This window comes from Rhinolophus hipposideros, assembly GCF_964194185.1.
Source record: "Rhinolophus hipposideros genome assembly, chromosome: 18".
Lineage (NCBI taxonomy): Eukaryota > Metazoa > Chordata > Mammalia > Chiroptera > Rhinolophidae > Rhinolophus > Rhinolophus hipposideros.
In genome coordinates this window covers 16882544-17026722 of record NC_138064.1, presented here as the reverse complement: position 1 = coordinate 17026722, position 144179 = coordinate 16882544, and the positions used below count along the sequence as shown (strand labels likewise).

The window sequence follows — 144179 nt, the reverse complement described above, 5'->3', positions numbered from 1 at the left end:
CAAACCTGGTGGCTCATTAGAATTGTTGCAGGATCATTTTAAAAACATTGATTCCTGGGCCTCACTCAAAACCCACAGAATCATAGTTTTCATGGATGGAGCTCTGGAATTATAGTTTTAAAATCCACGTTCAGCCAGCCAGGCATTGAATTATAGATGGGTCCTTGAGAACCTCTGCTTTAAGCAAATCAAACTTTCCACAAAATATTGTGTAGGGTTGACTTCTTCAACAAATGCTTGTTGAGAACGCTTAATATGAACCAGGCATTGGTGTAGGTATTAAGAGACTGTAGGAAAGAAAACTAAAGTCCTTGACATTCTTGTGGTTGATCTCCTACACAGGAAAAGGGAGGGGAATGCCTTCTTTTTTTATCCATCCCATTTCACAAATATCCAGAAAACAGACTGGTACTATTATTCAAAGACTTGAGTCCTAGATGAATGTCACAAGGTCTAGTTTCTAATCTTGCCTCTACAACCTACATGCTGTGTCTTCTTGGGCAAGTCATTTTCCTAACTCTGAGCCTTATTTTTCTCAACCAAAAAAACTGAGATAATATCTTCCCTGTGTACCTCTCAAAATGTGATAACAATTAGATGAAATAATGCAAAAATACTTTCAAAATTATACAAATGTCATCCTCTATGGTTTTCCTACAGATTTTGTAGTATTTATACATTGTATAGAACATTTTTTATGAGTTCCCAGTAGTCATGGTAACAGAAGAATAGGGTTCCGAAGTTAACAGTGTCCTTTTTTTAAATTTTATATTGGGGAATACTGGGGAACAGTGTGTTTCTCCAGGGCCCATCAGCTCCAAGTTGTTGTCCTTCAACCTAGTTGTGGAGGGTGCAGCTCAGCTCCACGTCCAGTCACCATTTTCAATCTTTAGTTGCGGGGGATGCAGCCCACCATCTCATGTGGGAATTGAACTGTAACCTCAGTTCATGTGGGAATTGAATTGAACTCTAACCAACTGAGCCATCCGGCCGCCCCAATAACAACCTTTGTGATTGAACTTTACTTTTTCACCATCTGGTCTGAGTTAAGTACATAATATACATCATATCACCTTGAATTTCTATAATATCTATCACTGGTATGTCATTTAGTAATATCTATATTGCTCTTTAATTATTTTCCTTATTGGACTTGTTTTCCCAACCTCCTCCTAAAATCATCAAGCATGGGCCTGTTTTGTGCTTGCCATGTGTTCTGCAAGGCACTAGATCTAAAGCTGGGTAATTGCTGTTCCATAATTACTTGTTGATGGAGCAACTGAATGATAAAGTTATCTGTGTGATAACAGAGTGTGTGTACCTTGTTTGTGGTCATCAGCCATAGAAGCAGGGAGGCAGGAAATGAGGAGAGAGTATAGTTCATGCCTGCCTGGCTTTCTCTTCATTCCCTCCTTTTCACTTTTTGTGGAATCTGAGAGAGATGGCTGACAGCTTGTACGTGGGAATAAGTGGATCTGACGGGGACTAGAGTTTCCAGGCTGCATCGATCTGTTCTGCTGAAGAATTGATCTGAGTAGTGTACCATGGAGAATGCATTGTGATCTGGATAATTTGAATGTTCCATCTTTGCTTTTTTGCAAGTTATGTCTGGGAGTTTACATGAATAAAATGTGTTTTCTATAAGGAAGGTCTAAATTTGAATTGGGCAAGATAGGTTGAGGTCCCAGGATAAGGGACAGAGAATTAAAATGCCTTTCTTGGCTCAAATTCTTTATTACACTTTTGATTAGGAGCTTTTCCTGGGGTTAGTTCCTCTTACATTCCCAAACCCCAAAGGTCATGGCCTTCCTTCCCCTATCCTATCAGATTCCCCCAGACCAAGCCCTTCAGACCAATATATGGAAAAATAGAACCGTCTTTGAAGGGTCAGGCAAATCACAGAAACATATTGTAATGTAGGAGGAACAGATTCCGTATACTTGAATGTACCCCCTTAAAGCCCATTGGAAGGCACTTCCAGTTTTAGGCCTTCTCAACAATGCCTCCTTCAGGGAGGCTCCCAATTTCTGACTTGTCTTTCCCTCTCCCTCCTCCTGTTCTCCCCATTTCATACTTTCAAGAAACAGCCACCTGTCCCCACAGGAAAGAGTCACCATTTCCCCACAAGTTTAGTCTAGAGATTTTTTCGTGGTCTCAGCAAATCTGAGCAGTACTTCAGGCCTGAGCAGTGTCATGCTCTGTAGAATTAGGTTACTCCATCACAATTCTTTCTCCCAAATCAGTTTCTAACTCTTTTCCTCAGAAACAAAACGATTAACCTCTGGAAAGGCTCTTTTCCTTATGATCATATTAGCAGCCTTGTCTTTTAGGAATAGACTAGCTTCTCTCCAGTCATGTTCTGACAAGGCACTTTCTTATCTGGGGCCTGGTACTAGTTGGCTATGGTTTTTATCTTTGGTTCCAGAAAGGAATGGTTTCGACTCTTATTAACTTTATTTGAGCAGCTTATTTCACTCTTTTAATTCTAGGTCTTTCTTTGACAGATGAGTGGGAGGAGTAGGGCAATACATCCTACTACATCTAAGAAAATGCTTTCTGAGTTGTAAAGTGCAGTGGGATATAGTGCCAAACGCTATCAGAGTTACACAGCATTTATTAAATATATGTGGTGTCCAGCAAGTTGTGTATAAGGTCAGTAGGAAGAGTCATTCAGTCACTACTCATTTACTGAGTGCCTTCTACCAGTCTCTGGAAACAGTGGCCAGTAAAGTATTTATAATCTAACATAGGAGACACATATTATTAATAGATAATAAAGCAATCTCATAGCCAAATACATAATCATCTCCCCATCTTAAAAATTCGCATGGCTCCTCAAATTAAGAAAAAATTCCTTAGTTTGGCATATAAGGCCCTTTAAGTTCTTGCTCTGTCCTCCCTCCTTCCCTCTCCCCATATACCTCTATAGGAGCATTGTCCAATAGAAATATAATGCAAGACACATATGCAATGTATTTTTTTCTTGTAGTCATATTTGAAAAGTAAGAAGAAACAAATTTATTTTAAGAATGTATTTTATTTAACTGAATGTATCAAAATATTATCATGTTGACATATCAACATTTTAAAACTACTAGAAATATTTTACATTTGTTTTTGTACTAAATCTTCAAAACTGGGTGTGTATGTTACACTTACAGTACGTGTCAATTCAGATTAGCCACATTGCTAGTTCTCAAAAGCCACATGTGGCTAGTCGCTGTATTGTATATTGCAGGTAATCTATACCCAGATTTTCTCATGTTTTGTACACTTGACCTGTATTGTCACTTTTCCTTTGTGCCTGGCTACCATACAGACTTTTCCCATTCAGGTAGAAGTGTGTTTTTCTTTCTTTTTGTTCTTTCTCCATATGGCAGATATCACATTCTGCTGTGGCTGTTCGTATATTTATTTCCTTCCTCCTCCCAGCTACCGTGAGGGATCTTCTCAGGATTTTACTTGTTTCAGTGTCTTTAATGCTTTAATGTGGTCATAGTGATAACAACCAACATTGCCTGAGGGCTTGCCATTTGTCAAGCACTACGCAATCTGCTTAATACACATGAACTCACACTCTCATTTAAATTCTCGTGACATCCTTATGACATCGTTACTTTTATTTCTGCCATTTTACAGATGGGGAAACTGAAGCTTAGAGAGGCTATGGAGCTTGCCCAAGGTCATATAGCTGTAGGGCCTAGAGTTGAAAGAATGTAATCTAACTCCAGACTTATGCTTTTTTATTTTTAAATTGGGAAACATAACACATACATGGAAAAATGTATAAGCAATAAATATACAGTCTAACAAATTATTATAGAGCCCACAGCAGTGTAACCACTACCCATATCAAGAAATAGAAGATTTGTAGAATTCCAACTTACTGCTCTTTCCTAATCTCAACCCCCTTCCCCATAGAGTTCCTTCTGTCTTTGAGGGAGCCATTAACCTCCTTCTTATGGTAACTATTTCCTTGGCTCTTTACAGTTTTAACACCTAAGTATGCATTCTTTACTCATGTTTTTGAACTTTGTAAAATGGAATAAACATTATATTTTTAAGATTCATCTCTGTCGTTGCGTTGCTCGTTGCATTGCATGTAGTTTGTTCATTTTTTGGTTATATTATATAACTATACCACAGTTTACTTATCCATTTTGTTGTTGATAAAGAACATTTTGTTGTTGACGATTTTTTTATTATTATTGGGGAAGGGGAACAGGACTTTATTGGGGAACAGTGTGTACTTCCAGGACTTTTTTCCAAGTCAAGTTGTTGTCCTTTTAGTCTTAGTTGTGGAGGGTGCAGCTCAGCTCCAGGTCCAGTTGCTGTTGCTAGTTGTAGGGGGCTCAGCCCACCATCCCTTGCAGGAGTCGAGGAGTCGAACTGGCAACCTTGTGGTTGAGAGCCCACTGGCCCATGTGGGAATCGAACTGGCAGCCTTCGGAGTTAGGAGCAAAGAGCTCCAACCACCTGAGCCACTGGGCCAGCCTCTGTTGTTGACAATTTTTAGCTATAACAACAGTACTGCTGTTAACATTCCTGCACATGCATCCTGGTGCAAATGCACACACGCTCCTTCGGGCGTACCTGGAAGTCACATGTGGGGTCATGTACTGGCCTGTATTCAACTTTAGTAGATAAGCCCAAACAATTTTTCCAAACTGCTCTATTAACTTACTCTTCATATAGTAAAGTGAAAATTGCAACATTCTTAGGCAACACTTGTAATTGTCAGTCTTTTTAATTTTAGACATTCTGTTGGGTGACGTAGTATTCTCTTGCTATCGTTTTAATTTCCCTGTTTTCATATGAGGTTGATATTTTTTCACATGTTTACTGGTTATTTGGATTTCTTCCTTAGTGATGTGCCTGTTTAAATCTTTTTCTTATGATTGTGCTTCTTTATATACTCTGGATATATTCCAGACATTTTTTGGTAATATATGCTGTAAATATTTTTGGTTTGTTTTATTGAGATATAATTGGCACAGAGCTCTGTAAGTTTAAGGTGCATTTTTTCATGCTGTACATTTCTTATTTGATTCTGAGGCTTACTTTTAAACTCTTTTAATAGTATCATTTGATGAAACCAAGTCTTAAATATTAATGTAGTCAAATTTATCAGTTTTTCTATTATAATTAGTGCTTCGGGATTAGTTTCTTCTACCCTTGAGGTCATGGACATATGCTCCTGTTTTATCATCTAAAAGCTTTATTGTTTTGCCTTTCAAACTTATGTCTATTATCTACCAGGAATTGATGTTTCTGTGTAATGTGAACAGTCCAATTTTATTTTATTTTCTTCTAAATGGAAATCTATTTGTCCTAGCACCAATTATTGACAACCACTCTTTAGGCATTGCTCTTCATTACCCCCATGACAACATAAATAATATTCCCATGTATGGGTGAGACTTGCTGGGTTCTTTGTTCTGTTCCATTGCTATATTTGTCTATCCTTTATCCAATACCACACTGCCTTAATTATTTGCCCTTTATAATAAAGCTTGATATCTGGTAGCACAAGTCTTCCTCTGTCTCGTTCTTTCACTTTGTTTTACTTCTCTTCCTCAGGAATGGTTGTGTTTGCTCTTCCATAAAATTTTACATTGTCTTAAGTTTCTCTCACACACATACAGCAAACCTATTGAGATATTATCTGGAATTGCACTGGATCTACAGATAAATTTCGGACACTTGGCATCTTTCAGTATTGCACCTTCCAATCCAGGCACGTGTCATTATCTTTTATTTGTTCAGATCTTCTCCAATGTTTAAGAAATGTTTTCTTCATACAGGTCTTGCATTTCTTTTATTTATTCCTAGGTACTTGATATTTGTTTGAAGCTATTGTAAGTGGTATCTTCTAAAAATTGAATTTTTTTTGGTGGAATATAGAAATACCGATTTTTTGAAAATATGAATTTTGCATCTGTTTACATTGTTAAACTCCTTTTAATTGTAATAATTTATCTGTAAATTCTTTCAGGTTTACCACATATATAACTTATATCATCTGTGAAAAGTAACAATTTGTTTCTTCCTATTCAGTCTTTTACTTTTCTTACTCCACTGGCGAAGAACATTCAGGGGCAATAACAAACCTTCTTAGCACAAATAAACATTCTTAGTCTGTAGCACACCTTTTATCACTACTTAGCCCTTCTGCCTCAAGCCAACAGCTTCGGAATTATTGATTCCCTGCTGGAGGGTCACGAGTAAGACTCCCACACTCTTTTTTAAGCGCCTGCAGCAAGTTAAGAAGAGAGTTTGAGTAGGGTAAGTTCCTCTCCCAATACTGAGGGACCCTCTGGTTGCCACGCAACGGCGTGGTCCTGATCCAGAGAAGGTGTGGGCGGGTGAGAAGCACGTGCCTCTCCTTCCACATTCCGGAACTACAACCCCCACAATGCTGCGCGCGGCGGCCGCCTGCTTTCCAAAGTGGGGGAAGGGCCCGCCCGGGCCAGGAGGCGGAGCGGAAGCGGAGTGCGAGGGACTAGAAGAGTAGAATCTCCACAAGCTGGTAAACCAATCTGGTCCCTGATTCCCAGCCCCGGCCTTTCTCCATCCTGACCTGAAGGCTGCTTCGCAAGCGCAGGACGCAGCTGACTCCGGCTAATCAGCTTTCGCTGCGCCGCCCTGGCTCGGGAGCCCGTCGGCGGCGGCGACAGTGACTAGAAGCCCACAGGCAAGGTAATGGGGAGGGGGCGAGAAGGAAGCGGGAGGTGGAGGCGTCCCAGCCTGCCCGACCTGCGCCACTCGCGGAACCCCTCCCAGTGGCCGCCCCTCCTCCGCGGCACCCGGTCCCCCGCGGTACCGGGGCCGCTGCCGCTGGGAGTCCCCGGAGACCCGGCTTGGGGACGGGCCGGCAGCCCCTGCCGCCGCCAGGAGGCTCTTTGTCCCTGCTCCTCCGAGTCTGACAGCCACGGCCCTGCGGTCCCCCGGCGAGGAACCGAGCCTGGCGCTGGCTGCGTGATCCAAGCGGGTTGGGCTTGGTCCCGTGGCCGCTGGCGCCGGGGATTGACGGACCTGAGCCGCAGGGATGGAATGCCCGCGCTGCAGCCGCGCTCACTTCTTTTCCTGTTTTTGACAGCTCAGCTTTGTTCTACTTTGAGAGAAAGTCAAATGCCCCCTTTTTACTCCTTCAAAACTCAGTTCCTGGGTGACTGGTAAGAATGAACCGAAACTGCTTCTACTCTCGCAAGCCGTTTTAAGAGTGGCACAGACAGCCTGAGTTCCAATCCTGAGCGAGTCACTCCCTCCTCGCCTGGCTTTGTGACCTTGGTTAATTAAAGGCTGTAAAGCTGAGTTTTCTCATCGATCAAATGGAGATAAAATACACACCTTTACGTTGTTAGAATAAGAAATAATATACTTACAACGCCACTAATGTTTCATGTGCGGAAAAATCCTTAGTATAGGATACTTTCATGAGCTATACACTGAAATAGCTTCTGGGTTTGAGTTTTGTGTTTTTCTTTTTTTAATCATTAGCACCCTAGGCTTCGATTTATACTTTCTTTACCTTAAACCTAAGCAAAGAGTTCTTTAAAATATGCGGTCTTAATTTTTGCTGTTTTAAGATGGCTGAGAATGTTCTTAGGAAATTGATGAGTCTGCTTTTCTGTGGATCAGCTTTAGAGACACGTGCAAGGGCTTAACACCACCCCCACCCTGCCCAGCTGTGTCCTTTGCAGGATCCTTGGAGGAGCTTAAGTGTTTATTTTGGCAGAGTAAGCATCTAAGGTGTTCTGCAGTCCTGACGTGGGTGTCACCATCTTTTCCACCCTGTATCAACTTTTACCTACTTCTCTATACTCTTTCCCACTGATTAGTAATTTACCCCCTTTGGGATTTGTGTTTCCAAGTTGTAGCTTTTGTGCTCAGGACAAGTTGAATGAATGTAATAAATTTTATAAGGAAATGACTTGGAACAGTTCACCTTAGCCCCTCTTTAGTTTCGATTCTTGCACTGTTTTCTTCTGAATTTTAATGACATTAGAGATGAGTTTTTCTTCAAGGAAATCTCTATGGTCCTTAGTTGAAATTTTTTTCATTTAAAATGTCTGTTTTGTACTATGAGTTTAAACACTGTTGTGCAATATGTGAAATAACACGTCCTGGGTAATGCTGTTTTTGAATGTGCAGGTATAGGGGCAGAAAGCTGGTGGGGCCTGATGCATTTTCTGTCACGTCTTTAGTGACAGATGCATTTAAAATAAATATTTAAGAAGAAAAGGAGAAATTTGACGAATGTATTTCATAAGGATGACAGAGAGCCAGGGAGTAGGTAAGTGGAAAATGTATTTAAACCGTAGGAGAGGGCATATGCACGTAAAGATTTCTGATTCATTTTAAAATGTGTGGCAAAAAGACTTGTTTTGGGAAAAAAAAATGTTTCTATGTTGGTGTTGTTTAGTGCAATATTGGACAGAGAATAACGACTACGGAAATAGGAGACCTTGGTTCTTGTCCCAGCTCCGTCACCATTGTGTAACCTTAGATTTCTTTCTGGTCCTCAATTTCCTCATCTCTAAAATAGTGAATTGGTCTGATTCCAAGGACTCTTCTAGCTCAGACTTCAATGATAAGAGTTTTCAGATGTTCTTTTTAATGTGGAAAAAAATGGATGTAAACCCTTTTAGTCATTTATTTGTCTCTTAGGGGTATATTTCTATCTTGAGGAAGGGGATACCCATGAAAGAACTAGAAAGCTCCCACAAACAAGAATCTCTACCAAGCAGTTCATCCCTCTTTCATGAGCTGCACATACTTTCTCTGCATTTTTGACATGTTTACTTCTCTTCTTCTCTACTCTCTTTTATTCTACTCAAAGCCTCTGTTTACCTGTTATGCTTGCTTCTTTATAACTCTAGTTTGTCAATCCAAACCCTAATCCAACATCATTGTTTCTTTTAGTGAATTCTTTCCCTTTTTGCTTCTACTCCCAGCATCTTGGTTTTCTTAGAGGCCTCTTTTTTTCTGAGGCCTCAGGCAAAGGTGCTCAATGCTAGTTAGCTGTGGAAGGAGACGCGAGGTTATGTGGCTCAAAACGTGATTGGCTTGGGGGTGGGCAGGTCAAACTCAGTGACTGAGTTATCTACTACTGCATAATAAATGTGAGATTAAACTTTTACTCTGGCATAGTGATTGAGTAGTTTGTTCCCCTTTTGCTTTAACCTTTTCTGTTCTGAACCCTGACCTACTTTACCCATTTCATTTTATCGATCTTTGTTCAGTGCCATTGTCTTCTCTTTCCTCTCCCAAATAAGCCATCTAAAAAATGATCTAATAACTTGAGATATATTTCTGTATCTCAGCTGGAATTTTAGAGTAGGTCACATTTTAAATCTTAGTCCTAATTAGGAGTGGATGGCAGTGTCCTAAGTTAAATCCCCCCCCCCCCCAGATATTAGCCTCAGGCAATATTATGTAAAGAAAATATTTTAGGAATGCGCCTTTTCGCCTGAAATTACATTCTGAGGTTAAGTCTGTGGAGGACTTATTTCTCAGCTTTTTTTTGAAAGACGATCTGAACCTCTGTGCTCTGGTGAACATACTGGGTCTTTTTATAATAATTACCCGCCTCTCTAGCTATAAATTCCTTCGGTGGCTAATAGGCAGTGATTCTTGTAACACCTTTGCCTGAGTGAGAGTGTCTCTGCTTGCTAGTTACTACTATTGCTGTTGATAGTTGCTTTAGCTGCAGTCATAACGGTACAAGAAGCAGAACGCTGAATAATGCAAAAATGGGATTTGAAGGGGAGATTAAGGTAGGATTAGCCATCTATTAATGTTTTTAATGTTGCTTTTGCAATGTTTACATAAAAATGCAAGGAAGTATTTCAAGACAGTCACTGTGAAATGCAGTGTTTTTAAAAGTTTTAACTGCAACCGTAGCAACTGTCTTTTTATATCAAGACTCCATAGATGTATAACTGTGTGGTGGGTGTAACTGTATGAAAAAAATATGTATGCATATACATATATATATATCAGCTGGAAGAAAAGTTTCACAAAACAAAATCTGTAGTGTGTACAGTGTACTCTGATGGTTTCTGTTTTACCTTTTTTTTTTTTAAAGCACCAAGTGCAAACTATTATGTTAACATTTATTTCTTGTTTTTGAAAAACATTGGAGTCCTGGGTTGACAGTTTGGATGCCTAATTTTCATTCATTTGTTTGATGTTGGGTAGTCATTAATCCTCTCTGCTTCACTTTATGTTTAAAATGAGAGTATTCTTGTTTTAATATTCACTGATTCTCTGTCTTTACTTGTCCCTAGTAATAAAATTGGACTAATATATTTGCCCTGGCTAGGGAGAAACCACTGAAAAATGGCTTAAATATCTAATTGTTTGCATGTTTGCTCTTTGGCAAATGCGTAGTAGAGCTTGGAACAGATCTTTGGGGATTTTGAACAGAGATTTACAGATCTGTAAATCTCCAAAGCTCTTGCCAATTGGAGTGGAGATGTTAACACCTGTAATAAATATAAAAATTAAGAAAAAAATTTCCCTTCGTTCTTTGTTTTTTCTACATTTGTGTTCTTTAATAAGGAATATTTTAGAGTTTGAAAAAATTGTATTTAAAATACTTAATAACAATTGTACATTAACATGCTGGTGGATTACTACCACCTGGACTTTATTCCATACCCCTTCTTGCCACCTTCATATTAGAGAACACCAGTAAGAAGATGTTTTTCTGTGTAAAGATCACTATATCAGATCATTACTGTTCCTGTGTATTACACAACAGTGAACTGCCATTCTCACAAGGAAGGGAACACAAAGCTTTCTTTGCTTGTGGGTTTCCTTGTGTTCCTTTGATGAGTTCTCCACACCAGGCCAGCCCATGCTGGTGGTTGGGATCCCTCTCATTCTCACTGGTTTGTGCTGAGGAGGCGAAGAATAAAGAATTTACTGCTTGTTCCCAACATTCTGGTCAGAAAAAACATTCTAAAGGTTTTAGTTGGAAGGAAATTGGAACCAGACTTGGTACTTTCTGTTCTTTCTTACATCAGACCTCCTTAGAAGGCCTTCCTTGACCTTCCACCTTATGTAGACCCCTCAGATGTTCTCACATGACCCCGTTTTCTCCAAAGCATTTTATCACTGGCTGAAATTAAGTTGTTTCCGTGTTTGCTTGTTTGTTGTCCTACCCCTGTTAAAGCATAATCTCCAGAAGATCAAGAATCCAATCTTGTTTCCCCTCTCACATCGCCAGTTTCTGGCACATAGTAGGTGCTTTAATATATATTGTGAATGAGTAAATGATGAAGTGAATGAATAAACCAATTTCTTTCATGCTTTAAATGAAACTACATGTAGTAAAGATTGTGTTTGAGCCTGGGCCTTTAAGTACCCTCCCCCAAATCCCCCCCCCCCCCCAAGTTCTTTTTTCTGGAAATGTTTTCTTTCTTACCAGGGTGTTTGCTAATCATGGCTATGGTGCCTACATCCAGAAGACCTTGTGTTCATCTTTGTTTCAGTTTATATTTTTTCTATTGTAGTTTTTTTTTAATTTATGTAAAAACTAAGATCTAAGATTTCTTAAATCCTTCTTGTAGCAACTTTGTAATATTTTGATTTATGTGAATAAAACATATTTGAAATTTGAATGTGACAACTTGATGATTTAGTGAATAGTCCAAATTACATATCTTCAAAATATTAGGATCATTGCCCTAAACTGCCATTACTGTTTTCTGGTTACATCCTTTTAAAGCAAAAAAGAACAAGCATCATTTAATGTTATAGTTCATTCAGTGTTTACAGTCGTTCTAGTGGAGGTAAGGGAGGTAGTGTGGTCCAGAGAAAAACGTGAGTAATGAGTTAGGACCTGTATTCTGGACCAGTACACTTTCTGTCACTAACTGATTTTCTCATTTTCAGCAAGACATTTAACATTTCTGGGCTGTAGTTTCTTCATCTGAAATATGAGGGGTTGGATTAGATTTCTTCTTAGGTTCTTCAGGCCAGAAATGGAAATTTGAAGATACTTTAATTTTATCTCAGCATTTTCATCTCCTCTGGTACTCCACACAAAAAACATTGCAAGGAGGTCACATGCTTGGGAGAAGGGGGGGGGTTAGGCTCAGGAATGTGTTTAAAGGGAACTAGAAGAAACCTCTGCTGATGGTGCACCAGGCTTTGTGGGATTTGTGGCAGGAGTGTCGGCCATGTTACTCTTGCCCTTAAGGGACCTGGGACTTAAGGAGACAAGGCTCACCCACATGATTGGATCATACGATGTGTAAAGTCGGTTGATGTAATGTGCTGTGAAAGCTACAAGATCTACGTGGACTAGAGTAAGGTAATGAGGTTTTGAAATCCTGGCGAAGGCAGCATTTAAACAGACACTCTAGTCTCATGTTGGGCTCTTTGGAAGATGAACTGCTACTCGTCACTCATGCTGGTATGTCATCTTTTAGGGTTGGGTAATTAATTATTCAGTGATCACAGGTGTACCTCGCTTTATTGTGCCTCGTAAATAATTGCGTTTTCATCAACATTGAGACAAAAACACTCTACCAGCAAAAAGATTACAACTTGATAAAGGCTAGTTTGATGGTTAGTGTTTTTCAGCAATACAGTGTTTTTCAATTGAGGTATGTACATTGTTTTTTTAAGACGTAGTGCTATTGTACACTTAATAGACTATAGAATAAACATAACTTTTATATGCATTGGAAAACCAAAAAATTTGTGTGATTTGCTTTATTGTTATACTCACTTTTTTTGTGGTCGAGAACTGAACCCATAGTATCTCCAAGGTATGCCTGTAGTACCAATGAAATATTTCACGTTGTCCACAAATTCTGCGGAGAAACTTTTTCAAGCCTGCGGCCTCTCTGACAGCTGACTGTTACTAACTGAATGGCAGGCTATAAGGAAACATGCTTGGAAAATAAAACCATCATATGAATGTTAAGGTATTATTACTATTGGATGAGACACTGAGAAGACTGGCTTGAATAGGGGAGATACTATTTACGTGACTAATGAGAAATAAATTTGGTCTTTGGGAACTGGATTATGCAGGGCCATGAGTGCTAATCAGAGGAGTTTTATTTGGGTCTAATAAAACATCAAGAATTATTAGCATTGCTGCATAAGTGCCTGGCACTAACGATAAAAGTTAATCTTTATTGAGTAGTGTAAGGTGTCATTCATCCTTACTAGTATTAGGAAGGTACTGTTATTCCCATTATATAAGTGTCCACGACATCAGGGTTTAGGGAGATGAAATAACTTGCTCAAGGTTTTAAAGAAAGAATATGTAATTTCACATGGAGACCGATAGAGAGTACGATGAGGCTTGAGGTGGGTAGGAGTGAGAGTGATACTTTTTGAAGAGGTGACATTTGAACTGAATACTAAAGGATGAAAAGGAACAAGCCCTGGGAAGAGCATTTACAGCAGGGGAATAGCAGTACTATAGATTCTGAAGTTGGAAAGAATTTGGTGCCTATGTCTAGTGTGGCTATAGCTCGGTGAGCAAGGGGAAGTGGTGTGTGATTAGGGCTGCGAGATAAGGTAGAAGTCAGATTATGCAGGGCCTTGTGGATTGTGGTAAAGAGTTTTCATTTTACTCTCTGTGCAGTGGGAAACTGCCGAAGGGTTTTTAAATGGGAGTGGTGTGATACGACCTTTTGTGTGTGAGTATGGTAAAACGTACATAACCATAAAATGTCCCATGGTAACCACGTTAAGTGTACATTTCAGTGGCATTAAGTACAGTCACATTGTCATGCAACCATCATCACTGTACCTCTCCAGAACTTGTTCATCATTCTAAAATGAAAACTGTACCCTAAATTTTGAACCATAACTGCATTCTCCCATCTCCCCAGCCCCTGGTAACCACCATTCTACCTTCTGTCTCTATGGATCAGACTATTGTCGCTACCTATATAAGTGGAATCATACAATATTTGTCCTTTGTGTCTGGCTTATTTAATTTAACTTACTATAATGTCTTTAGGTTCATCCATGTTGTAGCTTGTATCAAAATTTTACTCGCTTTTAAGGCTGAATAATAATCCATTGTATATATGCAGTACATTTTGTTTATTCTGTTGATGGACACATGTTTATTCACGTTGATGGTTGTTTCCACCTTTTGGCTGTTGTTGAATGATGCTGTAGTGCCCATGGGTGTACAAATCCTCGAGTCCTTGCTTTCAGTTCTTTTGTGGTTATACTCAGAAGTAGAATGGCTGGATCATGGGGGTAATTCTTCTTCAGGAACTGCCATACTGTTTTCCACGGTGGCTGCACCATTTTACATTCCCGCTGGCAATGCACAAGAGTTTCAGTTTCTCCACATCTGCACCAACACTTGTTTTTTTGATAATGGCTTGTGGGGGAGGAACAAACTTTCCTCTACCCTCAGGGTTCTTCTGGCTGGTCTAATAATCAAATAGACATGAGACAGATTAGCAAGAGAAAATAACCAAATTTAATACATACATATTTATGGGAACCCCACATACCTGAGAGAGTCAGAGACTCCACATGCAAGAGAGGTTCAGAGATAGAAAGTGAACATGAGTATGTACTTCAGACATCCTGAGCTGGGGATGAGGTAGCGTGCATTGGGGGCTTCAAAGGATCATTGCAGGATGATAAAAGAGCAGATGGTGAATAAATAGAAGTTTGTCCTGCCCTATAGATAGGTCAAAAGAGGTTATCGCTGCTAATCTCTTATTCTGTGTAAGGCCCCTAATTTACCTACTCATGTTTTTCTGGGTAGGTAAAAAAGGGAGGGGCAGAAATTTCTCTTGAGTCCGAAGTGAAAGTTGACCTTCGCTCAAAACAGTCCACACAGCACAGAAGCACATCTAGGGGGAACTCATGCTGACTCTGCACAAGCTGTAAGGAAAAGCCTTTGTCCTTTACCTTCTTAGGTTCAGTGTCTGGGCTCTGCATATTAAACTGACAAAAGGCAGATTAACAGGAGAAAAAGGGTTATTTCCTATGCAAATGCAGGGCATCAGACAAATGAAAACTCTTAAAAAGAGTTAGGCCTGAGAGCTTATATACCATTAAAAAAAGAGCCATAAATTGTGGAGATGTTACAAGACAAAGGAAAAGGAGTTTGATCTCCTAGAGGTAGTAAATTGTGCAAAGAAAGGTAAACACCGGGGGTGTCATTTTTGGGGGTGCCAAAAAATGTATACAAGTGGACACTTTGGTCATCGTTGCTCAAGCAGTAGTTCACCATAATCAGAAGTGTCTGGACTCTGATGGTAACCACTTTGAGCACCTCTTGTCATTGCAGAAGTCACGCGTGACTTGTATTTATCTTTTGTTATCGGTGTATATTGAGTATTACAATTTTAATACAATTTTCTTTTCTTAAACTGTGTATATAATTTTTTGGGCACCCTTTGTATGTATGGGAAATCAATGGGAGATGAGGGTTGTTTTTGGAAGGTGTGTCTGTACAGGTTCCTCTCAGCATCAACTCCCTGTCTCCCATGATAAGAATCTTCTCATCTTTCTCACGGGAAATTCATGTCTTGCTTTTAGATAGAAAGGAGGAGGGCAGGAAACCCTTTTGCATCTGTGGTTTCTCAGTTATCCTCAGGTCAAAATAATCCCTATTCCAAAGTGGCATATTGTGGGATGCCATCCTCTGATGTCCTTCATAGCCATCCTCACAGCTGTGAAGTCGTATTTCATTGTGGTTTTCATTTGTATTTCCATGATGGTTAGTGATTTGAGCATGTTTTAGCTACCTGCTGGCCATGTGCATATCTCTTTTGGAGAAATGCTTAAATTGTGACTCTTCAAATCATGACTTTTGTTTTCAAAAGAACATTGTGGCTGTAGTGAGGACTTGGAGTGAGGTCGGAGAGGAGTCTGGGAAACCACTTGAGAAGCACCTGTAGGAATCTGGCAGGAGATCAAGGTTTTGGGACCACACTCTGTTTCCCTTCTTCAGATCTAGTCCTCTACAAACACTTCATTTTAAGAGTGTCTCCTTGCATTAATTCTTCTACCTTTGGGCCATATGGTCTGTAATTCCTTTTGTAATTTCTGCAGTTGAGTGAGAATTTTTCTCTGGGATTCCTAAAAATATTCAGGAGTCTATATTAGGTCAAAATAATAATAATGATGAAGGTGATGATTTTATTTTCGCCTTTAAAAAACTCTCCAGTTTTTAACTTGCGACAAATTTGATGGGTTTTTTGGTATTCCTTTAGAAATTTTTTTTCAATTGCAGTTGATATTCAGTATTATTTTATGTTAGTTTCAGGTGTACAGCCTGGTGGTTAGAAATTTATGTAATTTATGAAGTGATCCCTCTGATAAGTTTAGTACCCACCTGGCACAATATATAATTATTACAACATCATTGACTATATTCCCTATGCTGTACTTTATATCCTATGACTGGTTGTAACTACCAATTTGCACTTATTAATCCCTTCACTTTTTTCACCCAGTTCCCCAACCCTCTCCCATCTGGCAACCATCAGTTTGTTCTGTGTACCTATGAGTCTGTTTCTTCATTTATTCTGTTCTTTAGATTCCACATATAAGTGAGATCATGTTATTTGTCTTTCTTTGTTTGAATACTTCGCTTAGCATAATACCTATTTCACTTAGCATGATACCTGCCAGGTCCATCCATGCTGTTGCAAATGGTTAAATTTCATTCTTTTTCACGGTTGAGTAATATTCCACTGTGTACATGTACCGTGTCTTCTTTATCCAGTCATTTATTGATGGACTCTTAGATTGCTTCCATATCCTAGCTATTGTAAATAGTGCTACAGTGAACCTAGGGGTGCATATATCTTCTCAAATAGTGTTTTGGATTTCTCTGAATAAATACCCAGAAGTGGAATTGTTGGGTCATAAGGTAATTCTATTTTTAATTTTTTGAGGAACTTCCATATTGTTTTCCATAGTGGCCACACCAATTGCAATTCCACCAACAGTGCACAAGGGTTCCCTTTTCTCCACATCCTCGCCGCCATTGTTGTTTGATTTATTGATGATCGCCATTCTGACAGGTGTGAGGTGATAGCTCATTGTGGTTTTTATTTGCATTTCTCTGATGATTAGTGATGTTGAGTATCTTTCCATATGTCTGTTGGCTGTCTGTATGTCCTCTTTGGAAAAATGTCTAGTCAGGTCCTCTGCCCTTTTTTAAATTAGATTGTTTGGCTTTTTTGGTGTTAAGTTGCATGAGTTCTTTATAAATTTTGGATATTAACCCCTTATCAGATGTATCATTGGCAAATATCTTCTCCCATTCAGTAGGTTGTCTTTTAATTTTGCTGATGGTTTCCTTTGCTGCGCAAAAACTTTTTAGTTTGATATAGTCCCATTTGTTTATTTTTTTCTTTTGTTTCCCTTGCCCAAGGAGATATAGCAAAAAAAAAAATGTTGCTAAGAGCAATATCAGAGAGTTTATTGCTTATGTTTTATGGTTTTGGGTCTTACATTTATGTCTTTAATCCATTTTGAGTTTATTTGAATATATGGTGTAAGAACGTGGTCCAGTTTTGTTTTTTTGGATATATCTATCCAGTTTTCCCAACACCATTTATTGAGGAGACTGTCTTTACCACATTGTATAGTCTTGCCTCCTTTGTCATAGATTAATTGACCATATAAGGCATACGCGTGGGTTTATATGTGGGCTCTCTATTCTGTATCTGTTTTTATGGCAGCACCATGCTGTTTTGATTATTATAGCCTTGTAGGATTGTTTGATATCAGGTATTGTGATACCTCCAACTTTGTTCTTTTTAAGATTTCTGTGGCTATTCAGGGTCTTTTGTCGTTCCATATAAATTTTAGGATTATTTGTTCTAGTTCTGTGAAAAATGCCATTGGGATTTTGATAGGGATTGTATGAAATCTATAAATTGCTTTAGGTAGCATGGACATTTTAACGATGTTAATTCTTCCTATCCATGAGTACGGTATATGCTTCCATTTATTTGTATCTTCTTCAGTGTCTTCTAATTTTCTGAGTACAGATCTTTTATTTATTCCTAAGTATTTTTTTTGATGCAGTTGTAAATGGGTTGTTTTCTTAATTTCTCTTTCTGATAGTTTATTAGTGTATAAATGTTCAAGTGATTTCTGAAGATTAATTTTTGTGTCTTGCAACTTTACTGAATTCATTTATCATTTCTAATAGGTTTTTGGTATAATCTTTAGAATTCTCGCTATATAGTATCATGTCATCTGCAGATAAAGACAGTTGTACTTCCTCCTTTCCAATTTAGATGCCTTTTATTAATATTTCTTTCTCTTGTCTGATTGTTGGGGCTAGAACTTCCAATACTATGTTGAATAAAAGTGGTGAAAGTGGGCATCCTGTCTTGTTCCTGATCTTAAGGAAAATGTTTTTAGCTTTTCATCATTGAATATGTTAGCTGTGGGTTTATCATAATGGACTTTATTATGTTGAAGTATGTTTCCTCTCTTCCCACTTTGCTGAGAGTTTTTATCATAAATGGATGTTGGATTTTTTCATGCCTTTTCTGCATCTATTGATATCATATGTAGACAGGCATTTTGATTTTCCATCTGTTTTCGCCTTTCATTTTGGCATTTAAACTTTCATTTTGACATCTACTTTTGTTTTTAAAGGAGGATGAGAAGGAAAAATAGCTTTTTGACACTTGGTGACTTGTATTTGAATAGACTGAGATCTCCTGTAAATCTCATATACATAGTTTTAGTTACAAACAACAAGAAGTCATTCAAAGAACTTTGTGACTATGGTGGCATTTTTCTCAGATGTTTTCAATGAATTGACATTTATTTTTAATTTAAATATTTGAAGACCTATGTAAATGAGACTGATAAAAGGCCTGGAAGCTTGTTTAGTGGGGGAGAAAGTTGGCAGAGGATGATACAGTTCCAAATCCAAACTATTTATAGAATCTTTCTTAAATATATCATTGTCTATTCTGTTATTGATATAGGTTATGACTGATCACCTTTTTTCTTCTCAGTTTTACAGAGTTAACTAAGAGTTGGAGGCAACCTTGCTGAGGATGAAGAATACACAGTATTAAAGGAGGAGGAGGAAATTTTTTCTTTTTTCTTTCAAAAGTCTTGATTGTTTGGTGGCTTGCATCTAGTTACCACTTGCAGCTGAGTCTGTTGGCTTCATCAGAAATGATTTTTACATTCTCAAGAAAAAATATGTCCCAGAAATTGAGTTTACTGTTGCTTGTATTTGGACTCATTTGGGGACTGATGTTACTACACTATACTTTTCAACAACCAAGACATCAAAGCAGTGTCAAGTTACGTGAACAAATTCTAGATTTAAGCAAAAAATACGTTAAAGCTCTAGCAGAAGAAAATAAGAACACAGTGGATGTCGAGAATGGAGCTTCGATGGCAGGATATGGTAAGATACCCATAGAATATTTCTAGCTTTTTCCTCTTCAACCTATCCCCATTTAAAGATAGTCATGGAACTCTATCCCGTTACTTCATGATTAGGTCTTTACAAAGTAATTTTTTTCTTGACTTTTTATGAAAAATTCAAATGTACTAAAAAATAGACATAATTTAGTAAATTTCCATATATCTATCATCAAGATTTAAGAATTATTAACATTTTGCAATATTTATCTAGTTTTTGAAGAATATTTAAATTGCAGAAATTGTGACATTTCATTGCTAGATATTTCCATATGTATACCTAAAAAATGATTTTTTTCCTACATAATTACAATACTATTACCATACCTAGTTCATATTTACATTTTTCCAATTATCCCAATATAGACCATCAGTTTTGTAACATCTATTAATTTCTAAGAAACAGCATTTACCTATTATCTCCAGTATTGTGTATTGCCATTCTCCTTTTTAATCCCAAGGTTCCTGCTGTATTTTAAGTTTTTTGTGCATGCCATTTTCTCTCTTGTCTTTGAGACTTAAAAAACAGAGAGCAAGAGAAGAAATAGAACACTTTGTGTGTTCTCTAGTTAAACACAATTTTAAAAAAGTTATACATATATATTTAAAGAATCAAGATGTGTTATATGATTCTTATAATAAAAAGTTCTTCCAATCCCCAACAGTCCTCATATTTCCCATTTTAAATCATTTAATTTGATTTATTTGGTGATCACTTCTGTACCTCTAAATACCATGCTCTATGAGCTACTTCTTGATTTTCCAATTCTAAGCATTATCTGTTAACTTCCCACTATGCAAGATGAAGGTTCAGCTTTCTTTCCTACCCCAAATTGTGTTCCATCCACCCCAGGCTGCTTTCACACACATGTGTCCTTGTCCTGCCATTTTCCCATCGTAATTTTGGTAAAACAACATTCAGTGTTTGCATTATTATGACTGTGTTAATGGTATTCATTACAGAGCCATGTAGTCCATTATGATTACTTTTTTCCCCTCTACAACTTTACTTTCCCCTCTAGAATTAATAAGCTTTGATTTTTGTTTCTTTACCTAGTTTTCTACCTCAATTCCCTCACTGTGTTTAAATCTCCTTCCCGTATTTTCAGACACATTAGGTATTTCATCATTTTCTTTATCTTGAAATCTTTCCAATGCCTTCTGACCTGCTTTGGTCTGGACTGTTTCCACTTATCACTCAGGAAATTCTCTCGGCTTGTGGGGTGAATTGTTCTAGGATCTCACTCCACCGTCATCCTGGAGATTCCTTTACCTCTTTCTTGTGTTGTATCTCATTCAGTTTCTGCTTTATTCATTGCTCCCTCATTTTAGGGGAACAGATTCTCTGGTAGGTTCCTCAGAAAGATAACAGGGAAGGTCAAAGTTTTGAGTCCTTGCATATCTGAAAAGTTCTCCCCCTCCCCAAAACCATCAAGCTTAACTGAAAGTCTGAGTATAGAAACCTAATTTGGAAATAGTTCTCCCATGGATTTTGAAGACTTTTTTTTTTTTTTTTGTCTCCTTTAGCTTCCAGTGTTCTTTTTGAAAATCTAATGCTGTTCTGATTCTTCATCCTTTGTATGTGGCATATTTTTTTTGGTGAGATCTTTGTCCCATACTATTCTGAAATTCTCAATGCTGTGTCTGAATATGAATTTCTTTCATACTTGTGCTGGGACCTCAGCGGGTTCTTTAAGTCCTGAAACTTATGTCCTTCAATTCTGGAATATTTTCTCTAAATTTATTTGATTTCTCCCTCTCCATTGTTTTCATTCTTTCTGAAATTCTGTTATTCAACATTTGGGCCTGGGCCCTCTGAACTGGTCCTCTAATTTTCCTTTTTTTACTCTCCTGTTTCCATGTCTTTGTCTTTTTGCTTTATTTTTTGAGATATTTCCTCAGTTTTATTTTCAACTCTTCATGGAGTTTTTTATTTTATCTCCTATATTCTTAACTTCTAAGTGCTCTTTTGTTGTTATTTCTCTAAGGTTATCAATGATAGCTTTTCTGAAGTGTTCTCATGTTTTTTCCAAAAATGTCTAGTGTTCTATAGCCTTTTGAGGCTTTTTAGAGTGAGACACTAAAAGGTTGGTAGGAAGTGTTGAGTTGTTGGGTGGCATGTACTATAGGGTGATCTGGCTGGGACATTTTCTTGGGAGTATTCTTAATATTTGCAGTGACTTCTGATACCAGGTCCCTGGAGTGAGGCCACATTTCACAGGTTAAGGGTATAATCTTCCACTATAGTGCCCTTACTTCAGACACCAGCTACAAGTTCGGGTGTCCCCAGGTCACCCTCACTTCTGACCAACTGGCTAAAAAATTAAGGGTTCCCACTACCCCCTCATGTTTGGTAATTCATTAGATTGGCTCGCAGAACTTACTGGAAGCAATATACTTACTATAACAATTTTATTATAGCAAAAAGAAAATCAGAACCAGCCAAAGGGAGAGATGCATAGGGCAAGGTCTGAGAATGTTCCACATGTAAAATTTCTGCCCTGTTCTTCCCATGGAATCAGGACACGTTACCCTCCTGGCTTATCAATGTGTGACAATATTAAGAGTATTGGTAACCAGGGAAGCTCATCTGAACGTTGGTGTCCAGAGTTTTTATTGAGGCTTCATTGTATAGGTGCGATTGATTGAATCATTGGCCACGTGGAACTCAGTTTCCAGCCCTTCTGTCCTCTCCAATGTTGGCTGAAAAGCCCTAACCCTTTAATCACATGGTTGGTCTACCTCGAATGACTAGTCCCCGTCCTGCATCATCTCATTAGCACAATCTATCTAGGGGCCCACTCTGAGACACCTTATTAATGTAAATGATCAGGTGTGGTCCCAGGGGCCACCATGAATAGCAAAGATATTCTTATCACTCAGGAAATTCCAAGCATGTAGAGGCTGCTGCCCAGGAACCCGGGGCAAAGGCCAGTCAAATTCTCTGTTGTGTAATGTCAGTGTCTGTTTCTTTGGGTTATCCCCAAATCGGTGTACTTAGATTTTTCTTCTTGAGCTATGTAAACTTTTACTGACCTCCCCCAGTTATTAGTGGGGTACCCAGGACCTAAACTGCTATACTGGCTTCAGAAAATATACCTGACAATTTCTGCAATGGTGGGCGAGGGGGGACTGTGCCCAGTTTTGGAGTGGTATAAAGAATTTAGGAATCAAATTGCTTTTTAGATAAACTTTTATCCAATCTTTCTGATTTTAGTCCTTTCTTTACCTCTTGGTCTTCCCATGGTGGTATCAGAGAAAACCACCTAAAACAGGAGGTTTAAATAAGATCCAGAATCTCATAATATGTAAATGTACGGTTTCAAATATAAATCACTTGTCATGCAAAGAACCGGGAGAATCTCTTAACTGAATGAAAAAAGACAGTCAATTACAGATGTTAGAATTATTAAAAAAAATTTATTTAAAAAAAATTTTTTAAAGCAGTCATGATTCAGTAAGGAATTAATGAACACAAAGCAAATGAAAAAACAAAGCAACAAAGAAACAGAAAGTCTCAGCAGATAAATAGAACATAGAAAGAAAAAGCAAATGGGAATTTTTGAACTGAAAAATGTATAATTTAAATAAAAAGCTCAGCAGATTGACTCAACAGCAGAAAGGAGTGGACAGAGGAAAGAATCACTGAACTGGAACATAGAACAATGTAATTACCCAATCTGAACAACAGAGGGAAAATAGACTGGAAAAAAATGAACAGAGATTCAGGGACCTGTTGGTCTATAACAAAAGATGTAACATTTGTATCGTTGGAATTTTGGAAAAACAGAGAATAAGGGCAGAGTTGGAAAAGTACTCAAAAAAACCAAAAAAAACAAAACAGCTGCAAATTCCTAAATTTGGCAAGAGACATAGACCTCAGGTTCAAGAAGCTGAGTGAAGCCTAAGCAGGATAAATCCCCCCAAATTCATGCCAAGACACATTATGATTGAACTTCTGAAAACTTACAGAGAAACTAGAAAATAAAAATCTTAAAAGCAACCGGAAAAAAATAACACCTCACTTATAGCAGAAAAACAATTCAAATGACAGTGGATTTCTCATCAGAAACCATCATGGCCAGAAGAAAGTGACAAATATTTTTCAAGTGCTGAAAGGAAAGAACTGTCAACCCAAGAATCTATACCCAGTGAAAATATCCTTCAGGAACGAAGGGGAAATCAAAGACATTCTCAGAACTAGGAAAAGAATTTATGACCAGCAGGCCTACTCGAAAGAAAATTCTTTAATTTAAAACAGAGAGAAGTGATAAAAGGAGGAAACTGGAACTACCAGGAAGGAAGGAGTAACACGGTAAATAAGAATAAGGGTAATTCAAGGGCGACTGGATGGCTCAGTTGGTTAGAGTGCGAGCTCTCAACAACAAGGTCGCCGGTTCAATTCCCACATGGGATGATGGGCTGTGCCCCTTGCAACTAAAGATTGAAAACAACAACTGGACTTGGAGCTGAGCTGTGCCCTCCACAACTAGATTGAAGGACAGTGATTTGCAGCTGATGGGCCCTGGAGAAACACACTGTCCTCCAATATTCCCCAATAAAATTTATTAAAAGAGGGTAATTCAGTAGGTTTCGTTTTTTTCTTAAGTTTTCTAAACTATGATGGTTGAAGAAAAATTATAACATTGTCTGATGTAATTGAAAATGTATGTAGAGAGAATACTTAAGGCAATATAACAGAGTAGGGTAAAGGGTAGTGTATTAGAGTTTTCCAGAGAAATAGCAGGGAGAGTGATTGGTGGACTTTGAAATAATTAATTGACTTTTGAAATTATGGGGTTGGAAAGTCCAAAATCTTTAGGGTGGGCTGGCAGGCTGAAAATTCTGTCAAGAGTTGGTGTGGTAGTCCTGAGTTCCAAGGCAGCCAGTCTAGAGGCAGAATTCCCTTCTATTCCAGGAATTTCAGTCTTTTTGCTTAAGGTCTTTAGCTGATTAGATGTAAGTAATTAATCCCCTCTACTAAAACTCTACTGGTTTAAATGCTAATCACAGCATTTAAATACTAATCACAGCAACTTCTAGACTGCTGGATTTGTCTGGGCACCTTAGCCTAATCAAGTTGACACGTAAAATGAACCATCACAGATGGTAAATAGAGATCAAGCTTATATTTTCACTCAAATTCTTAAAATAATTATGATGTTAGTTATGTGATGTAATACAACATCACTAAATACAACAACCACTAAAACTAAACTAAGATACATTCAAAAACACTACAGATAAATCAAAAAAGAATTCTAAAAAATATTCACATAATCCACAGGAAGGCAGGAAAACAACAACAGAGAAGTGAAATACAACAAACAAAACAAGAAATGGTAGATCTAAGTCTTAATATATGATAATTACATTAAATATAAATGTTCTAAAGATCTTAGGCAGACTGGGTTAAAAAAACATGATCCGTGTAGTGTGCTGTCTACAAGAAACTCATTTTAAATTTAATGATATTGACTGGCTGAAAGGAAAAAGATGGAAAAAGATATCATGCAAACAGGATAAGGAATGGCTCCATTAATATCAGATAAAATAGACTTTAGAGCAAAGGAAACTATCAAACAGAAGGATATTATATGAGCATAAAAGGGTCAACCCACCCAGAAGAAATAACAATCCTAAATGTGTATCTATAAACTGATGAAAGTAAAAGGAGAAATAGATAAACCCACAATTACAGTGAGAACTTAAACATCCCTTCTCAGGAGCTATTAGAACTACTAGATAGAAAATCTGCAAGGATACAGAAGATCTGAAGAACACAATCTAATCAGTGGAACATTATTTGCATATATAGGAGCTTTATCAACAACAGCAGAATTCATGGTTTTTTAAGAGTCCATGGAATATTCACCAAAATGAATCATGTCCTGGGCCCTAAACGCTCAACAAATTTAAAAGAATTGAAATTATACAGGGTATGTTCTCTGATCACAGTGAACTCAAACTAGAAATCCATAACAGAGTTAATAAGAAAATCTCGGAATAATGGAAACTAAACAAACACACTTCTAAATAATCTATGAGTCAAAGAGGAAGTCTCAAGGGAAATTTTAAAAAAGTACATTGAATTGAATGAAAATGAAAATACAACCTAAAAATGGTGGGACACAGCTAAAGCAGTGCTGAGAAGGAATTTAGAGCACTAAGTACGTACATTAGAAAAGTCTCAAATCCATTAAGCTCCCCTCTCAAGAACCTAGAAAAAGAAGAGCAAAACAAACCCAGAGCAAGTAGCAGGAAGGAAATGATCAAGAACAGAAATTAAGGAAATTGAAAGAAAACTAGAGAAAATCAATGAAACAAATAGCTTGTCCTTTGAAATATCAGAAAAAAAATTGACAAACTTCTAGCAAGATTGACAATGAAAGAGAAGATTCGAATTGCCAATATCAGGAATGAAAAAGTATCACTACAGACCATGCAGACATCAAAAGTGGGGGGGACTACTCTTGAGGGACCAAGAATAGTTCTCCACACACAAATTTGATATCTTAGGTGAAATGGATCAGTTCCTTGAAAACCACAAAACTACCACACTCACCCAGTATGAAATAGATAATCTGAATAGCCCTATAACTATTAGAGAAATTGAATTTATAGTTGAAGAACTTCCAAAAAAGAAATCTCCAAGGCCCAGTGGTTTCACTGAAGAATTCTATCTGAAGTTAAAATAAAAATTAATATCAATTTTATGGTCTTTTCCAGAAAATAGAACACTTCCCAGTTCATTTTATGAAGCTAGAATTATCTTTATACCAAAACCAGACAAAGATAGTATAAGAAATAAAGACTATGGACCAATATCCCTCATGAATATAGATGTGAAAATCATTAGGAAATAGCCAACAGAATTCAGGAACATATGAAAAGAATTAAACACCACGATCAAGTGGCATTTATTCTAGGGATGCAAGACTGCTTTAGTTTTCAAAAAAAGTCAGTGTAATCCACCATATTAACAGGCTAATGAGAGGGAAGAGGATGTTACTGAAAAAGGACAAGATAGGCATCCTTGTGGTGATGGAAATATTCTGCACCTTGACTGTATCCGTGTCAGTATTCTGGTTGTGATGTTGTATATGGTTTTGCAAGATGTTAGTATTGGGGTAAAGGGTTCAGGAATTTTGGTATTTATTACTTCTTACAACTACATGTAAATTCTACAATTATCTCAAAATTACTTAACAAAAGAAACCCCTCTAAACCAAAACTGTTAAATGAGTAGTTTCCTATATTCTAAGTATGCTAAAGGAAAGTCAATCTCAAAATTCCTATTAGAAGTAATTTTGATGTGGTTTTTTAAAACATAGCTTATTTATGATTTATATCATTACACAAATCCATTATCTAGTTTTTTTCTTCACTTAAGAAAAACTAGGCTTATTTTATGTCCCTAGGCATTTCATTTGTGTTTAAAGTTGATGGGAACGTATATTGATCCACTTATGAGACTAAACAATGTGCCTTGCAATCTTAAGTAGTGAAGTAATAAAATATTTGTTGAATAACATAATTTATTCAGCACTCAATGGGAGAAGGTAGCTATATTAAAAATGTAAAAGAGTAAACAAACAATGTGTAATTGATTATAGTTTATGAGATTTTTGAAACCACTTTTACTTAACATGCTCTTTTTTTTCCTGACCTTTAAATAAGTTTCTTTTTTTTTTTTCACGTTCCTATTTTTAAGGACTCATTTTATTACTAGCTTCATAGAACTTTACAGTGGGTAATTCACTTTGATAATCAAGAAGTGTCTTCTAAGTTTTCTTTCTTGTACCATTAAGCTGATGTTAGTGGTGGTAAAATATCAATTTGAATTTGAAAACTATTAATAAGGAAAAGTTTATGACTTACGCAATGCGTTAAACACTTGTGTTTTATTTTCATTAGTCATTTTGCATTGTACTACTTTTTTATTCCTTTTTTGTGTTCTTACATGGTTATTTTTATTTATATCTGCCTTCTTCTATACAATAGATTTGAGGATCAAAGAATACAAACAATAAAGAATACAAACATTAAGAATACAAACAATAAAACCTATTGAGATATATAAATAAGAGATAAATGAAGACAGACATATAATTATGGGGCCCACAAAGGCATGTGTACTGGCTGTGCTGGTTTGTGCTTGGTAGCCCTCAGATTTATGCCTTACCCTTTCTTTGTTCTGTTTTGTATTTCAAGGGAGGATGATTCCAGTCGGTGAGTGATTCTGGTGAGGGGTGTTTTGCAAGTTTCCACATCAGCTAGCTTCTGTCTCGTCTCAGCCAATGGGAGGCACCAGCAGTTTTGAAAAGTAGGAGGAAGGAGAAGACTAGGGTATTTTTCTCCCTCTCTGCCTCAGGTGGTATCTCCTTTGGAGTGCCAGACTCTGTTTTCCACTAAGTGTCCTTGGACTTGGGCTCTGATGACTTCACGGCTTCCTTCCTGTGTTCCATAGGCCTTGAGGTGATAGTGGCTTCTGGCGGTGCCTCGCAATCCCTGATTATGTTTAGTCCAGTTAGAATATTTTTATATCCAATATATTTAATAGCATTATGTCATCTTTTTGATGTTTGTGTACCGTGAAGTAATTATGTACTGTGAAATAAATGTTCTGGGTACCGTTTTCATACTATCTGTATTCCAGTGTGCCTTTGTGATTTTTGCCATTCTTTTTGCATTCTTTGTGTGTTTTTTTTCCCTTTAAACTATTTGATTTCTTCTCTCAGAATAGGAAGCTTAAAACAGAAATAGAGCGACCTTAAAGGGTTTTATTTTCTAAATCTGGTCCTCACGTCAATCTCAGCAATGATACCACCTACTAAACACATGAATCAGACATTCAGCAGATGTTCTTTTCAAACTTTCGTTGAATGTCTACTGTGTGAAGAAGCATCAAGCTGGGTGAGCTGAGAGTGAAAGGATGGATATGATAGGGTCTCCCCTTTCACGTTGCTTTTAAGGGATTCTGAATAGGTGCCCATGGTAGGAAGGTCTTATTGCTAGCACCTTCAGTGGTAGTGCTTTATGGGGAAGTACTGGATTCCCATATGGTACATAATTTCCATCGGTATGTAGTCCCGTGAAAAGTAAACAAAATCGTGTTGTGAATCTAAAGAAGGGGAATTTTGGTGTCTTTTAAAAGAATCCCAAGTTCAGGTACATTAGTTTTGTTCTGGTTTTTCAGCTAATTTTATATCACGGAGCAAGGTAGTTAAAAACCTCTTAGTTGGTCTCTTATAATATTTTATAAAAACAATTGATTTTAGAAAATCTGAAGGGATATTTATGATAATTTCGAATACGGTTAAAATGATCACATAGTTATTTCTCATTAATGCCAATTTTTCCTTTCGTTTCTAGTCCTAACCCTAATTGTAATTAATGATGAGACTACCTTTATAATTCACGTCACACCTCAGCTTGGTGTCAAACTTCCTAGAGCTTCATTTTATGTTAACAGCTGGTAAGCCGCCCTACCCTAGTCTTTCCTAATTAGCCTTCTGTGGCCTAGATTGCTACCTCTTCAAATATCACACAGGAGATGACGCCAGGTAAAAACAGAGATCAAATAGTTATCTTTTAGTCTTGTTGCTGAAGGGTTTAAAAAATATTTCTCTCCTATTTACCCAAATACTATTATAATTCTTGATTGAAAGGTCTTAATAAAGAAATGTCTCTTCTCCCAGGCTTTTATTTTGAAACTTTTCAATCTAAAGAAAATAAGGGAAAGTTTTGTGGTAAACATCATATATTTTTCATGTAGACTCACCATTTGCTAAAAAACTTTCCATATTTGTTTTTCATTTTTCCTCCTGTACAAATACATATGCTTCTTTGGGGTACCATTTGAAAGAAGTTGTATATATTGTGATAATTTATCCCTAAATACTTCTTGTCATCTTGTCAAAGGATTTTTCTTGTATTTTTTTTCTTGTACATTCCCACTAAATTAGAATATATAAATGCTCGTGATGAAAGATACCAGAAGATACACTGCTTAGAAAATGTCATTCTTCGATGACTGGATTTTCTCCAAATCAAGTTTTCCCCTCACTTTATATTACATTCTTACATTATTGTTGTTTTAATTTTTTATAAGCATTTTCTAACCACCTCATACCACTACTCATCAACCACTACTCTCAGTACTCCTTTCTGGTATCTTTTTTTCTGCCTTTTAGTAAGCTACATATATTCACATTTTGGTAAAGTATAACAAAATTTGTCATTTTAACCATTTGAAGTGTACAGTTCAGTGGCAGTGTTGTACAACCATCACTGCTATTTTTCCAAAACCTGCATTACTGCAAATGAGAAACTGTAACCATTAAGCAATAACTCGCCATTCCCCCTTCCTCTGGCCCTTGGTAACTTCTAATCTACTTTGTCCCTGTGTATTTGTCTATCCTAGATAGCCCATATAAGTGGAATCATACAATATTTGTCCTTCTTTGTCTGGCTTATTTCACTTTGCATAATGTCTTTAAGGTTCATCCATGTTGTAGCACGTATCAGAACATCTTTTTTTTTTAATGACTAAATATGTCGTATGTCATATTATATGTATATACCACATTTTGTTGATCTCTTCGTCTGTTGTTGGACACTTGGGTTGTTTTCACCTTTTGGCTCTTGTGAATAATTGTGAAATGAACATTGGTGTACAGATATCTATTTAAGTCTCTGCTTTCAATTTTTGGGATATATACCCTAGGAGTGGTATTGCTGGGTCACATGGTAATTTTATGTTTAGCTTTCTGAGGCTGCCAAACTTTTTCACAGAGGCTGTACCATTTTATATTCCCACCGACAACCTATGACGGTTCCAGTTTCCTTACATCCTTGGCAATGCTTATTGTCCCTTTCTTTGATTGTAGCCATCCTAGTAGGTGTGAAATGGTATCTCATTATGATGTTGGGAATCTTTTTGTGTTCATATTGTCCATTTGCATATCTTTGGAGAAATGTCTATTCAGTCCTTTTCCAATTTAAAATATTGGGTTGTTTTTATCTTTTTGTTGTTGAGTGTAGGAGTTCTTTATATATTCCTGATAATAAGCCCATGTCAGATATATGATTTCCAAATATTTTCTTCTGTTTTGTAGGTTTTTTTCAATTTCTGGATAGGCTTTTGATAGCCCAGGAGTTTTAAATTTTGATAAAGTCCAGTTTGTTTATTTTTGTCTTTCATAAGTGCTTTTCCTGATATGCACTAGTAATGCAACCATCAGCACATTTATCAGTTGTTGTTGGATGATTTTTCCCTTGATCACAGATTAGAGCTTAAGCTGCTTTTTTGGTCCAGGGGATCAACAAAAAATAACAATTATTAGTTGCAACTGATCACGTACCTAATATGTGCTAGGTGTCTTTGGGAAACTTGAGAAAAAAGAATTCTAAGAAAGAAAAGGATCATAATTTCATTCTTGCCCAGTAAATTCTACTGAAACCCTTTAACCTCCCAAAGAGATTACAAGATGGAGTCTTCCCCATCCTTTTCTGGAAGAAATTTAAGTCAGAACTACTAGTAATGTCTACTGCACTCAGGGTCCTGGCGTCTGCCCCGGATCCTAGACTCCCCTACACTTCAGCCTGTGGAGGTTCCAGGTTTCTTGTTTCTACACTTCATTGAATTCCTTAGCTCAGCTAGCTTTTTGCCTTACCTGCCTAAGTCCACAGTCATCTCTACAAACGCTTGAGAAACTCAGTGTACACCGGTTCCTTACAGAGGGACTAACTTTGGAACCAGACGGTAAATCTGTTTTATTGCACTAGAAAAGTGAGAGTTTTCCCCACATTTATTACTGAAATTCCTTTAAGAAGCTCTATAGGTGATGCTATTGATTAAAATAATTAGGCCATTCCTATTTGTGGGTTTTTTTTTCTTTCAGACGACTCAATAATTGTTCACTTTTTTCTTCAAGCTGTGAAAACACAAATATCAAGTGCTCTGTCAATCTTTAATATGTTTTTTCTGTTTTTTTTCCCCCCCAGCGGATCTAAAAAGAACGATTGCTGTCCTTTTGGATGACATTTTACAACGCTTAGTAAAGCTCGAGAGCAAAGTCGACTATTTTGTTGTGAATGGTTCAGCACCCAACACTACCAATGGCACGAGTGGGAATCTGGTGTCAGTAACCACAAATAAACGGATAACTGCGCAGGGCAGCATTAGATAGCAGGTGAAGATCACCTAGGGTCGCTCCACCCACCATCGAGTATATCCTACGGCAGAAAAGCTTTGAAGTCACTTACTAGGACAGAGTAATACTTTACAGTAAAAGCTCTATGCATTTTCAAGGAAATATGCTGGATTCATGGAACTCAATTCTGTACATAAATTTTAAAAGTTATTAGTTTGCTTTCAGGCAAGACTCTTCAATGCTGTACTATATCCTCAAAGGGAATTCGGTAACATGGTTGGTGTAGTAAGCAGGTAGGTGATCTCTGTATAAATCTTTCGTGTTTGAGATCAAGCTGAAACAAAAACACTGAAAGACATGGATTCATTTCTATAAAATATTTATTTAAATATATGTAACATGTTTTTCACTCAAGTGGAGATTATTGTTATTGAGTCATTTTTGTCATCTGTTCTCAATATGTGTAACTGTTAGACTAATACTATTAGAGGGTGTGCTTACTTCCCGTATTATATTTTGTTACGCAGATTATGAGCAGAGTAAAGAAGTATAATGTTGAAAATAATGTTTTGAAATAAATGACCCAAAGAATGTCTTCATTTGCACTGTCCTTCAGAATAACTGGAGGTTAATTATTGTATATTTAAAAAGATTACATTCGTATGAGTATAATCTTGAAAGGGGTAGTTGCCACTGTCTGTAACCAATTCTAAACATTGGGAGAGTTAAATAACCTTAAAATATCTCTAATCTCATACGTAACATTTTCTTATATATATTCTGAAGAATAAAAGATATTTTTATGATGAGATTAAAAGTAAGTAAAGTATTCCTGATTTTTCACATACGTGAATGTTAATGTAAAAGTTTAGCCCTTTGAGTGTCTATGTTGTCAGGAAAGCACATTATTTCCGTATTTGGGTAATTTTTGTTGTCAGGGATGGGGAGACTAAGATATTTGTGAGACTGGGGCTCTTAAGTACTATAGCCAGATATATAGATGTGAAAAAATATTAGTGCTGCATTAAATTGCTTGGAAAATGTTAACATTATATAAGAGCATCCTGCTTTATGAAATTTTGGATTTGTATAACAGGTACATTAGATATTTGTTTTATATAATGACCACTTAAAAATAAGAACATTTAAAATATAATTTAAATTATAAAGATTGACTATCTTTTCAGGAAAACAGCTAATGTATATAGCACAAGAGATCCTAATCTTGGGTAATTCTAGTATAGAGCAAAGGACACCTTTATTTAAATTTCTCTTGTAGCAAATTTAATTGCCATATGGTGCCCTATATTTCATAGTATTTATTCTCATTAATAACTGCTTAAGTGCAGCTAGCTTCTAGATTTAGACTATATTGAATTTAGTTTTGAATATTGTATTGTTCATTATTACAATATGCTACCACATGTAGTAGCAATAATTATAATGTTTTATTAAAATAAGTATGAGAAAATACTGTTTTATGACAAGTAGCTTTCCAAACTTCTCTGTACTCTACCTTTATGTGAAGAAATTAATTACATACCATTGCCAGGTGAAGTTTGGAGTAATTGTTCAGTCTGTGTTATTAGACGTGGACTTTTTGGTTTTGTTTTCAGGGATGAAATAAAATATATTATTTGTACTTACAAAGTGTTATAAGTTTTTTTCTTTAATGGTGGTTGTGCATTTAATAAATGGTTAATGATTAAAAGGTATCTTAGCTAATTTAAGGTTTGTACCATCAACTCCAGATAACATTTTCGAAAGAGAAAAATGGAAGGTTGCCTTGTTCAGGATGTGAGAGAGTGAGTCCAGCGATGGATGGGAACAAGTTTGGGAATTGTGATCGGAGGTGGATTCCTAGGTTTGTGCCCTTAAGTTGCAGTTTGCTGTTGATTTTTTATAAGTTGTGCGTTAGTATTTATATCTTTGGTTAATCTTAGTTAATTGGGACATTAGCACAGAGGACGTCACTAAAGATAATAAAACCTCTCAAATTTATTTCAGAATATCTTTGGGTTTACTTTAAGTACTACTCATATACTGGTAAAACAGTAATTTAAACATTATTTCATGTAGTTAATTATAACTTGGGTCCCATTTGTCTTTCAAGAAACACGTAGGATCTTGACTCAGGGTTAAGTAGACTATAGAGGCCCAGGTCTATCTTTTTAGGGACACCATATTCTTCCTTTTTTGAATTTATAGAATCTACCTCATCTCATTTAATTATGTCTCAGAAGCCTAAAGTGTTAACAGATTACATAGGAACCTTTGACTTTGCACTTGTTAACAGCTTGCATAGGAACCAACTGGTAATTGCAAACAGTGTTCTGTTTTTAACCACTTTGAGCTGAATAGCTATCAATATAGCTACACTGTTTTTCTTTTTTTAGAGAAGTGTTTACCTGAAAAGGGGACACGATATAATGAAAAAGACAAGAACAAACAAACAAATAAATAAAGGTAGTATTTGGAACCATTTTTTAAATACTTGAGAGCCCTGAATGATTTTAACAACTTTTGGTTGGGGAAATGGTAGGGTTCACCTTTTGAGAGAAAGAGCTGGAGAGGAAGAGGAGAGAAAAATGAATATGAAAATGAGAATAAATAGAGAAAAGCAACATGCAGGGAAAAATCCAAAATTCTTCTACCCAGGGATAACTGCTGTTGACATATAAATGTGAATCTGATTTCCCCCGCCCACATTCTCCATTAATTTCTCATTTCCACTTAAAATCTAGTGTTCTCACTGCAGCCTCAGAAGCCCTAATTTGTTCCTGGTGGCCTCCCAACCCCATCTCTTACCACACGCTTTCTTCTTACTTCCTCTTCAGCTATATGGACTTTCTCTTCTGAGGACATACCAAACATGTTTTTGCCTCAACAACTTCAAACTTGTTATCTCTCTATTTGCAATTCTCATCCCCACATATCTTCGTGGTTCCCTTCCTGACATGCAGGTGCTCAAATGTTATTTCTCAAGAGAAATTGTCTTTGGACTACCTGCCTAAAATAGCATGCCTTTACCTTTCTTCTTTTTACTTTTTACTTTTCCACTTTTTACTTTCTCCCTTTTTAGTTTTCTTTCTAGTTGTGATATACCTAACATTAAATTGTTAGGTATTACCTTAATTTTTTTTCCCCTGATGCTTTTCAGAATCTAAGCTCCTTGAAGGCAAGGACTTCATTTTGTTCACTGATAAAACCTGGGCCTATAAACTGTATCTGGCACACATAGGTACCCGATAAATATTGGTTTAAACGAGTTACTAAACCATTCTATAGTTTTTGCTTTGCGCATCTGTACCTTTTTTATATTTATTATTTTTTTAAAGATTTTATTGGGGCAGGGGAACAGGACTTTATTGGGGAACAGTGTGTACTTCCAGGCCTTTTTTCCAAGTCAAGTTGCTGTCCTTTCAATGTTCGTTGTGGAGGGTGCTGTTCAGCTTCAAGTTGTTGTCCTTTCAATCTTAGTTGTGGAGGACGCAGCTCAGCTCCCGGTCCAGTTGCTGTTACTAGTTGCAGGGGGCACAGCCCATCATCCCTTGCGGGAGTCGAACTGGCAACCTTATGGTTGAGAGGACGCCCTCCAACCAACTGAGCCATCCGGGAGCTCAGCGGCAGCTCAGCTCAAGGTGCTGTGTTCAACTTTAGTTGCAGGAGGCGCTGCCCACCATCCTTTGTGGGAGAGAAATTGAACTGGCAACCTTGTGGGTGGGAGCCCACTGGCCCATGTGGGAATCGAACCGGCAGCCTTCGGAGTTAGGAGCACGGAGCTCTAACAGCCTGAGCCACTGGGTCGGCCCTGTACCTTTTTTATATTTAAAACAATACATGATACATTTCTTTTGTACAGCATATCATGAACTTCTCTCCAAGTCAGTACCTATATAACTTTCACGGTTATTCTATTCTGGGGCTGTATCACAGTTGATATCTATTTTTCACTCAATTATTAGGCATTTTGGTTACAGATAAAAGATTTAGACCTAGGGTTGGGACAAGTCTAAAGCCTATCCTTTTTCCATTATTCCATGCTGTCCTTATTGTTTTAGATGCCAGAGGGTTACCTAATAAAGTGATCAATACCCATTTGGGAGAGACAAAGCAGTGAAATACCTCCACTAGTATAGAACTATAAGGGTAGAGAATATACAAAATAGGTGATAAACCCCAGCTCTTGTTGTATGTCATGAGCAGCTGGTCAGATGCATTTTGCCGAGTAGGGAAAAGACTGGGAATACAACATACAGTGACTAATCCATAATTGGGTGAGAGAGCTGGGATGGTGATTGGTTACTGGTCAGACTTGTGCATGATCAGATCAAGTTTGTCATTTTACAGCTTTTGGCTTAAAATGAATTGGTAATACAAGGTCTGACAAGTAAGTTCCCGAACTTGTTGCAATGATGTTGCTAACCTTTTTTAATATCACAGGGATTATTCATTATTAATTTGTACCAACTGGACAAACAGTTAACCAAGTTTACTATTTGGAAGTGCTGAAAAGGCTGCATGAAAAAGTTAGATGACCTGAACTTTTCACAAACAATTCATGCCTCTTGCATCATGACAATGCACCAGCTCACACGGCACTGTCTGTGAGGGAGTTTGTAGCCAGTAAACAAATAACTGTATTGGAACACCTTCCCTACTCACCTGATCTGGCCCCCAGTGACTTCTTTCTTTACCCAAAGATAAAGGAAATATTGAAAGGAAGACATTTTGGTAACATTCAGGACATCAAGGGTAATATGACAACATCTCTGATGGCCATTCCAGAAAAAGAGTTCCAAAATTGCTTTGAAGGGTGGACGAGGTGCTGGTGTCAGTATATAACTTCCCAAGAGGAGCACTTCAAAGGTGACCATAGTGATATTCAGCAATGAGGTATGTGGCATTTTTTCTAGGGTGAGTTTTTGAACTTAATTGTCAGACATGATATTTTGAGGGGGATTAATGGCAACGTATCTTTTACTATAATTTTTTAAAAAATTTAAACATTTGCCTTATATTTTGATCACACTATATATATATATATATATATATATATACGTCTTGCTTAAAAGGAATAAAAATTTCTTATGTTTTTCCATTCCTGTGACAAGTCCGTCTCTTCCAATTATGCTTAATTGGTACTTAATATAGCTACTTGGAGAAAAATTCCTCACTGGACTTGCTTGAAACTAGGCAACAGAGCTTTACATTTGTTTTCAGCATTTTATTATGAAAATTTTAAATGTGCAGCAAGGTTGAAAGAATATGTCCACCATCACCTAGATACTACCATTAATTTTGTATTATACTTTGACATATCTATCCATGAATCCATTTTTAATGCCATGAAGTATACTATATACCATTGTGATTTCAGCTACTGCTTCTATTGTTGCCCCTGACTCCTTATTTTTGCTGTTCTATGGGAGAATATTTTAGGGATAATGGCAAATGTATTTTGATCATCTATGACAAGTTATCCAAACAGGCTTATTGTCAGATTTTTCTGCTGCCCCACAGACCCCTCTACTGCTTGTGAGGCCCATCCTGGTGATATGTGCTACTCATACTCCCATCTGCTGGAGAAAGCAGGCAAAATGAATGATTCTTCTGGTGACGGCTTCTTGACTGCTTTACCAGTCCTAGAAACACAAGCTGGTGATATGTCTGCTTACATTCCAACAAATGTCTTTTCCGTCACTGATAGACAAATCTTCTTGGAAAGAGAATTGGTTTATAAAGGTATCTGCCCTACCATTAACGTGGGTTTGTCTCTGTCCTGTCAGATCTGATGCCAAACCGAAGCCATGAAGCAGGTGGCAGGTACCATGAAACTGGAATTGGCTCCTTATTGAGAGGTTGCTGCTTTTGCCCAATTGGGTTCTGACCTTCATTGCTGCCACTCAACAACTCTTGAGTAATATACAACTGAGTTGCTGAAGCAAGGACAGTATTCTATGGCCATTCAAGAACAAGGGGCTTTTATTTATGCTGGTGTAAAGGGGGCATCTTGATAAACTGGAACTGTTTCCATTTTATTTTATTTTTTTGTTGTTGGAGTATTTAAAAGGAAATCGTAAATGGCATGAAGTACTTACTTTATCCTAATTACTTCATTATGCTTTAAAAGAAAAAAACATTGTGTTATGTAATCACAAAGCCATTTTTATATCTAACAAAAGGAAATAAACATTTAAGTTTTAATACAAACTGTTGAAATTTCCCCAGTTGTCTTAAAAAATATCTTTTTACAATTATTTTTTCAAATTGGAATCCTTACAAGGTCCACATATTGAAATTGGTTCTTACAGCCTCTGAGATCTGTTTTCATTTCCATTTCCTGCTCCCGAACTCCGTTTACTTCTTGAAGAAACCGGGTCTGCAATCCTGTAGAATGTCTCAATTGCATCCTTGTGGTGTTTGTTTCTGCATCCTCTGTGTTTCCTGTAGTCTAAGAAGTTAGATCTCAAGACTTAAGTATATTTCAAATTTTTAATAAGAATACACTGTAGGTGATGTTACAGTCTTCATATTATTTCATTTCCTCAAGAGCCATGTAGTGCCAGATTCTCACTCTCAGTAATGCTTAAATTGTTCAGGTGGTGACAGCCTGATTCCTTCTTTGTAACGTTTCCCAACAATCTTACACTTAATGATTTTAGTATCTCTTGATGACCATTATCTGATTCAATTTGAAATAATGAGGGGTTGCAAGATGGTAGTTTGCTGATTTGATCATTCCTTCTACATTTATTAGCTAGAATTCTGTATAGAAGAAATTTCCTGAGTCCATTAGGATTATTTGGTTATCCTGAAATGCTTTTCATACCAGAAAGACAGGGAAGATCTTTAATTATTTCCTTTCAATGATCCAATTTTAGAGTAATGTGTTGGTTACCTAGCAACCTCCATGATGTCCATAAAATATCTCTCTTCTTTTTTCTCTTTTGAATACCACTGTAAACTGGCTTTACACATTGAATGTGTTCTTGTCAGTTGCAGTTGTTTGCTACTCAAATTAGCCTATTTTGGGCCCAAGGAAGGAAGCTTTTGAGGTTTCTCTATTCATTTGATATGGCAATATTAGCTCAATTTGATAGCTTCCTTGCTTTCTGGCACAATAAGATGTTCCAAGCTCAACTGGTACATATCTAGAAATTGACTGTCAAAAACCCTGAGTCCTTTTAGTGTGAAATGGTGTTTTAGACCACAATATGGGATTCTTTTTGCTCTTGGATTATCATTGAATGCTTCTTGTTCTTTTCAGTGGACTGAGCTAGAAAATAAATAAATTTTTAAATTTTCTAATTTTTTGATATTTACAACCATAATTTAAAATTACAAGATTTTTTAATGGACCTTTTTATGCTGAACATTTCATCCTGCATTACTTTAACATAGGTTTAACATTAGTTGTAGTATGTTAAAACATACATATGAATTTCAAAATAATAATGCAATTGCTACTATTAACAATAAGACTACTAGATGAAACTAGATAATTTCAGGTTTGTTAGCCTTTTTAGTTTTTTTGTCCTAAGAATACGTCCTACTCAGAAGTATAGTCAAAACATTTTGTTCTAAGGTCAATTGGAATAATTCTTTTCTTGTGTGATTTTGTCACCAAACTGATACACCATTAGGTTTATCTGTTTCGGTTTGTTTTGAAATTCTAGGCGTTGGTTTTTATTTTCTTTTTAAATTTAGTTTTGTGTTTTGCTTACTATCTCCTTGAAATACTTCTTTTACTTATCTTCTGGGACATTACTATTTCTTGTGATTTATTTATTGATTTATTTACTTATTTTCTGGCTCACTTGGAGCTTCTATTCAGTCTCCTTTCCTTGTTCCTCCTTCTCTTCCTGCTGTCAACTTTGGAGTGTACCGGACCTCTCTGGTATTCATATTCACTTCCTAGTGAAAGCATCTTGTCCCATGGTTTTAAATATCAACTATCTTATCATTACTCTCAAACTTCTATCTCCTGCCTGGACTTCTTCCCTGAATTGCACATATCTAGATATCCAACTTTTTATTCACTATTTGTACTTGGATATTTAATAGGTAGTTTAAATTCATGTCCAAAAATGAACTCTGGATTTCCATCCTCTGGCAGTCTTCCCTATTTCAGTAAATGGCTCCATCATGTTGCTCAGGCCAAATACCTTGAAGTCATCCTTGATTCTTTTCTCTCACATCCCATAATCAATCCGTCAATATATCCTGTAGGCTTCTACCTTTGCAATACATCAAAGAGCCAATCCATGCTCAATTTCTCACCATCTCTGCTGCCATCAAGCTCAACTAAGGTGCTGTAAATTCACCTGGATTGTAGTAATTGGCTCATAATGGGTCTTCCTGTTTTCATTCATTCTTCTTCATGAGCTCTTCTTCACTTGGCAGTAAGAGTGAGCTGCCAGAAGTCATTCTTTTGTTCAAAACTCTCCAGTATATTCCTTCAAAATAATCTGGGTTTGGGAAAAGTGGATGGAGATTATACATGTATGTCTTGTTTCATATATATATGAAACAAGACAGGCCATGCATTTGCTAATTGTTGAAACTGGGTCATGGCAACATTAAATTTATTATACTGTTCTCTTTATTTTTTCGGCTTTAAATAACATTTATTATCTCATAGTTTTTGTGGGCCAGGATATGGGCTGGCTTAGCTGGGTGCCCTGCTTCACAAGCTGCAATCAGGGTATGGGGTGGGGCTATGGTGATCGCAAACTCTCCTGGGAAAGGAGTTGCTTACAGGTTGACTCACATCGTGTTGGCAGGATTCAGTTCTTCACTGGTGGTTGACTGGAGGCATCCCTTGGTTCTTTGCCAGGTGGGGCTCTCTAACATGACAGTATACTTCATTAAAACATCTAAGCTCTTTCCTTATTTGCTCCTCCACCTGATTGACTGGGAGATCCTTGAAAGTGGGATGATTCTCATTCCCATGTGTCCCCAAACACTGTGGCTGGCTGTCAATAGGTGTTCTATTAAACAGTAATGGAGAAATTCTTGTCTGAAACACATGGTTCCAATCCTGGTGACTCAGCACCCTGGATTGCTCTCCTGGGCTCTTTATTTTTGTATATATTTGATGTACACTTGTATATATTTGACAAACAAAACTCTATCCCCATACTTCTTTAAAGTAACAAAAAACCCTAAATTAAGCCTCTGTTAGTTGAGTTATTCTGTTATTTTCAGAAGAAAGCATTCCTGACTTATACATCACTGCAAAATGCTGATAATACCTATCTTATTTTAAGAGGACTAAATATGTAAAATATATAACACTTGCCTAGGTGATTTTTATGTCCCTGTCTATCCTACCCTAGATCAATTTAACTACCTTTTGGGAAGAAATTATAATTCTTTTTTATTAAAGTAGAAAAAAATCATATAAAATATTCTAATTAGCTAAGTTGTCAGTTTTATTATACAAGGTTAGGATAACATTTTCTACTTTGTTTCATAGTCTTATTTGTTATGCCTAATATTTTTGTCAATTTCTTTGTTCGGAAGAGTTTACTGCTCCCGCATCTTCCTGAAAGAGTCCATAGTTGAGCTAAGCCTATTTTAATTATTCCCCCCTAGATTCATTAAATTGTAATTGTCTACATAGGCAAGTCTATAAGCTAAGAGAGCCTAGCACTTTTTGTTATTTGTCTTTGTTATTAATAGTTTAGCTGCTGCCTAAAAGCAGGGCTAGGTGCTCATAAAGAGAGAAAACTGGCAGCAACCGCCCACAAGGTGTGATTGGAGAGTTGAGCAGGGCTCCTTCCCTAAAATAACTCCATTTCTGGATCACTCCTTTATCTGACCTTTGAAAGTTTTTTTTCTTAATTAAAGTTTATTGGGGTGACAATTGTTAGTAAAGTTACATAGATTTCAGGGGTACAATTCTGTATTACATCATCTATAAATCCCATTTTGGGTTCACCCAGAGTCAGTTCTCCTTCCATCACCATATATTTGATCCCCCTTACCCTCATCTCCCTCCCCTCACCCCCCTTACCCACTGGTAACACTAAACTTTTGTCTGTGTCTATGAGTTTTTGTTTCTCATTTGTCTTGTTCTTTTGTTGTTTTTAGTTTATATACCACATGTTAGTGAAATCATATGTTTCTCTGCTTTTTCTGTCTGACTTATTTCACTTAGCATTATAATCTCAAGATCCATCCATGTTGTCACAAATGGTCCTATTTCATCTTTTCTTACTGCCGAATAGTATTTCATTGTGTATATGTCTCTTGTTACCTTTTTCACCCTGAAGTCTCTTTCATCTGATATCAGTATGGATACACCTGATTTTCTCTGGATACCATTTGCTTGGAGTGTCAATTTCCACCCTTTCACTTTGAGTCTATGGTTGTCCTTTAGCTGAGATGTATCTCTTGGAGACAACATATGGTTGGGTTTAATTTTTTGACCCAATCTGCTACTCTGTGCCTTTTTATTGGTGAGTCCAGTCCATTTACATTTAGGGTGATTATTGATATGTGAGGATTTTCTATCATTCTAGCTTTAGTTTTCTGATAAGATTGTGTCTCCACATGTAGATTTCTAAGGAGGGTTAGGGGGCGATCAGCACCTCTAATCTCTGCATCGTTGAGGAGCCAACTATAATTAACAAAAAGCAGTGGGTATATTAAAGTAGGAATAGGACTGGCCTAAGCAATAATACCAACCTTAGAAGAGAAAAAAGGGCACTGAAAAGTTGGGGAGAGGGGCCACCGAAACAGTCTCTCTGTATAATGGTTTGCCTTGGGACCTGAAATATTCAGGAAAGTACTTTTAAAATTAAGTATTGTAGTTCAACGAATTATTTTTCTTATTGTTTGGAGATTCTCCCACCCAGATAATTTATAGAGGGCGCGCAAGTTTAGTAGTTTAACTACTCCTGAGCAGTGATAGATTTCCTACCGCTTTTCCAGGTTCCTAAATCAAATTATGGTCAAATTACCAATCGCATGGTAATTCAACTTTAAAAGACTTTATGAATATTTCCAAAGATGTTCAAAAATCATAACTAAATTGTTTCTACTTGTATCCCCTTAAACCTGCTATTCACTTCCCTTGACGAATATGTAGCTGTAGTGACACCCAAACAGGACGCAGACACCCAGGATCATTAATTTTACATGAGAGTTTTTAAAAATGCCAATTTTGAAAACACGGCTGGAAATTATGGGGAGACAGGCCACATCCAGAAACGTCTCAAAACCGGTGAAAACCGCTGCACAAAGAAGTAAGCCATGTTCTGTGCGTCCATTATACACAAGGCATTGCACTGCTTTGTCACATGTCAGTGTACAAGGAGACCTGCCCGACTAGGAAAAGCGAGAAGAAAGGATTACGCACCGCGGCGAACAGCCCCACGTGCGCGGCCCGGTGCGCCCGCAGACCGCGGGTTTATAGCGCCCGCGTCGGCGGCCAGGTGGAAGCGCTCGAGCCCTGCGGCGTCACCGCCGTCTTCGGGCCGGGCCAATCGGGAGGCGGCCGGGAGGGGGCGCGGCCGGCCCGGGCGGCGCCGGTTCTGGCTCCGCCGAGGTCCGCCCGCGGGCGGGGCGGGCTCAGAGCGCGCGGCGCCGGAGCCTGTCTCTTCCTCCCAGCCATGGAGCGGCTGACGTTACCTCCCGGCGGCGCGGCGGCTGTAGACGAGTACCTGGAGTACCGGAGGTGAGGCAGCAGCTCCGCGGGGAGGGCGCCTGGCGCGGCCCCATCCCCCTGGCGGCAGAAGCGCGGGCAGGGTCCCGGTGCTCGCCCGCCGGGGCCCTGGAGGTTCCCGGGCTGCGGAGCGAGGCTTACAGTGCTTTCCAGTTTCGTCTTTCTGTAATTAATTACAGAATACTGGACACGCAGTTCTAGTAAGTCTCTTCCGAGGCTATTTAAGAGGTCTCCGGCTCTGATCCCTTCCAAGAAGGATGAATAATTCCAGATGTATGCAGAGGTCCAGTTATTTTTCCTAAATGGCCATTGAAGAATTACACCTCGAGTACCGGGGGCCTATGAAAGTTAGCAGACATTAAATTTACATGTTAGTGTGGCAATGGGTCAAGTGAACTTTCTGAACATGCGCCCAATCCCTAGGTGCTAGTTTTGGGAGAAAGACACTGATTGGTGTAGTGTCTGTGGTTCTGGAGATAGATACTCCTCTCCCGAAACTGGAGAGGCAGCCGCCCCGTGGCTTGAGGAGGTGACTCACAGCCCAGGGTCCTGACCAGGGTTGGTGCGCCTGCGGCGACGTGTTCTTTTTTTCAAGGAAGGTTTTTTTAAAGTTCAGGAACTGGGTGAATGGGAATTACTGGAGAGGGACAGGCAGGAAGTTGGGAGTGGGGGGTGGGGAATGTGTTTGTGCACATCAGAAAAGAGGCAATCACAGCTCCGCCTGGGAAATCTGAGCGAGAGGGGCTGCTCTGCATAAAGGTGGTCGCCACAGATCACCCAGGGTTGTTACGGCAAACGGGTTCCCTTGCTGAGTGCACTCCCTCTGACTGTGTCGGTGGTATACTTTTGGGGAACACCTAGGAATGCCCGGTAATTCTGATAACAGAAGAGTGAGAGTGAAAAGCTTGATGGGTTAGGCCTCATCCCGGGTTCAGGTGGGTCCAGGTAATACCAAGAGTCCGGTACCCAGAACAGCTTCCACCAGCTCTCACCCGGGGCAGAGCCGGCCTCGCTAGACTCCAGATCTCAAGGGCTTTCCCCAGGAACCAGGTTGCTGGGCCCCAGTGTTGACTGGTAACTTAGTTATTTAGATGTTTAGACACGTGGATTGTGGGCCTCCTGTTGTAGCCTCTTGCTTGGCCCAGAAATTGTTAGGGCTTGGTGGAAAATTATTTTTGCAAACAAATAACCGGAGCAATTCCCTGTAAAAGTTAGAGTTTTGGACCTTCAGTGTCTGCATCACTTGGGAGTTTAGTAGAAATGTTAAATCTCAGGCCCGCTCTAGACCGTTAATCTGAATCTGCATTTGAACTAGATCCCTTGAGGTTTGTGTAACTACACAAACGTTTAGGCTGCACTGGTTAAGTACAAACGATCTCTTTCTTTAAAGACCTGCATTGATCTTAAGGTCTTTCCATTACTTGTTGGCATATTACTTGGTAGCTATAATAAAGTGAAATGGCCCAAAAATTATCTCAGAAGAAGATGCTCTTTGTATTTTCACTATTGTCTACCTAAATTTTTTAAGTAAAGATGGAGGTTGCGATGGTTTCATAGCTTCTGAATTGGTTTTAAATTTATCTACCTCAGTTAAAGGCTTGAGAGTATGGAAAAAGGCGTGGATTACAGAAAAAATTAGGTAGTATTCTGCAAACACTTTTCATGACTTAAATGGGGGCATTTCCAAGGAGAAATTTTTTCAATTTTGTACAAATTCTTTTAACTGTGCTTCCTTTTCCTCCAGGGAGGCCAACTCCTAATTTCTTAGGAAATTAATAAATAGCGGCTTAATTTTCCCTGTAAAATATTGAGGGCTTATTTCTGGAATTAGGCAATGATGCACTTGATTCCTCAGCAACAGATGTGGGTTTGAGCTTGTGCAGATCCAAGGGTGTTTGCAGATCCCACGTTAGTTTAAACTGGCCAGGGTTTGGGATCAGCTGTAGATATCACTTATGTCTTCTACATTGTTTTTTGTGTTATTTGTTTGGGGGTACTATTTTTCAAGGCAGAAATTGTTAGAATTTTTAGAAATTTAAATTCCAGCTTTTAATAAGAAATAACACGTTTGCTTCAGAATCCAAGGAGAAATTGAAATGAACATGTGGTCATTTTTCAATGGTAAACCTTGGTCAGTAAAGTCAGATGTTAGGAATTCTTTGACTTTCTTATTTAGAATCCTCTTTTATATGGGAATCAAGAGCTTTGTTACTATTGTGTAATTTTGCTATTAACATGAACCTATGAGTAAAGTATAAAAAACAAAGCTGATGACTATACATGTGTAGTTTAATTTTTAACCTGGAAAGTATAGTTTAGTATTTTTACCCTGGAAAATAAATACTCAAGGTTTAAGAGAAATATATATATATATATTTTGTTGTTGTTGTGTAGAATTGTAGGTGAGGACGATGGAGGGAAACTTTTTACTCCTGAAGAATATGAAGAATATAAAAGAAAAGTTTTACCTATGCGCTTACAGAACAGATTATTCGTCAGCTGGCAATCACCAACTGGAATGGATTGTAAACTTGTGGGTCCAGAGACACTGTGTTTTTGTACACATAGGTAAGATATTTTATTGCTAAGTTTTCTGGTGATTAGAAAATATAAAACTGTTGCATAGAAAAGCTTCCTTCTATAAATAACATTACTTGTGATAATTGAGAAACATTTAAAAGATCTTTATATTATGTGCTAGAAATTATCTAAAAAACTTTTTTTGCTATAATTTAAAAATTTCTGTTATATCCTGTTAGAACTCTGTATTGTAGAGTCCATCACCTTCAGTACCTCTTCTCTTGCCATTGGTAAAAAAGATATGGGTGCCCCTATGGCTTTGCCTTTCAGTGAGGCTAAGGAGCAGACTGGACCTCTCCCACCACTGGATAGGGTGGTAGAGGACAGGTTGTCAGACTGCAGAACTGCTTGAGATGACCCAAACTGAACAGGTTACCAATCTCCAAATAAAAGCATTTCTCCTCAAATTTACTAATCTCCCTCTATACTTTAAGAAACATTTTGTGTTGCTACATTTCTTTAAACAAACAGAAGTACTCAGCACACAGTCTTTTATTATTAATACAAATGGGCCGTTTATTATTAATACAAATGGTCCGTTTCTGAGCAGAGCACATGGAGCAAAGGAAATACACGAGGCTCGGATCCTTGCTGTGTTGCCTGTACCTGAAGTTCACATGTGGCTGTATTGGTCATGTTCTACTTTAAATTTTACTACGGTTACAGGTCACAGTTGTAAAGCTCAAAGGACAAAGCTGCTTCGTGGAAAACTCACTGAACCCATTATGTGTTTTTAGGTAACAACTTCAACTTTCTGTTCCAAAGGAACCGTGGAAGGAGAACCGCCCTGTTCTGATAGTCTCTAGGGCTCTTTCATGAGAGACTCTTTGTATGGTTGCTGTTTACAGACTTGCAGTTTGCCGAAGGTTGTTAGGCAGTTGCTAGGATGAGTAATGTATATATAGATTGACTTGGAATTTATTTAGCAACCCCAACTAAAAACACTGGAGGAGTGCAGGTGAGGGTTATGTTGATAGCTTTCAGAATTGGAGTTTAGTCAATTTCTGTCAGTTTCAGTATTTATTCCTGTACAAATTTAGTGCCCCATCTCTTATCTATGTATAATTATACAACCTGGAATTAACCTTAAAAATTGGCCCAAACGTCTAAATAGTACCTTGTCTTGTACACCTGAAACTAATAAATAAAATAAAAAATTAAAAAAATAAATTGGCACAACTCAACTTCGATGGAAAAGTTCTTTAGTACAGGCCACTCAGTGAGATCTCTGTCTACACAGTTTTTTTCCCTATTACACAAGTGAAACATGGTTAAGACAAATGAGGATTATATAGAGAAATAGAAAGATGACTCACCACCCAAAGCCAGCTGCTGTTAACATATTTTATTATATTCATGTAATTTTTTTCTTTACATAGGTAATTTAGTTGTTAAATATGTATGCGTATAAATATTAAACCGGTTTTTCATGATAGAATCACAGAAACGTATTTCCACATTGTTATGTAGTAATAACAAACAAGATTTTTAATACCTGCTTGACATTCCAGCTAGTCTAGTGGTATTCATTGTGTGTTCCCTAGACCTGTGAGAGTGTCTAGCGGTGTTCCAGGTGGGAGGGCAGCTTAGGGGAAGAACAGCCTCCATTTCTGGCACTTTTCCTTGCTCTAACCAATTCTGCTTTTATCTATTTTATATATCACGGTTCTGTAAAAGATTTTGTTTGAGGAAAGGGTTTCACTGATAAAAAGTTTGAAAACATTGTCTAGTAATTTACTTATCCATTCCCTTGTTATTAGTAGTGTGTATGTGTATTTGTAAGTACGTGTGTGTGCATATATATATATGTATATATACATATATATGTATATATACATATATAGCTTTCACTATTGTAAGTACTGTTGCTAAAACTATCTTTATGCACAAAGCTCTTTCTATACATGGAATTATTTTCTTAGGTTGTATTTTCAAAAAATGAACTGTCTGGGTTAAAGGATGGATCTATTGAAGTTTCTTAAAACATTAAATGGAATTGGTTCTTTTGTAACACTTTTGGCAGCATTGTGAATTATATATTGTTTTAAAAAAACTTTGGCTCTATTTGCTAAGTGAAAAATGGTATCATTGTTTTTTTAACTTCTATTACCTACATTAATGTTGAGAATAATAATAAATTTAATATTATTTTACTGAGTATCATCTTATGAGTGGAAGCGAATAGCCTATTTAAGACAATTATTTAATATTTTAACAAAGAACTTTGGCTTTTAAAAATGTTGATAATTTATTTTGAAGTTAAAAGTTAAAACATAAGTTAAAATAAGTTATATCAATGTATGTTTATTGAACTTATTTCAATTTTAAATAGCAAACCTATAAAAATAAATGTAAGTAATGCACATTGATAAGAAGAATTTTTGTAAATAAGTTTTTTCATACTCTTAAGTTATGCTTCCATATTAAAGAATCTACAGTGGTAAGTATTTTAAGGGAATTAAATGCTATTTCTTTGTATATTATTGTGAAAATTCTTCTATATATAAATAACTATACATAACTAAAAATAATCTACAAGTGATTTTTCTCTGACCAAAGCAACACAGCTGGCAGAAATACTGTAAGTCGGGGAGTTTATTTTCACTTTACTAACAAGAACAATGAAACCCAAATAAAAAAGAATCATTTTGCACTTAACAGAATAGAAATTGTAATTTCTGGCCATTCTGCATTGTGTTTTTATTTCTCCTTCTCCCCCTTTATTTTTTAGGTATAAACAACATCAAACAGACTTTGAAACGGTTCCACAGCAGCGCCCCATTCGTCTGCCTTGTCGAGTGACCGGCTGCCAGTGCGGGGCTTACCTGTTTGTCCCTTTGAATGGGGCACAGCCCATTCGCTGCAGGTGCAAGCACTTTGCAGATCAGCACAGTGCTGCACCTGGCTTTACGTGCAATGCCTGTGAGTTGCATTATTATAAACACACCAACAGAATGGTTTTATTTCTTTATTGACTAGTTAAGGTGTCTTTGTGCCAGTTTTATTCAGCTACAGAGTCAATATGAAAAAACAAAGAAAAAATTGATGGATAGTTACTCTAAAATTTTATTTTCGTGGAAAAACTCCGAGTTATTTGTTTCCTTTGCAATTGTAAACCCTGATCTCATGTAATTCAAATAAGTCAAATAATAGTAATAGATTTTAAGGTATCACGAAACATGATTGGATTCAAATTTTTCAATAGTGGGAGTTTTATCAACTAAATTCTATTTATAGGTTTATAAAAGGATTTTGTAAGTTGAGAAAAATTTTATGATTTGCTGGTGGATTATTATGTTATTGCCTAAAACATAGGCTGATGGGAAAAGCAAAATGTAACATGATAATTGTAACACTTTATATGCAATAGCACCCTTACATCAATACCTGTGCCCAAATTGCAGCTCCCATCCCGTATGCCCTTTCACTGGATCATGCTTTAAAAAACCCTTTGAAATAAGTAGGATATTAGGCCAGTATTTTTTTTCAGGAGATGGTATTTCACTTATTTTTGTAGTAGTTTGAATTGAAGTCTCATGATGAAATATAAAACATTTTTAATGGCAGTGGCAGGAATAAATGTGTTTCATTGGCTAAGTATGAACATACTTGGAAAAAGCTTATGTGCCTTGGTTCCCGTACACGTTTGTCAAAAGTATGGCATATTCTGGCCTCCGTTTCAGTAGGGCTTGTTTTTTTTCATATGTAATAATTTTATTAAGATATAATTCACATACCATTCAACTCACCCATTTCAAGGTTACAATTTAATGGTTTTTAATATATTCACAGGTTTGTGCAACCATCATCACCACAATAAATTTTAGAACACTTTCGTCATCCCCAAAAGAAGCTCCATACCCATTAGCAGTTGTTCCTTATGCCTCCCTCCTCCCAGTCCTAGGTGACCAATAATCTACTTTCTGTCTCTATCGATTTGCCCATTCCAGACATTTGATATAAAGGGACTCATAGAATGTGTGGTCTCTTGTGACTGACCTCTTTCATTTCGCATAATGTTTTTTGATTCATTGATGTTGTGCATGTGTCAGTACTTCATTCCTTTTTAAAACAGTATTCCATTGCATCCTTTCTATATCTATGGGTTGACCTTCCAATATGGCTTCTATAGGGCATTGATCCTTAAGGAGGTTTCATCTCTTCACTTTGTCTGGGCCACTGGGCTGTCGTCACCATACCTGCTTTTAACTAAGTATTCGAGTTGAGGACTGCATTTCTGGCTCTTCAGTGAGCCCAATTTCCTTTAGTCTTAGTTGTTTTTTCCAATATTGTTTTTCTGTTACATACTCCTTTACCACTTTAGTGTCTTTTAGACATGAGAACAGTGGCTGGGAGGGAGTTCACAGGCTGGAGGTAAGAGTGACAGGAGCCAGAGGACAGTGTAGAAGGGACCTAGAGTCAGGTGATTTTGACCAAGCCGAGCATTTTTAGGGCAGACAGCTCAGTACCTACATTTAAAAACATTTAACTTGCTTTGCATCTTGACTCAGGTTCGAAGTGTTCAGGATTCCATAGCTGCTTCACTTGTGCTTGTGGTCAGCCTGCTTATGCCCATGACACAGTAGTGGAGACTAAGCAAGAAAGACTGGCTCAAGGAAAACCAGTGGGACACGATGTTCCTTATGCAGCAATGGGAGGGCTGAGTGGCTTCAGCTCACTGGCAGAAGGCTACATGCGCTTAGATGACAGTGGAATTGGTAAGTGACGTGGGCTTTTCGTATGGTTTGTAAGTGTGCTAACAAGAGTGAAGCCTTCTGTTTGTTTAACACCTTATATTCTTCATGTTTTTCCCCCCAGAAAACATTCTCTCATTTGATTTTTATCTTTTAAAAAAGGTTTTATTGCCACTATATAGTAGATGGCAATTATAGAAAATTTAGAAAACGTAAAAGGTCACTCCTATCCTAGTTCTTGTATCCACATCCCAACCCACAGCCCTATGGTTTGTGATAGCTGAATAATATTTCCTTTATTTGATATGATATAGTTTCCCTAACGATTACCCTATTATATGCAATTTTTGCCATTTTAACCATTTTGGAAACAAAAGCTTATATTCATGTGTGAATATGCGTGTAATCACTTATATAATCACATCTATAGTACATGCTCATATGCATGTATGTCTATGTGTATGTAATACATATATTTGCTTGTATACATAGAAGTTTTAAGTAATATAGGGAAAAGTTCAATTGGGTATATCACCAACCGTTGCAGGTAACTGGATCCTTCTGAGTTGAGTGGAATTGGGGAGAAGAATATGGGTTTCTATCTACTTTAAATACTTTTGTGTGTGTAGATTTTTTTTTTAATTAAATTTATTGGGGTGACAATTGTTAGTAAATTTACATAGATTTCAGGTGTACAATTCTGTATTACATCATCTATAAATCCCATTGTGTGTTCACCACCCAGAGTCAGTTCTCCTTCCATCACCATATATTTCATCCCCCTTACCCTCATCACCCACCCCCCACCCCCTTACCCTCTGGTAACCACTAAACTATTGTCTGTGTCTATGAGTTTTTGTTTCTCATTTGTTTGTCTTGTTCTTTTTGGTTTATATACCACATATCAGTGAAATCATAGGGTTCTCTGCTTTTTCTGTCTGACTTATTTCACTTAGCATTATACTCTCAAGATCCATCCATGTTGTCACAAATGCTCCTATATCATCTTTCCTTAACGCCGAATAGTATTCCATTGTGTATATGTACCACAACTTCTTTATCCATTTAAAAAAACAAGCATGTATTCTAATTTTTTATTACAAAATTTACATAAATATAAATGAATGTTTTCTTATTATAAAAGATTCAAAAACTAGAAATAAAGTGAAAAGCCCCCTCGAACACTTGTCTTTACTCCAGATTCTTTCCCACAGGGTAATTTGCTGTCATCAATTGATGAGTTTTTAACACACGTTTTTATAGTTTACTTCTTTTTAACTTAGAAAAATTTTGAAGGTCTATATGTTAGGACACAGAAGTCTACTTAATTCTTTTTAACTGCTGCAGAGAATTCCATATTATAGATATATGTTTATGCAAACCATTTCCTTGTTCGTGGCTTTTAGATTGTTTCCATTTTATTTTGTGTTTACAAAGAATCCTGCCAAAAAGAAATCCTTGAACTTGCTTCCTTGTATATCATGTGAATTTGACTCCAAGGTAGATACAGAGAAGTAGAATTGTTGGGTTGAAGTGTGTGCACGTGTGAAATTATAATACATTCTGTCAAATTGCCCTCCAAACATGCTTACTTGTTTACAGTTCCTCTAGTGATATTATTTTCTCACATTTATGCTGATTATTGATATCATTAATTATTTGCCAGTCTGATGTGTGAAAATGTTATTGTCTCAGTGTGATTTCTCTGGTTATTAGTGAGATGAGACTCTTCTCGTATTTATTGGCCATTTTACTTTCTGTTAGTTGTCTGTTCATATACTTTGCCCATTTTCATATTTTTATCTTTTCTCATTGATTTATAGAAAGTCTTCTTATATATTCTATATACTAATCCTTTGTTATTTTCTTTGGCAGATGTTTCTTTCCAATCTGTCATATGTTGTTTAGTCTTTTTTTTTGAGGCAGGCTTTCCCTGCTCCAATTTTATAAGTATGTTCTCTTTCATTTTACTTTAATATTTATTTTTTTTGTTTTTATGTTTAGCTTTTTCATGCCTCTGGAATTTATTTTTTGTGCAAGTGTGAGGTGTGTGTAACTTCAGTTTTTGTTCAAATTGATGGCAAATTATCTTTCCCAAATAATTTGAAACTTTTACCTTTGTCATATTCTATCAAATTTTGTTCCTATTTAGTCTGTCTCTTTATTGTCTATTTCTGTGCAGCTGCCATATTGTTTTCATCACTACAGCTTTATAATAAATTAATATTTATGACTTCATTTTATTCACAATTTTTCTAATTCTTACCTTTTAATTTTTTCAGAATTTTGACATCATTTTTTGAAAACATTGTATTATTACAAAAGCATTGTAATGTATAGATTAATGTAGGAAGAACTGATGTTTCAAAATATTAAGTCGCCTGATTTGTCTTCTGTGCAGCTAAGTGGAATGCAGTTAACTTCGTAAAAGTTCCACACAATTCTTAATTTTATTTCTAGATATTTCATCATTTTTTAATACCTAGCATACATGGGTTTTCCCCCTTCCTTTATGTTTTCTAGCTGATTATTGTTTGTTTATAAAAAAGCAAATGTTTTATGCTGCTTTTGTTACTAGTCATTATTACTCTACTTAATCTTAGAGTTTTAAATAAACATTTAGTTGATTTTGTAAATGATATTTTTGCCTCTTCCTTTCCAATAGTTGATTCTTCTTACTCTCTGACTAAACAAAATGGCTGTTACTTTCAGATCAATGCTAAGTAATAGCGATAGTAGCTGGCATCTTTGCCTTGTGGTGTCTTCTAGTGTTTTTATCACTTAATCATCTTTATAACATAAAGAAAGAAAATCTGTCTGTCCTGGTCCCTGAGGGAAGGTGAGGTGAAGGAAGGTGAGAGTGAGTAGAGGAAGCATAAGATATTTTTATCTTGATTTCAGATGTAGGGGAACTTGGCGAAGAGGGACTTCTGCTCTGTTAGCCACGTAGAATCCTGGACAGAGATAACTGCTGACACTGGCTTCCTTTACAATGTGGAAGGAGTCCAATAATGCCCAGCTCTTAACTGAGCCCTGAGGCAGTGGGCCTGCTATGGCATCTGTCATAGCAAGGGGCAAGGGAAGGGTGACCCAGAGCGGAATTAGAGGTGGGTCTCCTGAGCCCTGGAGGATTCAATGAAGAAGTGACAAGCATTGAGGGTCCTGTGCTTTTATGAGAGCAAGTGTGAGGCTACCAGGCCCTACCAAACTGAAACATTAAATTACAACTTAGGCCAGCCTTGAGCATTTGAGATCTGGAGTGCACGTAGCAACCAGAGAACAGCACATGGGGTTGACCTGAGCCTCCCACAAGCCACCTGAGAGAGCAGCTGGGGAAGGAGCGGGTGGGAATCTAAAAGACTGAGCAATTGCCCCACACTATTTACGTTATAAGAAAGGACTAACTTTTAAAACCAAATAGGTTTAAAAGTTTATTTTCTTTCCCTCTACCCGCAGGATGGAGAGAGGGATGTGGGGAAGGTGGTGGTTTTAAAGAAGATGGAGCACTAATCAATTTTCTCTGTAGCTTCCTTCCTTTCGGTCTAAAAGTTAGTGTATTTAGCAGTTGGTCGGTAGTTTGTGGTTTGGGGATGTTTCCTCGTTTCATTGAAAAGGTTTTCTTTAGTTTTTATATTTTGTTTTTAGATGGTTTTCCAGTGAGGAATAGAGTAAAAATATTCTGCCCTCTTCAACTAGAGGTTCTTTATCACGAATGACTTCCTTTTGATAGTGTTTTGTAACTATGTTAAGGTTCTATACTTCCTTTCTGACATTTAGGTTTGTGCATAAATTTTTTTTTGTGTGTGAAAAATGTCTCTGAGAAATACAAAACTACCTTTACCCATTTGCCTTTACTTTCTATGGCAGGTAAGAATTAAATCAAACTTTCCTTTATATAGAAAGGTTTTTTTCTAATGATTCTGCTGAGGTTCTCATTTATTTCACATTTGAAGTAACGTCTTTGTATCCTAAGAAATAGAGATTTAATTTTCATTCTTTATGTATTTTATCAGGTGCACCTTCAGCTGAGTTTTTAGACTCTCCAGTTACGGCCACGGACCACCCATTTCTAAAAGCATTTCAAGCATCTAGTTCTTCTCCAGAAACACTAACAGATGGTAATGAAATTAAATTGAGAAATATTTTCAGATATAGAAAATAAAAATATAGATTGGTTAATTTTCTAGATACTTTTCTTTTTCTCCAGTATTGCCACAATTTGACTATTTATTTATTTATTTATTAAATTTTGGGGGGATGAAAGTTGTTAGTAAAGTTTTGTAGGTCTCAGGTGTACAATTCTGTAATATATCATCTATATGTCACATTGTGTGTTCAGCACCCAGAGTCAGTTCTCCTTCCATCCTTTGAGTATCATTTTATTTTTGTATTGACCAGGCACTGAGAAAAAGCAAAAAGCTTCATTTTTTTTTTTATTGGGAAAAACTGGTACATCTGAGAATAATGAGGATTCTAATACACAGTACTTTCAAGTTTTAAAACTTTATTCTGGTACATGTTATTGCTTTGATGTCTGAATAAGAGAGCCCTCTAGTGGACTAATTGCCTTGATCCTTTAGGCACTCCTAAACAGGATGTAATCCAGTGATAATTATAGGTTCGCAAAATTTTATCATTTATAAGTTACATTAAAAATGAATTAATTTTTAAGCAGTAGTGTTCTGTTTCCTTTATTGAAAGCAAGAATAAAAACATTGAAGAAGGAATTTGTTTTATTAGGTATTTAGTATTAAAAAAGATTTTAAAATGAGATTTTTCTTTATTTATATTTTCATACAACTTTTTCATGAATGCAAGAGACTTTCTCCACAAGAGATTTTAAGGCTGATGCTTACAAAAGCAACATACAATGAAGTAGTGATAAAACAGAGATAGAAAATCAAAACCAAGTAAAAGGACACAATTGTGTCAACTTTTAAGGTTGATGTAATTGCTGCGTTAAGCTTCAGTTTTGACTGAATATAGTGGCAGCCAAAGCACAAAGGAAGGTGCGATCAATTAAATGAACACTTTTCATAATTAGAAAGGAGGAAACATGAGTTCCTCAATGCTAATGAAAGTTACACCAATGCTAGATTTTAAAAACGTCTGTATAGAGACCCTCAGTGATGCATGGCCCAAAGTCCTTAGAAACTTTTTTTTCAGCAAATACAGCAGATATTGCTCATTTCTAATAGTCACCTTTGATAAAAGTGGTAATACACCATTTCACCAGATAAATGGTACTACACCGTTAAAATGCAACTTAATGAAGGTGATTCTGCTAGAGGGTTAGCTCAGATGGTCCAACATGATCCAGGGAAAGTTTTCAGATGAATGAATAGACAGCACATATTCTATGCAATTTTTCTTATTTTTCTCAACAAGGCTTTTTTTATTAGATAGTTGACAGAATGTGGTTATATACTCTGTGATGATTGTCTGGAGTTATGTGATTTTTGTGCTGCTGTTTGAGAGTGGATTCGTGTGCTTTGAAAAGTAGAACAGGTGTTCAGGTTGATACTCTATTTTGGATATGAAGGGACCCAACTAAGACATTCATCTCAAATGATGGTGGACTTTTTCATGAAACTGGGCTCTTGGTATACCTACAAAGAAAACCAGATTTTCCTTCTGAAGCAATTTAAAATTTCTTTTGGCACCTAAACTAGTGCTTGATTAGTTTGAAAAAGTGAGTACCGTGGAAAATGGTTAAAATTATTTTTGTTTTGAAAAATTTCAAAACAGGTAGTATCATCACTTACGGTTCCCTTCACAAACTGTCTTAATCTGTTTGGGTGGCTGTGATAAAATAACCATAAACTGGGTGGCTTATAAACAGCAGAAATTTATTTTTCACAGTTTGGGAGGCAGAGAAATCCAAGATCAAGGACAGCATGGTTGTGTTCTGGCGAAGGTCCTCCTCCCGCTTCATAGCCTGCGCTATCCTGTTTGTGCTCACATTGTGGAAGTGTTGAGAGGTCTCTGTGGGGTCCCTCATTTATAAGAGCACTAATCCCATTCATGATGGTTCCACCCTCATGACCTAATCACCTCCCAAAGACCCTGCCTCCTAAGACCATCACATTGGGCATTAGGATTTCAGCATATGTATTTTTTGGGGGGACACAAACATTCAGACCACAGCACTTCTATAATACTAATGTTCATTATCTGTTACAGTGTTACATGAATTTCTAGTTTAGCTATATAACATGTAAATTGTAGTTGAACCAAGCTAAATGTGCTCTTATATGAAATAGCTATATGATATTATTTGATATGAAATACTTGGTTGAATACTTGGAGAATGTTTGCCAGTGAAAATTACTTTTGAATTTTGATGCTCTGCTTTCTAAAAAAGAATTAGGTAGTAGGATCAATTCTCCATGGAGATCATTTCTGGTTTAAAAAAATATCACTGGGTAGGAGGAATGCTTTCTTTCTGTTTCTTTATTTCAGGAGAATTTATAATTATAGAAACATGTCACTTAGAATTTTGTTTTTCTTATTAGTAGGTACAAGTAGTCAAGTTTCTTCCTTAAAGAGACCTGAAGAGGACGATATGTCTTTCTTTGAAAGACGATACCAGGAAAGGGTAAGTCTGTTGGGAAATCTGCTTATATTAAGCATTTACTTGTAACAAAGACACTATTGAATGATTATATATTGATCGTGGATTGTCATTAAAAATAAGTTATAAAGTCTTTACTTAGAGCTAGTGTTAGGCCGTGAGGCTTATTTAGAACAATTCAAAGAGAAACAGGACTAATGAATAATATGATATATATAATACACTGGTTAATTTATGGAGGTCATTAAGATCAATTAAATATATACTGCAAATAAAATTGTCAATAATAACCATCAACCATCAGCAGATTTGTAAGTTATATGTATCTTAAATTTATAACATATAGTTCTTCTAGGTATATCCAGACTCAAGTTAAAATTACCTAGTAGTCTTTAAGAAACAGAACACTAAACATAAATGTATTTTAACAAATTCCAGGGCTCAGCAATTACACTATTGATGTATTCCCAGATTACAGTAATGATAATTTTCATCAGTTCTCCACTGCACTGTAAACTCCTTAGGGATAAGTGTAGTATTTCAGTCCTCTTTGTGTTTTTACAAGAGCTAAGTACAGTGCCTTGTACATAATACGTTTTCAATAGATGTTTACGGAAAATTGAAAAAAAAATAAATGGATGTAATATTCGCTTTCATACATGTCATCTACTTACACATTTGCTATGTTTCATGGTGGTGTTCATATGAGAGCTTCGTTTTGTTTTTGTTTGTAGCCAGGTGAAAGGTTCTTAGCTTAATGAGGTATAGAGGATGGCACATTCCCCAAAGTGCTTTCCTTAGGATTATTTTATGGCTGCTTTGTGGGCATTTATTATCTCTCCAATTAGGTAATTAGTGCCATGACAGAAAAGACTCTTGTCACTTTTTGTTGTACCCTCTATAACTCTTAGACAAGAGCTTGTTGAGTGATTGAAGGTGTGGAAACCATTAAATAAATTCACCATTCAAGAGTAGAAGAAATGAGTAGGGGACAGAGAATGGCTTGGTTTTCTTGATGAAGAATTTTGAAGTAAAGGGGAGAATCCTCATATGGTTTAAGGCAGAGCTAGAAAACAACTTTATGCGGTGATGGAAATGTTCTGTATCTGTAGCAATCATATATGGCTCTATAAGTCTAAATTTAAATAAACTAAAATTTAAAATTTATTTTCTCAGTCACACTAGCCACATTTCAAGGGCTCAGTAGCCATATGTAGCTAGTGACTACCTTATTGGACAGTGCAGAAAGTTTTTTGGAAAGCTCTGGTCTAAGGGAAAGAGGTGGTAATAGGATCTCAGGGAGGGAGATGAAACAGTTAAAGTGAGAAAAGAAAAGGCTATTTTTCCATCATCATCAAAGGGTAGACTTTTAATCAAATCAGTCTGTTCTTGAAACGCTCGTTCACAGCTGAATTTTAGTTTTCCCTCACAGACTTATGAGGCACAGTGTTCTAGAGGGCCTTTCTTCCCCCTTCCAGAAGCCCAGGTAGTGTTGACTGCCTTGAAAACATGCCAGTGGTATTTGCTTGTGGGAAGATAATGGGAGGAGTTCTTATCTGTGAATGTTCTGAGGATATACCTGGCCCACACAGACTGCTTATTATAAACAGACCTAGAATTTATGGATTTATGAGATACGGTTTATAAACTCTCTAGCCTGTATGATTAATGGAGTACAAAAACTAAGAAGCTTAAACCTACACCACTTCTGAGCTGACACGTACACCATTGTTAGTACTCTTCTTTTACTCCAAAAGAAACAAGACATGCACCATTGAGGGAAAAGGGACACTTAGGAAACTGAATCTGATGGGTTCAGAGCCCCTTTACAAAGCAACGTTATGTTTGTACAGACATACCTGGAGATACTATGGGCTTAGTTCCAAACCACCACAAGAAAGCAAGTATCACAATAAAAGGAGTACTAGTCGTTTTCTGGTGGAAGGTCTTGCCTTCATTTTGTAAAAAATGCAGCACCTCTGAAGTGCAATAAAGAGAAGCACAATAAATGAGGTATACCTACAATACATGAGCAAACACTTTCTTGACTTTTGTTTGTTAAGCATTTTTGCTCTTTTTTATGTTACTATAAATCTAACACGTGGCCCTAAATGAGAGGGACAAGGGGACTAGCATTTGTTGAGTGCTTATTACGTAAGTACCTTGATCTTTATATAGTATATGATCTTATTTACACCTTGAGGACAACCATGAGAAGTGCCTATTACTGTGACAATAAGAAAACTGTTGGTTAAGTAACTTGCCTCAAATAGTTAATAAATGGTAGAGGTAGGATTCAAATACTCTTCTGACTCCAAAGCGTATACTGTTTGCCTTAGAATAGGGTGTTCTTTGGGGGTCCTTCAGATGACCTGTTGAGTGATACAGTGTGCAAGAGAGACATGAGTGTATGATTTCTGAATGAGGTTCCCAACCATCTCAAAGAGCAGAGAGGGGAAAAATGGGGAAGAGACAGGTGAGATTTATCCAGTTTTATTATTGGGAAGTTATTTGTAATTTGATGAGATTTGGTAGAGTGGTCTTACCAGGTCCCTTCTGGTTTCTTGATATTATTCCTATCAACTTAGAAAGTAGAAGGCTTTACCTCCATCTACCATGCCCAGTATTTTCTCTTGCAGGGGTAAGGCAGTGGTGCTGCCTCTGGGAATTGGTATGTGTGACTGTGTGTGGTAGTGCTCAGATGGGGTTTGTGTTCTCTGGGGTCATTCTTCCCATGGAAAGGGTTTATGTGTTTGTAAAAGATCAGAAGGCTGTTATTTAAGATACGAGTATGCAAGCTTCTTCTCTGCTTCAGTTGCAGTGGAGAAAGACAAACTTTAGGAAAGTAACTGTGGAAATGTAGAAACCGGAATTATAGGAAACTATCCTTAAAGCAGTCCATGTTCCAGAGATAATCCAGCTGGATTAGGTATATTCTGTAACCTTACGAGGAATATGCTTAGGCTGGATATAAAGTTAGGTATTTCAGTTAAAAAAAAAAAGTGGCAATTAAAATTAATTTATTCATTTTCTCCAAAGCAATAGTTATTATGTTATTTTTTATTAAAATGCTTGTGTAAAGTTGAAATCAAACCATATTTGAAAAATGTAATTAGTCCCTTCAACTATCAGATTTTGACTTTAGTACTTAGTAGCTTAATAACTACTAAATAACTGTGTGAAATGGCTGTAATAAATAAAACATGAATACAAATGAGGTATGTGCAATCTTTTTTTTCTTTAGGATGTTTTATGAATTATTATATCAACACATATTTTAAATTTATAGATAAAAAAGGAGAAGGCTGCTAAGCATAAAGGAAAAGCACCATTGCCACCAAATACAAAACCTTCATGAAGACTATTTGGGAAATTAAAACCGTCATCCAAATATCTCTTTTTTGTGTTTATTTAAATATAATAATATAGTTTATTTTCGAGTCTCAAATTACTTTTAGTGTATAAAAATTGTTTTTGAATGTTTTCTTAATTCGTAAGTAAAAATACATAAGTAAAAATACCTTATATTACTTTTGTAAAAATTCATGATTTACTATTTTGTATATACTTTTTTGTTTCTCCTAACAAATGAGGTTATTTTCATATTAGTCAAAACCTGAAAGAAAGTACAGTAGATATTTTAGTCTGTGATAATTTAACTTTCCAAGCTATTTGAAAAATTAAAGATGTTATTGAGGTTTTTGAACAAATATATAAGGGCCACTGTTTCATTCAAAAAAGTAAGTTAAAATCCTTAATTTTTTATTTTTTAAACTTTGTAACATTGATTTTTGGTTTTAAATAAAAAATATTTCAAAATTATCCAATCATTTTGCAGCAATATCTACTGATTTCTAAGTTGTTTTGTTAACTATGCACTGCATATAACTCTACTGACTTCTTGTGTGCCACTTCAAATGCTCTTGGCCCTACCTTTTACTCATACTGCTGTGAAACACTTCCAAGTAGGCTTTTGACAGCTTCATGTGGAAGCCATTTGATGGCACTTTGTCTTGGGACCATGTCTGACACTCTTGCTTTCTTCTCCAGGGATCCTCTGACACTGTGGTTTGGGATGCCCCCCTGGAAACCCTCTGCATTATACATGTGTAATGACCTTGGGACCATCCTTCACTAATGGGAGGTATAAGCCAGATCAGTGCTCCCCCTTCTGTCTGCTTGGAAGACAATTCTGAGATGACTTCCATAAACTTCCTCAGAACATCTTATGGAATTGAATACTAGTCACCCATAATAATGGCCAACTCCATAATACATCCTTATTTTAGCTTTCTCTTTTTCTCTTTTCCACTTTCTGGTCCCTCCCTTTGGTTCTGTGGAGGAGAGACTGTTCTGTGATATGACTGCTACTGGACCCACAAGCCGGACCTGGGCCAGAGCAAAGATTGCTTCCTGGAAACCCTCGCAGAGACTATCTGATCAAAATTGATACTTTCCTTCTGACATAAAGCAGTACCTCTCCCCTGTGTCCCAGATCATGCTGGTTCCTGGAACAGGGCATTGTCCTGACTAGGTAAGCATATAAGGCATTTCCCTTACCTGGGATTGATCATGTACCAGTACCCACCTCCATCCCACCCCGTTTTATATCATTCTTTGGCACCTGCCAAGTGGCATGGAGGATATCCATTTTGTCTTGCAGCCTCCCAAGACACACCTCGTATGTAAGTTTCCCTTAATAAAACGTTAATTGCCAGAATGGAGTGGCCTGTCTCTTTGATCTTTCCCTGCCTTCCGTTTATAGAGATAGATTTTCAGTCTTGGAGCTTTTCCCTGGGTCTGTGTGTATGAATAGGTTCCCTAAGATCACTTCCCAAATAAGTTACCTGTACGTAAACATTTGTTTTAGGCTTTGCTTTTGGGTGGGGGGTAAACCCAGGCTAATGGGTACTGGGAACATACTTAGAAAGCAAACCTTTAGGGTGGGATTCTGTGACTTCCCATCCCTTCAGGATGGGATCATTCACTGGACAGATGACAACAAAGACCCCACAGGTGGTGTTGAATGGGGTAGTGATAACTCCTGGCATGTAGAGGCATCACAGTTATTTTAGTGGATTTGGATGAAGTGCAGGTGGAAGGTGAAGTGTTAGGTTATACAGTAGTAGTTATGGCACTACAGTGGAATGGGGATAATGGAAATTATAAAGATGGAGGTGTTGGTTAGCTATTGTTAATTGCTTTAGAAACCTTGAAAAAAGAAAATGACAGGTTCATATTAGCTACTTAAGTCAAGGCATGCTGTGCAAGCCAGAGTGCCTCAGTATCACCCTTTAAGGAAAGTCTCATCTGCAAATGTAAGCCATCTGCACTGACCATTGGCCAAAATCTATTAGGTTGGTGCAAAAGTAATTGCAGTTTAAAAGGTTAAAAATAATTGCAAAAACAGCAATTACTTTTGCACCAACCTAATAATAATAAAGTGGCAAGACTGCAAAGGAAACAATGCACAGCGTTGATCATCCCCTCCAACAGAGTCAGCATGCTGAAGATAAGATTGGAACCCTGAATCATGGGATGGGGACATCATTGTTGGTGAACCTGAAATTGAACCCTCAGGTTGTCTTGAACCTTTGAGCTGGCAGAAGCAGCCTCTTCCATTTTGCTAGAGGAGAGCAGCCTGCATTTGCCTGGAGATCCTACAAAGACTTTATCTGAGGCACTTGCATTGTAAGATGACACTTGTCCTCCTCAGTACCCATGCCTGCCACCTCTCATTGACTTCAAACTGGTAACTAGGATCAGATCTTAGCATATCCTAAGTGGGGAAATAGTCCTTCTTGTAGGAGTGTAGGTTACAATCTGAATGAATTGCGGGTTCCGGTTAAAATGTATTGGCAGGAAATATGTCTGGGGCAGATCTGGAGGGTGTTGGATCAGGGGGTAGAATATAAGGCTTGATAGGAGAGAGTGACATGGATATTCATTCCTATGTAAAAAAATAAACTTTGATTCATGCTTTCCATGTTATACAAAAGTCAGCTCAAAAAGGATTTTAAATATAAATGTAACGTCTAAACATGTAAAACTTCTAGAAGAAAATATAGGAGAAAATTTTTATGGTCTGGGTTAACCAGAGACTTCTTAGATACAACACAAAACTATGGACTATAAATGACAAAAGTGATAAATTGGACTTCATTAAAATCAAGAACTCCTGTTCTTTAAAATACCCTTTTTTACAGAATGAAAAGACAAGCCACAAACTGGGAGCAAATATTTGCAAATCTGGAGTTGTACCCACAGTATATAAAGAACTGCAAAACTCAATAAGAAAACAATTCAACAAAAAATGGGAAAAAATCTGAACAGAGACCACCTAAGAAGTTATATGGATAGAAACAAATGCAAAAAGACGTTTCCTCAACATTTTGTCAATAGAGAAATGCAATGAAAACCACAAGGAGATAAGCACTATAAATAAATGTCTAAAGTTAATAACAGTGATGATATAAAATGATGGATGAGGATATAGAGTAACTAGAACTCTTAAACACTGCTGGTGGGAATATAAAATAGTAAAACTACTTACTAAAACAGTCCAGCAGTTTCTTAAAAAGTTAAACACACACCTATATGACCCAACCATTCGACTCCTAGGTATTAACCCATGAGAAGTGAACGCCTATGCCCATACAAAGATTTGCAGATGATCGTTCTTAGCAGTTGTATTTGAAACCAAATGTCTATGGAAAGGTAGATAAATTGTGTTACATTATGCAATGAAGAGCAACAAACTTTTGATACATAAGGCAAAATAAATTTAAAATAATTATGCTGAGTGAAAGAGACCAGACAAAATGTGCATACTGTATGATTTCATTAATATCAAATTCTAGAAAACGCAAACTAAGGTATGTGGCAGAAAGCAGTGTCTATCAGTTTGGGTAGGTGGACGAGCCAAGCATTATAAAGGTGTATAAGGGAACTTTTGGGGGGGGGGTTAAAGGAAATGATTATCTTTTTTTTAAATTAAAGTTTATTGGGGTGACAGTTGTTAGTAGTTACATAGGTTTCAAGTGTACGACACTGTAATACATCGTGTATAGATCATGTGTGTTCACCACCCAGAATCAGTCCTTCCATCACCATATATTTGATCCCTTTACCCGCATCTACCATCTCCCTCCCCCCTTACCCTCTGGTTACCACTAAACTATTGGCTGTGTCTTTGAGTTTTTGTTTCTTCATTTGTCTTGTTCCTTTGTTGTTTTCAATGTGTTACCTTGATGGTGAGGGTGATTTCAACAGTCTATACATGTTTGCTCTTAAGAAATCGTGCACCTTTAATACATGCCGTTTATTAACTATACCTCAATCAAGGTGTTAAATTAGCGGAGACAGTTTTAACTGTTGTGCAAGGTTTGTCACAAATCGTATTACCTGCATGTAACCAGACGCCTAAGCTAGTGCTCCCCTCCCCGCCCCCCAGGTCATGAAAAATTCTGCCACAGATTAGAGACATCGATGCTAAAGCTGGGCTGAGAAATGCTTCTAAAGCGACTAATCTGAAAACCACACTTTCATTTACCAAACTGATTTCCTCTTTCCATCTGGTAAAAAGACGGTTGGGATTCTTCTAATGTGGCTGTTGTCAAATTTAAATCAGCGCGAACAAATGAGAAAGACCACGACATCCATGCCACTACCTTACGTCATTCTTCAAAGGCCTCGTGAAGAAGTGAAAATCCTGCCTTCAGCCGGCAGGTGTGGCAGGAGGGGGTGCTCCGTGTTACCCCCGCCCATGACCCCCCACTCGCAACCTCGGTGCTCTGCTTTCTGCGCCGCCCAGCGCACCCCGCCGCGGGTGTAACCCGGATGATGGTGCAGTCCCCCGGATGATGGTGCAGTCCCGTGTGCGCAGGCGCCCTGGGGCTCAGGCATGCGCAGTAGGTCTGCACGTGCGCGTCGGTGCGCTGTGGTGGCGGGTGTCGGGCAGAAGGCCCAGCATGTGGGAACCGGCGCTCTTTTCGAGGGCTTCTGTGGCGGAAAGTGGGAGGTTAGTAGTAATCCTCTTGGTAGGTTCGATGGTGGCCGCTTCCAGGGTGGGAGTTTTACCCCGATTGCCGTTTAGGCCTCCCAGTGTAGGGTGAGGCCATGTCCTGGCCTTCCTTCGCCCTCAAGCCGCTCGCCTCCCTCTGAGGGTGACGGTGACGGGCACCCCAGCTTCGGGGTGTGGCGCCAGGATTTGAAATCGGCTTTCGGATAGCTCAGGTCTGAGGGTTCTCTTTTACGATGGAACACGCGGGCCTGTGGGGGGTGGAATTCTCTTTTCCCGCAAATTCTGCGCCATGTTAAATTCAAAATCTCCCAAAATAGTTTTCAAGGCGTGACCTGGACTCACGTATTCCAGAGCTTGCCGTGAGTGGGGATTCGGAAGTGCCGTTTGGTAATCCAGGTTTGCAGAAGACGGGGCAGCGTTGGTTCCCCCAGAACCATCGGGGAATGTCTTTTTGAGCCTCCTTTAAAATACGATTTAAAAAACTATTATAGAAATAGCTTCTTGGAGTGTCTAGTGGGATTTCCAAAGAAAACATTTTCATTTTTGCTCAATTTAAGCCCGTGTCTTCCAGGGACATAGAATCCTTAAACTGATTTCAATTTGGTTTTACAACTTTTTTACTCAATTTAAAAATTAGTTTTTGACTGATATTGGAAGAGTTGGAGGAAGAATAATTGTTTTGACGATGTTTGGATGCTGTTTGGTGTATGTGAAAAAATATCTAAGCCGCACTAAAAATTAGAAGAACAAAGATTAAAAATTATGACCCCCCCCCCCCACACACACACATGTAGAATGAACTTTTCCTAGTTCAGAGAGCATTTTAAACTTCGGATAACTTTTAGATAACTTTTAAAGCTCTTAAAAGAAATATATATTTTCAGTTTCCTTCAAAGAACCCACACTTAGCGTGTAAAATGCAATATTCTAGTGTATTACGGATAAAATTATAAACTAGTAGAAGTTTATTTTGAAATATTTTGCAGTTGAGAAAGTATTTGTGGGGACAGAGCCCCAGAGTGCAGTTTCCAGGCTCTCGGCCTCACGTGGAAAGGTGCTGGCTCAGGTAGTAAATGGCCATCAACTGTGATTGGATGGCCATCAGCTGTGGCTAGTTGGCCGTCAGCTGTAACCAGTGAGCCATTGGCCACTAATATAACTGCCGTGGCTACGCTAGCAGAAAATGGGGGCTAGCAAGAAGATGGTGGCTGAGCTAGCAAGAGCAGATTGCAGTTAGCACGGCGGATTGCAGCTAGCAAGTGAGGTTGGCAGAGAAGTGGACGGCACTTGTGGATAGTGTGGCTCGTGCTTCCTGTGTCTCCAACCCAGCCGCCAGCGAGAATATAGTGGTGTGACTCCCCCACCTATCGCTCTGTGGGTGTTCCTTTTTGGCCTCACCATATCCTGCGTTCTTTTGTGGGGAGCAGGAGCAGAGACCCCACTTGACACCCTGCATGACAGTATAATATGTAATGAAAATTAATTTTTAAGTAATGGGCAAAATTTGATTCATTTTGCAGTCTTTAATTGCAGGATATCTTCAAAAGCAGAAATCACTGTGCCTTTTAAATGAAAGGGATTCCCAGTCTGAGGCATTTGTTCCATATATATTTGTAGTGTTTCTTTTTGTCTAAATTGTGGAAGTCCTTCTCTTGCTTTGGGAAGACATCAATTATTTGAAAAGAATATGCACGTTTTTCCGAGGTATTGATTTATGTAACTGATCAAAATATGCATGAATTACCCACTTTAGTGTAAATTTGTAAAAGACTGGCTTAAGAGATAATTTCAAAGGTAGAGATGATATAGAATGAAATTGCAAAATGCTACATACTCAAAATAATTATTGAAGAAAATGTCTTTGAGGTCATTTTTAATATAGAGTTTGAATTTTGATTGTTTAGGACAAAACATACTTGTAGGAGTTTGAGCATTACACGGTTTAGTCTTTATTCACTGTTAATGGACAGATTATTAGAACCTAATTAATTTAAGATACCGAATTGTTTTAGTTTTTCAGGAATTGTCCAAATGGATGAAGATACACATTACAATAAAGGTACTGGCACTAAAAATTATTATTGGATGTAAGAGCTAAGATGATCTTGAGTAATTTCTAATTTTCTTTGCATTGTGATTTGGTTTAGTTGAAGATGTGGTTGGAAGTCACGTGGAAGATGCAGTAACATTTTGGGCCCAGGTAAACCAAAGCCTGATTGATTTCCTCTCCCAGCCCTTTGTCCACTAACACAGGTCCTCCCCAACAAAAACAGAAATTAAAAACTTCAAAAGAATATATATATCGTTGTCATTCTCAATTCCTAATTTTTATTGAATGTTATTATTGTTGGACAGGTGGATACAGCTGGAAGTTAACATATGCATTATGAGTAGAATGCTCATAATACACTGAGGTAAAATAAAGAAAACAGCAAGAATTTAATTGTGGTTTCAGAATTACACTCAATTCAATACCAACAATCGAAGCTGCATAAGTTACTGAAGATTCTGAGAAACTGTTATATTTGTGAAGTTATAGCTCCATCTAGGGGTCTTTTATAAGATTGTTTCTTGAAAGATTAAGTTTTAAAATAGTCATTTTTTCTAATGGCTTAATTTTGAATTTGAGATACAGTATCTCATAAAATTGGAAGCAGTAATGGAACATTACTAGTAAATTTCTGTTGGCTGGCTTCAAGTCAGATAAATTACTCAGTTTTAAATACAAAACAAGGCACCGAAGTCCCTATGTTCCAGGATTTAAGAAGGCATCCTTCTAATGGACACAAGTGCTCACTAATTTTTAATTTTGTGAACTACACATGGTATGGGAGGGAGGTAAATGACATTTCTCTATACTTCCTGTAGCATGAGAACTCCTTTTTTTTCCCCACAATGTGGGAAATAGAGTTTATGAGGAGAAAAATTACAGAAGAATATGATTAACCCAGAGTTCTTAAATCTGTATAGAAAAACATACTGTAGAAGGGTGATATTCATAGAAAACTAGTGGCAAATTTGTCTCTTCTTATGAATATATTTTCCAAAGGGTGCCCATGTGTTCTGATTCTCTGCCCTTTGTCTCTGTATTAATAGCACCTGTGTCCCTCTCAACAGGTTGTATGATAAATTATGTTTAAACTCATTATATAGGAACAACATTTGTTAGCTTAAAAAAGATTTTCTAGACCAACACTGTCCAGTAGAAATATAATGTGAACTAGATAAGTAATTTAAAATTTAGCTCGCACATGAAAAGAAACAGGTGAAATCAATCTTAATAAATATATTTAACTCAAAATATACAAAATTTCATTTCAAACTGTAATCAGCACAAATATATTAAGATATTTTCCTTTCTTCATACTAAGTTTCTGAAATCTGTTGTCAGCAAACTTTTTCTGTAAAAGATTAGATAGGAAATATTTTAAGGTTTGTGGGCTTAAAATACGGAGTCTGTCACAGCTGTTCAGCTCTTATCAACTCTGCCATTGTAGTGCAGAGGCAGACCTAGAGGATACATAAAGAGATAGGTGTAGCAGTGATCCATTAAAATTTTGTTTATCAAAATGGGTGTCAGAGGCCAATAATTTGCCAAACTCTGATTTCAGCCATGAAGTTGAAGCACCTGTAGAAATTTAAACAGTTTTGTTTAAAAGTTGGGAAATGTGTCTTTAATGGATGAAAAGATTAAAACTACTAAGGACATCCATGTGAATTGAATGATTTCAAGAAGCAAACTGTAAAATTCGATTGGGGTTGGGATGGGATATAGATGAAGAGTAAATAGAGATTTAGAAATATGTGTAAACAGATCAAGATGGAGATCTGCTCATGTGTATTGTCTGTTTTTCTGCCACTGGATTTCTGCCAGATAAGCCACTTACATGAGAACACTTCAGAATTTTTGGTAGACTTAGTTGGATGAGTGACAGCTGAAGGAATCTTAAGTATTTGACTTCCACTTTTATTTGAAAGAGCGTTAATTTGTGTACAGAGGAATGTGTACATTTTGAAATTGTTTTTACATCATTACCTTTACACAACAACAAATATGTGAGAAGAACCATGTCATTTGGCCAAAATATGCTATTCATTTGGAGCATTTATAATTTGATCTAAAGTAAAATCCAGAGACAATTGTTTAAAGTTACCTCTTCATATGATTTAATAATATTTAGTATCTTGGTTTGAATTTCAAGTAATTTGAACTCATTGGGAAGTAAATATTTTCTATAACCTAGTCCCATTTCTTATAAAGAACTCATTTGAATTATGAAAAAACACTGACATAAAAATTTAATTTTTAATGCTCCCCAAATTTTTAAGTATTATTATGCTTAGACCCTTAATTGTGTAACACTGTCAAATAATTTACTGAATCTTGTACTATATCTGTTCTTCCTTCTAGAGTATCAATAGAAATAAGGATATTATGAAGATTGGTTGCTCACTGTCTGAAGTTTGTCCCCATGCCAATTCAGTTTTTGGGAATCTTGATCTAAAGAAGGTGAGCCATATTCTGGGATATAATTAGTCCATCTCTACTGTTATCTTTCCTATATTTTAAATTTTACAGTTTTTGAAATTTTTGATGTATTTGAAAGAAAGAGGAAAAATTTTAGAGTTTGTATAAACTATAGTCATAATAAATTTATTCTTTCAAAAATACTATGGCGTATCTGCTATGTACCAGGCACTGTGTTAAGCATTGAGTATACACAATGGTGAACAAAACAGAATCCTTGCCTCTGACTGTGATTCACAAAAAAATCTGTAAGAGATATCTATATGGAGAACAATTTGGTGATTGTTTTTTTAACTAAGGTATAACTTACATACAGTAAAATGTGTATCTCTTAAGTATACAGCCTGATGAGGTTTTAAATATGTATGCATCTATATAATCACCACTGAGATCAAGATACAGTTCCATCACCCCAGAAAATATTCTCAGGTCTCTTCTCAGTCATTTCGTGGTCAGTAGTCTTCCTAATGGAGTTAATCATTGTTCTGGCTTCTATCACCATAGATTCATTTTCCGGTTCTTAAATCTTATAATAATGTACTTTTAATATATATCTGGGTTCTTTTGTTCAGCATATTTTTTGAGATTTCATCCATATTATTGTGTGTATTGGTATGTTGGTAATTTGTTCTTTTTCAAGCTATGCATTATTTCATTGTATAAATATATCACAATTTATTTGTTCTCCCTTTGTGGACATTTGGATTGTTTGTAGTTTTTGGCTACTGTGCATAAAACTGCTGTGAAATTTTTATACAAGCCTTCTGCTGGGTGTATGAGTATTAACATTTTTTCTGAGTATATACCTAGGAGTAGAATTGCTAGGTTGTAGGGTAGGCATGTTTTTCTTTAGTAGCTACTGGTCAAACCGTTTGGCAAACAGTATCAAAACAATTTGTATTTTTACCAGCGAAGTGTGAGAGTTCCAGTTCCTCCATGTCCACACCAATCCTTTGCATAGCCAGTCTTTTTAATTTTAGCCATTCTGGCCAGTATGTAGTGTTAACTTGTGATTTTAATTTTATTTTCCTGATGGCTACTGAACTTAAGCATGTTTTCATAATTTTATTGATCATTTGGGTATCTTTTTGTGTGAAGTGTTTATTTAAATCTTTTCCCCATTTTCAAAGTTGTTTGTCTTGAGGCACAGCTAGGATAACCTTATGAAAGTTACCAGGTAGTTAATAGTGGTTCAAGTATTCAAACTCACAGAGCCCACTTCCTTAACTGTTACCCTGTATTGCAATAATTCATGAATTGTGGTAGATCCTTGTTTTGGAATACTAAGTAATCATTTTTGGGACTGATACTAGGGTAAGGTAAACATGAAATTTAAGGAGGCATTTATGCTAGTGCAGGCTTGGTAGCTTAGAGTGAATGACTCTTTAAATTTTATGCGTTGGGTGCCTCGCTTGCCTTACCCAGCTCCATGCTCTAGTTATTTAAATGACGGAGGTAGGTCTCTTTTGCTATGGAATTAGGTGCAAAATAGTATGTATAAAATGAGCCCATTTGTGTAAATAAAGCATAAACGTATATTCTAGTATATATGTAAAAAGTATTAATGTAAAATTATTTTCAGCGTGCATGTTGAGGAATGTTGGGAAGAAAGCCTTATTCTTTATCTATATTTTTGATATACTTCAATTTTCTTTTAATAACATGCCTCTATTTTATTTTAAAATAATTAAAACCCCAATGGCATATATAAAAATGTATAAAAAGAAGAAATTTAGAAGGAAGGAAGCAATGTAACTTGGAGTTGAGCATCAGAATGGATAAAGTCATGAAATTTGTAGTTTTTAGGTTTTGGTTTTTTTTTGGCATTCTGGTAGTCAGTGACCATCTTTAATAGTGTTAAAAATTAAGACATGTCTGCTTTTCCTCTGTTGAATGCAAAATAGATTAGTTGCTTTACAAAAAATTCAAACTAGTTTCAATGATAGACTTCTCATTGTTAATGATTACTCAGTCACTTCTGATTATCCATGAATGGATTATACTTTGTAAATTTTCCTTAGTGATTGAGTGGTTCTCTCCCTCTCACGATGTAGGCAGGTCATGGGCTATGAATAGTGGAGTTGTGAGAGGAGAAGATGGGGACCAGGCACAATGGGATTATGTTATAGACACAAATAAATCTCTTTGGCAGAGACGTGTCTTTATGATGGTTGTGATCATTCACACCAGCAGAGTCAAGAACTTCAGATTCCTTAACACGCTTGGGTCTCAGCTCTGTTCCTACCTAGACTGGGTTGCAGTGATACACCATTTCTATCACTTGGCTTATATTCAGTTCATTTTATTGGCATATTATTACAAAGTCTTAACTAAAGATAATAAGACCTTTTGCAGAGTTTGAAATTGAATAGAACTGTAGATTATCAGCTATTTTTGCTACTTAAACATGTTTGCTTGCTGCAAAGTGAAGTAAGATAGTTGGGAGAGGGTACCATGCCATTTGTGCCCTCTCTTGCCCGCCAGCTGTTGAATGGTAGCTGAGGAAACCAGAGTCAAGTGCTAATTGAACATACCTGTCCTTTATAGCATTTGCTTTGCTAGATATCCATTTGTGTGTCTTACTTAATTTGTACTTTGTTGCTTTGGGGAGTTGAGGATTTTTACGTTTCACACTGTCTTCCTTTTTGCTTTAAAATCTGTGAATTTGTCCTAGTTCAGTGTGATACACTTAAAATTAATTTTATACTCTGTCACTTAAAGCAGTGTTCCTCAACCTTTTTTTAATTATGCCCTTCTCAGGCATGTTTTCCCTACTGGGTCTGTTTCCCCGAAAACGTTTTAACAGCACAGATAAACTGTATATCTGTTTGTGTGGTCAGGTAGGATTGAACTTTGGAGGGCTACAAGCCATTGTAATATCTAAGACACCCTCCCCCACCCCCAAGAATGAGTTTTCACTCCCTTGGGAATATATTTCCCTCATTGAGAATGAATGATTCAAAGTGGTTATCAATGTGGGGTGATTTTGTATTTCCCACTCCCACTCTGAGGAGACATTTTTGCAATGTCTGGAGACCTTTTTGGTTGTCACAACTTGAGGGGGTATTACTGGTGTCTTGTAGGTGGAGACCCGGGCGGATGCTGCTAAACATCCTACAGTGGCTAGGACAACCATTCTCCCTCCCCCTTGCAAAGAATTAGACTGTCTCAAATGTCAGTGGTGCTGAGGTTAAGGAATTGACTTCAAGTACATACATTTTTCTCTTTATTTTATTTTTTTTTAAGGAGGGTGCAGCCCACAGTAGCCCATGTGGGGATGGAACCAGCAACTTTGGTGTTATCAGCACCATGCTGTAACAACCGAGCTAACCAGCCACCTTCTCTTTTTGTTATTTTACTAAACTAAATTAAATTATAAATTTAAAATAAATGGAAGTTCAGTAGTAAGGATATTATCTAATTTACTTTTGTCCACGTAATAGCCCTAAAGTCCTTATATATAAAGTAAGAAGTATAAAAATCTTTTTTGGCTGGTAGGACATATGGATCTCACCATGGTTGAGAATTAGACTTAAGTGGCACGTACTTGGCATTTTTATGTTTTAGCAATTAATTTTACTAGTTATGTTTTCATACATTGAAACAGCATGATTTCAAGTCTTTGATGTTTGTACATGTTTTTTTTTTACTAAAGTGTAGTTGACATACAATATTGTATTAGTTTCAGGTTTACCCCATAGTGATTAGACATTTATGTTGCTTATGAAGTGATCACCATGATAAGTCTAGTAACCATCTGACACTATACTACGTTATTACATTAATGACTATATTCCCTACGCTGTACATTACATCCCCATGACTTATTTAAATATTTCAAAGCTGGAACTCTGAACTTAATCCCCTTCATGCTTTTTGCCCATCCCCCCAAACATCAGTTTGCTCTCTGTATCTATGAGTTTGGATCTGATTGTTCCTTTATTTTGTTTTTTAGATTCCACATATAAGTGAAATAATACGGTATTTATTTGTCTTTATCTAACTTATTTCACTTAGCTTAATACCCTCTAGGTTCATCCATGTTGTCACAAATGACAAGATTTCATTCTTTTCTTATGGTTCACTAATAGTCCATTGTATGCCATATATACTTTACCCATTCATGTATCTTCTTTACCCATTTATGTATGGATGGATACCTAGGATGCTTCCATATCTTGGCTATTGCAAATAATGCTTTAATGAACGCAGGGTTGCATACATCTCCAAAGAATATGAAAAAACTAATTCGTGCCTTCTGTTTGAGTTTTCTGTTTTTTAGGTCTTTCCTCCATCCTTTTTTTGGAGAGGCAGATAGCATAATGGACTCTGAGGTCAGATTGCCTTAGTTTGAATCCTGGTTCTGCTGTTTACTAGCTTATCACTTTGGGCATATAATGGTGAAAACAAAGTACCTGCTTCATAGGGTTGTTGTGAGAATAAAATAAGTTATATATAAAGTGCTTATTGACATATAGTAAGTGCTTAATAAATGCTAACCATTATTCTGATCTACTTAGCATGCTTTGATTCATTAAAATGTCAAATAACTTTCCTTTTTTTTCTCTTTGTAGATTTATGGTGGATTATTTTCTGAAGATAAATGTTGGTACAGATGCAAAGTACTGAAATTCGTCAATGATGAAAAGGCAGGAACAGTGTTCAGTTCTTTTGAGGAATGTTTATTGTGGTTCTAAAGTTTCATGCTTATTTAGCCCTTCATTGCTTATTCATAGTAGTAATAAAATCTGGTTTAATGAACTTGTAAAATGATTAAAACATACGTTTTTCCCTGGTGAACATAAAAGAAATGAATTGCTTAAAAAAATTCAGGTCAGATTTGAGAACATTCTTCTGAATTTAAGTTGTTATATAACTTGGACACCCCAGATTGTCCACAAATAGATTACATAATTTGTGGATTATTTTTGGTAACCAGTTGGTTCTTTGTACTCAGTTTTTGTTTTTTGTTTTTACATGAATATTTTTACTTTATTTTATATTTTTGCTTTTCTTAAAAACATTTAACTTTAATTTTTAGATTTTAATTTGCTGTACCTAAATATTACCATTAAATTCTGGTGGCTACAAAGTCCTGTTTTGAAATGTAGAGATGGACTGATAGCTTTAAGAATGTGATAGATATTGCAGAATATATTGAATCGAGAATCTAGGGAGTAGTAAGCTTCTGTCTATACACCATTTAGTGGCACAACTAAACAAGAGACAGGTAGACGTATAAAACTTGCAGTTGGAAGAAAAACCCTATTCAGGAATGAACTGAGGTCCTTGGTTGCTGACACAATCCTCCCTGGCTTTCAAAAAATAAGTTATTGTCAATATAAAAAAAACAATCGTACAAAAATCCCTATCCCAAGAAATAGTAGCAACAGGATAGATGAAGTTATTGGCATGTGCCAATCTGAATGACGAGGGCTAGCTGAGTGACAGGAGCAGGGCTGGAGGCTGGAAATCTGGCTGGTGGCTGCAGCTCAAGTTCAGGATCTAGGGTAGAACAGCGGCCTGGGAAAGGCAAATGGTTAGTGCACTCCTCAAAAAATCCTCGCTTTCCAAACCAGTTTCCAGGACACTTCTCAAACAGGGTTTGTACCTCGGTTCTTTTTTTTTTTTTTTTTTTTTAATTTATTGGGGTGACAATTGTTAGTAAAATTACATAGATTTCAGGTGTACAATTCTGTATTACATCATCTATAAATCCCATTGTGTGTTCACCACCCAGAGTCAGGTCTTCTTCCATCACCATATATTTGATCCCCCTTACCCTTATCTCCCACCCCCCACCCACTTACCCTCTGGTAACCACTAAACTATTGTCTGTGTCTATGAGTTTTTGTTTCTCATTTGTTTGTCTTGTTCTTTTGTTGTTTTTAGTTTATGTACCACATATCAGTGAAATCATATGGTTCTCTGCTTTTTCTTTCTGACTTATTTTGCTTAGCATCATACTCTCCAGATCCATCCATGTTGTCACAAATGCTCCTATATCATCTTTTCTTACCGCCGAATAGTATTCCATTGTGTATATATACCACAACTTCTTTATCCATTCGTTTATCGAGGACATTTTGGTTGTTTCCATGTCTTGGCCACCCTAAATAAAGCTGCAATGAACATTGGAGCACACGAGTCTTTATATAAAAATGTTTTCAGATTTTTTGGGTAGATACCCAGGAGAGGGATTGCTGGGTCATATGGTAATTCTATTTGTAATTTTTTGAGGAATCTCCACACTGCCTTCCTTCCATAACGGCTGCACCAGTCTGCATTCCCACCAACAGTGTATGAGGGTTCCTTTTTCTCCACAGCCTCTCCAACACTTGTTACTATTTGTCTTGTTGATAGCCATTCTGACTGGGGTGAGATGATATCTCATTGTGGTTTTTATTTGCATTTCTCTGATGATTAGTGATGTTGAGCATTTTTTCATATGTCTATTTGCCATTTGTATGTCCTCTTTGGAGAAATGTCTCTTCAGGTCCTCTGCCCATTTTTCAATTGGGTTGTTTGTTTTTTTGTTGTTGAGTTTCCTGAGTTCCTTGTATATTTTGGATATTAGCCCCTTATCGGAGGCACTGTTTGCAGAAACCTTCTCCCATTCAGTTGGTTGCCTCTTTATTTGTCGATGGTTTCTTTTGCTGTGCAGAAGCTTTTAAGTTTCATATGTTCCCAATCGTTTATTTTAGCTTTTACTTCCTTTGCCTTTCGAGTCAAATTCATAAAATGCTCTTTGAACCCAAGTTCCATTAGTTTAGTACCTATGTTTTCTTCTATGCAGTTTGTTGTGTCAGGTATTATGCTTAAGTCTTTGATCCATTTTGAATTAATTTTGGTACATGGTGACAGCAGTCCAGTTTCATTCTTTTGCACATGGCTTTCCAATTCTCCCAACACCATTTATTGAAGAGGCTGTCATTTCTCCATTGTATGTTTTTAGCTTCTTTGTCAACAATTATCTGTCCATATTTATGTGCTTTTATTTCTGGGTTCTCAATTCTATTCCATTGGTCCATGTGTCTGTTTTTCTGCCAATACCATGCTGTTTTGATTATTGTAGCCCTGTAGTACAAGCTAAAGTCAGGGAGTGTGATACCTCCAGTATTGTTCTTTTTTCTTAAGATTGCTTTGGCTGTTTGGGGTCTTTTGTGGTTCCAAACAAATCTGAGGATTTTTTGTTCTATTTCTTTAAAAATGCCATTGGGATTTTGATGGGGATGGCATTAAATCTGTATACTGCTTTGGGTAATATGGCCATTTTAACTATGTTGATTCTTCCAATCCATGAGCATGGCATGTCTTTCCATTTCTTTGTGTCTTCTTCAATTTCTTTCAAAAATGTCTTATAGTTCTCAGCATGTAAATTCTTCACATCCTTGGTTAAGTTTATTCCTAGGTATTTTATTCTTTTTGCTGCAATTGCAAAAGGAATTTTTTTTTATTTCTTTTTCTGAGATTTCATTGTTAGTATATAGGACTGCAGTAGACTTTTGTATGTTGATTTTGTAGCCAGCAACTTTACTGTATTCGTTGATTGTTTCTACTAGCTTTTTGGTGGAGTCTTTAGGGTTTTCTATATATAACATCATGTCATCTGCAAAAAGTGATAATTTAACTTCTTCATTCCCAATTTGGATGCCTTTTATTTCTTTCTCTTGCCTGGTTGCTCTGGCAAGGACTTCCAACACTGTGTTGAAAAGCAGAAGTGATAGGGGACAGCCCTGCGTGTTGCTGAACATAGAGCAAAGGGCTTCAGTTTTTCACCATTAATTATGAGATTAGCTGAGGGCTTGTCATATATGGCCTTTATTAAGGTATTTACCTTCTATACCTATTTTATTAAGTGTTTTAATCATAAATGGATGTTGTATCTTGTCAAATGCTTTTTCTGCATCAATTGATATAATCGTATGATTTTTGTCCTTTATTTTGTTTATGTGATGTATCACATTGATGGATTTGCGGATGTTGAACCATCCTTGTGGCCTGGGGATGATCCTTACTTGGTCGTGATGAATAATCTTTTAATGTTGTATTCGATTTGCTAGAATTTTGTTTAGGATTTTTTCATCTGTATTCATCAGAGATATTGGTCTGTAGTTTTCTTTTTTTGTGTTGTCCTTACCAGGTTTTGGTATCAGGGTAATGTTGGTATCAGGGTAATGTTGGCCTCATAAAATGAGTTAGGGAGTACTGTCTCTTCTTCAATTTTTTGGAAGACTTTGAGCAGGATTGGTTTTAGATTCTCTTTGAAGGTTTGGTAGAATTCACTAGTGAAGCCATCTGGTCCCAGACTTTTGCTTTTGGGAAGGTTTTGGATGTCTGATTCAATTTCGTTACTGGTGATCGGTCTGTTTAGATTTTCCAGTTCTTCATGGTTCAGCCTTGGAAGGCTATATGTTTCAAGAACTTGTCCGTTTCTTCTAGGTTATTGAATTTGGTGGCATATAGTCCTTCATAGAATTATTGAATGATCCTTTGTATTTCTGTGGTGTCCATGATAACTTCCCCTTTCTCATTTCTGATTTTGTTAATTAGTGTCTTCTCTCTTTTTATCTTAGTGAGTCTAGCCAAGGGTTTATCAATTTTGTTAATCTTTTCAAAGAACCAGCTCTTTGTCACATTAATTTTTTCTATTGTCTTTTTGTTCTCTATTTCATTTAGTTCTGCCCTGATTTTTGTTATTTCCTTTCTTCTGCTGCCGTTGGGTTTCACTTGTTCTTTTTCTAGTTCTTTAAGGTGTAACGTGAGGTTATTTATTTGGGATTTTTCTTGTTTCTTGAGATAGGCCTGTAATGATATAAATTTCCCTCTTAAAACTGCTTTTGCTGCATCTCAAAAATTTTGGTAGGATGTGTTTTTATTGTCATTTGTTACTATGTATCTTTTGATCTCTTTTCTAATTTCTTCTTTGACCCAATCGTTCTTTAAAAGTATGTTGTTTAATCTCCATGTGTTTGTGTTTTTTCCTGCCTTCTTTTTGCAGTTGATATCCAGTTTCAAAGCCTTGTGATCAGAGAATATGCTTGGTATGATTTCAATTTTCTTAAATTTGCTGAGGCTGCTTTTATGTCCCAATATATGGTCTATCCTTGAGAATGTTCCATGTACACTCGAAAAGAATGTATAGTCTGATGTTTTTGGATGAAGTGCTCTATATATGTCAATGATGTCCATTTCATCTAATGTGTCATTTAGGGCTGCTATTTCGTTATTTATCTTCTGTTTGGATGATCTATCCATAGCTGTCAATGATGTATTTAAGTCCCCTAGTATAATTGTGTTTTGGTCAATTTCTCCCTTTAGTTCTGTTAGTAGTTGCTTGGTATATTTTGGTGCTCCCTGATTGGGGGCATAAATATTGATGACTGTTATGTCTTCTTGTTGTATAGTCCCCTTTACCATTATGAAATGTCCATCTATTCCCTTCCCTTTGCCGGAACTAGTTGAGCTGCGAATCTGTGTCTGCGGTCCACAGTTCTCAGAACAGCAAATATTCTGTTCTTTTGATCTGACACTGGTACTGTTCCACTTCCAGCACCAGGCAGGTGTGGGTGGGGCGAGCTCTGGGAGGGTAGGGAGGGGGCGGCTAGTCTCAGTGCCTAAGGCTTCCATTCTCTGCTCGGCAGTGAGGGCTTAAACCACGGTTTTCAGCCTTCTTCCCTCAGTCTTTTCTCCAAGGTCTCTGCCATGAGCGTTGGGTTCAGCCGTGTTATATCCTGCCCCCTCAGCCCTGTGGGCCATAAGCAGAGCCCTAGCAGTCCGAGTTCTTCCCTCTCCCGCAGCTGCGGTAGTTCCGGGATGCAGCGAGCTCAGAGCGCTGAGCGGTCCCACACTGCCCGTGTCTGCATTTCTCCCTTCCCTCCTCCCCCCGCTCGCGCGATTCGCCTACCTTTCGGTGAATTCAGCAGTGGGCCTCCTCATCTCGCCTGTCCGCTGTGCAGGGAGTCGTTTTTTGGAGTTACTGTTGTTCGATTAGTTGTAAATTTCAGGGGAGCTTTACAGAGGCTCACCTCACGCCGCCATTTTGTACCTCAGTTCTTAATAATTATGTTTAATTTTTGCTGATAACTTTTAAAGGTTTATTCTATTAAGTTTCAGTAGGAAAACAACATTTTATTGATCCTGAAGTTATTATTTTAGTTGATGTGCATATTGTTAATAATGAAGATTGGTTGTGACTTCTCATGCCTTGGTGATGAATTCTCTTTGTGGTTAGCTATTTTATTTTTGAATTTGTGGGAGATTTTTAATGGGATGTGTAGAGAGGGGATTCTGAATAGCTGTTTGGTGACAATTATACATTGCAGGCTGTGTAAAAGTATCTCTTTAGGCTTTCCTTTATAGCTTTCTTTCCTTATGGTAGCTTTCCTGGATTTAAAATATTTTATAATACATAATTTTGTAAATATTTTTCTTGGTGTAATAAGATGATAAGATTAAACAATTGGAGTAATGTTCCAAATAGATTTTTAAAAAATCTCATGATTTATTACTGTTGTAGGTAACAGTTGATTTTAGTGAAATAGACTTTTTCCCCACAGTTTGACAACTGGAAATGATATTTTGCATTTGTTTTTGATTTGGCTTTATCTTTTTAAATTAAAGGTCAAGATGACTTTGACCTTGCAATAAACTGTTTTTCTTTTTTACTTTTTAAACAGATATAGATCTGGAGGTAAGGGAGAATTTGATTCATTTCCAAAGTCTAAAAGCTCAAGTGGGTTTAATTTTATCAAAGGAAGTTTGATAACTTTACCTTTTCAGATTTTATTATTTCTAACTTGAATTTAAGAATGTTGATTGATTTTAACACTCGAGATAGGAGAGGGCCATAAACTTTATAGATTTGTTTACTTAAATACCAGTTAAAAAAAAAAGCCAAAATAAGAAATGGTATTGTTGGTAGTAGTACTGTTTGGTATTAGTCAAACTATACTTATTTTGAGAATATTGTGGGTGCTTTCATTTCTGAATACATTTTGTCAATTTGAGGTAAAATGCTATCTTGATTTATAGATAATTAACAGAAAGCAGCATGTTGGTGGTTTCTTTGGAGATATTTAATCTAAGTTCCATATTAGTATTTATTTCATTTTTTTCCCCAGTGTCAGGTCAGATACATTGACTACGGAAATACTGAAATTATAGATCGATCTGATATAGTGGAGATTCCTTCGGATTTGCAATTTTCTAGTGTTGCCAAAAAGTATAGACTCTGGGGATTACGGATTCCTTCTGGCCAAGAAGTTAGCCAGTTTGATCAGGCAAGTCAGATTTTTAAATATTTTTTGTTAATGGAAGTAAAACTATGTGTTTGAAACAAACTATGTGTGGTTAAATTCCACTAATTTTCTTTAATGTAAAAAACCTGTATAAATTAGTGATAAATTTGAATTATAGTATAATTCAAAAGCAAATGTGATACATTTGTGCTCATCTTTTGCTAGGTAAATATCTTGATGATCAAATAAAAGTGATTTATATGTGTATATATATTTTGATAATAAATGTAAATGGTTTCTTCTGATGTGAAAGCTTAAAAGGATAGTCTCTTATATGATGAAAAAAATGATGACTATAGTTATTCTGTTGTCTTTTGCTTTTAAGAAAGTAGTTTATTAACTAAAAATGATCTTTAACATGGCTATGGCCATAAATACCACAAATTTGAAATTAGTGGAGTTGTAAATGAAACAGATTTTATCATATTGGCAGAGGCTCAATAGTGTTTGATGTGGTAATTGGCAGTGATGTTCTGCTAATGTAGATTCTAGTTTGTATTCATTTCCATTAAATTTTGGGTTAGTAACCTAATTCTGGAAGACATCTGATAATTTCAGGGGTGGTTTTACAGGAATTCTACCTGTTAAATCTGTGCAATGATGTTCTTTTGGTGAATGTTATTGCTATTGAGGGGATATTACATTGCAAATTATTATGGTAATGAGATTTGTAATTTTTTTAGCAGTTCAAATGACTTATGTGAAAAATGACTTAATCAGTACTATACGGAACAGTAAAATTTGGAAACCTTCTATTCACCCCGTTTTTTGAGAATCTTGTAGGCTATTGGGTGTAGCTTTGTCTGCACTGTAGTTATTTATAAGAAACATTTCTGTAATTAGAACTCAGACTAATAAACGTAGAGTAAAGCATATATTGAAAAGTTACACTCTTTATTTTTAGTTTAAAATCTAAAGTTTATTAACTTTTTTCTTCAATATAAATGTTTAGACCAAGGAAGAGTTTTGTTTTGAACTGCTTGCATGGTTAGAACCCTAGAGTCTTAAATTTACACACCTTAATCTAATCTCAATTAAATGACTTTTTTTAAAGTCATAAAACTAATTAGGGCTGAGCTAGGGCTAGAACTCAAGTTTGTTGCTATTCTCATAGTAAGGTGATATAAAATTTATGTCGATTGAAACAAACATGAATCAAGAAAAAAAGTCATTTTTAAAAATTAGTTTTGGAACTGAAGGAATAAACTTCAGTAATTGACAGTTTTGAATGCTTCATAGACTGTTAATAGGTGGTACTGTTTGTATTTGCATGCTTAAGTTCAGTAAAAAGACTGTAGATTGGAGTTGTGTTCATTATAATTAGCAAAATGAATGTTTTCTGGAATAAAAGTTATTTATTTATTTATTTTTACTTTCATTAGCATTTATTTGATGCTGAATTTACTCCCAGGCCATAAGTTTTTGTTTCTTCAGTTTCTTCTGGGAGATCTTTTTCTTCTGTACAACCTCCTCTTTTGGTTTAGGAACAATCTGCCCTTTTTCAGTGAGGATCATTGCACTGGCAGGGAGAGCTCATGTGTCGGTTAACCCGCCTGGAGCTCTGTAAGCTCCGCGCTGCGTCTTGGGATCTTTGTTCACCTGGCTGTGCTCAGTGACCAGAGAGTCTCCATCTAAACCCTTAAGTGCAGTGATACTCTGCGTTTTCAAGCATGTGCAGTAAAAATTCTGCCCTCTCTTTGGGCTGCTGACTCTGGATCTAGCCCCACTATTTGGCCTGGGCGCACCTCCCAACTCCATCATTGTAGCGACAGAATGGCACACATTGCTTTTATCATGTGACATTCTTTAGCTACTTGATGGCTTTTTGAATATACATATCCTTGATGGCCTGGGCAGTTTCATGAGTGAAACTGAAATGAACCCAGACTGAAATGAAACTTAAAATGAACCCAGAGATTTGAACCTTTCAATTGACATGATTTTGTGGGGTTCTCTGGGTCAGGTGAGTAGTGAACCATTTTCAGAGGTCACCTCAGGCTGCTTACGGGAAGAGCTAAAAGTTATTCTTGAATGTCTCTTCTTAGAAAACTCATGGTTAACCATTAATTCTTAGCTCAAGGCTGAAATGTTATTTCCTATATAAAGTCTTTGCTAATACTCACCATCCATTCCCCTGCAGCTGTTTTAGTCACTCCATGTATAAGACAGGTCTAGCTGTAAAAGTTTTTCCTCCTCACAGATAGTGCGCTTGGTAGAGACAAGACTGTCTCAGTAGAGGCAAATATTTTATTTATTTTTCTATGCCTAATTTTCTCTGGCCTGTTAAGTGGTACATGAGTATCCAATTTATCTGGCATTTGAATGAACGAATGAATACAAGCTATTCAGTTAAAAAAAAAAAGGGTATCCTGGCATTGAAATACCTTCAGCACATTTTTAAACTAATAACTGTCACACCTATGCTATTGCAGTTGAAATGGATACTCAGAATCATGGTACACATTGCTGAAGATAAAACAAAGATTTAATTATGTCCTAAATGCTTTTCATACTTGAAAAGTTTTATGCAGATTCAGAGAATGAGAGCTAGAGATTGGAATTTGGGTTTAAGAGTTTAAATGCCTGTTAGTCTGTTTTCTAATACATCCAGACAAGGTAAGGTAGACTAAAGTAGAAAGCAAATAATGCTTTCTCGTTTCTGAATAAAGCTTACCAGTCTGGAAAACATCTTACAAAAGTGACATTATCTTTTTTTAATGATTGAAAACTCGTTCTAAATCAATGGCCAGATTTATTTGAAAGGTAAATTTTATACCTTTTAAATACCTAAATATGTTTAAAAAATACATACATATACATGTGTATATATATATATATAGATATGTATGTCTATATATGTATACATACATGTATGTATATATATTCAGCACATAGGATTTAATGGGAAATGTAACACATTTCTTTCTATAAAATTAAATATTTGACATTTAAAAGAGAATATGTAGGATATATATTTATGATAAAGTATAATATTAAAATACCCATGTGTCATAGTCTCTATTTTTGTTAGTTAGAATTTAGGAAAATTCAGATTGTGTTCCAAGTTCAGGGATGTGTCTTTGCGGTTAGAGTGTATCAAAGTACTTTTAGGAATTTGAATATTCTGGAGCTGTAAGCAAATCTTTATTAAAATTAAATCTCAGGATGTCTTCCAATCCCAAATATGTTTCAGATATATCTGTGCTCAGTGGACAGGATAGATAATCAATAATTAAAAGTTAGTAAGTACCTAATTTCTCTTATGGCTTCTCATATGCCAGTTGTGCAAGTGTTAACTCCCTTAAACAAAATTCTATTTAAGGGGGTTTTGAATTTAGGATTTCTAACATCTCGTATTCTATAATTTCAATTTATTGATTAAAAAACTTGATATTTTGTGCTTTGAGTTTCTGGTTTTTGCTCCTGCTCTTGTCTGTCTTTAAAACCAGAGTGAAACTATTTTTAAAATTTTGTTGAATCTTAGTACCTTTTCTAGATACCAAAATTCATTTTTATGTGCTGTAGCTCCTCAGGACACCATTATATTTACTTGGGGCCAAAATGGTCAACACAGTTTGCTTGATTTAAAAAAATTCTAGGGCATTTAATTGATACACATTTTAAAATTTATACATATGTGTGCCTGTACAGGTATTAGCTCTACTTCTGAAAGGAAGATTTCAGCAAGTGTGTAATTGGAATATATTCATATACATGCAGAAGTATATTTAAATATAGCCAATAATAATGTAAGGCCACTTTTATAGAGATTTGAGAATGAAGAAATAAGATTCTTGGAAAAACTCGGTAGAAATAAAATAAGTGAAGAAAAACATGTTGGTATAGCTGGTTTATTGTCTTTTTTTCCTGTCTTTTTTAGGGCAGAACCTTTTTGGGGAGCTTGATTTTTGAAAAGGAAATAAAAATGAAAATTAAAGCAACCTATCACGATGGAACAGTTATCGCTCAGGCTGAATATGGCACTGTGGATATAGGGGAAGAGGTCGCTAAGAAAGGCTTTGCAGAAAAACGCAACCTCACTGCCAGCGCTAACATCAGTGAGGAACAAAATTCAGATCCTGGTCAGCTTGTTCTCAGGAACCCCAAAGGCCCCATTCCCTTGTGGGGGCACAGATCAAACCAGTCAACACTCAGCCGGCCAAAGGCACGCTTAAGTGGGAGGCTGATGCTTGACCTGAAGGGTGACAGTGATGCAGGAACTCATGTGACATTTGCAAAGTAAGACTGTGGTGAGGCTTTTAGTCTTACCGAATTTTTAATTCATGGTAGAAACCCTTGTCATAGTAGAAGTCAAGGCATGTGTTTTTGGAGTCCTCAGCTATGTCAGTGATTTTGAGGAAGTGATTATTTCGAATTTTGTCAAATATGTATTCTCTTTTTCAGCAGGAATATTTTCATTAAAAGCCATTTTGAAAGAAAAATCATTCCTGAAATGTTTAAATTTTGTGTGCCAACTCTTCATGCCAACTCGTGAATACATTTATCAAAAATAAAGATCTATCCCTAAATCTGAATTATTCAAGCAAAGTTAGAATTTCCCATAAGCTATGAAGTTTTTCCTATGGCTTCAAGAATAATGAGTGTCAGAGAATTGCCTTTCCTTTTAATAGAAAAGAGGCTCTTTGTTCTTTGAAAACAAATTGTGATGGAGTTTTTTTTAGATAATTTTTATAATTTTAAAATTATAATTATAATTTTAGATAATTTAGATAATTTTTTAGATAATTTTGCATTATAAACTTGAAGCAGAAAACCAGATTTGGTGTTTATAAGTACCAAGCCATGTATATGCTTCTGTATCATGATCCAAGCCGTGATGCCATGTGTTAGGTGAAGCAGCTGTTTGTTGGGATCTTATCAGCACTTTAGGAACTAAACTGTCAAATGGAGTGAGTGTCATGGGGAGGAGGGTCGGAAGATACTGATACAGAATATGGTTTTTACTATATTTGCTGGAGCTGTTGTTGCTATGATTAAGTTGTAACATGTTTTCTGGGAGAGTTGTAGGCACTGTTTCTGAAGTATGACTTTAGTTGTAAAATCTAGTTTGTAGTAAAATATTTTTTAATGTTGAACTAGGTAAAGGTTTTAGAGTTGTTTCCAAAATTAAGATATATTCTGGTATAAAAAGCCTAAGATAGTTTAGTTTAGATTTCTGATCTCTGTCAGCCTTACACAGTTTGTTTTTTAACATGAGTGCATTTGTTTTTATAGGGAAAATTTGGCTGTTGGTGATTTTAGTTTAAGGTCTAATGTCAGCCTGGCAAAAATTAAGCAGGACCAGAAGCTGATTGAAGAAAATGAAAAGCTTCAATCAGAGAAGGAGGTTCTTCTTGAAAGTCACAAGGCATTAGAATTGAAAGTAGAACAGACTGCCCAGGAACTTGAGGTATGGTATGTTCAATGGCTTAAGGTATTGGGAAATCTGTGTATTCATCCACTCTTACTTGTTTTATGTCACTTTTCCTTTCTTCCTTTCCTTACCCCACTCTGTCATTCTTTCTTTCTTACTTTACATTTGTTTATAGATGAATTATTTTATTATACTTCAAACTAATCTTTGAATTTCATTGGATGTTTAAAAGATTAATAATTTCTCATTTACATTTCCTCTTATGTTCTTTTAAAAACGTTTAACTATGGAAGTTTTCAAACATTCCAAAAGGAGAGAGAATGGAATAATTAATCCCTATGTACCCATCACACAGTTTATAAGTATTAAACACATAGGCAAAAATTTGCCTGAAAAGCCTCTCCAGGGAACACTTAAGTACTCCTCTGTCAAGGGGAACCTTACCAATGTAGGTATATCTTGGTGATTTTTCCAGAACAAGATCTAATTGTGATTTATTTTCCTCAGTCTGAGCTCTCAGTGCCCCTTTTTGCAGATGTTTTTGAAATAGTGAATTGTTCTAAGCTAATTTCATATGTCTTATTTCTTTCCACTTTCCAATTTCCTCTGACAAATGTGACTGGGTATCCTTGAGTTCAGGCACAATGCAAACCTTTCAGGAAATGGTTATCACCTCCTTTACCCTAAAAATCCTATTGAATACAAATATGCTTCTAAAGTGTAATGTTCAACATAAATACATTTATTTTGTAGTATTATTGAGCATGTGATGTAAAACTAAGCGTAAAGGAAGCAGCAATGGACGATAGGCAGTCTTTTTAAATCTAAACCTTCTAAGTTATCTTAAAACAAATCCCATTCATAATATTTTACCGTATATGCTTTAGTATATATCTCTAATAGAAAAGACCTTCAAAACACATAACCGTAATACTATCCATACTTAAAATTTAACGATAACTCCTTAATATCATTTAATATCCAATGTTCAGATTTCCCATATTGTTCCATGAATTCCCTTTTATAGTTGGTTTCTTCCAATCAGGAGCCCATTTATGTCCAAACATTGCATATTGGTTGATAAAAGTTGCTTAATTTACATCCTTGAGTTGCTTAACAGGCTCCTTTATCTTTCATGTACGCATGTACTTTTACGGTAGGCAGGTCTCAAGGTTGCTTAGATTCAGGGCAGTTTTCTTTTTCCCCAACCAAGAATACTGTTTGGTTTTCAAATATGTAGTTTTTTTCTGGCCCCAAATGCATTATTTCTGCACTAATTCTCCAATATCCACGGGATGTCCTACAATTCATTTTTGACATTAAATACCAGGAATTAGCTCAGATGCCACAAGTTAAGGACTCAGCCCCACAAGACTTCCTTTACTTCAGACACCAGCCACAAATCAGGTCCCTAGGCTACCCACATTTCTGCCTGGCCAACTATAAATTTGAAGATTCCCCCCCCTTACCCCCAGATTCAGTAATTTGCTGAAACAACTCACAAAACTCAGGAAAGGGCTATACTTAAGATTACAGTTTTAGTATAAAGAATAGAACTCAGGAACAGCCAAATGAAAGGAGGAGATGCACAGGGGAAGTTATGGTGGGAGTGGAGGCAGGGTAGGGAGTAGGGGGCAAAGGGTCTTTCCCAGTACATGCATTTGTTCACTAATCTGGAAGTTTTCCAAAACCTTATTCTGAGTTTTTTTTAAAAATCAAGGTTATTACATAGGCCTGTTTGATTAAATCATTGACCATTGGTAATTGAACTCAGACTCCAGCCCTTAAATGCATATGTGACATTTTCCAGGGAGATCGGCCTCATAAATCAATAAATCTTGGGTTCTATACACTATAACCAATTCTTTAGGCAGGGATTTCTTGCTAGGGGCATCTCAGAGATACAATCACTTCCTCTTAGAAAATAATAGTCTGTTCTCTTTAGAGGTCTAGTTGACAGGAGATTAGACTAGTCATCTGCCTTTATTCTTTTCTCTGCGGGTGTTCTCCTGTCCATTTCCATGAAGAGAATAAATGGATTACAGGTCACCTGTTTTACCTACTGAAGATACAAAACGTTTTCTTCAAGCCCAGAAAGTTCCTTGGTGCTCTTAACCAGTCTATCTTCTCCTTCCACCCACTATTTTGATTTATATCATCATAGCTTAGTTTTCCTGGTCCTGTACTTTATATAAATGGAATCCTTTGATATGCGTACATGTTCTGTTGTGTCTAGCTTCATTCACTTAAAATAATGTCTGTGAGATTTATCTGTTGTGTATATCACTAGTTCATTTTCATTGCTGAGTGGCATTTGGTTGTATCAGTATACCACAATATGTTTACCCATTTTCCTGTTGATAGGCATTTAGGTTTCCAGTTTGGGGCCATTATGAATAAAGCCATTGTAGATATTCTTGTACAGTTACTTTTGTGGACAAAAAGTCCACATTGCCCAATATTAACATAGCATTATTTGCATGGTGTATCTTTCCTATGCTTTAATTTTTACCTATAATGTTTCTTATAAGCTGAATATTAGTTGAGTCTAAACTTTTTCATCCAGAGTGATAATCTCATATCTTTTAATTGAAGTGTTTACCTGATTTTCATTTAATGTAATTATCGATGTGATTGGGTTTAAGTTTGGCATCTTTTCCATTTGTATTATTCTTTGTTTTAAAAACCATACTCATTATTTGTCATTTGATTTCCAGTTTTGTTTTTATAAGTGGATTAATAATAAGTTCAAGACACTGGAGAAACAAATGTTTTGAGCTAAGTTCACGATTATTTTTTTAGTGAAGCTGAATCTTTTTTTTTCACATTCTACCTCTCTTTTTTTTTATTTTTTTTTTAAAGATTTTATTGGGGATGGGGAACAGGACTTTATTGGGGAACAGTGTGTACTTCCAGGACTTTTTTCCAAGTCAAGTTGTTGTCCTTTGAATCTTAGTTGTGTAGGGCGCAGCTCAGCTCCAGGTCCAGTTGCCGTTGCTAGTTGCAGTGGGCGCAGCCCATCATTCCTTGTGGGAGTCAAACCGGCGACATTGTGGTTGAGAGGATGCGCTCCAACCAACTGAGCCATCCGGGAGCTCAGTGGCAGCTCAGCTCAAGGTGACATGTTCAATCTTAGTTGCAGGGGGCGCTGCTCACCATCCCTTGCGGGACTCGAGGAATTGAACTGGCAAATCTTGTGGTTGAGAGCCCACTGACCCATGTGGGAATCGAACCAGTAGCTCTTGGAGTTAGGAGCATGGAGCTCTAACCACCTGAGCCACCGGGCCGGCCCCAGAAGCTGAATCTGTTTGATTTTATTAGTTTCAGGTGTACAAAACAACATAATGATTAGGCATTTACACCCCTCACAAAGTGATAACCCCAACAAGTCTATTACCCCTTTGACATCATACACAGCTATTACAATACCACTGACTATATACTCCCTATGCTGTACTTTACATCCCTGTCTCTTTCTCTCTGTTTATAAACAGGGTACCAAAAAATGTATACACATTTTAAGAAAGGAAAACTGTATTAAAATTGTAATACTCAATATAACCGATAACAAAAGATGAATACAAGTCACATGTGACTTCTGCAATTACAAGAGGTGCACAAAGTGGTTACCATCAGACACCTCTGATTACGGTGAACTACTGCTTGAGCAGCACTGACCAAAGTGTCCACTTGCATACATTTTTTTGGCACCCCTGATATATGTATGTGTGTGTGTATGTGTGTATCTATAAATAAATAGAAACATATATTTATATGTATTTATTTATATATGTTTATGTAGTTATATAGTTATATGTAGAGTTACAGTTGACATTCAGTATAATTTTATATTAGTTATAGGTGTACAGTGTAATGGTTAGGCATTTATATAATTTATGAAGTGATCTCCTGATAAGTCTAGTACCCATCTGACACCATACATAGTTTTTACATTATTGACTATATTTCCTGTACTGTATTTCGCATCCCCATGACTATTTTGTGACTACCAATTTGTAATTCCTAAACCCTTCACTTTTCTCACCCATCCCCCAACTCCCGGTCTAGCAACCATCAGTTCTCTGAATCGAGGAGTCTATTTCTGTTTTGTTTGCTCGTTTATTCTGTTCTTTAGATTCCACATAGAAGTGGGATCATATGGTATTTGTCTTTCTCAGCCTGACTTATTTCACTTAGCATTATATCCTCTAGGTCCATCCATGTTGTTGCAAATGGTAAGATTTCATTCTTTTTTTCTGGCAGAATATTACTCCATTATATAAATGTACCAGAGTTCATTATTTAGTAGCATGTTATTTAGCCTCCATGTGTTTGGTTTGTGTGTATTTCAGTTTTATTTTTTGTAATTGATTTCTAGTTTCATATCATTGTGATCAGAGAAGACACTTGATTTGATTTCAATCTTCTTTAATTTATTGAGACTTGTTTTTTTTGCCTAATATGCAGTCTATCCTGGAAAATGTTCCATGTGCACTTGAAAAGAATGTATACTCTGCTGCTTTGGGGTGAAATGCTCTAAAAATATCAATTGAATCCTTCTGGTCTAGTGTGTCATTTAAGGCAACTGTTTCTGTGTTGATTTTCTGCCCGGAACATCTGTCCACTGGTGTCAGTAGGGTGTTAAAGTTCTCTACTATGACTGTGTTACTGTTGATCTCTGCCTTCATGCTGTATTTGTTTGGTACATTTAGATGCTCCTATGCTGGATGCATAGATGTTTACCAGGGTTAATGTCCTCTTGTTGGATTGATCCCGTTATTATTAGGTAATGTCCTTCTTTGTCTCTTATTATAGCCTTTGTTTTAAAGTATATTTAAAGTATGTTTTAAAGTATATTTATATTTAAAGTATATTTAGATGTAAGTTTTGCTACCCAGCTTTTTTCTCATTTCCATTTGTTGAAATATCTTTTTCCATACCTTTACTTTCAGTTTATGTGTATCTTTTTATCTGAGGTGGGTCTCTTGTAGCCCCCATATATGGGTCTTGTTTTCTTATCCATTCAGCTACCTTATGTCTTTTGATTGGAGTATTTAATTTACTTACAATTTAAAGTGATAGATACATAGTAATCGCCATTATATTATTCATATTTTTGATCATCATTTGTTTGTTTGTTTTTTCCTTTCTTCTGCTTAAAGGAGTCCTTTTAACATTTCTTGTAATGCTGGCTTGGTGGTCATGAATTCCGTTAGCTTTTTCTTGTCTGGGAAGGTCTTTATCTCGCCAATTTTAAATGAAACCTTGCTGGATAGAGTAATCTTGGTTGTAGGCCCTTGTTTTTCATCACTTTAAATATTTTCTGCCAATTCCTTCTGGCAAAGGTTCTGTTGAGAAATCTGGTAGTCTTATGGGAGCTCCTTTGTAAGTAACTAGTTGTCTTTCTCATGCTGCTTTTAGGATTCTCTCTTTGTCTTTAACCTTTGCCATTTTAACTATGCTGTGTTGTGGTGTGGGCCTGTTCGGGTTGATCTTGTTTGGGACTCTGTGCTTTTTGGGCTTGTATGTCAATTTCCTTTACCAGGTTAGGGAAATTTTCAGTCATTATTTCTTCAAATAGGTTCTCGATCCCTTACTCCCTCTCTTCTCCTTCTGGTACTCCTATGATGCGAATGTTGTTACACTTGATGTCCCACAGGTCTCCTAAACTATCTTCATTGTTTTTTTTTTTTTCTTTCTTTTTGTTGTTCCAGTTAGATGTATTCTGCTACCTTGTCTTCTAAATCCCTGATTGATCCTTTTCTTCATCTAACCTGCTATTGATTCCTTTTAGTGTATTCTTCATTTCAGTTATTGTATTCTTTATAAGTATTTTCGACTGGTTCTTTTTTTTATGATTTCTGTGTCCTTTTTTATCTTTGCTGTCTCTGTTGAAATTGTCACTAAGTTCCTTAAGCATTCTTATAATTAATGTTTTAAACTCTCTAAGTTGGTTGCCTCCATTTCTTATTTCTGAATGTTCTTTTATTTGGGATATATTTTTTTGTTTCCTCATTCTGGCTGCCTCTGTGTGTCTGCTTCTGTGTATTAGGTAGATCTGCTGTGTCTCTCAGTGTTTGCTGGGTGGCCTTATGTAGTATGTGTCCTGTGTGGTGCAGGGTGCAGTCTCCCTGATCTCCTGTGCATGTGTTCCAGGAGTGTCCCTTGAGTGTGTGTTCACCCGTTGTAGTTGAGCCTTGATTACTTTTGGCGCATCAGTGGGTGGGATTGACTACGTCCCAGGCTGACTGAGGACTGGCTATGCCCACAGTGTATGAGCTGCTGTGTGAGGGCTGACCCCTCTGAGTAGGGTTTGCCCCCATGGGCTCTTGTGCTGCTTGCATCCACCCTTTGGGTGTGCCTCTTGTGGGGCTAACCAGGTAGTGCTTTAGTGTGCTCTGAAGCCACCTTGTTGGTGTGTTGTCTCTGGTGTCTCTTATGAGGGTCTCCTGTGCAGGCCTCTTTCAGCCTTGCCTGTGACTGGCCTGGGGCCAACTGACAGAAGCTACACAGCTATATGTGGTTGGTTGCTGCCTGTACTGGGCCTGGAGGCGTGTTGGGGTGGCCTCCCTGTGAGCCGATGTTGGATGCCACCAGTATTGGGTCCAGGGAAGCTTAGCAAAAGGCCCAGGGCCCTCCTTGCTATTGCCATCTGCCAGCTGCCTGTAAGGCTCACCTGTGGAAAGAGCCTTCTTAGATGTGAAAGTGAGGCTGGTTGACCTGGTGTTGAGAGTGCCTTGGGCAGTGCAGCCCTAGGTAGGCGGGGTGTGTTTCAGGGAGTTACACTGTGTGGGCGGTGGTTTTTACAAAGTTAATGCAGTTTTGGTTTTTGCATTGGTGCTGGGCTTGTGACCACTTTGTAAAAATGCTCTGAGAACACCATGGCCGGCCACCGCTTGCCTCAGGCCTGCAGGTCTCCTAGAGCAGCCCAAGAGAGGTTGTGGTGAAGGTTGTGGCTCACTGCTCACCACCAAAAGTTTCCCGGGTTGCCACAGGCCGTCCACTGCTGTAAAAGGCTTTCACAGCTTCTGGGGCAGGCCTGGCTGCTCAGTGGCCAAGAGTGGCCCCAGTAATGCAGCTGTAGGTGAGTGGGACGGGGTTCCAAGGAGTTACTGAGTGTGGGTGGTGGTTTTTACAAAGTTAATTCAGTTGTGGATCTTGCACTGGTGCTGGGCCTGTGACAACTTTGCAAAAATGCTCTAAGAATGCTGTGACCAGCCACCACTCACCTCAGGCCTGCAGGTTCCTGAGAGCCGCCCAAGAGAGGCTTTGGTGCAGGTTGTAGCTCACTGCTCATCACCAAAAGTTGCCCCATCCTCCTTGGGCTGTCCACTGCTGTAAAAAGCTTCTGCAGTCCACGGACGCTCAGTAGCTGTCAGTGTCCCTGGCAATATAGTACTAGCTGTGTGGGACAGGGACCCAGGGCATCACTAAGGTGGTGCATATATGTGGATTTTAGCACACTAATGTGGTCTCAGATTTGGCCCTTTGGGGAAGGGTTCAGCATAGAAAAGATGGTGCTCTCCTGTAGGCTACACATGAGGCAAATTCCACACAGGGACAATGGCTGGTCCCTCCAGCCCTCGCTCTGAAGCCACACAACTCTGTCTTTTCCTGTGTGTCTCTGACGCCTCTTTAGTTGCTACCCCTCCACTGGAAACCAGGTGAGTGTTTGTAAGTGAATGAGTCTGTGTGTGGTCCCTTTAAGAGGGCATCTCGGGGGGTGGCTAGTTAGCTCAGTTGGTTAGAGCATGGTGCTGATAACACCAAGGTTGCTGGTTTGATCCCTGCATTGTGAGCTGCGCCCTCCTTAAAAAAAAATAACACAAAAAAACAAAAAACAAAAAAACAAAAAAAAGAGGGCATCTGGGTTTCCAGTCAGCTTCCATCTCACTGGGATGAACAGACAGAGTTCTTGCTAATTTTCACATTCAGATGTTATAGGAATTCCTCTTCCCAGAGCAGAACTCCTGGGCTGGGGGATCCAGTATGGGGCTGGGACCCCTCCCTTTTTTAGGGGCCCTCTGCTGAGGAGGTGTCCCTCCTGTTGTTGTTCAACCGCTGTCTGTGGATTTGGGGTTAGACCGTTTGCATTTCTGCCCCTCCTACCAGTCTCGATGTGGCTTCTTTACATCCTTAGTTATAGGAGTTCTGTCAAGCTAGTCTTCATATGATTCTTGAAATAAATTACAAATAATTTATTTGTAATTTTTCTGTGATCCTGGGAGACAGTAGACACAGCAGTTACCTTATCCGCCATCTTGGACCTTTCCGTTCATGATTATTTTAGATTTAAATGATTCTTTTCCTCAGTATTTTATAGTTCTCATCCAGATGTAATTCCTAAGCAATTTGTATTAAAAATTTGCTTTTATGGCGTTTCTGCAAAGCGTTTAACACATTTTCAAGGATTCAACAACTTTATTTTCCCACTCCTGTTTTGTAGATTTACGTAATTTTTAGAGTAATTATTCTAACAATTACTATGTATATAAACAGATTTAAGGACAAATATCTCTGCTTCTTCATGATCACCTTACCCAACAAATGGGAGCAAAAGAGCATGAGCATATTTGAATGTAACTTACTATTTATAGGCATTCAGTATATGCTGGTTCTCTCTAAGGGAAGGATTGGAGAGAATGGGAGGAATAGAGTGCATGTTGTGTATTGAATAAAAGTTCTATGTTTAACTATGTAATATCTGGTTTGTAGTATAATTGGAATAAATTATCAGGTCTTTGTTCATATTACAACTCTATACATTATTTTGGATAATCATGGTAGATATGTATTTGAGATACCACTTAGAATCAGGAATTTAATGTAGCTTGGGTGAAGGAAATGATATTTTTGATTCTTTTGTAATGCAGAATGACGTAAGACTGTATCAGAAATTGGCATTGATAATCATTTGTGGGGATGTTTTTATTTTTTTAAAAAATCTAGGTATTAAGACACATTGTATGTGAAATTTTGTTTTTGTTTGATTTCTTATTATGATGAAATATAAGAGTCTAACCTGTGTGAGGGTAGAAGACTGGAATAGATTGTTTTTTTTTCAGATCCCAAATAGTAGGGAAATCAGTGTTTGTTATCCCATGACCTAACATTTTTTAACCTTTAAATTTTAAATTACGCCTAAAAATCATTTAACAATAGACATATTTTCCTATTGGGGCCTCACTAGGTTGTGTTTGTTCTTTGTTTCAGCAAGAGAAAGCAACTACCATGAATTTGACTAAACATTTAGAAAGCACGCTGAAGACTTCTGTAGGTACCAGAATGAAAAAGTTGGCAGCTAATGTTGAAATATTGAAAGAAATTAGGTAGGTAAAAGTATATTTTTTAGGATAACTTATTTATTTAATTTTTTTAAATTAAAAAATTATTAAATTTGTTGGGGTGACTTTGGTTAGTAAAATTATGTATGTTTTAAGTGTATAATTCTTTAATACATCATGTATATGAGGTCTGGCAAGTTCACAAACTTGTTGCAACAATGTTGCTAATCTTTCTTTGATATTAGAGGGATTACTTATTATGAATTTGTACCAACTGGACAAACAGTTAACCAAGTTTACTATTTGGAAGTGCTGAAAAGGCTGCGTGAAAAAGTTAGATGAAAACGACCCGAACTTTTTGTCAATAGTTCATGGCTCTTGCATCATGACAATGCACCAGCTCACACGGCACTGTCTGTGAGGGAGTTTTTAACAAGTAAATAATTGTATTGGAACGCCCTCCCTACTCATCTGATCTGGCCCCCATTAACTTCTTTACCTGAAGGTAAAGATAATATTGAAAGGAAGACATTTTGATGACATTCAGGACATCAAGGGTAATACAATGACAGCTCTGATGGCCATTCCAGAAAAAGAGTTCCAAAATTGCTTTGAAGGGTGGACTAAGTGCTGCGGTCAGTGCATAGCTTCCCAAGGGGAGTACTTCAAAGGTGACCATAGTGATACTCAGTAATGAGGTATGTAATGCTTTTTCTAGGATGGGTTCCCGAACTTAATTGTCTGACCTTCGTATACTACATTGTGTGTGCACTACCTAGAGTCAGTTCTCTTTCCATCACCATATATTTGACCCCCTTTTTCCTCTTCTACCACACCCCTCTTACCCTCTGTTCATCACTAAACTGTTGTCTGCGTCTGTGATTTTTTTTGTTTGTTTGTTTCTTTCAGTCTTACATCCCACACATGAGTGAAGTCATATGGTTCTTGACTTTTCCTGGACTTAGTATGATAATCTCAAGATCCAGCCATGTCGCAAATAGTAGTATTTCATCTTTTCTTGTGGCTGGGTAATATATGTATATATGTATCACATCTTCTTTATTCAGTAACCTATCGAGGGACACTTTGGTTGTTTCCATGTCTTGGCCACTGTGAATAATGCTGCAATGAACGTAGGGATGTACATATATCTTTATGGATAAATGTTTTCAGATTTTTGGGGTATATACCCAGAAGAGGGGTTACTGGATTGTATGGTAATTCTATTCTTAATTTTTTGAGGAAGCTCCATGCTGTTTTCCATAGTGGCTGTACCAGTTTATATTCCCACCAGCAGTGTATGAGGTTTCCTTTTTCTCCACAACCTCTCTAATAATTGTTATTACTTGTCTTCCTGATAGTAGCCATTCTAACAGGTGTGATGTGGTATCTAATTGTGGTTTTGATTTGCATTTCCCTAATAGCTAGTGAAATTGAGCATCTTTTCATATATCAGTTGGCCATCTGTATGTCTTTTTGGGAACTGTTCAGGTCCTCTGCCTGTTTTTTGATTGGATTGGTTTTTTGGTGAGTGGTGTGAGTTCTTTATATATTTTGGATATTAGCCCCTTATCGGAGGTGGTGTTTGCAAATATCTTTTCCTATTCAATTGGTTGCCTCTTTGTTTTGTTGATGGTTTCTTTTGGTGTAGAAGCTTTTTAATTTGATATAGTCCCATTCACTTATTTTTGCTTGTACTTCCTTTGCCTTTGAGGTCAAATTCATAAAATCCTCTCTGAATCCAAAGTCCGTAAGTTCACTACCTATCCTTTTTCCTATGCAATTTCTTGTTTCAGGTCTTACATTTAGGTCTTTGATCCATTTTTAGTTAATTTTGGTATATGGTGATAGCAGTCTAGTGTCATTCTTTTGCATGTGGCTTTCCAGTTTTCCCTGCATCATTTATTGAAGAAGCTTTCTTTACTCCATTGTATGTTTTTGGCTCCTTTGTCAAAAATTCTCTCTCCATGCAAGGTCTGACAATTAAGGTCAAGAGCTCATCCTAGAAAAAGTGCTCCATACCTCATTGCTGAATATCACAATGGTGATATCACTCCCTTAGGAAGTTATGCACTGATGTCAGCACCTAGTCCACCCTGCAAAGCAATTTTGGAACTCTTTTTCTGGAATGGCCATCAGAGCTGTCGTTGTATTACCCTTGATATTCTGAATGTTATCAGAATGTCTTCCTTTCAATATTACCTTTATCTTCAGATAAAGAAAGAAGTCACTGGGGGCCAGATCAGGTGAGTAGGGAGGGTGTTCCAATACAGTTATTTGTTTACTGGTTAAAAACTTCCTCACAGACAGTGCCGTGTGAGCTGGTGCATTGTCGTGATGCAAGAGCTCCTTTGGGACCATTTTCTCTCTCTCTCTCTCTCTCTCTCTCTCTCTCTCTCTCTCTCTCTCTCTCTCTCTCTCTATCTGTCTAATCTATCTATAGGACCATTTTTACACACACTTTTCTCAATCTAAGATTTTCTGTTAAGGTTTTCTTCTTTCTCTATCGATGTTTACTGGGTCTGCTATGCTTCTCACAGTCAGCTGACAATTTTGATGCATAATTCGATAAATTTTTGCAATGTTTTTGTCAGTTCTGCTTGTTCCTGGCTACCCTGACCTCTCTTCATCAGTGACGCGTTCCCTCCCCTCAGAAAAACATTTAATCCATTTATACACTGCCGTTTTCTTCATGGCATTATCCCCATAAACTTGGACTAACAGGTCCCTGATTTCACTTACACTCTTGTCAAGTTTAACAAGAAATTTAGTGTTTGTTCGTTGCTCTAATTCAAGTTCAGACATTCTCACGACAGCACACAAAAACACGCAACAACAATAAAGAACACCACTCAGCAACACACCGCCACACGTTGAGATGAACACAGCTGTGAGACACTGATATGCCACGGTTATGAAACCTCATCGAGCTGTTTATACAGTGCTGCTAATTTAAGCCAAGTTCGCAAACTTAATTGTCAGACCTTATATATATGTGGCCTTATTTCTGGATTCTGAATTCTGTTCCATTGATCTGTGTGGTGGTTTTTCTGCTAATACCATGCTGTTTTGATTATTGTCACTTTGTAGTATAAATTGAAGTTAGGGCGTGTGATGCCTCCAGCCTTGTGTTTTTTCCTTAGGATCGCTTTGGCTATTCGAGGTCTTTTGTGATTCATACAGATGTGATGAATTATCTTGAAAAACTGCCATTGGGATTTTTAATGGGGATTGCATTAAATCTGTACATTGCTTTGGGTAATATGGATAATTTAAAATAATTGCTAATTAGTTGGTGCTTTGTTTAAATTGCATGCCCATTATTTTTGCTTTGAAACTTAATCTTTGTATTTTTATGACTTTAAAGAGAAAAACTAAAAATAGTTACTCCTGAGACAAATTTTGTAGTGGTTTTGTTAGTGTTCTGTTGTTACTACTAGGTGTTATATTGTCCTAAAGTCATCCGTGAGAGTGAAATTAAAACATCACTTCTACGTGGTAGTTGATGGGAAACTACTATGTCTTGTTGCTTTGCTTGATGTTATTTTCAGGCCTGTACTTAACTAAAGATTTCAGTAATCTAAATTACTACTCTGACAAAAGAAAAAAATGGTCTTCATGGAGTCAGAAGAAAGGAAGTTGGTTAGCAAGTCTTGTGCAGAGTTTATTCAGCATTTCTCAGACTCTGTATGTGAATTATGTAGGTAATGTATCTTAATAGAGGATTGCTTTATTGGTTAAGGATAATTTGTCAACCTTTCCTGGAATGTGGCGAAAAATAGTTCTCAAATCTACTTAGTTCCCTTTTCATAATGCACATAGAACTTAAACCAGTAAGTAATTTTCCCTTGTGCTTTGAAAAACCGAGAGATGTTGCCCTGAATGAATATTGCATTTGGTATTTTGTCTGGTGGAAATTTATATTCTCCAGTATAAATCCATCAAATGGCATTTGGTTTATAAGTGCCTGAATAGTTTGAATATTTTGCTTCCAGTAGAGCCTCATGAACTTTTGATGAACTGCCAAAAATTAAGTAGCTACACTGGCAAAGCTGTGAAACGGACTTTGGACCAAATTGAGGAAATAATGTGCTACTATCAGAACGGAGGCAATCTAATTGGAAGCTAGAGAAAAGAATACAGATGGACCTTTTTGGTTTTGCTAGTTGGCTTGCCTCTCTGATTGCTTTTTCTTTTTAATTTCTTTTTCAAACTTCGCAAATGCTAGTCAGCTTATTAGGGTCAAGGATTATGTTCCTGTAGTCTTAGTAAGCAAGATTAGCTAAGTCTAAAATTTTTAAGAAAGTATTTACAAATGTAATTGTAGACCAGAATTGAAGGTCCATTTGATAATCATTTAAATTCTGCAGACTTTGAAAGTTGTCTTTTTATAGAAAGATTTTAAAAAATATTTATTTTTTTCTCAGTTAAATATATTTTTTAATTAAAAGTTTGTATCATTTATGATTTTATATAAAGTTTTTAAAAGTATCTCCTCATAGCCAGTGTTGTAAATAGTAACTTTAGATTATTACTATTTAAGTGTAACCTTTTCTCATACCACACTTAGAAATTTCTGGATCTTTTACGTTTTTGCTATTTTTTCTTCTTTTAAATAGACGTCGCAACCTAGGTGTTCGTTTTGGAAATGACCTTTCAGATGCTATACAAGTATTGGATGAAGAATGCTTTACTACCCCAGCTTCTTTGAATGAACTAGAGATAATTTGGGCAGAATACATTATGGCTCAGGAGAATATTAAAACTTGTCAAAATGTGGTGGGTCAAGAATTTTTCTCTATTATGATTTTTATGTGTTGATAAACCATAAGGAGATATTATTTTTCAAGAAAGCAGAAAGAAGGCAGATATTATAGTATTTTGCATTATATCTAACTTTTACAGTATCTTCATATTCATAATTTGATTCCTTTATTGCCTTGTAAGAAAGATAAGGTCGATAAATATGATTGTGGAGAAAGGATTAACAAAATCTTTTCCCTGGTTTCATGAGAATTTGACCTTTGGTTAACTCTCTTTGTTCCCTTGGTTCTGTGTTTTACAGTGTATAATGCACACCCACGTTTTTTAGCCCAAACTTTAAGGGAAAAAAATCTTTCATTTTAATTCAAATTTTTATTTGTTTACATTTAGGTACTTTTTATAAAGAAATTTTAGCATTTGTTTTTTAACATACTATGGTACAAGAAATTTTATGTAACAAATAGTTACAAAACACAAGAACAGACACAAGGCACAAGAAATTTTATGTACTGGTAACAAATTTACCATATTTACACATTATAAAAGGCCAAGAACTCCTCGTTGTTGTAAATTCATCGTAAGTTCAACAAAACAGATTATCGTATTCCAGGTTATTTTGCATATGGATATCATTATTGATTTCTAGAGTTATACTTTTAACTCATAAGCATAAATAAAAGAATTAAAAACATTTATGTAGATATGGAATTAGTACTACCCATGTATAATGTGCACCCTTATTTTTCCCTCACATATTTGGGCAAAATGTGCATTATACATGGCAAAATATGGAAATTTGATAAAATGATATTTCAATCATGTTACTAGGCAACATTGTTTAGGTAAGTAAAACTCTTCATTGGTAAATTATATCTGGACTGGCAAGTACTATACACTATATATACTTGGTGGAACTCTTAAAACTGGACATACCCACTGAGGGCCCCTGGAAACTATGCCTATAAGAGATTTTGGCTTTTGAAGGGCATGGGGCTTGTAAGCCAGGGTGTGTTCCACACCTGCTAACGCTGTTCTTGTCTTCTGGTCTGAGTGGCGTGTTTTATGCTGCAGCAGTGGACTCTGTCTTACTATTCAATGGTATTGAAGCCACCCATTGTTGAGAGGTGGTTATTTGTGGATAAGGAAGAGTTATGAAGAATAGAATATTTCATATGAATTCTTTATTAGTGTATGTACAAGTATATTTATTTCCTCTTGAAATTTTCTTTAGTGAATTATATTGAGCTGAGCAGAACTTGTTTTTCATACAGAGATATTTGGCACAACAATCATAGCTTTCCGTAGTATCTTTGAGCTCTATGCTTGTGTTTGGCGCCCCATCTTAACTGTTGGTGGTTTCTGCCTCTGGGGATTGTACTTTGAAAGTCTTATTCCCTATTCATACCTAGCTTGTCTAGTTGGCAACCTAAGTGGCTTTGAAAGTGAAAAGGATAAATAGGCCTTTGGGAATGTCAGGAATTTTTAATTGGGAGAATGATTAAATTTGGCTTATTTTACATATTAGACCCTAACTGGTCACATCAGATTATGGAAGAAAAAAGGTGACAGAAGTAATAATTTTTGAATCTCTGTGAAACACAGACAGTGTTATGGTACTTTATAAACTTTCTTATACTAACTTTTAAATATTTTCTATTTTATAAATGAGGAAACTGAGGCCCACAGGGTTTAGGAAAATTGCTCAAAATTACATAGTTCTAAATGTTAATATGGAATTTGAACCCAGATGTGGTTGACTGCAACGTATGTTCTCTTTCCATTTAGACTGTACTGCTAACATTAAAATGCTTTATAACATATTTTATATAATAAGATGAAAAACAACTGCTTTTTTCTTTTTGTTTTTGTGCTTTGAGCATAGGAAAAGTAATTCAGGACAGAGGGAGAGGGCTTAATATAGCTCTAGGACATGGTATTCTAGTAAAAAAATATTTTTTGAAATAAATATTTGTTTCTGCTACTGTTCGATGTTTCAGGACTTACTTTTAGTCTTCACTGCTGTAAAGTTTACTTAATAGGCTGAAGAGTAGATTATAGATTATAAATATAGAGTCATAATTGCCATGCAAAGTTATTTTTTTCCTTATTGTAGTTATTTTAGGTCTCAGTATTGTTATTTTCATTTGTGTTTTTTGCAGTTTCTTAACTTGATTGCTATGTATATTTTTGGTGAAAGAGATTCTTTTGTCTTTACAGTTATAAAATGGCCTGATTGAGCTTTATCAAAAAAGAATATCCTAAAATTCAAGCTTTTATGTGTGTGTGTCAGATACTGTTATAGGTAGTGGAGACACAACATTTGTTTAATACACAATTCTATCTTTGGAACAGGATGGAAGTATAGATAATATCAATATAGTTTCCCAAGTACTGTAATAAAGGTAATGCATAGGGTTCTTAGATATGTCTTACATAATCTATTTCCAAACAGCCCCCTGGGCAAGTTGCAGGTATTATCCTGGTAGAGATTAATTGACTCTTGAAGGTTAACTAGATGAAGGAATTGAGTAAGAAGGAGGCAGTGTGTAATTAATAATAGGAACTTGTATAATTTTCTTAAGGAAAACAAATATTTCATTGTTGCAGAAATAATGGGAAAAAAATAAAGATTAGCAGAGCAGGATTGTTGAATTTAAATATGTTATTTCTGATTAAGGGAAAGCTCTTAGTTTGGTGATCTAAGGTGAGGTGTTTGTCTTAATTGCTACTGTGTTTGGAGAATGTTAAATTTTACTGTTTTTAAGATATCAGTTTTTTTATGTAGGTCAATGGATAAAAAAAACACGTGACATATCAATGATGGTTATTCTTTTTTTTTCCTTCCTTTAGAATGAAGGGAATATTTTGATTGGCGAAAGAAACGAAGTGCAACAGAAGCTGTACATGGCAGTAGAAATTTTTATTATGGAAGTAGATGAGTTATCTCTTAACAAACGCTTGAAAACATTGCAGGTTGGAATTTCAAAAGACAGTAAATATACATTACATTAAATGTACATGTTTATTATTTGAGAGGGGTAATTAGCATTTACCTTGATACTTCAGATAGTACTGATGGCTGCAAAAGTTTTTCTTCTCTTTGATGAATTCTCATTTCTTTTTTTTCTTCTCATTTCTTTTTAATGGAATTAAAATTTTATATTAATACAGAGGGTGCCAAAAATTATACACATTTTAAGAAAGGAAAAAACTGTATTAAAATTGTAATACAATGACTGACGCTAGTATTCATTTGATTTAACGCCATCTTTTAAGTGAACGTCATACTACACGTTGCTACTGTAATTCAATTCAACTTCGAAAAGTAATACATAGGTAACATCTCTTAAAGTGTGTACATTTTTTGGCACCCTTGGTATATTTAATATGTTTATGTATATTTGTATACTCTGCAAACAAGGTAAAACGGTCAGACACGTCAGACTTGCTAGAGCAGCACTCATTGGGAAAACTCACGGAGGCAGGAGCAGTGGCAGGCATGTGAGTGCCTGTTGCCCATTACGTTCTAGCAGAAAATCCAGGCAGGCCACCTGTCAGAGTTAGGGAGAGGGACCCTTATCCTTAAGGTATAGGACTTTTAAGATCCATGATCAGAGGCTGGAATAAAGCTGTATGTTGTGGGACCTTGTCTTCAGCCCTATCCTGCCAACTCAGCAAAGACTTGAACTTGGAGTGAATGAGCATGACAATGTTATTAGTCTACCTATTAACATAACATTGCTCTTATTCAGATCCTTTTTAAATGTCCTTTAATGACATTTAAAATTTTCCTCTAAAAGGTCTCATGCGTTTTCTTCATTTAACTCCAAGATATTTATACTTGTGGTTGCTTTTGTGAATATTATCTTACTTTCCATTTTCTAGTTATTTTTGATGGTGTTCAGGAATACTGTTGATTTTTATATATTGATGTCTTTCTGGCAACTCTGTTGAACTCTTAGGTCTCATTTGCCTATTGATAAATTCTGTGAGCTTTCTGTGTGGTCATATCATTTGAAAACAACCCTCTTGTATGTTTTCTACCTTTTATATATCTTTGAGTTTCTATGGCTTTGGTCAGTATCTTTAGTGCCAAATTGAGTAGTAGCTGTGTTAGGTGGTATCCTTGTCTTGTCTTAGACTCCAGAGAATGAGCTTGCGAGAGAGTTGGAGAAAAGGATATTCAAGGACATCTGGACACTGTCTCTTTCTGTCCACCTGGATGAAGACATTGCTTTGATGGTACAGTGTATGGTTCAGGAGCCATTGGCACCCTGGCTTGAAGCATTTTCTTAAATGGAATTGCATTAATAGTATAAGTTCTTCTAGAATGGTGAAATAAGTCTTGCATATGAAAGGCCATGGGTGTAGTAAGAATTGACCTGTCTACAATGCAACTTCTCCTTTACCCTGTAAAGGTTTATTTCTTCTCATTAATTGTCAGTAAACATAGGTTAAGGGTCTGCAATCAGGATATTTTTAAAGCGCTTTTTAAAGTTTAATCTTAAAAGAGTTTTTGCCATATCTGGTTTGTGTCCCTTTCTACTATTCCCCTAAATGAACCAGAATATTTAAACTTCTCTTTATTTTGCTGAGAAATAGTTTGATTTTTATTTATATTCTTCAAATAATTAAGAAATATACTTCAGTAATGAAGGTCAAAGAAAAATGTCATAATTTCTGATTTTCTCTGCATTTATTGAGACTTCTTTTGTGGTCTACAATACAGGGTTGATTTTTTAATGACTGTTCCTTTTAAGTTCAAAAAGAAAGCATATTCTAGGTTTTCTTGGTGTGCAGTTCTTGATATATAGCTGTTTTTTTAAACTTTAATCTTCTGTATCTTTACTCAGTTTTTAGGCTAATCAGTTAATCAGTATTGAGATATTTTTGTTATATATTCTAGTTAATATATTTTGTTATGTATTTTAGTTCTTTAAATTGTTGTTCAAACTATTTCAGTGCTGTGTTGTTGGACGTTAACATATTTGTGATTGTTACGTATTTTAAACTGTGTTTTCTTTTTAACCATTATCTGACCTTATTTTTCCTTAAGGTATTTTGGGATAAAATCTTATTTCATTTCTTTTTAAAATTTGTATTCCACCTGTCTGTTTTGGTTAATATTTGCTTTGTATATCTTTTCTTTCCCCTTTCCTCTCTTAGACAACACATGGAACATCTTTAAAAGAATCCATCCTATAAATCTGTCTTTTGATGTGTAACTAAATTGATTTATATATTTTAATTACTGTTTTATAGTATTATAACTTATTTCTGTGATTATATAGTTTCTGTTTATCATGGTTTCTTTTTTTTTCCTTTTCTACTGTTTAACCCTAATTTCTTAGAACAGTCTCACTTGTCTTTGGTGTGTTTCTTCCTTTTCTGTATCGCCTTCCCCAAAGTCAGCTAACCAAACAACCACAGTTCTTGTCTAGGATTTTAGTCTGAGGTTGTACGGATATTGTACATAATAGCTCAGTTAAATAATGAACTTTAGAGTTATTTTATCATTCTTATTTCATAAATTTTTGGATGTCTTTTGGTTTTCTCTAGTATTGGATGGAATATTTTGTTTAAGAGTGCTTTCAAAGAGCTCTTTGGTTGATTTTGTGAGGTATTAAATGTCTCAGGATATCTTAATTTAAGCAACTGTGTACATTTAAGCACTTTAACAATTGTTTACTTCGCTATAAAATATTAGGTCCAAAGGCCATGTTTCCCTCAGACCTTTGACAATAATAAGTCATTGTCTTCTTGTTTCCATGGTTGTTGATATCAGTCTGATTTTTATTCTTTTGTGATCTTATTTATCCTCCCAGAAGTTTAACATTTTCTCTTGACTTTGTTCCTTAATTACCCTAAAACATGTTTAAGTTTAGATTTCAATGAGTCAATTTAGTCTTAGGATTTATATTTTTCTTTAACTCTAGTCAATACTTGATAATTATTTCTTAAGATACTTTCCCTTCTCCTCACACCCATCCCATTTACTTTTTCTCTCATTCTGGGACTTCTGTTAGATGGGTATTTAAACTTCTATCCTCTACATAATTGTCCACCCATTTTTTCTATCTTTTGATCCCTGTATGTGTCTTTTTGAAGAGATCCTTGACTTAACTGTCTAGCTCACTGATTGCTTTAGTATCTGATCCCCTCCTGCCATTTAGCCAGTCCACGGTGTTCTTTATTTTAAAGATCACTTCTTTCATACCACATACCTTTGATTGGTTGTTATTTATAACTACTGGCTTTGCCTTGTGCTTGTGTTTTCAGTATTCTTTCTTTTTGTTGAGAATATTTGTTATGCTTATTTTGAGTTATTACTATTATTTGGGCCACTGATTTTGTTTCCTTTTTTATAAGGTGGCTTAGTTTGTTATATTTCTTTCAGAGTCTTTATTTTAGTTATACCTTTCATCCTTCCCTGTACTTCCCTTCAAGGTCTTATATTCCCTTGGAGAACTATAAGCTCTCTTAATTCTGTGCTGTTGTGTAGGTATGAGATAGTGTGGTAGATTGGCCTGGGAAGGGTGAAAGCTTGGACCATAACTTCAAAGACTTTAGGTGGGTTTAGGGAGTGGGATGGGGTTGTTTCTCAGAGCTTCTAGGGTTGTACTCTGGGCTCTACTTCCTGTTGGCTTCTCTTCTAGATGATCTTACTCTTCAGTAGACCTCCCAGTTCCTATACCTCAGCCACTGCTCTTTCCCAGGGGCCACCATCCTTGGGTGTAAATGCTAACAGGTGTTCAGGGAAAAGGGAAGAAAAGAGAATGCTTAGGGCTTGGCAACTCTTCTGTACTGGCTATCAAGTTTTGCCTCATCTGGTTTCCTATGCTGTGCTTGTGTAAATTCATTGCCTCTTGCTTGCTCTGCTGCTTTCCTGTCCAATGCGAAGGAGAGAGAAGGGCATATGAGGAAAGTTCTCTTTTCCCACAGATGGTACAGGCCTTCTTCCACTTACAGTGACTGTATTTAGTACTAAGCACCAACTGTCTTCTGTCTTTCCAAGGGTTCTCCGAGTTTTGTGATAAAAATTTCTGGGATCTATTAAGTTTTCCTTTTGTCTCTGACATTTCTGGAGTTTGATTCCTGGAGAGAGCCAGCAGGCTCTCTTGTCTCTTCCAGTCCTTTTAAAAATGCTTTTAAGTACATGTACATGTTTAGTGTCTTTCCTTAATTGGAATTATTTGTATATTTTGGTGTGTACTTTATTTTTATTTAACAGTAGGTCTTGGAAACTTTCATGTCAGGACAAAACAGTAGTGATTCTAATTTAAAGTCTGTTTATTTAAAAACCTAAGAATATAAAGCTTTCTATTTATAACCTTAATTCACTTAATAAACTTACTATTGGAGTCCAAATAAATCAGCTTCTAGGTAGTTTAATACTTTCCTGTCTAATTATTCTAAGTTTCATTTATAAAATTCTCAAGGATAGGGATGCAGCATTACTACTTCTGTCTCGGATTCTAATACTGCACCTGAGTCCTACTGTGAAGTTAATAAACTTTAATAAACAGAAATCTGTCTCTGCAGGATTTGTCAACGTCTTTAGAAGCAGTATATGGACAGGTCAACAAAGGGACAAGCTCTGAAGAAATACTTAAGAAATTTTATGACTGGAAGTGTGATAAAAGAGAGGAGTTCACCAGTGTTAGAAACGAAACAGACGTTTCTCTACAGTGTCTTTTAGCATGGTTCCAGAGCAGCTTAAAGGTAATAAGAGCTCTTGCCCAGGGGTGTCAGCATAAACCAGGAAATAAAAAAAAATAAAAAAATTCCAAATGTAATTTACTTATTTGCTGAGAGAGAGGGCAGTTGGGTGGGAGAGAGGACAAACAGAATGAGAATGAATAGAAATGAGAATGTGTGTGCCAGGATGGAGGAATGAGGAATTTACATATTTATGGTTTCTGGGACATATTTGAAAACAACTTCAATGAAGCTGTAGGTGTAAGATAGTATCAGTGGAGTTTATTACAAGTAGTGTGTATTTTACAGCTATAGTATAGAGATAAAGGTATGTATATATATACATGTGCTTTTGAGGACAGTAGAGCTTTTTTTGGTTTCGTTTTTAGCAAGACGTGTTTTAACAGTTGGCTAACTAGTCATGCTTAAAATTATATGTTAATTGGCAGTGTTTAATAAGTCTTTTAAATTTTAGATATCTTAAATGTCTTAAAGATACCTAAAATAAATGGGGAATATTAGTCTCAGTTGATGTTAGATATTAGAAAAGATGTTTTGTATATTCTTTTTCATTCTTGTTTATTATTATAAAAACAGCATGTAATTTTCCAAAAAGCTTGGGGGCATGTTGTTTTGTATAAAGTACTCTGAACTCGAATTACATTTTAGACTAATTTTATTACTGATTCTGTTTTTCTGTCTGCTTTACAACTTCCTTAGCAAGGACAAGGGCACCCATGTTGTCATTTATCTGTGTGAATGATTTCCAAAATATGCATTTCCAGCTTTGTTTTGGAAAAAAAATCTTTAGTTTCTAGCCACTTCTGGAACTCTTCATTTTTGGTACTTTCTTATGGCTACAGTAACATAACTAAGTTATTTCTTCATATTTTTTGTTATTGATTTTAATTGTCTTTCTGTTTAGGTTAATTATCAATTACCCTTTTTTTTTCGTTTCCACAGCTGTTTCCCAAATCCAGATCTCCTTAATCAGAAATGTGAATATTTGAATCAAAGTGACTGCTTGTAACATTTATGTTCTGTATTATAATTTGGGCCCCTGATTTTATTCTATATAATACCTTATTGTAAAGTTTATTTCCTGATAGAAAATACCTTTGTTTTCCTACTAAAATGGAACCATCTGAGTTTAGTCTTTAACTTTTAATCGCCAGATACCTAACTACTCGTAGGTCATCAGTAAATACCAGGTATAATCGTATTCCTTCCTTGTTCAAGGGCTAACATTGCCTGCCTCTACCTTTCAGATTTAAAGATGCCAGCTGAGCATTCAAGTTTCTTTACCAGTTTTTAGTCAGACTGCTTCTTTTACTGTATTCTCAGGAAACATCCTGGTCTTGTCTCTGTTTTTTTCATTCTTCTCTGTGTTGTCCTCTCCCTCTGTTAACCACTAACTACATTTTAAAAATCCGTGTTTTTTTCAGGTGTGTGATGTGTGTGTATCTGTTTTTCTTGGTGCATAAGTTTTATGAGGGAAGTACTATATCTTGTGTATCCTTATTTCTGCCACATTGCCCAGTGTGTAGGCTAATGCTGTGCTCCAGGTATAAGCACACAATAATAACTGAAATAATTAAATGAGATGCTTCATACATTTATTTTTGCAAATGAGGCTTTTGATCTGTCTGTGGAAGAATCACTGACTTCTGAAGACATAGTTGGTAATATTGATGAAATCCTAGAAAAGACCGAGTCAAGTGTATGCAAAGAGCTGGAGATGTCTCTGATTGTGAGTATTGATATTCTTTATTATTGCTTTCTTTGAAGCAGTATGGTTTCTCTCGCTAGTTAGAAAGTATCAAGACTGATCTTAGCCTCTTATGGGCCTTTTTGAAATAGTAGCACAGTCAAGTTCTAATCCATACACAAAGCAAAATCTATCTTCCACAGGGTGGTATTTTCATTTTAATAAGACATTTCAAAAATAAATAAAATCTAATGTTTAATTTTAAGAAAAATTCTCTTAATCTGAGTGTAACAGCTTTCTATATATTGGGTGTGAGTCCATCATACCCCATGATTGTAAGAAAAGACGCTTTAGAGTTTGTGAAAATTTGAAATAAAAATTAGGAGAGCTTTAGAAGTAGAGACACAAGGTTGGTTAGTAGCTCCCTTTCTCTATTGTGTATATTCTCTATTGCTATGTCAAGTTAAAAATTAGTGTAGTTCCTCAAAAGAGTATTTTGTAATGTTAATATTGCTCACTGGAACTCTTGCAGTTTTTCAGGCTGTTTACCAAAGTCTCAGTGATAATGTTCTTCATTTTACTTGTTTCTTTTAGCCTTCAGTGATTTTATTCAGATTGGTATTAAAAATATATATGCATTACTATATTTCTCTGTGGTCAAATAGTCCTTATTTAGATGGTTTTGTCAGAGTTGATTTTAGAAGTGGCTGTTATAGATGATTTCTAAAAATAATTTTAAATGTTGAAGTTCTATATATTTAGTTCTTACATGCAGCGTCGTATCCCCAGTTTCCTAGAATGTTCTTCTATTTCAGACATCTCTAGGAATAACAGTATAATGGGAGTAAAATTTCCCACATGAACATCTTTGACATCAATCTTCTGTCTAGAAAAATATTTGTGTTTAAGAAATATTTTGAAATAGATATAGATATTTGTTAAAGGTATCATTTTGAAGTTTATCCATTGTTATTGAGGTTTTAACTATTTTGAATACTCCTTTGTGTATAATTCCATGTGTGTGGTTTCATTTAGGAGCAAGGTGATGCAGACAAGGAGATCATTTTAAATACATATAGTCAAGTACTACAAAAGATTCATTCAGAAGAAAGGCTTATTGCCACAGTACAGTGCAAGTACAACAGCAGTATTGAGGTTGGATTATGTTTTATTTTGTCTTATATATTGAGGCTTTGTATTTTTTAATATTTAAACTTTTCTCAAGTAGTTTGATACCCAATGTATAGGTAAATTATTTGTTATTGCTAGCAAAGCACTATAACCATTGTTATCTGGGTATATAATTCAATTCACTCTGCGACTTCTTCACCTCTCTCAGCCATTATAGAATTGAAAACAGTCAGGGCCTTGCTCTGGATTAGGTTTTGGTTTAGGGAATGTTGTGGCTGGTTTGATCTTGAATCCAGAACGCTAAAACTTACTCCAGAGTAGCAGTAAGGCTGTTTTGCTTTCTTATTCGTGTGTTCACTGGAGTAGTACTCTTAATTTCCTTCAAAAACTTTTCTTTTGCCTTCACTACGTGGCTAACTTGTGCAAGAGGCCTAGCTTCTGGCCTATCTCAACTTTCGAGAATGTGCCTTCTTCACTAACCTAATCATTTCTAACTTTCAACAGAGTGATGTGTGACACCCTTTCACTTGAACACTTAGAGGCGACTATAGGATTATTATTTGCAGTAATTTCAATATTATTGTGTCTCATGGAGTAGGGAGGCCCGAGGGAAAGGAGAGAGATGGGGGAATGGCCAATCAGTGGAGCTGTCAGAACACACATTTATTCATTAAGTTTGCTGTCTTATATGTGTGTGGCTTATTGCTCCCCCAAAACAGTTACAATGGTAGTATCAAAAATCACTGATCACAGGTTACCATAACAAATGTCATAATAATGGAAGAGTTTGAGATATTCTGAGAATTACCAAAATGTGACATAGAGACAAGAAGTGAGTAAATGCTGTTGGAAAAATGGCAACGATAGACTTGTTCAACACAGGGTTGCCCTGCACTTTCAATTTGTAAAAAAAAAAACAAAAAAAAACCAAAACACTCAAACAAAAACAAAACAAAAAACCATGATATCTGTAAGGTACAATAAAATGAAAGACAATAAAATGAGCTATGCCTGTATTTCTTTTTTGGATGGTGACTTATATGTATGTGTGCATACTATATGCATTACATCATTTTGTAAGGTATTTTGAAAGTGTTTCCATTTAACTGTGCATTATGAACAATTTTCCCATGTGATGAGTCATTTGGAGTGACTTAGACATCATCCCTTGTATAGATGTACAGCATTATTTAACCTTTCTTTGTTTTAGACATTAAGGTTACTTCCAATTTATTTTTGTCATCAATAACACTGTACATAATCTTTGTATATAATTTTGTGTGTCTGTTTCCCCAGATTGTTAAAAATCATTAATTATCAAGTCAAAAGGAGTGAATATTCTTAAAAACTTAATACATATTACCAAACTACTTTTGGGAAGGGTAATTTCAATTTGCATTACTAGAAATTCCACTTTGCATCCTCTCTAGCACAGTATGCCTTACTGAATGTATCAGCTTGAAATATTTATTTTACCTTTGCTACTTTGATTGCTGGAACGGATGTTTTTTAAAATAGACATATGGGTAATTAAGAAATCAATTGGCAGAATTGTCTAGTTGAAAATTGTAGATTTGCTTATTTCAATCCGAACTCAGTAAATACTAGTTGAATCTTAATAGAGAAATAATAAATAGTAAGTGACTATGTTGTCTGTGTTTTGAAAATATAATAACTCTTTCTCTTAGTTTAAGAATCAGATTACCGAATGTTTAAATAAGAGCCCCAATCTGGATCACTTGCTGTCCATTAAAAAGACACTGAAAAGCTTAAAAGCTCGACTGAGATGGAAATTGGTTGAAAAGAATAATTTGGAAGAAGTAAGGAAACAGTTGGTTCTTACTGAACTTTATGTGTATCTCATTTTACTTGGGCTCTGCTTTATAAAACTAATGCATAAATGCACTCTTTAAAATAGCACCATTATTCACATTTTGTCTTACATATTTTGTCTTTTTTCCTCTGTGTATGTAAATAAAATCTTACATTAATAGTGTAAACATTTTCGCATGTCGTTAAATGTTCTTTAAAAACAGTTTATATTGCTGCAGTAGTTTTCAGTAAAAGATGTTTTTGAGTAATTTAAAAAACTTTTGGTTTGGACTGTTAAAATGTCTATTTTATTATAAGCCAGTACTACGTGCAAGGTGATGGGGTGCTCCCTGAAAGGTAGAATTTTGTTATAAAGTACTTTTAATATCATGTCTTCTGTTTATTCTTTTTTTAATGGCTGGACATACTATTTCTCAAATATTTTAAGTTGTTTTCATGTAGTAATAGAACTAGAAGAATTAGGACGTTCTAATATGTACTCGCCTCCTTCCTTAGGCTTGAAACTGGTAATTCTTTGTATTCCCTTGAGAATTCGATTTAGGTAACAAAAGGCATTTATATTATATCTTAATCCAACTTGAATTAGCTCTAGTTCTCTCTGAAGCACTTAATTGGATATGCAATGAAACTAATATGGTTTAAGATTTTTCCAATTTTATCATATTCTGGACTGTGGGAAATGGTGTCCTTTTTAGCTTAATTTGTTAACTTTTGGAGAAATATATCTAACTTTGAAAACGTGCCTTTTAAGGTGGCTTATTTATTATCACTGGAATTTCCTGGAGTCTTTGGGAGTCCTGCATTGTCTTTCCTCTAGTAGACATGCCATACATTTACTCATTTAAAAAAACAACAACAAATTTCTTGTAGAAAACAATTCCAGGGAATTTAATTGCATTCTGGCTCCTGTTCTTGACATTTACTTTGTTATGGCAGTTGGTCATCTTTATCGTCGAGATAAGTCTACAGCAAATTAAGACGTGAGAAAAATCTATGTAACTGATTTTATGTTTTTATATTTTATAATTCCTTTTCGTAGGTTTTGGAAAAGTCAGTGTTAGAATAAACTAATAAATAATAATTCAACAAGTGTTATGAGGGTCTATTATGTGCTAGGTACAGAAGGATACACAGAAATCAGACAAAGGGATTTGCTGTAGAAGTTGCATGAATTCTTACTAGGAAAAGTTGTTGTCAGTCTACTCTAACAAGCCTGTAATGTCACATTTTTTTCTTTCTGATTAAAGTCTGATGACCATGATGGATCTGAAATTGAGAAACTAAAACAAGAAATAACTCAATTGCGCAATCGTGTCTTTCAGGAAATTTATCATGAGCAGGAGGAATATGTAAGTATTTGATTATTTGAAGTTTTGAATTAGTTTTTATTAGAAATTGAATTAATATATCCATTTTATGAAGTGGACTGTAATCACAAAAATACAAATTATGTTGACATAGTAATATTTATGTGAATTTAGAGATTAATTTCTGATGACAAAATAATTCAGAACCGTTGTATGAAATGTGGAAATTACAGAAAATTATAAAGAAGAAAAACCATTACCTACAACTTTTCCATTCAGTAGTAAGAGTAGGAATCACTGTTAATTTTTTATTTATTTTAAATTTTTTTTTAGCAAGTTGTCTTTTTCCTCTTTTTTTGAAATTTTTATTGGGGAATATTGAGGAACAGGGTCTTTTTCCAGGACCTATCAGCTCCATGTCAAATTGTTTTCAATCTAGTTGTGGAGGGCGCAGTTCACTGGCCCATGTGGGAATCGAACTGGAGACCTTGGTGTTATGAGCACTGTGCTCTAACCACTGAGCAAACCGGCTGCCCGATCACTGTTAATTTTTGACTTAACTTTCTTTTAGTCTTTTTCTGCTTGTTTTTTACAACAATTGAGATTATAGCATAAACACAATTTGCACATTGCTTATATTCTGTTTAACATAAAGCCTAAAAGTTTTTTCCTTTATTAATATGTATATGAACATCATTTTAACATAATGCTGCCTGAAATGACAGCCTAAATGCGGCAGTATAATTTAGTTGAAGAATATAACAAAATAAAACTAATTGGTTTTGGGGAAAGTTTCATCTTTAGGTCTCTAGTCTGCCACTAATTTTTGTGACCTTTGGAGAGTCAGTCAGCACTTTTTCTCTTTAAAATGGAAAGAATATTGTATTTTTTTGTTTCAGGGAAGAAGTAATAAGTTAAACAGTACTTTGAAAAATAAAAATAGTATGAAAATAATAGGCATTTGAAGTTATGTTTCATTTAGCAAACTCATATGATTGTGTGTACTTTATTATTCACCTTGGATAAAATAGCTATCTCCCAGTGACTTGGCAAATGTCTAGAAGTTTTATTTAATTAACGTGGTAAATGACTTTTCTAAGGATCCTCAATTTTCACATTTGCATCAAAGTGGCTTTTATAGAGCTGCATATTCATTTTTTCTTTCAAGGCTTTTATGATTTTTTCCCCCTCATAAATGAAATAGTCATTATTATTTTTTTCTTTGAAATAGTCATTATTTTTAAAATGTCACTGTGTTCTTAATTTTTTGAGAAATGAAGACAGTTTTATGATTCAAATTGGTATATTGGCACACTTTTTCATTTTGGCTTGAAGTGAGTGCAGACTTTGACCTTAGGCAGGATTTTGTGCCTGTGTATGTACACCAAGCTTAAAATTGATAATTAAGTTTTATTCTGTTACTAAGATGGTAATTTAGATCTAAGATGATTCTTGGTTTTCATTTGGTATTTCTTGTAATAGAAGGCAAAAGCAGTGGTTATTTATCTTACTAAGTTATACATCTTATTAGATTATGCATCTTGTTAGATATATAATAAGGAAGACACTGGTATATTATTTTTTCCTGAAGACCAACATATCACAATTGAATATATATTGATCTATAATTTTTTAAATTTAGGAAAAGCTGAGTAGCTTGACACAGAAGTGGTTCCCTGAGGTACCTCTGCTTCATCCTGAAATAGGATTACTTAAGTACATGGTAAGCTTTGTTTCCCCTGAGAATTACTACTTGCAGAAAGTGTTGAAAACTGATGACGTTAAAATTGTGTCAGTGTTAAATTTATAATATCCTTACTATAAAAATATTTCTGATGAATAGTTTCTGGGTATTATTAGAACTTTTCCTCAAAACACTCTTTAAGGGGGGCGGCCCGATGGCTCAGGCGGTTAGAGCTTCATGCTCCTAACTCCGAAGGCTGCTGGTTCGATTCCCACATGGGCCAGTGGGCTCTCAACCACAAGGTTGCCAGTTCAATTCCTCAAGTCCTGCAAGGGATGGTGGGCTGCGCCCCCTGTAACTAAGATTGAACACGGCACCTTGAGCTGAGCTGCCACTGAGCTCCTGGATGGCTCAGTTGGTTGGAGCGCATCCTCTCAACCACAAGGTTGCCAGTTTGATTCCTTGACTCCGGCAAGGGATGGTGGGCTGCGCCCCCTGCAACTAGTAACGGCAACTGGCCCTGGAGCTGAGCTGCGCCCTCCACAACTAAGACTGAAAGGACAACAACTTGACTTGGAAAAAAGTCCTGAAAGTACATACTGTTTCCCAATAAAGTCCTGTTCCCCTTCCTCCATAAAAAATCTTTTAAAAAAACAACACTCTTTAATACTGGCATACTGTATTTTTATTTTTATATGAATTGGCATGTTTTCTGTTGTTTCTCACAGTCATTCAATACACTGCATGGCACTTATTTGAATTACAGGTGTTTATTTTTTGAAATGACAAGTAGTTTTAGCTGCTGTTCCAAGCTTTAGAATAAAAGTAGGACTCTGCTAGTCATGAGGACTTTAAGCGGAATGTGTCTTTTAAGTTAAAGCAGGATGGAAAAAGTCTAGAGAAGTTGGTTAAGGTAGAGATGAGATGTTGATACGGGTATAGTTTTCTAGGCAAGCAGGATTCAAAGTGTGGGAGGTCAGTGTATTAAGACATACGTGCATTATGGAGCAGGATGTAAACTTTGGCTCTTGGCAGAATCTGTGAGCTCTTGTTTTATATTGCTAGGGATAGAGACTACATACAATATTTATTCTTTAAGATTGTCATTATGTCCATGATAATAACTTAAAAATGGTATTTATAGAGACTTATGAACTCATAAATATGTAAGATAAAAATCCTTTAAATTGTTAAAGCAATTACTGTAGAATCTTTTCAGACTAGACTTTAAAATAATGTGGATTTTCTCTTGCAGTTATTTAACTCTGGCTTAGAGTCTATCTCATGTAGGATAGGTGAGTGAATATGTGGTGCTGTGTAGGACTTGAAATTTAATAAAAAATATGCTAATCTATTTTATTGTGGAAGATTATAAAAGGTTTGAATCATGGCTTATGGATATCTTTAAAGATGTTTAACTGTGAGGTAGACTTAGAAAACCCTGTGGGTTGAGTATACATTGGAGGTTACTTAAATATGCTGACAACACTTGCAAAAAGAACCAAAGAACCATTTTACAACCCCTCTTACTAAAACTACCCCACAGTAAAACTTAGCTTGATTTAAACTGTTGATAGATTTTAGTGCAAAAAAATTATTCCTTTAAAAAGTAGCAGAAATATCTAAGTAGAATCAAAATATTTGAAAGCCATTTTCAGTTCTGTGGATTCCACTTCAAACAGAGATAGAAGTGTTAGAATTACTTCATCGTAGTCATAATTTTTAGACTTCTCATTTCCATTCTACAATCTCCTTTTTATTATCATTTTACTATATTTAGGAAATACATGAAGTTTTCCAAGTAAACATCAGGGATCCTTGGAAGCATGTTTGGTTAATCCCAGTCATCTTCATAATCTGTTCTAGAACTGTAGCTGCAATTAAATGTATAGTGAAAACACTTTGGGTGGGAGGAGTTCAAAGCCAGGATCTAGAAAAACTGTGAAACTTTAGGTATTTTTATTTTATTGGTTTCTCCGCTAGGGTTGATGATGTCCAGTCCGTCTAATAGCATGTAACTAATTATATTTATGATTTAAAAGTACTGAGATTGTTTGGATACTTCAACTGTAATAAAAACTTTTTCCTAGAATTCTGGTGGTCTTCTTACTATGAACTTGGAACGGGATCTTCTTGATGCTGAGCCCATGAAGGAACTTAGCAGCAAGCGTCCTTTGGTATGTTCTGAAGTTAATGGACAGACAATTCTTTTAAAGGTAAGTTGAAGTTCTTCTGAATTGTGGCAGATTGAAAAATATAAAGGGGAGTGGTTGTGTTACTTTACAGGAAAGTAAAAACCTATTATTTGTTTTCTAAATCATGAGTTGACTGGCATGATAATTGTGCTTCCTGTTTGATTGCCAGAACTAATTTTGAATATAAAACTTCCCTCATTTCCTAAATAATATATATCTCTAGTAGGATATACTTGTTTTCCTTTTTCAGGTGACCTTATCTTATTATATTCTATCCAACAGCCTTATAAAATTCTTGTTTTTTAAAAAAATTCTCTTTGAAATTTTAACTGTTTTGCCAACACAGTCTTCTATTCTTTGATTTCTTCTGGAATTTCTTTGATTGATTTGGGAAACTGTTAATCATGATAATAGGATAACTAATTTGGCCTTAGTAGCAACGCATTGTAGAATGTATATTAAACTACAGGTAGAATTGTTCTTTCTGTTCTAAATCATAGCATTCAAAGCAGATAGAAAAAGTACTTAAACAATTTAAAAATAAAATAGATGTAGTGTAATTTACATAAAAATCATTATGTTTAAGCTGGAGTGATGTAGTATAATGAGTAGGATTTTTAATCTTGGAATTACCAGTGTCTTTCTCTTTTTTTTTTGGTATAAGGGCTATTCTGTGGATGTTGACACAGAAGCCGGGGTGATTCAGAGAGCAGCCACCTATCATAGAGCTTGGAGAGAAACTAAAGAAGAGTCTGGGTTACTACCACTGATATTCCTATTTTTGTGTAAGGTAAAGTTCTTATACTAATTAATCTCTTGTAGAAAACATTTTTAAAAAGTCTTAGCTCTAAGTTTTAGAGAAGCATTTCATTCCTTTTAACATAAAGAAAAAGTTATCTTTTACAATCAGTGCACACTAAAAATATACTGAAGAATTTTTTACTTTGGGTCTCATTCTGTTTTGCTTCTTAGTCTGATCCCATGGCTTATCTGATGGTCCCTTACTATCCTAAGGCAAACCTGAGTGCTATTCAAGCCAGTGTGCCTCTGACTTTAGAAGTAAGTAAAGAACACTATTTCCATGGATATACTGGATGGGAAAATAATACCTAATGTTTATTGAGGGCAAACTGCATGCTTTATGCTATGTAAAATTTTGACGCCTATTATTCTAATTAATTGTCACATCAACCCTGTGATATAAGTTATATACAGATAAGAAAAAAGAAGCTCACAGAGATTAAATGACTTGCACATACTCACTCAGCTAGCTGCAGAGTTAGGACTTGAAATTAGGTCTTTTTGGTACCAAAGCTTATGCTTGAAACTGTTAAGCTATACAGTATGTACTCATAAGTTGCATAGTATAGCACTTGGCATTATAAATGCTAAGGGACAGCTTTAATTTCTATTGTAAATGTGAATTAGTGATAACCATAAAGGATGCCCTGATGATTCTTTCTACCCTTTAACACTATTTATTTCATGGTCTTTTTTTTCCTAGATGCTTTATATGGTCATTATATGTAGTTTAAATCTTCTTAGAGATTACGTATATAGAATATATGATGTGACCGGTTACATAATCAGGCCTTCTGGCCTTTGTTTCTCTGTGCTGGTTCCTTTGGAGGAAGCCATACTCACTTCTGGAAAAATCTTTTAATTAGAAAAAATTCATGTATTAAAATGATTTGCGTACTTTCTGACTTCTTTTGTGTGTACTTATCTATAGGAAGCATTAAAGGTCATGAAAGGTGTTGCCCAGGGCCTGCATACACTGCACAAGGCTGACATAATTCATGGATCACTTCATCAGAACAATGTATTTGCTTTAAACCGTGAACAAGGAATTGTTGGAGATTTTGACTTCACCAAATCTGTGGTAAAATATCGTGATTTTACAAATAGGTTCTAGACTTCATTTAATATTAGTAGGTAGTAGTTCAGCACATTTACATGATGTAGTAATTTATTATAAGATCTTTGCCTTCAGTTAAGGTGTGTCATGTAATATAAGTAATTACCTAGGTGCTGGAACAATAGTTTCTAAATTTGTGCATTATGTTTTTTAGCCATAAGTCTTAGGAGTAGGCTGACATTACAGTCAATGGCATTGACATCATTAATCATTAATTATTTTATCATCATCAAGAAACATTTAATTGCTAGGAAATACACAGGGAAAACTAGGTGGCCATCTCCTACCTCCCCCACTGCTGGTGCCCTCCACTCAATAGATTAAATTTAGATATACATACTTTGCTATTTTTTTATTAATGGGCATTTTAAGAAACTTGGGAACCTTGGACTAAATGGAAAACTTTTAGTTTGTTGGTTCAACTACATTGGCTGTTAATTTGGTGCCATTTTACTTCAGAACAGGCAGTTTGTAGAGATAGCAAACATCAGATAATTAACGAGCATATTGTGATCTTTTTAATTTCTTTTTGGTAGATTGGGCAGTCCTAAAATAGACACACTTGTGAAGGAGCAGTTCTCTGTTTTAAGATAACAGCTTTATTGAGACATAATTCACATGTAATGTGTACAATTCAGTAGTAGTTTTTAATACATTCACAGCGTTGTACATTGATCACCACTATATAATTCCAAACATTTTTATCACCCCCAAAAGAAACCCCATACTGAATTGCAATCAATCCCTATTTCCTCCTCTGTTCAGTCCCTTGGAAACCACTGAATCCACTTTGTCACTGGATTTGCCTATTCTGGACATTTCCTATAAATGGAATCATATAATATGTGGCTGCTTGTGATTAGTTTATTTCACTTAGCATAATGTTTTTGAGGTTCATCCATGTTGTAGCATGCATCTAAACATCATTTCTTTTTAAAAATGCCCAAGTTAATATTTCATTGTAAGGATATACCATATTTTGTTTTTACATTCGTCAGTTGATGGACATTTGGGTAGCTCCCATTTTTTGATTATTATGAATAATGATGCTATTAACATTACATACAAGTTTTTTTGTGTGGATATATGTTTTCATTTCTCTGGGGAGTGGAGTTGTTGGATTATATGGTAACTCTGTGTTGCACTTTTGGTGGAACCAAACTTATTTTCCAAAGTGGTAGCACTGTTTTACATTCTAATCAGCAGTATATGAGGATTCCATTTTGTCTTCATCCTTGCCAACATATTATTGTCTGAGCACTTCCCTTTTGATAACATAAATCATAATGCTTTATCCTTTGGTCATCTGCAAGTCACAAGTTAATGCCACCTGTATATATGTAGTCAGTGATTTCCGTACAGTAGCTCAAAAAGATAAAATGAAAATGTAGAACTATAATGAAATGGTGGATTATGAAGTATTTACACAAAGTAGATTTGCTGGAATATTTATCGTATTAATTTATCTGAAAATTAGATAACATCCTAAAAATAACTAAATTATGAGTTTTAAAAAGTTCTAAATTCTTAGGGATCCTGGTTAGTTTACCTTTTAAGTGTGCCATTTGCACAGCTGTAGACACATCTACTCCAAGAATTATTCTATCTATTTTATACTGATTTGTCAACTATATTATCTCACAAAACTGTTTTAATCTTTAAAATTATTTACTCTGAAATACATATTTATTGATTAAACTCACCTTTTGCTTCATTTCTCACACCTCTTTCAGATTGAAATATTTAAGCAGGAAGAGAAATTTGAAAACTAGTCTGCGGTCAGGATGACCGCTTTGCAGACTATGGCGTGCATATGAATCATCTAGGAATCTTTGTTAAAATGCAGAATTTTAGAAGATAGCTATTTTCAAATCTTTTCAAAACAGAAAAGATACAACTACTCGCATCCAAAACCTGCTCTGACACTACAAAAGATTATTATAATTAATATGAGAGCCTTGGTCAATTTTTTCAAGCTTTTTGATTATAGCCCTGACATTTTGCTTTCATAAAACTACAAACTCTTATTACTCATGATGCACTCTAATATATTCTTTCTTGTCTATTCTGTTCTCTTTCATTTTTAAAGGACTACTGCTTGTGAATCCAAATAAAGTATACTTGAGCTGCACTAATGTCAAAAATAAATAAATAAATAAAATGCAAATTTTTATTTAGCATTTCTGGGATGGAGATTCTATATGTCTGAGAAGCTCCCAGGTGATGCTGTGGCTACTGGTCTTTGGACCACACAGTGAGATGCAAGGATAAAGATAGTAGGAGGAGAAGAGATGGTTAGCAGTTAGTGATGTATGCTAGGTAATTATTTTGCTAATTACCTTTAGGTTTGCAATAAACCTGCAAGGTAGATATTATCTCCATTTTACAAAATAATTAATTTAGACTTAAAGAGATTAAAGCCCAGGGCAACACAGCAAGTAAGTGGGAGAGGGGGAATTTCAGCCAAGGTTTGTCTGAATCCGGTGTTCACGTACTTGTCACAGATCATTCTTTGACACATTAGAAATGGTATACTTAGAAAATGGTCAGTAAGGAAGGAATGTACTTTGTAGACTTTCAGTTTTTAAAAAGTTACTTAGAATTTTCAGATTTAGAAAATAACACTGCTTCTTACCCTTATGAAATTTATTTTTTTTTAAAAAGTACCAAATGTTTAAAGAATCATTGGTTCTTAGTTTTGAATCTACTAAAGTCTACAATGTGAAATGTAACCAAAGTCTCAACTGTTAATTTTATGAGACTGATTTTAGGAGCAATTTATAATAGCAGAAATTAGGTAAAAATACTTGAAAGCAAAAGAGAATGACATTGCAAATGAATTTTTGTTGCTGTTGTTGATTAGATGCTGAGTACTTCGCAGATAGCCATGTTAACTGTGTTGCTTCTAAGATACTTAACCTGTTGTTTTTGTAGAGTCAGCGAAGTTCAGTGAACATGATGGTTGGTGACTTGAGTTTGAGATCACCTGAGTTGAAAACGGGAAAACCTGCTTCTCCAAGTTCTGACTTGTATGCTTATGGCTGCCTTTTATTGTGGGTATGTTATTTTTTTTAATTGAAATAGATCAGTCATTTTTATATATGTATATTTATATTCCAGTATGTTAAATTCATGATTTAGAGTTTTTTCTCAACATCTGGTCCAGTGTGTCATTTAAGGCTGCTGTTTCCTTGTTGATTGTCTCTCTAGATCTGTCCGTTGGTGTCAATGGGATGTTAAAGTCCCCTACTATGATCATATTACTGTTGATCTTTCCCTTTATTTTGGTCAGTATTTGCTTTATATATTTAGGTGCTCCTATGTTGGGTGCATAAATATTTACAAGGATTATATCCTCTTGTTGGATCGAGCCCTTTATCGTTCTGTAATGTCCCTCCTTTTCTCTTACTATAACCTGTTTTAGACAGGCTGTCTGATATAAGTATTGCTACTTCAGTTTTTTGTTCATTTCCATTCTCATGAAATATCTTTTTCCATCCCTTTACTTTGTTTGTGTGTGTCTTTTGATCTGAAGTGGGTCTCTTGTAGACAGCATATATGTCCATTTAGCTACTCTGTCTTTTTTTTTAAATGCATAAGTTAGCAACAACATTTATTACATTTTATTGTGTAAAGTCTTAGCATTATTCTTTTTTTTTCTCCCTTTCTTCCACCTCCCCCCACACTCCGGTTCAAACTGTTGTTTCTCAGTCTAGTTGTGTAGGACACAGCTTTCTGGCCCATGCCTTGTGCTCCCCCCAGCTGAGGCAGGCGGTTGCCAGTCATCGGTCAGCCGCTCACAGCAGCTCACGGCAGCTCTTGCCGTCTGCTGGCAGCTCACACTGGCTGTGGCCACCCACTCTGGCCACTGGCCGCTCATGGCAGCACACGGTAGCCCACGGCAGCACATAGCAGCCCATGGCAGCTCACGCCAATCTCTGGCTGCTCACGGCTGCCCAGCTCCAGAGAGAGCTGTTGTTCATAATCTTAGCTGTAGAGAGCACAGCTCACTGGCCAATGTAAGAATCGAACCAGCAACCTTGGTGCTAGAAGCATGGGGCTCCAACTACGTGAGCCACCGGACCAGCCCTACCCTGTCTTTTGATTGGAGCTTTTAATCCATTTACATCTAAAGTGATTATTGATAGGTACATAGTTATTGCCATTTTATTATTTGTCTTTACATTCTTTTTTCCCCCACCCTTCTTCTTCTTAAAGAAGTCCCTTTAATATTTGTAGTAATACTGGTTTGGTGGTGATGAACTCCTTTAGCTTTTTCTTGTCTGGCAAGCTCTTTCTCCTTCAATTTTAAATGATAGGTTTGTAGGGTAGAATAGTCTTGGTTGTAGGTCCTTACTTTTTGTCACTTGGAATATTTCATGCCAATCCCTTCTTGCCTGTCAAGTTGCTATTGAGAAATCAGATGACAATCTTGTGCTGTTCTGTTTGGGTGTTTTCTGCTACCTTATCTTCTAAATTGCTGATTCGATCCTCTGCTTTATATAATCTGTTGATTTCCTGTAATATATTCTTCATTTCAGTTATTGTATTCTTTATTTTTGACTGACTATTTTTGTTTTCTATCTCCATTTTTATGTTTCTTATTTCTTTGTTGAAGTTCTCCCTGAGATCATTGGACATCCTTATAACCAGTGTTTTGAACTCCGCATTTGGTAGATTGCTTGTCTTCATTTTGTTTAGTTCTTTTTCTGGAGCATTGTTCTATTCTTTTATTTGGGAGATGTTTCTTTGTCGTCCCATTTTGGGTGCGTCCTTGTCTTTGTTTCTATATATTAGGCAGGGCTGCTATGTCTCCTGGTCTTAGTTGAGTGGCCTTGTGTAGTAGGTGTCCTGTGGGTGCCAGTGGCGTGGTCTTCATGGTCACCAGAGCCAGGTGCTGCAGGTGTGTCCCTTGAGTGTGTTGTGTTTGTCTTCCTGTTGTAGTTGAGCCTTGGTTGCTATTTGCACATCAGTGGGAGGGATTGACCTTTGGCCTCACTGGTTGTGAGGACTGGCCATGACTAGAGTGAAGGAGCTGTTGTACAGGGGCTGACCCGATGGAATAGGAGTTGCTTTAGCAGAGTTCTGGTGCCTGCCCACTCTTCCCCTTGGGTGTATCATTCTAGGAGGTGGCCAGGTGATGCTCCAGCTCAGTTTGAGGCTGGCCCCTGGGCATACCAGCCCCAGGGCCATCTGGGAGCATACCTGCTGCCAGCCAAGTTCAGCCACAGCTTGTACTCTGCCTGGGGCCACCTAGCATGAGCAACAAGGCAATCTACAGATGACTGCCACCTGCGCTGTGCTTATTCATGTCTTGAGAGGCCAAGCCCAAAAGCAAGGCCTGCTGTAGCTAGTGCCAGCCCTGGGGCTGCTCATCCAGAGGTATGGGACATGCTGAAGCCAGATGCTGCTTATTGGGTTTGTGAACTTTTGAGAGACGTTAGGGAAGGCATGAGCCAAGGCAGACAGTTTGTTTGAAAAAGCTACTGGAAGTGGCTTGGGTGTGTCTGAAAGTTGGGTGGGGCTGAGTCTCAAATCAGCAAGATGGGGTGAATGAACGGTGTTTACCAGGTTGATGGAGACTCAGATATGGTGGCTGTCTGTGTCTGCATGTAGGGAGGGAGAGGGCTCAACAAAGAAACAATGGCTTTTGCCAGCTCCTCCGTCTGGGAGAAAGCTGCCCCTCCAGCCCTCACCTTGAAACCAGAAACTAGTTCCTCCCCATATGTCTCTGTCACCTTTTGAGCTGCTGCCCCAGTGCTACAGCTCAGAGTGAGTGAGTCTATCAATGGGTAAGTCTGTGTACAGGTCCTTTAGGACGAGCGCCTGGAACTGTAGCTGCCCTCTATCTCAGCCACAATTTCTGCTGGTTTTCACAACCAGAAATTATGGGGACTTCTCTCCCCATCACTATAACCCTGGGCTGGAAAACTTGGTGTGGCATTGGGACCCCTTGCTCCTCTGGGGAGGACTTCCTTGGATGAGATATTTCTCCTGGTTTTTAACAGCCACACATGGGTGTAGGGCCAGCCTGTTCCTGCCCCTCCTACCAGTCTCGAGGTAGCTGCTTCTGTATGTTCATAGTTGTAGGGCTTCAGTTCAGCAAGACTTCAGGCAATTCTCAGTCTAATCTTTGCGTTTTAATTGGAGGTATTTAAATCATTTACACTTAAAATATGTTAGGGTTGTTTCCCATTTTATTATTTGTTTTGCTTTTACTGTTCTGTGTTAATTTATTTCAATTTTCTTGCCTTCGTTTGGGTTGCATGAGCATTTTTTGAGTCCATTTTGATTTATTTGTAGTGTTTTTCACTGTATTTCCCTCTATAGTTTTCTTAGTGGTTGGTGTGGGTATGAAGATATACATATGTATTGTATTACATTATACTGATATAAGAATTTTAATGCTTTCAGTAAAGTATAGAAGCCTTCCATTCAGGTTCCTTTACTCTCCCCATTTGTAAATATCATTGTCTTGAGCATCAGATAGTGTTACAACTTTTGTTTCAATTATCACATTTGATTTAGGAAACTCAGGGTAAGAAGGATAGTTATTGGCATTTACTCATATTTCTGTTTTTTCTATTGCTTTTTATTCCTCCCTGATGATCTGATACTCCTTTTTAAAATTAATTTTCCTTTTTATTTGAAGTACTTTAGCCATTCTTTAAGAGTATGTTTTCTAGCGATAGATTTTTTTTAGTTTTCATTTATCTAAGAACTTCTTGATTTCATCTTCATTCCTGATGGATAGTTTTACAGGATATAGATTTTGTGGTTGAAAGTTATTTTCTTTCTTCAGTTGATAAGTGTTTTGTCACTTCGTCTGTTCTCCATAGTTTCATATGAGACCCATTATTAAAATTGGTATTTATAGGTATTGTTTTGTTTATCTTTGGTTGCTTTCAAGGATTTCTTGTTTGTTTTTAATTTTCAAAAGTTTCATTAATCTTGAGTTTATCTTATTTGTGTCACTTTTTTTTTGAATGGGTGGGAGTCATAAGATCACAAGGTCCTTTGTCACTATGTTATTCCTCCTCCAGTCTTGGGGTCTCTAACCAGTTTGACTTCCTCTCTTGACCTGTCAGAGATCTCCTTTGGTCCTTTTATGTTATTTCCAGCCTCATAGTTGTATTTAGTGGTAAGAGTCAGGAAGAAACCATAAGTCCTTCTCATTTTTTTTTCTTTCTAATAATACTTCTGCTCATTTTTAAGTTTATTGTGTGGAACTTATTTGGGTCTGGATTTAAATAAACTATATAAAAGAAAAATACAGTGGTACCGTAGGTTTTGAACATCTCTGTTGACGAACATTTCGGTTTACAAATGCTGTAAATTTTATGGATCTATGGTATCATTAGATAGTAAAATTCATGCTAAATTTGCAGTTTTAGGGGTTGATTTTAAAGGTCTGGAGCAGATTAATCCATTTTGCATTACTTTCTATGGGGAAACCGTGCCTTGGTTTTTGAATGTTTCAGAACTCGAATGGTCTTCAAGAATGGATTATGTTTGAAAACTGAGGTACCATTGTAATATATGATATTTATGAGATGATTAAAATTCAAAAACTGGATATTTTAAAGAAGTATTAATATTTAGTGTGATACTGTGATTATGTCAAAATATACTTTATCTTTTAGAAATGTGTACTAAAATATATGAAGATAAAATTATGAGATATATAGGATTTGCCTCAAAAATAAAATACATGGGTTTGCACATAGGGCAAGAGTGGTCATTGGTTGATGGTTACTGGGGCTGGTGATGAGTACATAGGATTCAGAATATCTTTGTGTATATAAGAAATTATCCATATTTAATCATTTAAAAAAGTTTAACATTTATTTCTTGAACACAAGTTAGGTATTAGGGAGGAAGGAAAACTTGCCTGATTTATTTTTTTTGTACTTAATGTATGAGTATTGGGGAAACCAATATGATATATGAGGTCTGACAATTAAGTTCACGAACTTGTTGCAACGATGCTGCTAACCTTTTTTGATATCAGAGGGATTCCTCATTATGAATTTGTACCAACTGGACAAACAGTTAACCAAGTTTACTATTTGGAAGTGCTGAAAAGGCTGTGTGAAAAAGTTAGACGACCTGAAGTTTTCTCCAACAATTCATGGCTCTCATATCATGACAATGCACAAGCTCACATGGCACTGTATTGGAACACCCTCCCTTACTCATCTGATCTGGCCCCCAATGACTTCTTTCTTTACCCAAAGATAAAGGAAATATTGAAAGGAAGACATTTTGATGACATTCAGGGCATCAAGGGTAATACAATGGCAGCTCTGATGGCCGTTCCAGAAAAAGAGTTCCAAAATTGCTTTGAAGGGTGGACTAGGTGCTGTTGTCGGTGCATAGCTTCCCAAGGGGAGTAGTTCAAAGGTGACCATAGTGATATTCAGCAGTGAGGTATGTAGCACTTTTTCGAGGACAAGTTCTTGAACTTAATTGTCTCACCTGGTAAGCTACTAAATTTTAATAAATTTGTTGGTAAGGTGAGGAAGTATCGAAAGTACTTATACTATGTGCATAAACTCTGATTATACTTTAGGAACCCAGAGACTGATTGGTTACTTGTGAACAAGTAGTTATTATAATGTAAGTGTTTTTATCCTTTAAGGGATAATGTGCTTTCTTTGAGTTAGCTCTTCTCACCAGAATCTGAAGAGTTCCAGACTCGACTCTGCTGTAGGGTCAGTATTTTGGTACATTATAAATTTATTTCTTCTCATTTTCTTTAACAGATTTCTGTTCAAAATCAAGAATTGGAGACAAATGAAGATGGAATCCCCAAAGTTGATCAGTTTCACTTGGTATGTGACCTTTTTGTCATTTACTAGTTGGAAACGTGATATAGACGTGTCACAATAATGTAAACTTAAATATTTGACTGTCCTCTAATTTTTGTAAGAGTGCAAAATAACACTCACAATATTCACAATAAAGAAATGTTAAAAAAAAGTATGTGCCCTACCCAATACCATTGCCAGTGAGGTACTGCTAGAGAAAACTGCGGGATATGTTTGTCACACAAATTATGTAAATAATCTACCGTGTTTCCCCAAAAACAAGGCCAGCTCTTATATTAATTTTTGCTCCAAAAGACACATTAAGGCTTATGTTCAGGGGACGTCATCCTGAAAAATCATGCTAGGGCTTATTTTCTGGTTAGGTCTTATTTTCGGGGAAACATGGTAAGTAATAATTAAAGAAAAAGTAGTCTTTGCTATATTTTCCAAGATCATGTTATAATTAATGTTTTACTCTCTTTATAAGTGCTTAATTATATCTTCCCTTTGTTAAACGTCTGTGTCTTTCATATTGTTTTGCTGTTCATGTACTGTGTATTCAGCCAACATATTTTGAGTACTTGTTCTATACCAGGAATTGAAGTAGGGGCTGGGTTACTAGGATTGCAGCATTGAAGAAATTAATAATTTAGAAATATGAACAACTAAACAACCAAGATCTACAAATAGAGTATTAAGAAAGTACTTTGGAAGAAGTTAAGTGTTAATTCTGCAGAGAAAGGGGGAGGGACGAGGTAGGTCACAAATGCCATCAACTAATTATTTGAGGTGAATCTTCAAGATTGAATTAATAGTTTAGGTGAGGTAGAGTGAGGTTATGGGCGTTTCGATAAAGATAGTAGCCTGCACTAACACGTTAAAATATTAATATTGAATTCTTTTGAAATGGAATAGTCCAGTATGATGAAAGGTTAAATATGGCAATAAATGAGTCTATAAAATATAGTGATTAGGCTCTAAAAGTTTTCATGCCATTTTTTAAAAAAGAAAATATTTTATAATATTTTACTAGTGTTTTTATGACTTCAGTTTTTTAAAAGCGGTTTTTAAATTCACAGCAAAATTGAGAGGAAGGTACAGAGATTTCTAATATACCTCTTTCTGTCACATTTACATAGTCTATCCATTACCAGCATCCTCCCAGCAGAGAGGTGCATTTATTACCACTGATGAACCTGCATTGATACTTCATTATCATCCACGTCTGTAGTGCACATTAGGGTTCACTCTTGGTGTCGTACATTCTTATGGGTTTAGACAATATGATGACATGTACCCACCATTATAGTATTACACAGAATATTTTCACTGCCCTAAAAATCCTCTGTGCATTGTCTATTTATCTCTACCTTACCCAGACCCCTGGAAACCACTGATCTTTTTATTGTCTCCATAGTTTTGCCTTTTCTATAATGTCATATAGTTGGAATAATACAGTATGTAGATTTTTCAGATTGGCTTTTTTCCATTTAGTAATCCGCATCTATGGTTTCTTCAGGTCTTTTTATGGCTAGTGAGCTCATTTCTTTCTTTCTTTTTGTTTTAAAGATTTTATTGGGGAAGGGGAACAGGACTTTATTGGGGAATAGTGTCTACTTCCAGGACTTTATCCAAGTCAGGTTGTTGTCCTTTCAATCTTAGTTGGGGAGGGTGCAGCTCAGCTCCAGGTCCAGTTGCCGTTGCTAGTTGCTGGGGTCGCAGCCCCCCATCCCTTGTGGGAGGGGAGGAATTGAACTAGCAATCTTGTTGTTGAGTGCCCGCGCTCCAACCAACTGAGTCATCCGGGAGGCAGCTCAACTCAAGGTGCCGAGTTCAATCTTAGTTGCAGGGAGCGCCGCCCACCATCCCTTGCGGGGCTCAAGGAGTTGAACCCGCAACCTTGTGGTTGAGAGCCCACTGGCCCACGTGGGAATCGAACAAGCAGCCTTTGGCGTTAGGAGCACAGAGCTCCAACAGCCTGAGCCGCTGGGCTGGCCCCTCATTTCTTTTTATCGCGGAAACATATTCCATTGTCTGGATGTACCACAGTTTATTTATCCATTCACCTACTGAAGGATATCTTGGTTGCTTCCAGGTTTTGGTAATTATTAATGAAGCTTCAGTAAACATCTGTGTGCAGGTTTTTGTGAGGGCATAAGTTTTCATTTCCTTGGGTCAATACCAAGGAGTGCAATTGTTATATTATGTGATAAAAGTATGTATAGTTTTGTAAGAAACTGCCAAATTGTCTTCCAAAATGGCTCTACTATTTTGCATTGCCACCAATGATGAATAAGAGCTCCTCTTGCTCCACATCCTTGTGTTTGGTGGTGTCAGTGTCCTGGATTTCAATACTAAAAGATGTGTAGTGGTATCTTTTTTGTTGGTTTATTTTACATTTTTTTGATGACATGTGATGGAGAACATCTTTCCATATGCTTATTGCCTGCCATCTGTGTATCTTCTTTGATGAGGTGTCTGGTAAAGTCTTTGGCTCATTTTTAATCATGTTTTTTTATTGTTGAGTTTTAAGAATTATTTGTACATTTTGAATAACAGTCTTTTATAAGTCTTTGCAGATATTTTCTCATAGTCTGTGGATTATGTTTTTATTTTCTTGACAGTATATTTTGCAGAGCAGAAATTTTTAATTTTAATGGGGTCCCATTTATCAGTTCTTTTTTTCATGGATTGTGTGCTTTTGGTGTTGTATCTAGAAAGTCTTTGCTGAACCCAAGTTCTTCTAGGTTTTCTCCTAGTAAGTTATGTAGGAGTTGTATAGATTTTTGTTTTACATTTTATTTTTAAAATTTTTATTAAATTTATTGGGATGACATTGGTTACTAAAATTATATAGGTTTCAAGGGTACATTTGTATAATACATCATCTATATATTGCTTACATTTTAGATCTGTGATCCATTTTGAGTTAATTTTTGTGAAGGTTGTAAGGTCTGTGTCTAGATTCATTTTTTTTTTTTTTGCATGTGGATGTCCAGTTGTTCCAGAACCATTTATTGAAAAGACTATCTTTTTTCCATTGTATTGCCTTTTCCCCTTTGCAAAGATCAGTGGACTATATTTATATGAGTATATTTTGTTCCATTGATCTATTTGTTTATTCTTTACACAAACCACACAGTATTGATTACTGTAGCTTTATAGTAAAGCTCCAGCTTTGTTCTCTTTCAATATTGTATTGGCTATTCTGGATCTTTTGCCTCTTCACATAAACTTTAGAATTAGTTTGTTGATATCCACAAAATAACTACTTGCGGGGATTTTGATTGGGATTGCATTAAATCTGTAGGTCAATTTGGGAAGAATTTCTGTCTTGATAATAATATTGAGTCTTTTTATTCATGAACATGGAATATCTCTCTGTGCATTTAGTTCTTTGCCTCATATAGATCTTGTACATATTTTGTTAGATTTATACTGAAGTATTTCAAATTTGGGGGTGCTAATGTAAGTGGTATTATGTTTTCTTGTTTTGCTTTTTAAAATTACATCTTTATTGAGAATAAAATTTACATACCATACAATCCACCCTTTTAAAGGAAACAAATCAAGGGCTCTAGAATATCGACAGGTATGTATGGTCATCACCACCATTTTAAAACATTTCATCACCTCAAAAAAAAACACCTCTTAACACTTTAGCTATCACTCCTCTACCCAGCCATCTTCCCCAGCCTAAAGTAAGCATTAATCTATTTTTGATCTTTGTAGATTTGCCTAATTTGGGTATTTCATATAAATGGAATAACATGATATGTGGTCTTTTGTGACTGGCTTCTTTCACTTAACGTTTTCAAGGTTCATCCATATTGGTATTAAAATTTCTCAATTGCCTGACATTGATATTTATAGCTGTGTTTTCCTTATTTTAATCTAGAATGTTGACTGGGCTGTACTCATCTTACAGCTCGACTGAGGAAGAATCTGCTTCCAAGCTCACATGGTTGTTGGGAGAATTCAATTTCTCTCTAGTTATTGGCCAGAGGTTGTCCTCAATTGTTTGCCATATATCCGTCAGACCAGCTTGTTTCATCAAAGTGTATGAGCAGAGAAGGCACTAAAAGGAGTCTGTTAGCTAGACAGAAGTCAGTTTTTCATGAACAACTCATGGATGTGACATCCCATCACTTTTTTTCTTCATTAGAAGAATTTCACTAAGTCAAGCCTACACTCAAGGGGAAGGTATTCCATTAGGATATGAATACCAGGAAGTAGGGATCACATGGGGGGACACCTTAGAAATCTGCCTACCAGGTTGTCATCTGTCAGCTATGCGTGAGACACTCTATTAGGTGTATATATAGGGAGTTGGGTACTGTCAAGTTCTTCAACTTTGTTGTAAGTAGAAATTTCTATTTAAGGTGAGCAGCCACTGTGGACATCAAATGAGCATACTTGGCTTGTGTAGTATTTGCTTCTATAATTTGAGGCAGCCATTAGTCCTGGGAATGGAGTTGTCTTTTACCTACATTTTGTGATCACACAGTTATCAAACAAATGAGGGAACTATAGACTGAGTATTACAGGGGCTATATCACAGGTGGAGAGAAATCATGGAATCATGCATTTGAAAGAGGTATTAGAGGATAATTAATTCACTAGTCTACAGCCCTCAGAAGAATTTCTTTGGGGACTATTTCCCACAAATGGCCTTCAGCCTCTGCTTAAGTACTTTTATGTTCAGAGCAACCCATTTTATTATTTATTCTAAGATTCATTCCTTCAAATAGATATTCTTTCACATAATATGTTTATGATACAAAATCCAAAAGTTACAGGAGAAAGTACATGCTGTAAAAAGTAATCTCCCTATCAGTGTGTTCCTCAGCTACTCAAGGCCCTTTGCCAGAAACACTAGCGTTATTGCTAGTTTCTTGTGATTCCTTCCAGAAAAGCCTATGTATATTTCCTTTTAAAAATAGATTATTGTTTTATTAATTTAAATAAATTATGTTTGGTCCGTAAGCTCAATAAATAGGACTTTATATTATGCATCATTGTATCCCCAGTGTCATTAGCAGCGCTTGACACAGAGTAGGACCTTAATAAATGTTTTAAATGAATGAATGAATGTGGTTTTATGTTTTTTCTGGTAAATATTCTCCATCTGCCATTATACTGTGCTTTTCCCTCCATTCCCTTGCTATATTTTTAACCTCTCTGGAATTCATTCTTATATATGATACGAAGTAAGGATCTAATTTTATCTTTTTATATGTGAACAGATAGTTGACCCGGCACCATTTATTCAATAGTCAGTTTTTCTCCACTGACTAATAATGCTACTCTATAGTGTGCCAAACTTCTGTGTACTCAGGAATCTGTTTTGGGCTCTGTTCTGTTGTTTGTTTATTGATCCCTGGGCCAGCACTTTTTAAATACTGTATCTTTATAGAGGGTTTTGGCTTTCCTTTCTTACTTTTTTCTTAACATTGTCTTGGTTATTCTTGTCACTTTGTTCTTCTATATGAATTTTGGCACCAATTGAAGACCTCTGAAAAACATTGTTGAGACTTTGGAAGTATATTGAATTTATAGGATAATTTGAAGAATTGCTACCTTAATGATATTTTTGTGGTTGGGAAAACAATACCTCTTTATATTTTGGACACTTTTTATTGCATTGATTATGATATAGATTTTATTATTTTTTTGTTTTAAACAACTTTGTAAGTAGTTTAAATTATATCCAAAAGTATGTATATCATGAAGCAAAACCTGTGAAGCCGTATCTCGTTTTGGTTTGCATTTACCTGATGACTAATGATGTTGAGCATCTTTTCATTTGCTTATTGGCCATCTATATATCTTCCTTGGAGAAACGTCTATTCAGAACCTTTGCTCATTTAAAAATTGGGTTCTTGTCTTTATATTATTGAGTTGTAAGAGTTTCTTATATTCTAGATACAAATCTTTTATTAGGTACATGATTTGTGAATGTTTTCTCCCATTCTGTGGGTTGCATTTTACTTTCTTAATGATGTTCTTTGAAAAACAAAAGTTTTAAATTTTAATAACGTCCAACTTACCTATTTTTTCCTTTGTTGCTGGAGCTTTTGGTGTCATTTCTAAGAGTCCTTTGCTAAATCCAAAGTTATGAGGATTTACATGTATGTTTTTTTCAAGAGTTTTTATAGTTATAGCTTTCACATTTAGTTTTTTGGAGTTAAATTTTGTATGTTGTGTAAAGTAGGATTTCAACTTTATTCCTTTGCATATGGCTATCCAATTATCCCAGTACCATTTGTCGAAAAGACTGTTTTTCCTCTATTGAATGGTCTTGATACCTTTGTTGAAGTCAGATGACTATAAATACATGGGCTTATTTCTGGACTCTCAATTCTATTTCATTGATATATATGAATAAGTCTGTCCTTGTGCCAGTACCACACCTGTTGATTACTGTTGCTTTGTATTAAAGGTTTAAAATTGGGAAATGTGAGTATTCCTATTTTGTTCTTTCTCAGGATTATTTTGGCTTTTCTCGGTCCCTTGCAATTCTATATAAATTTTGTTTTATTTTTTCCCCTCACTATGTTTACACACACACACACACACACACACACACACACACACACACACTTAACGTATGATCTACCCTCTTAGTAATATTTTGATTATACAGTAAAGTATTGTTAAATACATATAGGCGCTGTGCTGTTCAGTATATCTGTAGGACTTACTCATTTTGTATAACCAATCACTCTCCCCCTCCCAGCCAGTCCTCCTGGTAACCACCATTCTACTCTGTGCTTCTGTGAGTTTGATTATTTTAGATTCCTCATAAAGGGGGATCATGCAGTATTTGTATTTCTGTGTCTGGCTCATTTCACTTGGCATAATATACTCCAGGTTCATCCATGTTGTTGCACATGGCATGTCTTTCTTTTTAAAGGCTGAATAATATTCTAATGTATGTAAATACCATATTTTTTCTTTATCAGTTTATATATTGAAAATTTAGAATGTTTCCATGTTTTCGCTGTTGCAGATAATGCCACAGTGAACATGGGAATGCAGATATCTCTTGGAGATCCTGATTTCAATTCCTTTGGATGTCTACCCAGCAGCGGAATTGCTGGATCATATGGTTGTTCTATTTTTAATTTTTTGAGGAATCTCCATACTGTTTTTAAGAGGGGCTGTAGCCATTTGCATTCCCACCAACAGTGTACAAGGGTTCCCTTTTCTCTACATTCAACCATTTTTTTGGTGGTTGTTATTGATAATAGCCATCCTAATAGGTGTAAGGTGACATTTCATTAGTTTTGATTTGCATTTCCCTCATGATTAGTGATTGAGCACCTTTTAAATGTACTTATTGGCCATTTATCTGACTTCCTTGGAAGAATGTCTAGTCAAGTCCTTATAAGTCCATTTTCAAATTGGGTTATTTGGGTGGTTTTTTGTTGTTGGTAGGTTGTGAGAGTGCCTTACATCTCTTCGATATTAATCTTCATCATATATATGGTTTGCAAATATTTTCTTCTATTCCACAGGTTGCCTTTTCACTTTGTTGATTGTTTCCTTTGCTGTGCAGAAATAGTTTCATGTAATCACATTTGTCTATTTTTGCTTTTACTGCCTGTGCTTTTGGTGTCATATCCAAAAAACTATTGCCAAGACTTGCATAAGAAGCTTTTCCCCTGATATCTTCTAAGAGTTTTATAAATTCAAGACTTATATTTAAGTATTTAATTCATTTTGAGTTTATTTTTGTGCATGGTATATGATAAGGTACAATTTCATTCTTTTGCATGTGTACATTCTGTTTTCCAACCATGTAGTGTAGAAACTGTCCTTTCCCCATTCTGTGTTGTTGGCATTCTTTCTGAAGATCAGTTGGCCATATATGTGTGGGTTTAGTTCTAGGTTTTCTATTTTGTTCCATTGATCTGTGTGTCTGTTTTCATGCCAGTACCATATGTTTTGGTTACTATAGCTTTATAATAGTTCGAAACCAGTAAGTATGATGCCCCCAGCTTTATTCTTTGTTAAGATTGCTTTGGCTAATTCTTTGTCAAGATCGCTTTTGTGGTTCCATATGAATTTTAGGATTTGTTCTATTTCTGTGAGAAATGCCATTGGAACTTTTTTTTAGCATTTGCATTGAATCTTTAGGTCATCTTGGGTAATACAGACTAGGGTTTCCAGGCGGGAATTCCCGCCCATTCTCAGGATTTTTTTTCACTTTCCCATTCCCGAATCCCGAGATATAAACTGTTTTCTGTTCTCCATGATGAGTCGTTCCCACAAAGTGACGGCCGATGCTACCAACAACCTGGGTTCAAGGACCTAATTTTCCCGATTTCCCGACCAACTTTTCTCGGGATTTGGAAACGGAAAAGCGAAAAAAATTCCAGAAAACAGGTGGGAATTCCTGCCCGGAAACCCTAGCGATAAATAGGAAAAATGTCTAAGAGATACATTGTGAGTAGTACGTTTATTTTCCATTGTGGGTATTACTGGGTTAAAGAGCCAATTTTCCCAATTTCCCGACCAACTTTTCTCAGGATTCGGGATGGGAAAGCGAAAGAAATTCCCGAGAAAGGGTGGGAATTTCTACCTGGAAACCCTAATATAGACATTTTAATAGTAGTATTAATTCTTTGAATCCATGAACATGAAATATGTTTTTCATTGTTTGTATCTTCAGTTTCTTTCATCAATGACTTCTAGTTTTTAATGCACAGATTTTTTTACTGCCTTGGTTAATTTTTTACTAAGTTTTTTATTATTCGATGCTTTTGTAAGTGGGATTGTTGTATTTCTTTTGCAGAAGTTTTGTTGATTGTATTTTATTGGAATCATGTAAAGTTTATAAATTAGCTTAGGGAAAGTTGATGTATTTGTGATGAGAGTCCCTTTGTCCAAAAATATGATTCTGTCTACTTGTTCTAAATCTACTGTGGTGCTTTTCAAGAGCATGTGGTATTTTTTCTCATTTAGATTTTGTAATATTTAATTGTTTATATCTAGTACTAAGGTATTATTTTTAAATATGTTTAAAAACATCCTGTAGAGTGCAGTGTGGGCATTGGAATTAATTTGTTTAGCAAATGAGTATCTGTTATTTTCCTGATATTGTTAGTTGTTGGGGATGAAGTGATGAAGTAAAATTTCTGATCTTGAGAAACTTAGAGTCTAATGAGGACACTTGTAATAAACAGGTGATTTTCATTTAGTGTGAAACATGCTCTCATTGGAGTCACAAAAGGGGTGGTGGGGGGGAAGGCATTCCCAGGTGCTTTGGGTGGTAGAAATAATAGAGGAGCAATATTATAGTGTTGTTTCCATGTGCTAGTACTCTGACCAGTGCCCTAAAAAGAGGGAAGAAAGGAAGTCATAAAATGTCCTTTCTTGTAATTTCATTTGTTATTGAGATATTTCAGCTGTGATTCTTTTTTTCCTTTTACATTTTTACCCTGTAATTCAATTCCATTGTTTTATTAGTGGAGTAATCCCTTTCCAATAAAAACGAATTGAATTTTGTAGAAATCTTAAAAAATCTAAATAGGAAAAATTGATTTTAGCTCTGTATCATTGATTAAAAGTGTTTTTGAATTGGATCCTCCGTCATTATTACAGTTTTCTCCTTTCACTGGTTTGTTTTGGTTTTATAACATCTCTTCTTCCTTGCAGGATGATAATGTCAAATCCCTCCTCCGTAGCTTGATCTGTTGTAGAAGTTCAATGACTGCTGAGCAAGTTTTGAATGCTGACTGTTTCTTGCTACCAAAGGGGAAATCAACTCCAAACCCAGAAAAAGAAACTGAATATACCCAATATAAAGATGAAGAAGAATTAAGGATGGAGAACTTGGATAAATATAAGGAAAAGATAAGAAGTGGTGAAGCCAACTTTGATTGGTAGATTAGGATTCTTTTGTTGTTGCAGATGTTCCTTTTAAAAACTTTGTTTAGTTTGGTTCAATAAACAAAATGTGGAAGTATTCTGGAGCTAGTTGTATCTTTGGTATTCCAGTTGTGAAAAATAAAAGATGTTTGGCTATGCAAAACAATTGTATACTTTGAAATTTCATTTAACTGGAGGTGTTAAGCAGGGGTTTTCTGTCTGTAGTTACTTTTTGAAATTGCATAATTAGACTATTATACTTGTAATAGAAAAAGTTACTAGATTGTTGGACAGACCCAATACAGATTTTCAGTATGTTGGCCGCCTGATGATGAAGGGTGATACTTTTGTTCAGTAAATGATAGTTTGCATCTGCTTTGTATCCAGTTCTGAGGATGTGTGAAGATAAATAATACACAGTCCTTACACTTACAAAGCAAATAATCTATTGAGAAAGTCAGAGATGTAAACAGATCTTCATAATACAATATACAACATCTAGTAATAGCTCTAGAAAGAGCTTTATGGGATTGCAGAGGAGGAGTATTACCCAGTGGAAGAAGGGTGTCAGGGAAAGCTTTCAGGAAGAGGTAGCACTACCTTAGTTAGATCTTTAAAGGATGAGTCAGTAGTAATGGTCAAGGAGGAGCAAGAGCATCTTCATTAGCAGAGAAAGCGCGACGAGCACTGAAGGGAGACACAGCTTGCTGCGTTTAATAGTATAAAATCGGAGGCAGGGAATAGTCATATAGGCAGATGGGGCTTTGTAGGAAATAATAAAAGGCTGTACCTGATCATTTTATAGGAAATGTGGAGTCATTGAAGAATTTTAAACAGCTTTAGCTCCCTCAAAATTCATCTACCTTCCACCAGGATAGGAGGTAGGAAGACTGGTTAGAAAGCTATCATAATAAAGTAGGTGAAAAATGAAAACACATCTAGGGAAGTAGAAATAGTGATAAAACATATGGGATAAATTTATGAAATAATTAGGAGGCAAATCATTTAGACTTGGGATTGAAGTGTATGTAGACTAAAGAATGGTAGTCCGTAGTTGCCTATTCAAAATCCAGTCTTTTTTTTCTTAGTACGTACGTAATAGATTTCAGTTCTCTTTGGGGTGGCACTGTACTTGGCTAAAATTCTACATTTACCCTTCTCTCCTTTGGCTGAGGCCTTTTTTAATTTTAATTTTTCAATTACAGTTGACAGTCAATATTTTATATTAGTTTCAGGTGTACAGCATAGTTGTTAAACATTTATATAATTTACAAAGTGAATCCCCCAATTAGTTTAGTATGAAGCTGGCACCATACATTAGTTGAGGCCTCTTGACTAGGTTCTTGCAAATAAGTCTCCTTAAACATAGGTGACTTTGCTGAGAGATGTGCCCCTTTGCCTTTACCCCTTTCCTATCGCCTAGGGACTAACACTATGGTTCGAATTTGAATAGCCTCCTTGCATAATGAAGTGACCTCGAGGATGAAGCCCGTGAACTGGGATGATGGAGCAGCAAGTTAGAGGGAGCTGATGTCTCTCACCATTCTATACTGGCCTCAAGATTTCATGTTATTTCAGATAAAAACCCTTGCGTTAGTGACAGTATGGCCCCTGTACCAGCAGCCTCAGAATCACCTGGAAACTTATCAGAAATGCAAATTCTTGGCTCCACCTCACATTTACTAAATGAGAATGTCTGGGGTGAAGCTGGGCAATTTGTTCTGACAAGTGCTTTCCTTTATTCTAATACACACTAAGGAGAACCATTGCCACACATTCAAGCCATTGCTACTTTTTGGGTTTCCTATTTTATAATAGAATTTAATTTTAGCTGATTCAGTAATAAAAGGCACAGCAATTAGGTTTGAAGCCAACTTGGATAATTAAAGGGAACAAAGAATAGATCATTTTATTCTTACTCAACTATTTTAAATAAAGAATTAGGCCAGTGTTTTCCACATGTGTTCTGCTGAATACTAGTCCCTTGGGATGATCAGCACAAAAAGAATCCTGTGATTAGTTGTTTGAAAAGTAATGAATGCTAAATTGGAGATTGATCATGCATATTAGATGATAAAGGTCCTAAAGAGTTCTCTGGAAGAGAAACCTGTTTAGTTTTTATCCCAACATTTGCCAAATTTGACAGCAAGACCCCCTTTTAAACATAATACCTAGCAACTTCTGTTTTGTGAAAATAGGGAATCCGATTTTGTGGCACATTAAGTTAGTATTTGTTTTCATTCTTGTTTTAAAATGGCAGACATTAAAGAGACAAATGTCTAAGTATCCCTTCAATGCCACAAATGTTTCTTCAAATATGTCTATATATGTGTAAGGGAAATGCAAAGACAAATGTCTTTACTGCCCTGTGGGCAGCCTGAGCATAATGCAGCATGTAATAAACTCTCAGAAGAGTAATAATGGATGTCACCACAAAGAGGAAGCAAAGAGGAGGGATGACGTTGAGGAATAGACATTTGACTCATTTTAGAGGAGCAGTGGGACTCCACTTGTTTGGAACTGGAACAAGGTATTCCAGGCCATGGAAATGAAGAGAGCTCAAAGGATAGATTTGGGGAAGGACAAGAATTTGGCTGGAGCTTAGGGCATTCATGGGGGAGCTGAGAAATAAACTTGGAAAAGTATTTTGGGGACATAGCATAGAACGTTGTGAGTTGCTGTGTAAGAGATTGGACTCTATTAAAAATTGAACAGCAGTTGAATCACACAGTCCTGTTTATTTTAGAGTAAAATAGCTAACTAGAGAGGATGATTTGGTCACGGAAATAATGGAGGTAAGGATAGTACATTTCACTAACATCATTGAGGCGAAGAAATGTCCTGTTTTAGATAAAGGTATTGAAACTGTTTCTCAAAAGAGTATTAACCTGTTTCTCAAAAGAAATTTATGGGAAGCCTTTGATCCATTTCATAGTATAGGTGCTAAGTCATTTCAATGTGTATTTAAATGTTCATATTTGTAAAATTTCTTCTTAGGATCTCTCTTTAACTTATCAAATGACATGCTTTATCATTTCTTAGTTGGTATAACCATGTCTTCTGCCATAAAACTACATGCACAAACAGTAGGAGTAATCGTGGAATGGTAGAGTAATGGCCTCTGAAAACCTACTTTATAAAATCAACAACACTGACAAAAATGGTCAAAATCAACTTTTTCAGAACTTTGGGAATTAATCAAGAACTTGCAACAATTTGAAGAGCATTTATTCAAGAAATCAGCTGAATCTTGGTAAGACTCAAACTTTCCAGTGGTCTAACTTTCTCTATTCCATCCCCTGGTGCTCTGCTGTAGCCTTGTAAATCAGCAGCCTTGCTCAGAATGATGTTAGCTGTGAAGCCCAGTGGCCTACCAGCCAGGGGGAAGTAGCAGGATGTTTTCACCTTCTCAAAAAGCTCCATTGCCAGAGAATTGTTAACTATTTGACCTGTCTGGTAAGCCCCATTCACAGGGCTTGTGTCTATTTGACTTGACTTAGAACTTGCTCAGGGGCAAAAACTCTTTTCCCAGGGTACCTGCTGAAAAAATCATGACAGTTATTTAACATTACAGCTTCCTGAGGTGATGGTACCCGTTGAGGAAAACAGTTTAATAGGAAAATCTGCGAATGATGTTCATAGGTTGCATTGAAAAACTCCAGCAAACGCCTGGGGTTCTAAAAGGCCATGCACATATTCAGGGCTGTGTGCACACCCAGGAAAGATATGTGAAGGCCCTAATCTTTCATCTCCGGATGTCCTTGAGGTCCCGGAAAACAGGATGTGAAGGCTAAGGCAGATTTTTAAACTGCCAGAGTGTTGAAGGTATGCCCCACATACACACAGCCTCTCAGCAAAGGTTGGGAGATTTCCTGGTTCCAGTCATTTAAGGAAATGTCTGTTCAGTTACCAGCTGACTACTTAATTTTGTACTAATGGGCTTATAATGCTTAATGATGAAATTTGTATAATTTGTATAACAATAGCACAAAGGAGGGGAGCAAGTGGAGGTATACTGGGCCAAAGTTTTTGTTGGCTAGTGAAATTAAGTTGGTATTAATACAAACTAGATTATTTTAAGAGTTTCATTGTAATTATCAGGGCAACCATTAAGAAAATAAAATCTAAATAACATGATAAAGGAAACAAGAAGGGAATGGTACACTAAAATATCTGACACTAAAGAAGACTGTAACGGAGATACGGAGAGATAAAAAGGACGTAAGATATACAGAAAACATACCAAAATGAAAGATATAAATCCTATCATAGTAATTATGTTAAATACACAAGTAATACACTTTCCTATCAAAAGATAGAAGCTGGAAAAATATATTTAAAAGTATGATCAAATTATGTGCTGTCTATAAGAAACACAATTCAGAGTCATTACCACAGGACAGTGTCTCCACCTTCAGATCAGCAGGAGGGCGTCCCTTTCCATTCACATTGGCCGAAGTGGCATCCAGATTGGGGGTACTTGATGGGAACTCTGTGGTCTGCAACATGGGATCCAGCCAGATGGCATCATTCTTGTGGTGAAAAGGATCAGTTGGAAAATGCTTAGATGTAGCATACGAATGCATTTTTCTTTTTTTTTTTTTTTTTTTACGAATGCATTTTTCAATACCTTCTTTTCTGAGACAAGAGCTGGGAGGCGTGTGACCAAAGCAATCTTTTCAGACCTGGAAACAACTGTTATAGATGGGATTCATACAGGGAAGGTACTATTCACTCATCAACCCAGAGCGGCTTATTAGCTGCAAACAACTATGCCTGAAGTCACTCCTCTGGAATCAGAGGTTGTCGATGAACTGCGGAGAATCCAAAAATTAACAGAACAGTGTGGTGTGGACATAAGGGATTTTTGATTTTCTGAAGCTTTGGTGGAGGCATTGAATTAGCATTTACATCTATCTTGATAGATAGATGATAGAATGTAGCAAGAAGACAAAATTGTTCTCTATATATCCAGCCCCCAGGATCTCCTCTGCTGTATATAAAGCCTTACAACTCTATCCTCACCATTCATTCTATCATAGAGCACTCAGACTGTACCATAATCCTGTGGGCTGTCTGCATGCTGAGCAACACTTGTATTTCCTTGTCTGTCAGTGTAATTCAGCAATCCAAACCTTCTAAGGTTTGGAGTCCGTTGATCGTATCTGTGTGTGTTTTAAAAAATTATCTCATGTTTAATAATGGATAGAACAACTAGGCAGAAGATCAAAAAGCAAATAGAAGACATGAACAACACTAAAGCAAGGGTCATTTTTAGAAAACTAGACCCCAAAACAGCAGAATACACCTTCTCCTCAAGTGCATATGAAACATTCTCCATGATGGACCATATGTAAAGTCTAAAACAAGCTTCAAAAATTTGAAAAGGATATAAATCATAAGAAGTATGTTTTCCAACCATAGTGGAATGAAATTAGAAATCAATAACAAGTAAATTTGGAAAATTCACAAATATCTGGAAATTAACAAACACATTTCTAAATGACCAATGGGTCAAAGAAAGTAATAGCATAAATTGGAAAATACTTTGATGTGAATGAAAATGAAAACACAACATATCAAAACTATGAGACACAGCTAAAGCAGTGCCTAGAGGGAAATTTATAGCTGTAAACACCTATAT

General features: G+C 36.3%; 3 protein-coding genes across 9 annotated transcripts; all 3 read left to right on the top strand.

Moving 5' to 3' along the window:
* The first annotated feature begins 6481 nt into the window (after positions 1-6481).
* On the top strand, positions 6482-33221 carry CCDC126 (coiled-coil domain containing 126). Its single transcript, XM_081079282.1, has 3 exons — positions 6482-6699; positions 19002-19405; positions 31432-33221. The coding sequence occupies exons 2-3, from the start codon at positions 19168-19170 to the stop codon at positions 31614-31616; spliced, it is 423 nt and encodes a 140-aa protein (XP_080935408.1). The 5' UTR covers positions 6482-6699; positions 19002-19167; the 3' UTR covers positions 31617-33221.
* A 9869-nt stretch (positions 33222-43090) lies between these two features.
* FAM221A (family with sequence similarity 221 member A) lies at positions 43091-61825 on the top strand. Of its 7 annotated transcripts, none has more exons than XM_081079277.1 (8): positions 43132-43266; positions 45649-45822; positions 48566-48756; positions 50346-50552; positions 54542-54646; positions 57044-57126; positions 61153-61246; positions 61445-61820. In XM_081079277.1, exons 1-7 carry the CDS (start codon positions 43202-43204, stop codon positions 61213-61215), a joined length of 888 nt encoding a protein of 295 aa, XP_080935403.1. In that variant the 5' UTR covers positions 43132-43201; the 3' UTR covers positions 61216-61246; positions 61445-61820. The 7 variants fall into 7 exon arrangements, with proteins under 7 accessions (XP_080935402.1, XP_080935404.1, XP_080935403.1 ...); XM_081079281.1 differs by having other exon boundaries at positions 43157-43454; XM_081079276.1 differs by having other exon boundaries at positions 43091-43266; positions 61153-61825.
* A 5316-nt stretch (positions 61826-67141) lies between these two features.
* On the top strand, positions 67142-138694 carry STK31 (serine/threonine kinase 31). The gene is made up of 23 exons (XM_081079274.1): positions 67142-67184; positions 67273-67325; positions 69537-69635; positions 74228-74302; positions 80777-80935; positions 84834-85192; positions 86189-86363; positions 95541-95656; positions 100231-100390; positions 103226-103348; positions 107918-108097; positions 109707-109823; positions 110817-110936; positions 112601-112732; positions 113993-114094; positions 115695-115775; positions 117827-117952; positions 118596-118721; positions 118904-118990; positions 119664-119813; positions 122784-122906; positions 128615-128683; positions 138323-138694. The coding sequence occupies exons 1-23, from the start codon at positions 67157-67159 to the stop codon at positions 138551-138553; spliced, it is 2991 nt and encodes a 996-aa protein (XP_080935400.1). The 5' UTR covers positions 67142-67156; the 3' UTR covers positions 138554-138694.
* The last annotated feature ends 5485 nt before the right edge of the window (positions 138695-144179 follow it).

Coding starts and splice junctions, on each gene's coding strand:
- CCDC126 (XM_081079282.1), top strand. CDS start 19,168: ATGATTTTTACATTCTCAAGAAAAAATATGTCCCAGAAATTGAGTTTA. Junction 19,406..31,431: donor AGCTTCGATGGCAGGATATG/GTAAGATACCCA, acceptor TTTCCCCCCCAG/CGGATCTAAAAAGAACGATT.
- STK31 (XM_081079274.1), top strand. CDS start 67,157: ATGGATGAAGATACACATTACAATAAAG. Junction 86,364..95,540: donor AGACTGCCCAGGAACTTGAG/GTATGGTATGTT, acceptor TCTTTGTTTCAG/CAAGAGAAAGCAACTACCAT. Junction 100,391..103,225: donor TTAAAACTTGTCAAAATGTG/GTGGGTCAAGAA, acceptor TCCTTCCTTTAG/AATGAAGGGAATATTTTGAT.
- FAM221A (XM_081079275.1), top strand. CDS start 43,202: ATGGAGCGGCTGACGTTACCTCCCGGCGGCGCGGCGGCTGTAGACGAG. Junction 45,823..48,565: donor CTGTGTTTTTGTACACATAG/GTAAGATATTTT, acceptor TTTATTTTTTAG/GTATAAACAACATCAAACAG. Junction 54,647..57,043: donor TCCAGAAACACTAACAGATG/GTAATGAAATTA, acceptor TTTTCTTATTAG/TAGGTACAAGTAGTCAAGTT.